Source organism: Arachis stenosperma, chromosome 5 (genome assembly GCF_014773155.1).
Source record: "Arachis stenosperma cultivar V10309 chromosome 5, arast.V10309.gnm1.PFL2, whole genome shotgun sequence".
Lineage (NCBI taxonomy): Eukaryota > Viridiplantae > Streptophyta > Magnoliopsida > Fabales > Fabaceae > Arachis > Arachis stenosperma.
In genome coordinates, this window is record NC_080381.1 from 17,047,889 (window position 1) to 17,173,240 (window position 125,352).

The 125,352-nt window shown below is 34.3% G+C and overlaps 6 protein-coding genes, 1 long non-coding RNA gene, 2 other non-coding genes and 1 pseudogene across 13 annotated transcripts; 5 read left to right on the forward strand and 5 right to left on the reverse strand.

Moving 5' to 3' along the window:
- Positions 1-374, forward strand: part of LOC130980484 (pentatricopeptide repeat-containing protein At1g73710-like) — a 10,827-nt pseudogene extending 10,453 nt beyond the window's left edge.
- Positions 375-4,034: 3,660 nt separating this feature from the next.
- On the forward strand, positions 4,035-10,477 carry LOC130983126 (uncharacterized). Its single transcript, XR_009087256.1, has 3 exons — positions 4,035-4,558; positions 8,014-8,608; positions 10,072-10,477. It is a non-coding gene; the product is annotated as an uncharacterized LOC130983126 (long non-coding RNA).
- A 23,616-nt stretch (positions 10,478-34,093) lies between these two features.
- Positions 34,094-38,431, forward strand: LOC130979971 (uncharacterized). The gene is made up of 3 exons (XM_057903549.1): positions 34,094-34,458; positions 34,766-34,919; positions 35,312-38,431. Exon 3 carries the CDS (start codon positions 35,374-35,376, stop codon positions 38,329-38,331), a length of 2,958 nt encoding a protein of 985 aa, XP_057759532.1. The 5' UTR covers positions 34,094-34,458; positions 34,766-34,919; positions 35,312-35,373; the 3' UTR covers positions 38,332-38,431.
- A 697-nt stretch (positions 38,432-39,128) lies between these two features.
- TRNAT-UGU (transfer RNA threonine (anticodon UGU)) lies at positions 39,129-39,200 on the reverse strand. The gene has a single exon. It is a non-coding gene; the product is annotated as a tRNA-Thr (tRNA).
- A 608-nt stretch (positions 39,201-39,808) lies between these two features.
- Positions 39,809-41,914, reverse strand: LOC130982167 (probable E3 ubiquitin-protein ligase RHB1A). 5 transcript variants are annotated; one of them, XM_057906050.1, is made up of 6 exons: positions 41,802-41,912; positions 41,317-41,435; positions 40,767-40,836; positions 40,470-40,679; positions 40,265-40,374; positions 39,809-40,192 (listed from the first exon to the last, which is right to left on the reverse strand). In XM_057906050.1, exons 2-6 carry the CDS (start codon positions 41,377-41,379, stop codon positions 40,163-40,165), a joined length of 483 nt encoding a protein of 160 aa, XP_057762033.1. In that variant the 5' UTR covers positions 41,380-41,435; positions 41,802-41,912; the 3' UTR covers positions 39,809-40,162. The 5 variants fall into 5 exon arrangements, with proteins under 5 accessions (XP_057762033.1, XP_057762029.1, XP_057762032.1 ...); XM_057906046.1 differs by having other exon boundaries at positions 40,470-40,836; positions 41,802-41,914; XM_057906049.1 differs by having other exon boundaries at positions 40,277-40,374; positions 40,525-40,836.
- A 6,139-nt stretch (positions 41,915-48,053) lies between these two features.
- On the reverse strand, positions 48,054-49,862 carry LOC130982166 (uncharacterized). The gene is made up of 4 exons (XM_057906045.1): positions 49,401-49,862; positions 49,001-49,138; positions 48,504-48,638; positions 48,054-48,383 (listed from the first exon to the last, which is right to left on the reverse strand). The coding sequence occupies exons 1-4, from the start codon at positions 49,788-49,790 to the stop codon at positions 48,354-48,356; spliced, it is 693 nt and encodes a 230-aa protein (XP_057762028.1). The 5' UTR covers positions 49,791-49,862; the 3' UTR covers positions 48,054-48,353.
- An 18,565-nt stretch (positions 49,863-68,427) lies between these two features.
- On the forward strand, positions 68,428-71,613 carry LOC130982736 (uncharacterized). Its single transcript, XM_057906810.1, has 8 exons — positions 68,428-68,836; positions 68,927-68,948; positions 69,886-69,942; positions 70,029-70,110; positions 70,711-70,806; positions 70,900-71,024; positions 71,129-71,147; positions 71,233-71,613. Exons 1-8 carry the CDS (start codon positions 68,737-68,739, stop codon positions 71,473-71,475), a joined length of 744 nt encoding a protein of 247 aa, XP_057762793.1. The 5' UTR covers positions 68,428-68,736; the 3' UTR covers positions 71,476-71,613.
- Positions 71,614-72,422: 809 nt separating this feature from the next.
- On the reverse strand, positions 72,423-73,886 carry LOC130982867 (brassinosteroid-responsive RING protein 1-like). The gene has a single exon (XM_057906989.1). It carries the CDS (start codon positions 73,761-73,763, stop codon positions 73,299-73,301), a length of 465 nt encoding a protein of 154 aa, XP_057762972.1. The 5' UTR covers positions 73,764-73,886; the 3' UTR covers positions 72,423-73,298.
- A 33,622-nt stretch (positions 73,887-107,508) lies between these two features.
- Positions 107,509-108,925, reverse strand: LOC130979866 (phosphoglycerate mutase-like protein AT74H). The gene is made up of 3 exons (XM_057903413.1): positions 108,026-108,925; positions 107,856-107,936; positions 107,509-107,782 (listed from the first exon to the last, which is right to left on the reverse strand). The coding sequence occupies exons 1-3, from the start codon at positions 108,805-108,807 to the stop codon at positions 107,668-107,670; spliced, it is 978 nt and encodes a 325-aa protein (XP_057759396.1). The 5' UTR covers positions 108,808-108,925; the 3' UTR covers positions 107,509-107,667.
- TRNAA-AGC (transfer RNA alanine (anticodon AGC)) lies at positions 107,579-107,651 on the forward strand. The gene has a single exon. It is a non-coding gene; the product is annotated as a tRNA-Ala (tRNA).
- Positions 108,926-125,352: the final 16,427 nt, after the last annotated feature.

The window sequence follows — 125,352 nt, forward strand, 5'->3', positions numbered from 1 at the left end:
TTGACTCCTATGCATATAATGTGGCAATCTATGCATACGGTTTGGCTGGAGAAATCAACAAGGCCTTGAACACATACATGAAAATGCAGGATAAGCATTTGGAGCCGGACATTGTGACTCAGATTAATATGGTAGGTTCTTATGGAAAAGCTGGCATGGTTGAAGGTGTGAAACGGATATTTACCCAACAAAGAGGCGGAGAGATCAAGCCATGCAAGTCTTTGTTCAAGGCTATTATAGATGGTTACCAAGTTTGCAATAGAAAGGACCTAGCTGAGTTAGTTAGCCAAGAGATGAAAATCACATTCAACTTGGAAGAAAATAATGAAGTTGAGAGCAAAATTGAAAGTGAAAATGGAAGTGATTGTGATTGATTTTGATGAAAGCTTCTTTGAGGTCTGTTAAATCCACAGGTGGTTGTATATTAGGGTTAGGGGAGACAAATTTATGTATGTACAATGTAAGTGATCATATATAAATTTCTTTTTGCTTATTTTGTATAGCGAAATATATTGATTGACAGCAATTATTATTCAGTATCTTTTTTATTTATGTTTTTGCAGGATGTTGGCAAAATTTGTGAACAAGTTCTCAGCTTATCTAACAACTTAATGTCACCATATAAATCGGAACTTCCACCACTACTGGAAAGCATCTGTATTCTAGTTTTAAATAATACTGGTGTAGATTGGGAGCAGGTTCCTTTCTATATCTTTCCCCAACTTATATCTGCTGCTTAAATTCCAATCATGTTAGTTAGGAGCCACTAAATGTTTCCTGTTTAACTGGGCAGGTTGAATTGCTTAGACAATCATTGACAGCTATTAAGAGCTACATCTTATCGGAAACAATATAAGCAGAGTACTGGTATATTCTTGTTAAATATCTTAATGGCTGTACACTTAGATATCCTCTCATGAGTACCCATTTCTGAACTATGGAGAGCAGTTGAATAAACATTAGAAATTGAACTATTTCGATCACACTGCAAGATTTCTCTAAATCATAGTCTCATAATGGAAGCCCATTAAAGGAGGGAATAGCATTGTTTATACATTCTTCTTTCTTTAGCATTTTGTTTGCCTTTATTGCTCATCTCCTCAAAGGTTTGTCGTTTTACATGTAGTGGGGTGTAAGTTTATTATTATTATTATCATTATTGTTATTGTTATTGTTATTATTATTAAGGCAAGCTAATAATCATGTTTCCCATCTGGTGAACAGTTAATTATGACAATCTCAACAGAAATATTACGATAGCAATTATAGTTATATTTGAGAATGTGGATGATGTATTGAATGTAGATTCTATTATCAAGCTTACTCCCTTGGATCTGTTATGCAATTTATTTATTTTATAGTTGATACATAATTGATGTTGAAGTGTATTAATTTTAATTTTTTTTATGGAAATAATAAGGGTAATTTGGTTTTTACTTTAATGTTTAATCTTATATTGCTCTTTTTTTTTTGTCATTTGTATGAAGTACACAAAATTTTTAAGCTTTCTATTTTTTTTCAGCCTATGTCATCCTCCATTGTTCAAGGATTTAGTTCTTTGCGTCTATTGAATTTGGATGATAATTGTATAGCTGAATGGGATGAAGTCATGAAGCTTTCTCAGCTTAAGATGGTTGGTTATGGCTTTAAATACGTTCTCAACTCCAGATTGGACTGATACCATTTAACGACATTTGACTTTAGTAACCATTTATTTATTTATTTATCTAACCACTTAACATTTAATTAACTACTTATTTTAAGTGCTTAGCACCAGAGTGAAATCGTGTGATTAAAGTGAAATATGGTTAAACTTTAAAGTCATAGGTGGTATCTATATTACTGAAAGTACAGATAGATTGTTCCCTTACTTGGTGGTAAGATTTATACTGTGAAATTTTATATACCTTGCATAGTGTACTTCTTAGTTATGCATGACATGGCATGGCTGCTGTGCTGTATCTATGACAATGAGTCCGAGTCCATTGATTGTTATATCAAATAATTTGTTAGAAATGATGAATTGGGAATGCAATATTTCAAATTATTTTGTAGTTATAATTATTCTGAGTATTTTCTGAGCATGTTTTTCATGTCTGATTGAGTTATTGTATCTCGCTTCTTGTAAACACATTTTTTTTGGTGTATATTTCTCTGGAACTGCATTCTTTACCTTACATGGATAGAGTCAGATTATGAATTCATAATTTACCATAACATCAAGACTCACCCGAGGCTGAAATTTATTTGTAAACAAAAAATAGAAACTAGGAAAGACAGCAACATAAATTAAAGCTTGCTCTTCTCGAAGCTTATCTAATATTCCAAAAAACACCTATAATGTGCTCCTGTTATCATTGAAAAAATTTTAACCATTTAGTCTTTTATTAGTAATCTTTTTATCTATTCTGCGATTCATCTACGAATATTTCAAGAACTAAATCCATGATTAAACCTTTCAAAATCTCATATACTCTTACCAAACACAATATTATTATGCGTCATCTATGCACACCAAAAAATTGAAAATAACAAAATCACCCATCCTTTCTTTGTAGAAACTACTGAATGGAAGAACCCTTGGTAAAACGATGAAGTTCTATTATAATATATGACTTCTTATGATGATAAAATAAAAATAAAAGGCATAGAATAATATCGTGTATATTTAAGTTAATTTTAATTTTTTTTAATAACCAGATTTGTCATAACGTAACCAATAAACAATGACAGTTAATACAGATTGAATATGTTTTGAGTATAATATAGTAATAATTACTACATATTTTTCGTTTAAATTTTTAATAAAAAACCTTATATAATTTTATGTATTATATTGTGTCTTACACAAAAACATATACTAGTTAATTAATTAATTGATAGTAAATAACTTCAAAAAAAATGGAAAAAAAAGAAGAAGAAAAAGACCTTCCTATGTTATGGGCTCTTTTTGTGTTTTTTATTTATGAGAGCAAAAGTGATATTGGACCTATTGTTATAATGTTTAATCTATAAGACATTTACGGACTTTGTTGTGTTTGGTTGAACACAGAGAAATAAGCCATTACATGTCATAAAAGGAAAAAAAAAAGAAAAAGAAAAAGGAGAGGCATAATAATAAAAAAGGCAAGGCATACTTATATCATATCATAGGAGTTGTTCACTTCTGAACGAGTGTTTATGAAAAGTAAAGGTAAAAATAATTTTATATTTAGATATTTTATGTAAAAATATATTTTTTATTTAAGAATTATATTTAAATATAATAATATAAAAATATTTTTTATTTATTTATTATGTTAAAAATATTTTTTTAAGCAAAAAGATATTTTTTAGTATTTTTATTTTTACTACTAAAATTTTATCAAACACATTAAAAAATAAAAAAAGTTTTTAATTTGAAAAAAAATATTTTCCTAACAATTTAATAACACCCAAACCGATTCATAATAAATGAAGTATTCAATGTTAAAATGCATAGCATTATATATTCTTGTTTTAAAAAAATTCAAATTACAAATACAAATTTCAAATAGATTTTTTCACATTTACAATATCTTATATCTATATAACAAATATTTTCTAACCACATTATAACTTTAAATATACCTTATACTAATTACATAATGGCCAAAGTTTCACATAAAAAAAAACGTTCTCAATTCTTTGAATACAAATCTGAATAATTTATTAGACCCTTTTTATACTTATGGTTACATATAATCGAGAAATCGTTACAAAAGAATACAAATTCTGTCTGAACTAAAAATTCTACCACCTCCTCTGTATGTGCCTTCTTTTTTTTTTTTTTGTTTTTTCTGCGTTGTGGTGCTCCATAAGAATGAAAATAATTTCCACCCTAAAAAAACCACTTGAGGGTAAGCCTAATAACATGCTTCTCAGTGAAAGCTTCAACAACCAAAATTACATTCAAGGCCTTAACAAATTAAAATATTCAAGTTGCAGATCTATAAACCAACCAAAGCCCATAAAAGCCCCAAACCACAATAAGGATGCAACGGTCCATCCTCAGTGATAATCACACACCATCTTAATGACATAATTATCTACACTTAATCAGAACATCATCATGTGATAACTGATCAACACTGCGACAAGCACTGAAACACAGTACACTAACCCTAGCTAAGACACCGCCACTGACAACCTATATAAGAATGCAAAACTCTTCTCAACTTCACCCCTCAATTGCATTTCTTATGTTGGTTGTGATTTCTCAATAAGCGGTTCTTTGCCAATTGCTAGGTTCTTTCTTTCTCTACTATAACTCAAACCCATCCAAGTTAAGGCCTTTTCTGCTGCTGCTGCTTCTTCTTCTTCTTCTCAAATCAGAAGATGCGGAAAGGCGAAGGCCTCCGATGCTCAACTAAAAGAGAACTGGCTGTCTTCACTATCTTACCCTCTTTTGAGTGAAGATACACAGCAACACCAAAGTGATGCCTCCAACTTCAAATGGGTTCTTGGAATCGACCCTGACGTCTCTGGCGCTGTGGCGCTCTTGAAAACTCAACATTCTCATTCTGATTCTGCGCCTCAGGTATCCTTCTTCTTTTTCGTTCACGTTACGTGGCTTTCTAGGTTTTACCTTATAAGTCAGACGGAGGTGTTCCTGTAAAAGGAACAAGTGAATTCGGTTCTCAGAAGTCTGCTAGATTCCTTATATAATTTGGAAATTACCTCTGACGATGGTGGGATTCATTTTAGGGCTTTGGGTTTGAGAATTTGGTGTTTTATGCAAGAATGTATGAATCAACAATGGCCAGTGAAAAAACTTTATTATCTGCACGTTTCGGCAATGGGGATGATTCTCCCCTTTTTTTTGTTGCTTCTCTTTATAAAGATGTCTCCCCCCCTTCTCTTTCCCCTCCCCCGAAAATCTTTTGTATTTTGGTGTTTAACGTCGGAATCCATTATAAAGATGCCTTTTTTTGGGCAAGAAAAGAAAAAGGGTTTGCTTTTTTATTATGTAGTTACTTCTTGATTATCTTGGGAATGAATTGGTTTTGGACAAGTTGATTTTTCTGTGATTAAATTACGGACAATTGAGTTTTGCCATTTGATAGTTCTTGGATGCACTGTTATCTCCCTTCCAGACTTTGAATTTATTTCAATTCTACCTTGCGTAATATATGTTTGAGCCTTTTGGAAAAAGAATTTGTCGCAGAATGGTATATGATTGACTTTTACAGTATGACAAACTTAGTTGCAGAATTTTTTCAATTCTTTTGTGATGATCTTTTTTACTATGTGGATCATATAACATGTTGTCCCTTGAAAAGTTGTGTAATGATTTGTTGATGATAAAATTGTGCGATAATGTCCATGATGTTTATGACCCTAGAAAACTGAAATGTGTGGAAGGGACTTTTTCTGTTCAATTATATTGAAACGTAACCATACATGTGGCCTTATGAATTGTGATGAAGGATTTTAGTCCTTATGACCCGATAAAATCATTTTGATGAAGGATTTTAGTCCTTATGACGTGAAAGAATTGGATAAGATGATATGTGTGGCCCTACGAAATTGAATTGTGGCAAAGTATCTTAGTCCCTATGACTCAAGAAAATCGGATACAATAATATGTGGTCTTATGAAATTGAATTGTGATGAAGGATCATATTCCATATGACCTGAAAAACACAGATTTAATGATGCGTGGCACTATGACATTGGATTGTGGCAAAGGATCTTAGTCACTATGACCTGACCCGAAAATATCGGATACAATGATGTGTGGCCCTATGAAATTGAATTGGCGGTGAAGGATCCTAGTCCCTATAACCCGAGTATATTGGATATGATTGACCCTTATGTTGCAAAATGATGTTATTTGTCTTTTTTTTTACCCATGAATATTGAAGTTTGATAGTAAAATTGACCCTATGACCTTAAAATTAGGAGAAGGGTTTCTGGCTCCAAATGTGGTGAAGGATCTCTTGTCTCCAAAATACTGTTTTTTTCTCTGATGTTTCTTGTTCATGCTTTGAAATTTATCAGAACAGTAAACTGTAAAATCTGATTTTTCTGACCGCAAGTAGCTTTGCATAAGCTGCTCATTGTCAATTTGTGTTTTACAAAATTGTGTGTGCAAATAATTGCTCTTATGGAATATATTCATGTCCAAAAAAGAAAAAGGTTTGCTTTTGATTATTGGTGTTATTTTTTTATTATCTTGGGGATAAGTTAGTTTTGGAAAAGTTGGTTTTTCTTTATTTCCCCAACTATTTTTCTGTTATTAAGGACAGTTGAGTTTTGCCATTTGATAGTTTTATGGATGGACTGTTTTCTTTGTTATTTTTATGATTTGGATGCGACTCTGGACTTTGAATTTATTTTAATTCTACCTTGCACAATGTATGTTTGAGCATTTGGGAAATGAATTTGTTGCAGAGTGATATAGGATTGACTTTTACATCATGACAAATTTAGTTGCAGAGTTGTTTCAATTCTTTTGCCATGATTTTTATTACTATGTGGATCAAATAAGATGTCCGTCGAAAAAGTTGTGTAATGATTTGTTGATGGTAAAATTGTGTGATAATGTTGATGATGCTTATGATCCTAGAAAACTGAAATGTGTGGAAGGGTAATTTAATTTAGTTGGCTTTTTCTGTCCAATCATATTGAAAAGTAATGACATATGTGACCCTATGATGAAGGATCTTAGTTCCTGACCCGATAAAATTGGAATGATGATATATGTGGCCCTGCGAGATTGGATTGTGATGAAGGATCTTAGTTCGTACATGATGATATATGTGGCCTTGCGAAGTTGAATTGTGATGAAGGATCTTCAGTCCCTATGACCCGATAAAATCGGATACAATGATGTGTGGCCTTACAAAATGAAATTGTGATGAAGGGTCCCTATGACCCAAAAAAATCAGATATGATGAAGTTTGATGGTATATGTTATTTGGCTTGTTTGACCCATGAACATTGAAGTTTGATGGTTTAATTGACCTTATGACGGTGAAATATGGTGAAGGATCTTTTGGCCCCAATGTGGTTGAAATGCGGTGAAGGGATCTCTTGGCTCCAAAATAGAGTTTTCTTTATCTGATGGTGTTCTTGTTCATGTTTTGAAATTTATTAGAATATTGAACCGTGAAATCTGGCTTTTCTCATTACAAGTAACTTTGCATATATAAGCTGCTCAACCATTGAAAGATGTTATATATAAACAGAAAAGAATTGAGTGATTGAATTTATTATCAATTTGTGATGGACTTTTACAGCATGGAAACTTAGTTGCAGAGTCATTTCAATTCTTTTGTGATGTTTTTTCTGTTCACTTACTAGTACATCAAATTTAAATTTTGTCCATTGAAAATAATTGTACAATGATTTGTTTTGATGGTAAAATTGTGGGATCATGTTCATTATTCTTGTGAGCCTAGAAAAATGAAATGTTTGGAAGAGTAATATGTTTGTCCTATATGACTGCAAAATCAAATTGCGGGGATGTATGATATATCTGGCTTTTTCTATCCAACAATATTGAGATGTAATAGTATATGTGGCCTTGTGAAATTGAATTGTGATGAAGGATATTAGTCCCTATGAGTTTATAAAATTGGATATGATGGTATGCTTGACACTTACGTTGTGAAACGATGTCATCTATTATTTTTTACTCTAGAATATTGAAGTTTGATGGTATAGTTGATGATATGAAGTTGAAATGGTGAAGGATCTCCTAGTTCCACAATAGAGTTTTCTTTCTCTATTAGCACAATATAAAATTTATGAAATCTGGTTTTTCTCATGCTTGAAATTTATTCGCACTGGAATCTGGTTTTTCTCATGCAACATGTATAGGCTGTTACTTGCTTCGAGAATTGAAAGATGTCATAGATATGAGTGATTGAATTCATTGTCAATTTGTGTTGCACAAAAAAAAAGTATAGAACACATACTCTTTGAATTTGTCATTCTAATTCTCTATACTAATCTGTTGTAACATGTATGCTAATCTATGTTAATCAGTCTCATTTTGAGATTCTTTATCAATCTCAACTCAAGGGAGATGCGAGTTGGTGGAATACATGTTCACTGCAAGGAATTGTGAGACTTCCCCTGGGATGATCATATCCAAACTTTTCCTCAACTTCACTCAACTCTTAGAATGAAAGCTTGGTTCAAATATGAAATGGGAATCACATAACACTTTTGATTACGTTCGACATACACTGCAAGATAACCCTTTGGGACTTGTACGGATTTTGAAATTGCTTGCTTAGCTGAGAATGATGCCTTTCCCCATTTTTCTTGCGTATGTAGGGAATGGAAAGAGCAAGGGAAAGCTCTAGTGCTTAAGAAGAAAGTGTTCAAGTATTGATCTTCAGATTGCCAAGGAGTTGTGTTGTGTTGTTTCTGAAGCAAGAGAAATGATTGTTGAAGGGGGTTAAAAGATGGGGTCATGCATATGAAATCATGTGATGCTGTTTTAGAGTCTCAAACAATGGCCAATAATAGATCATAGCCTCCTACGTGATGCTATCAACTTATCAAGTATCAATCAAAACACTGAACTTTTCATCCAGAAGCTTTAATTCTTTTTATTCGCATTATTACTCTACAGGTACGCCATCTTATAATTATGAGACGCTTTTCTGTGGAGATTTTTTTTATGTTCTGTTTTTGAAGTTTCTTTGACCCTGTCACCAAATTGAAAATTTTGTTATGTGAAAGTTATCTGTTGTTGAAATTCAATCATTCATCTTATTATTTTCTTTCTTATACAATATGTGAAACACTTGGATTTCAATTTTATATATTGCTTGAAGAGGCTACTGAAACTTTTTCAGTTTCATCATTGTAATGCGGGTTTAATCTATTTCCTCTCATATTGTATGCATGTTTGTTTATTCTGTTTGGTTAATTGTTTCTGGAACCCTAGAATTGCACACTCTTAATTTATCAGTGTTCTAGCAATACAGTGGAATTCGTTGAACTCTTATAGATATAGAATGAAATTGAACTTCTAGATTATGAATTCTCTCACTCACTTATTGCAGCAGATAAATTTTTCTATGCAGAAACTATAGTATTTGGATTATTTATTGCAGTATTATTCTCTCTTCTGTGATTTGGAAGTTGTAGAAGTAGTTATGTGATATGTTAAGATAGAATATTACATTTTCAGACTTTGTTGCATTACTTAGTTGTGGAAAAGGAAAGTTATGGGTGTATTTGTTGCTGATTCTCAAAAAATTGCTTTGACAACTTGATTTCAGAAACTGGAAATAATTTTAATTAGAAGCTACTCTATTTAGTTTTTCCAGAAAAGGTTAATTGATTTTTTTTCTTTAATCTATACAATTATGTCAAAAATGATTTTTTTAGTGTGTATATATTACTGAATTTTTGTCAGAAAAAGCTAAAACAAACGCATCCTATATACATTTTTCATAATCCAGCTAACTTTCTTTATTAGTCAAATGAAGATCCTTATCTAGCCTGTGCAGCACCTGAGGTTTGTCATGGTGGTGCCCTTTCTCACGATTCCATCTACTATTGTTTGTACTGCCTCATATTGTAATTGTTGCACTTAAAATTACTGTTAAGTTTCTATGAATTTTAGCTACGGAGACCTTGAACATGTATAAAACTCTTTGATTTGTATTGTTTCATTGGGAAATGTGTTGACTAGGAATTTTAACTTACTTGATCATATATGCTTTAGCTGTTGTTAAAAGCAATATTTTTGGAATATCGTCTCTTGTGAACTCTTATATGGGGTGTAAGTTTCAACTGAGTTGATGCTAATTTTAAGTTCATATTTATTTTAGAATGGTTATTTTAGGTATTTGGGAACTGAATCAGTCCTTTTTTCCCTTTGTTTCCAGTTAAGCTAACTTGGGATAACTTGTTTATCAATCAGTCATTTTTTCCCTTTGTTTCCATTTTCTTATGAACACCCAAATATTTAACATGATATGATTTCACTCGTTATAGACCATAGACCACTGTGACTCCTTTTTAAATATTTATAACTCTTCCTAATTATTGTGTCCTGTCATATGGATTTGGATGTTTTATTAGCATTCATACGCTAGAATTTGGATTTTATCCATGGGCGCTCAAACACCACAAAGTGCAATGTGACAGAAAGAGACAGTACGCTGGGCGAGTCTCTCATCACCTCCATATGGCCTAAGACTACAAATTCTCTCAAAGCCTCACTTCAGTTCCACTCCTTTCTTCTCTTTCCCCTTTCCTTCATCCAATCCTTGCTAATTCCTCCTTTAGACAATCTCAAACTGATCCCTTTTCCTCACACTTCAAAAGAGAGATAGAAGAAATGCCTAGACTCACCGCACTTTCGTCACCCTTGTCTAAAAGTTAACTCCAAGGCAAGCCTTATAGTTATCCTAATTATTCCTAGGTCTCGTGGTTTCATAAATATTTTATTTGAGTTTTGGAGATTATCATGTTTTCATTTTTTCCTTTTGCCAGGAACCTTTCAATGTGGAGCTACCAAGCTCTGCATTGACATGCTCGTACGTTACTCCAAATTTCTTTTACAAGAGGAACCATGGCCCAATTCCCATCGTTGAAGATATTGAAAGGTTCCTTTTTTTTTTCTCCGTCTGTTTTATGACCTTTTCTCAGCTTAACCATAAACGGAAAAAATAAAATTAACTTTGTCTACGACTTGGTTTATGACTTACTTGGCTGAGGAGCAGGTACTCCGTTTTGGTGGAAAAGCTCAAACAGCTTTTCATGAAAGATATCAGGTTAGTGCACGGATTGATTCTATGGATTTGTCAAATAGGAATTGGTTACTGACCTGGTTATTTTCATGTGCGTTTTTTATTGCGTTTTTCACTCGTTTCGCACGTGTGTGTTTTTCGCTCGTTTCGCACGTGTGTGTTTTTTGCTTGTTTCGCATGTATGTGTTTTTTGTTCATTTCGCACGTGTGTGTTTTTTGTGTTTTTCGCCCGATTCGCATGTGTGTGTGCGTGTTTTTCGTTCGTTTCGTACGTATTTGTGTTTTTCGCTCGTTTTGCACGTGTGTATTTTTCTTGTATTTTTCTTTCGTTTCGCATGCATGTGTTTTTCTGTATTTTTCTACCTTTTCGTACGTCTGATTGTTTTTGCTCCTTTCGCACGTGTGTGTTTTTGTGTTTTTCGCTCGTTTCGCACGAGAGTGCGTATTTTTGTGTTCTTCACTCGTTTCGCACACGCGTGTTTTCACTCTTTTCGCACGTGTGCGTGTTTTTCGCTCGTTTCACACGTGTTTTTTTTATTGTTTTTCGCTCCTTTCGCACGTGCGTGTTTTTTTTGCTTGTTTCGAATGTTTGTGTTTTTTTTTGTGTTTTTCGCTCTTTGGCACATGTGCGTGTTTTTCGCTTATTTCGCATCTGTGTTTTTCGCTTCGTTTCGCACACGTGTTTATCGTTTTGCAAGTGTTTTTTTAATTTTTTTCGCAAGTTTTGCACATGTGCGTGTTTTTCGCTCGTTTCGCACTTGTGGATTTTTCGCTCGTTTCGCGCGCACGTGTTTTTTTGTGTATTTCTCTTTTCGTACATGTGCGTGTTTTTCGTTCGTTTCGCACGTGTGTTTTTCTTGTGGTTTTCACTCATTTCGTCCGTGTGCGTTTTTCGCTCGCTTCGCATTTGTGTTTGTTTTTTTATTTATTGTGTTTTTCGCTTGTTTCACACGTGGGTGTAATTTTTTTTGTGTTTTTTGTTCGTTTCGCACGTGTGTTTTTCGCTCCTTCCTCACGCATGTGTTTTTTTCATTTTTGTCCTTTTTTGCTCGTTTCACACGTGTGCGCGTTTTTCGCTTGTTTCGTACGTGTTTTTTTCGTTCGTTTCGCACGTGTGTGTTTTTTTTGGGTTTTTAGCTCGTTTCACACGCTTGCATGTTTTTCGCTCGTTTTGCATGTGTTTCTTTTTTGCTCGTTTCGCAAGTGTCTGTTTTTCGCTCGTTTCGCACGTGTGTGCTTGTTTTTTTGGGTTTTTAGCTCGTTTGGCACGTATGTGTTTTTTTCGCTCGTTTCGCACGCGTGTGGTTTGTTTTGTGTATTTTTCGCCCGTTTTGCATGTGTATGTGTGTCTTTTGTTGTTTTTTTGCTAGTTTCACAGTGTGCTTTTTGCTTGTTTCGCATGTGTTTGTGCTATGTTTTTCGCCCGTTTTGCGTGTGTGTTTTTCGCTCGTTTCGAACGTGTGCGTATTTTTTGCTCGTTTCATACGTATTTGTATTTTTCACTCGTTTCGCACGTGCGTGTTTTTTGCTCTTTTCGCACCTGTGCCTTTTTTTAGCTCGTTTTGCACGTGTTTTTTTGGGTTTTTTGCTCGTTTCACGCGTTAGTGTTTTTCGCTTGTTTCGCAAGTGTGTTTTTTTGTTATGTTTTTCGCTCCTTTCACACGTGAGTGTTTTTTTGTATTTTTTGTACGTGAGTGTTTTTCGCTCGTTTCGCATGTTTGTGTGTGTTTTAATTTTTTTTTTCTGTTTTTCGCTCGTATCGCACGTATGTGTGTTTTTTATTTTTTTGTTTTTCGCTCATTTCACACGTGTGTTTTTTTTATGTTTTTCGCTCCTTTTGCACGTGTGTTTTTTTTTTGTGCTTTTCGCTTATTTCGCTCGTGTGTGTGTTTTTCACTCATTTCGGACGTGTTTTTTGGTCATTTTGCATGTGTGTTTTTTGCTCTTATCGCACGTTCGTGTTTTTCGCTCGTTTCGCACGTGCGTGGGTTTTTGGCTCGATTCGCGCGTGCATGTATTTTCATTTTTGTGTTTTTAGCACGTTTCGCACGGGGTATGTGGTTTTTTTTGTCTTTTTTGCTAGTTTTACAGGTGATTGTATTTTTTGTTCGTTTCACTCCTGTGTTTTTTTTGGGTATTTCGTTCGTTTCGCACGTGTGTTTTTCGCTCGTTTTGCATGTGTGTGTTTTCGCTCGTTTCGCACGTGTGGTTTTTTTTTGTTTTTCGGTCATTTCGCATGCGTATGTGTGTCTGTGTGTTTCTTTTGTTGTTTTTCGCTAGTTTTACTGTGTTTTTCGCTTGATTCGCATGTGTTTTTTCACATTTTTCGCTCGTTTCGCATGTGTGTGCGTTTTTCGATCGTTTCGTACATATTTGTGATTTTCGCTCGTTTAGCACGCGTGTGTTTGTTTTTCTTCGTGTTTTTCGCTCTTTTCGCATGTCTGCGTATTTTTCGCTCGTTTCACACGTGTGTGAACTTGTGCGTGTTTTTCGCTCGTTTTGTACGTATTTGTATTTTTCGCTCGTTTCGCATGTGCGTGTTTTTTTTTGTTTTTGCCTCTTTTCGCACGTCTGCGTGTTTTTTGCTCGTTTCACACGTGTACGTGTGTTTCTGTGTGGCTCTTTTGTTGTTTTTCGCTAGTTTCAAAATGTGTGTTTTCTGCTTGTTTCGAATGTGTTTGTATGTTTTTTTTTCTGTTTTTCGCCCGTTTCTCATTTGTGTGCGTGTTTTTCGTTCGTTTCATACGTATTTGTGTTTTTCCTCGTTTCGCACGTGTGTATTTTTCTTGTATTTTTTGCTCCTTTTGCATGCGGGTGTGTTTTTCGCTCTTTTCGCACGTCTATGTGTTTTCGCTCATTTCGCACGTGTATTTGTTTTTGTCTTTTTTTCTCGTTTCGAACGGGTGCGTGTTTATCGCTCGTTTTGCACGCACGTGTGTTTTTTTATTTTTTGTTGCGTTTTTCGCTCCTTTTGCACGTGTGTTTTTTTTTTGTATTTTTTGCTCGCTTCGCACGTGTGCGTATTTTTCGCTCGTTTCGCATGTTTGTGTTTTTTATTTTTTTGTGTGTTTTACGCTCGTTTGGCACGTATGCCTGTATTTCGCACCTGTGTATTTTTTGCTCGTTTCGCACACGTGTGTTTATCGTTTCGCACGTATGTTTTCTTTTTATTTTTTTGTTTTTCGCAAGTTTCGCACAAGTGCGTGTTTTTTGCTCGTTCCGCGCGCACGTGTGTTTTTTTTGTGATTTTTTCTCTTTTCGCACGTGTGCGTGTTTTTCGTTCGTTTTGCACCTGTGTGTTTTTCGCTTGATTCGTACGTGTGTTTTTTTTTTGTCATTTTCACTCATTTCGTCCGTGCGCGTTTTTCGTTCGCTTCACACTTGTGCGTTTGTTTTTTTATTTATTTTTTTATGTTTTTCGCTCGTTTCACATGTGTGTGTAATTTTGTGTTTTTCGCTGATTTCGAACGTGTTTCTTAATTTTTGTGTTTTTCGTTCGTTTCGCACGTGTGTTTGTGTTTTTCGCTGGTTTCGCACGTGTGCGTGTTTTTTCACTCGTTTCGTACGCGTGTGTTTTTCACTTGTTTAGCACGTATGTGTGTTTTTTTTTTGGGTTTTTAGCGTGTTTCACATGTTTGTGTGTGTTTTGCTCGTTTCGCACGTGTGTTTGTTTTTTGCTCGTTTCGCAAGTGTGTCTGTTTTTTGCTCGTTTCGCACGTGTGTGTGCTTGTTTTTTTGGGTTTTTAGCTCGTTTCGCAGTATGCGTGTTTTTCGCTCGTTTGGCACGTATGTGTTTTTTCGCTCGTTTCGCACGCGTGGTTTGTTGTGTGTTTTTCGCTCGTTTCGCACGTATATGTGTGTGTCTGTGTTTCTTTTGCTTTTTTTGCTAGTTTCACAATGTCTTTTTCGCTTGTTTCGCATGTGTTTTGTGTGTTTTTTTTTATGTTTTTCGCTCGTTTTGCATGTGTGCGTATTTTTCGTTCGTTTCGTACATATTTGTGTTTTTCGCTCGTTTCGCACGCGTGTGTTTTTCTCTGTGTTTTTCGCTTGTTTCGCACGTCTGCGTGTTTTTCGCCCGTTTCGCACATGTGGGCAAGTGTTTTTTTTGTGTTTTTTACTCGTTTCGTACGTATTTGTATTTTTCGTTCGTTTCGCACGAGTGTGTGTATTGTTTTGTGTTTTTCACTCGTTTTGCACATGCGTGTGTGTTTTTCGCTCTTTTCGTACGTGTGTGTGCTTGTTTTTTTGGGTTTTTAACTCGTTTCGCACGTATGCGTGTTTTTCACCCGTTTCGCACGTGTGTGCGAGTGTTTTTTTTGTGTTTTTTGCTCGTTTCGAACGTATATGTATTTTTCAATCGTTTCGTACGAGTGCGTGTATTTTTTTGTGTTTTTCCTCGTTTTGCACGTGCGTGTGTATTTTTCTTTGTGTTTTTCGCTCTTTTCGCACGTGTGCGTATTTTTCGCTCTTTTCGCATGTGTTTTTTTGGGGTTTTTGCTTGTTTCGAGCATTAGTGTTTTTCGCTCGTTTCGCAAGTGTGTTTTTTATATTTTTTTGTTATGTTTTTTTGTTCCTTTCACACGTGAGTGTTTTTTTGTTTTTTCGCTCGTTTCTTACGTGTATGTGTTTTTCGCTCGTTTCGAATGTTTGTGTGTTTTTAATTTTCTTTTTTTCTGTTTTTTGCTCGTTTCGCACGTATGCGTGTTTTTCGCTCGTTTCGAATGTTTGTGTGTTTTTAATTTTCGAATGTTTCGCACGTATGCGTGTTTTTCACGCCTGTGTGTGCTTTTTTTATTTTTTTTCGGTCGTTTCGCACGTGAGTTTTTCGCTCGCTTCGCGCATGTGTGATTTTTTATTTTTGTGTTATGTTTTTCACTCCTTTCGCACATGTGTATGTTTTTTTTTTTGTATTTTTCGCTTGTTTCGCACGCGTATGTATTTTTCGCTCGTTTCACATGTGTGTGTGTATTTTTTTTTGTGCTTTTCGTTCATTTCGCTCGTGTGTTTTTCACTCATTTCGCACATGTGTGTGTTTTTCGCTCGTTTTGCACCTGTCCGTGTTTTTCGCTGCTTTTGCACGCATGTGGGTTTTTAGCTCGATTCGCGCGCGCATGTTTTTTCATTTTTGTATTTTTCGCACGGAGTATGTGGTTTTTTTTGTTTTTCGCTCGTTTTACATATGTTTGTATTTTTTGTTCCTTTCGCACCTGTCTGTTTTTGTTTAGTTTTTCGCTCGTTTCGCACGTGCGTGTTTTTTGCTCGTTTGCATATGTGCGTGTTTTCCTTCGTTTCGCATTTGTGTGTATTTTTTGCTCGTTTCGCACGTGTGGGTTTTTTTGTTTTTCGGTCATTTCGCATGCGTATGTGTGTGTCTGTGTGTTTCTTTTGTTTTTTTCACTAGTTTCACCGTGTGTTTTTCGCTTGTTTTGCATGTGTTTTTGCGTGTTTTTTCATGTTTTTCGCTCGTTTCGCATGTGTGTGCATTTTTCGTTCGTTTCGTACATATTTGTGTTTTTTGCTCGTTTCGCACGCGTGTGTGTGTTTTCCTTCGTGTTTTTCGCTCTTTTCGCACCTCTGCGTATTTTCCGCTCGTTTCACACGTGTGTGTTTTTTTGTGTGTTTTTCACTCGTTTCAAACGTGTGTGTTTTTTGCTTGTTTCGCATGTGTTTGTGTGTTTTTTTCTGTTTTTCGCCCGTTTTGCATTTGTGTGCGTGTTTTTCGTTTGTTTTGTACGTATTTGTGTTTTTCGCTCATTTCGCACGTGTGTATTTTTCTTGTATTTTTCGCTCGTTTCGCATGCGCGTTTGTTTTTCTTTGTGTTTTTCGCTTTTTTCGCACGTCTACGTGTTTTCGCTCGTTTCGCACGTGTATGTGTGTTTTTTGTGTGTTTTTTGCTCGTTTCGAAAAGGTGCATGTTTTTCGCTCGTTTCGCACGAGAGTGCGTATTTTTGTGATCCTCACTCGTTTCGCACGCCCGTGTTTTTCTGTGTTTTTCGCTCTTTTCGCATGTGTGCGTGTTTTTTGCTCGTTTCACACGTGTGTTTTTTTTATTTTTTTACGTTTTTCGCTCCTTTCGCACGTGTGTTTTATTGTATTTTTTGCTCGCTTTGCACGTGTGCGTATTTTTCGCTCATTTCGCATGTTTGTGTTTTTTTTATTTTTTTATGTTTTACGCTCGTTTGGCACGTATGCCTGTTTTTCGCTCGTTTCGCACGTGTGTGTTTATCGTTTCGCACGTATGTTTTCTTTTTATTTTTTTCTTTTTCACAAGTTTCGCACATGTGCGTGTTTTTTGCTCATTTCGCACTTGTGGATATATCGCTCGTTTCGCGCGCACATGTGTTTTTTTGTGATTTTTTCTCTTTTCGCACGTGTGCGTGTTTTTTGTTCGTTTTGCGCGTGCGCGTGTTTTTCGTTCGTTTCGCACGCGCGTGTTTTTGGCTCTTTTCGCACCTGTGCGTATTTTTCGCTCGTTTCACACGTGGTTTTTTTATATTTTGTTATGTTTTTCGCTCCTTTCGCACGTGTGTTTGTTTTTGTATTTTTCGCTCGTTTCGCACGTGTATGTATTTTTCGCTCGTTTCGCATGTTTGTGTTTTTTTATTTTTTATGTGTTTTACGCTCGTTTAGCACGTATGCGTGTTTTTCGCTCGTTTTGCACACGTGTGTGTTTATCGTTTCGCTCGAGTGATTTTTTTATTTTTTGTTTTTCGCAAGTTTCGCACATGTGCGTGTTTTTTGCTCGTTTCGCACTTGTCGATTTTTCGCTCGCTTCGCGCGCGCGTGTCTTTTTTTGTGATTTTTTCTCTTTTCACACGTGTGCGTGTTTTTCGTTCGTTTTGCACGTGTGCATGTTTTTCGTTCGTTTCGCACGCTCGTGTTTTTCGCTCTTTTCGCACGTGTGCGTATTTTTCACTCGTTTCACACGTGTGTTTTTTTAATTTTTTTTATGTTTTTCGCTCCTTTCGCACGTGTGTTCATTTTTGTATTTTTTGCTCGTTTCGCATGTTTGTGTTTTTTTTATTTTTTTTGCGTTTTATGCTCGTTTAGCACGTATGCGTGTTTTTCGCTTATTTAGCACTTGTGTGTTTTTCGCTCGTTTCATACACGTGTGTGTTTATCGTTTCGCTCGTGTGTTTTTTTTTATTCTTTTGTTTTTCGCATGTTTCGCACATGTGCGTGTTTTTTGCTCGTTTCGAACTTGTGGATATTTCGCTCGTTTCGCGCGCACGTGTGCGTTTTTCGCTTGTTCGTACGTGTGCTTTTTTTGTCCTTTTTGCTCATTTCATCCGTGTGCGTTTTTCGCTTGTTTCACACGTGTGTGTAATTTTTTTGTTTTTCTTTCGTTTCGCACGTGTGTATTTTTCGCTGGTTTCGCATGTGTGTTTCTTAATTTTTTTTTGTGTTTTTCGTTCGTTTCGCACGTGTGTTTTTGTGATTTTCGTTGGCTTCGCACGTGTGCGTGTTTTTCACTCGTTTTGCACGTGTGTGTTTTTTCGTTCCTTCCGCACGTGTGTGTGTTTTTTTCATTTTTGTGCTTTTTTGCTCGTTTCGCACATGTGCGTGTTTTTCGCTCGTTTTGTACGTGTCTGTGTGTTTTTCGCTTGTTTCGCACGTGTGTGTGTTTTTTTTTGGTTTTTAGCTCGTTTCATGTGTTTGCGTATTTTTCGCTCGTTTCGCACATGAGTTTGTTTTTCGCTCGTTTCGCAAGTGTGTCTGTTTTTCGCTCGTTTCGCACGTGTGTGCTTTTTTTTGGGTTTTTAGCTCGTTTCGAACGTATGCGTGTTTTTTGCTCGTTTGACACGTATGTGTTTTTTCGCTCGTTTCGCACGCGTGTGGTTTGTTTTGTGTGTTTTTCGCTCGTTTCGCACGTGTATGTGTGTGTCTGTGTTTCTTTTGTTGTTTTTTGCTAGTTTCACAGTGTGTTTTTTGCTTGTTTTGCATGCGTTTTTGGGTATTTTTTATGTTTTTCGCTTGTTTTGCATGTGTGTGCGTGTTTTTCGTTCGTTTCGTACATATTTGTGTTTTTCGCTCGTTTCGCACGTGCATGTGTTTTTCTTTGTGTTTTTTGCTCTTTCCGCATGTCTGCGTGTTTTTCGCTCGTTTCACACATGTGTGTTTTTTTTTGTGTTTGCCGCTCGTTTCGTATGTATTTGTATTTTTCGCTCGTTTCGCAGGAGTGTGTGTATTTTTTTGTGTTTTTTTGTATGTTTTGCTCGTTTCGCGCGTGTTAGTCTTTTTCACTTGTTTCGAAAGTGTGTGTTTTTCGCTCGTTTCGCACGTATGTTTTTTTGTGTTTTTTGCTCGTTTCGCACGTGTTAGTGTTTTTCGCTTGTTTCGCACGTTTGTTTTTTTATTTTTTTTGTTATGTTTTTCTCTCCTTTCGCACGTGTGTATGTTTTTTTTTATATTTTTTGCTCGTTTTGCACGTGTTTGTTTTTCGCTCGTTTCACATGTGTGTGCGTTTTTTTAATTCTTTAAGTTTTTTGTTTTTCGCTCGTTTCGCACGTATGCGTGTTTTTCGCTCATTTCGCTCTTGTGTGTGTTTTTGCTCGTTTCGCACGCGTGTGTTTTTAATCGTTTTGCACCTGTGTTTTTTTTCACTCGTTTCGAACGTGTGTTCTTGGCTCGCTTCACACGTGCATTTTTTTATTTTTTGTTATGTTTTTCACTCCTTTCGCACGTGTGTATGTTTTTTTTGTGTTTTTCGCTCGTTTCGCACGCGTATGTTTTTTGCTCGTTTCGCATGTGTGTATGTCTTTTTTATTTTTTTCTTCTTTTCGCTCATGTCGCTCGTGTGTGTATTTTCCGCTCATTTCGCATGTGTGTGTCATTTTTATCGTTTCGCACCTATGTTTTTTTTATTTTTTTTGTTTTTCGCTAGTTTCGCACATGTGCGTGTTTTTCGCTTGATTCGCACGCGTGTGGGTTTTTCACTTGATTCGCGCGCGCGTGTTTTTCATTTTTGTGTTTTTCGCTCGTTTTTCTTGGGGGTATGTGGTTTCTTATTTGTGTTTTTCGCTCGTTTTACGTGTCTGTTTTTTTTTTGTTTTTCGCTCGTTTCGCACATGTGCGTGTTTTTCGCTCGTTTTACATATGTCTGTGTTTTCACTCGATTCGCACTTGTGTGTGTTTTTCGCTCGTTTTGCATGTGTGTATTTTTTTAATGTGTTTTTCGCTCGTTTCTCACGTGCGAAACGAGCGAAAAACACAAAAAAATAAAATAATCACAAAAAGCACTCAAACGTACGAAACGAACGAAAAGACACACACGTGCGAAACGAGCATAAAACACGCACATTCGAAACGAGTGAAATACACGCACACGTGTGAAATGGGCGAAAAACACAAAAGAAATAAAAACACACACACACTCGTGCGAAACGAGCGAAAAATTCACACAAGTGCGAAACGAACGGAAAACACACACACGTGCGAAAGAAGCGGAAAAAACACACAGACGTGCGAAACGAGCAACAAACACAAAAAAAAATAAAATAAAATAAAATAATAACAAAAAAACAGACACGTGCAAAACGAGCAAAAAACACGCACATGTGCGAAAAGACCGGAAAAGACAAAAAAAGCACATAGACGTGCGAAATGAGCGAAACACACGCACACGTGCGAAACAAGAGAAAATCACACACACGTACGAAACGGGCGGAAAAAACACACACCAGTGCGAAATGAACGAAAAAGAAAACACACACACACGTGCGAAACATGTGAAAAAAAACACACACGTACACAAGTGCGAAATGAACGGAAAAAAAAACACACACACACACGTGCATAATGAGCGAAAAACACACACACACATGCAAAACGAGCGAAAAACACCCAAAAAATTAAAAAATAAAAAAATACAAAAAAACATACACGTGCGAAACGAGTGAAATATACGCACAGGTGCGAAACGAGCAAAAAACAGAAAAATAACAAATAAAATGAAATAAAATAATCACAAAAAACACACAAACGTACGAAATGAACGAAAAACACGCACACGTGCAAAACGAGCGAAAAATATACACAAGTTCGAAACGAGCGAAAAACACAAAAAAATAAAAAAAACTCACACACCCCCGAGTGAAACGAGCGAAAAACACGCATAAGTGCAAAACGAGCGAAAAACACAAAAAAAAATAAAAACACACGCACACACTCATGCGAAACGAGCGAAAAATACACACAAGTGCGAAACGAATGGAAAACACACGCGTGCGAAAGTAGCAGAAAAAAACACACACACTTACGTGCGAAACGAGCGAAAAAGACGCAGACGTGCAGAACGAGCAACAAACACAATAAAATAAAATAAAATAAAATAATAACAAAAAAACGCACACGTGCCAAACGAGCGAAAAACACGCACATGTGTGAAACGAGCGAAAAAGACAAAAAAACACATACACGTGCGAAATGAGCGAAAAATATGCACACGTTCGAAACGAGAGAAAATCACACACACGTACGAAACGTGCGGAAAAAAACACACATACAACTGCGAAATGAACGAAAAAGAAAATACACACACGTGCGAAATGTGTGAAAAAATCACACTCACACAAGTGCGAAATGAACGAAAAAGAAAACACACACACGTGCGAAACGAGCGAAAAACACAAAAAAAAACACCCACACACACCCACACACGTGTGAAACGAGCGAAAATTACACACACATGCAAAATGAATGAAAAACACAAAAAAAAACCATAGACACACACGTGCGAAACTAGCGAAAAACATACACACGTTCGAAACGAGTGAAAAACATACCGACGTTTGAAATGAGTGAAAAATACAAAAAAATAAAAAAAACACATACACACACCCGTGCGAAACGAGCGAAAACACGCATAAGTGCGAAACGAGCGAAAAATACAGAAAAATAAAAATAAAATAAAATAATATAATCACAAAAAACATACAAACGTACGAAACGAACGAAAAGACACGCACATGTGCGAAACGAGCGAAATACAAAAAAAGCACATGCACTCACCCACCCACAAACGTGTAAAATGAGAAAAAATCACACACACGTGCGAAACGAGCGAAAACACAAAAAACACGGACACGCGTGCGAAACGAGCGAAAAATACAAAAAAATAGAAGACACACATGTGCGGAACGAGCAAAAACAAAACACAGACACACATCCGAAACGAGCAAAAAATACAAAAAAAACACAGACACACACGTGCAAAACAAGAGAAAAACACACACATGTTTGAAACGAGCGAAAGACACGCACACGTGCGAAACGAGTAAAAAACACAAAAAAAACACACACACACACACACTCGTGCAAAACGAGCGAAAAATACACATAAGTGCAAAATGAGCGGAAAACACACACATACGTGCGAAACGAGCGAAAAATACGCAGTCGTGCGGAACGAGTGACAAACACAAGAAAAAATAAAATAGAATAAAATAATAACAAAAAACACCCACGTGCCAAACGAGCGAAAAACACACACATGTGCGAAACGAGTGAAAAAAAACAAAAAAAAAAGCACACACGCGTGCGAAACGAGCAAAAACACAAAAAATTAAAGTTAGAAAACTTAAAAGATCACAAACACACACACACGTGTGAATCGAGTGAAAAATACGTACACGTTCGAAATGAGCGAAAAACTCAAACTAAAAACACACACGCGCGCAAGGCGAGCAAAAAACACACACGTGCGAAAGGAGCGAAAAAATGCACACGTGCGAGACGAGACAAAAACAAACGTAGACACACAAACACACACCCACCCACTCACGTGTGAAACAAGCGAAAATCACACACACGTGCGAAACGAGCGAAAAACACAAAAAAACACAGACACACACTTGCGAAACGATCGAAAAAACAAAAAAATAACAAGACACACACACGTGCGGAACGAGAAAAACGAGCGAAAAACAACACAAAACACAAACACACATACGAAACGGGCAAAAAATACAAAAAAAAAACACAGACACACACGTGCAAAACAAAAGAAAAACACACATGTTCGAAACGAGCGAAAGACACGCACACGTGCGAAATGAGCAAAAAACACAAAAAAAATAAAAGCACACACACTCGTGCGAAACGAGTGAAAAATATGCACACATGCAAAACGAGCGGAAAACACAAAATAAAAACACACACGTGCAAGACGAGCGAAAAACACACACACGTGCAAAAGGAGCGAAAAAATGCACACATGGGAAGCGAGCCAAAAACAAAAGTAGACACACATACACCCACCCACTCACGTGTGAAACAAGCGAAAATTACACACACGTGCAAAATGAGCGAAAGACACAAAAAACACAGACATACATGTGCGAAACGACCGAAAAATACAAAATAAATAAAAAGACACACGTGCGGAACGAGCGAAACCAGAAAAAAAAACAAAACAAAACACAGACACAAATACAAAACGAGCAAAAAATACAAAAAACAGACACACGTGTGAAACAAGAGAAAAACACACACGTTCAAAACGAGCAAAAAACACAAAAAAATAAAAACAGACACACACTCGTACGAAACGAGTGAAAAATACACACAAGTGCGAAATGAACGGAAAACACACACACGTGTGAAAGTAGCGGATAAAAAACACACACACATACGTGCGAAACGAGCGAAAAATAAAGATGGAATCGAGCGAAAAATACGCAGACATGCGGAACGAGCGACAAACACAAAAAAAAAATAAAATAAAATAATAACAAAAACACACACACCTGCCAAACGAGCGAAAAAAACACACACGTGCGAAACGAGAGAAAATCACACATGTACGAAACGTCCGAAAAAAATCACACACACAAGTGCGAAATGAACGAAAAAGAAAACACACACACGTGCGAAACGTGTGAAAAAACACACACACACAAGTGCAAAATGAACAAAAAAGAAAACACACGTCCGAAACGAGCGAAAAACACATAAAAAATTAAAAAATAAAAAATTACAAAAAAAACACACACATGTGCGAAACGAGGGAAATACACGCACAGGTGCGAAACAAGCAAAAAACACAAAAATAAAAAATAAAATAAAATAAAATAATCACAAAAAAAACACACAAACGTACGAAACGAACGCAAAACACGCACACGTGCGAAACGAGCGAAAAATACAAAAAACACACACACACACATGACAAATGAATGAAAAACACAAAAAAAACCATAGACACACACTTGCGAAACGAGCGAAAAACATACAAACGTTCGAAACGAGCGAAAAACACAAAAAAATAAAAGCACACACACACCCACACCCGTACGAAACGAGCGAAAAACACGCATAAGTGCGAAACGAGCGAAAAACACGAAAAAATAAAAATAAAATAATCACAAAAAACAAATAAATGTACGAAACGAACGAAAAAAACACGCACACGTGTGAAACGAGCGAAAATCACACACACGTGCGAAACGAGTGAAATACATGCACACGTGCGAAACGAGCGAAAAACACGCACACGTGCGAAACGAACGAAAAATACGCATACGTGCGAAACGAGAGAAAATCACACACACGTACGAAACGTGCGAAAAAAATCACACACACGATTGCGAAATGAATGAAAAAGAAAACACACACACATGCGAAACGTGTGAAAAAAACACACACACACAAGTGTGAAATGAACGAAAACGAAAACATACACACGTGCGAAACGAGTGAAAAATACACAAAAAATTAAAAAATAAAAAAATTACAAAAAAAACACACATGTGCGAAACGAACGAAATACACGCACAGGTGCGAAACGAGCGAAAAACACAAAAATAAAAAATAAAATAGAATAAAATAATCACAAAAAATACACAAACGTACGAAATGAACGAAAAACACGCACACGTGCGAAACGAGCAAAAAACACAAAAAAAATACACACACACCCACCTACACACATGTGAAATGAATGAAAAACACACATGCAAAATGAATGAAAAACACAAAAAAAAATCCATAGACACACGTGCGAAACGAGCGAAAAACATAAAAAAATAGACACACGTGCAAAACGAGTGAAAAACACAAAAAAATAAAAAATAAAGTTAAAAAATTAAAAAAACACACACACGTGTGAAACGAGTGAAAAATACGTACACGTGCGAAATGAGCAAAAAACACACACGTGTGAGACGAGCGAGAAACACGCACACGTGCAAAGCAAGCGAATAGCAAAAATAAAAACACACACATACACACGCACACACAGATGTGCGAAACGAGCGAAAAATACACGCACGTGCGAAACGAGCGAAAAAAACACACACGTGCGAAACGAGCGAAAAACACGCACACATGCGAAATGAGCGAAAAACAGAAAAAAAAACACACACTTGCAATACGAGCGAAAAAGACACATAGGTGCGAAAGAAGCGAAAAACACGCATACTTGCGAATGAGAAAAAAACACACACACAGGTGCGAAACGAGCGAAAAACACACACACGTACGAAACGAGCGAAAAACACGCACACGTGCGAAACGAGCGGAAAAAAACATACACACACATGTGCGAAATGAACCAAAAACAAAACACACACATGTGACTTTGCCAAATTTTACAATCATGCGTACGTATGAGGCATGCGTACGCATGAAAAGCCAAGTTTTGTAGGTACATGTATGCAACGATGTTGACGTGTACGTGAGCACCCTACTCACGTACGCGGGAGATGCTCATGTACACGAGTTTGTCAGGATTACACCCGTGCAAACGCAGGGATGGCATACGTACGCATGACCACCCTGTTTTAGAAAAAAGTTGTATTTTGAAGTTTTAAACCTATTCTCTAGCCTCCCAAACCTCTTTAAAACTTGTTTATAGTCTGTTAGCAAGTTTGTAAGTTTTAGAATGAAGACGAATATGTTAATTAAGTTAAGGGTATATTGGGGTGGATATGCGAAGATATAACTGAATTAATGAAGTTTTGGTAATGTTAAATAAGAAGTGATTGATAAATATGATGATGATAATGATGAATTGCAAATTCAATGAGAGATGGATTGATGATGATTGAATTTGAATGAAGGATGATGAGGGTTGATATTAAAGTATGATATTTGAATGAATTGAATGCTATTGAGGTATATGTGACCGGGTAAGATGCAAGGGCGTTACCCACCTACTCTGGTATGAGTTAAGACTCTAGATAAGACGCAATGGCATTGTCCACTTGCTCCGGATAAGAGTTTGAGACTTCGGGATAAGAGGTAAGGGTTGAGTTCTGTCGCCGCTTGCTCCGGGTCAAGAATTGTAACACTGCTGGGTACGAGACAAGAGTAAGGTTGTCCCTTTGTTCCAGGTACGCGGGTAAGATGTAAGGGTTAAGGTTTGGTCTCACTTGCTCCGTGTTTGGTGTTCTATCCAGGGTTAGCTACCGGACATATTGGGTTTGACTTTATAACTGACAAATTAGACTCATCAACCATAGGTCAGTCATGCATCATGTGCATTTGTGTGGTTTGTTTGAGTATGTTTTGTTTTGGCTTGCCTAATTATTTAACTGTAATTAATTGCTACTTGTCTTATTTGCTATACTTGTTATCCATAATTGTATTTTCCTTGATTGTATTGTATGTGTTTGCAACTGTGAGATCTCTCATGCTGGCAGAGGTGATGCTGAGGGTAGTTTCACCGGTGATTCGGATGGTTGGAGAAGACAGAAAGTGAATTGTAGGGTTAAAGTTAGATTAGAACTTGAAAACCTTAGATAATTTTACCTAATTTCTGGTTTAGTTGGATCTTAAGTTTGAATCTGAGTGTTGGAGTTCTAGAATTACCTTTGACTTTTTCGGGATCTTTTATATTAACTATGCAGGCACCTTTACCATACTGAGAACCCCCGATTCTCATTTCATACATATATTGTTGTTTTCATATGCAGATCAGGAGGCACCGCACTGAGCACTCTGGAGACCTTTCGGAAACGAAGAGCTATATTTTAGATTTATCATTTGGTTTCTACTTGTATATATATGTACATAGTTGTTCTCTGCACTTTGTGTATATATATACTCCGACCAGCCTTAACTTTGCAGGTTGAGCCTGGAGTTTGTTATTTGTATCTCTGGAACTATCTTAATATATATATATATATATATATATATATATATATATATATATATATATATATATATATATATATATATATATATATATATATATATATATATATATATATATATATATATATATGTATATATGTATATATATATATATGTATATATATATGTATGTATGTATGTATATTATTCTTTCCGTTCAATTTTATCTATCTTTCTGCGTTGATCCGATCGTGAGTGATGCGCTTTTCTGTTGGTGTTTCGTTTAACTTTTTCTTTCAAGACTCTTAGTTAAACTTCTCTCTCTCTCTCTCTCTGTATATATATATATATATATAATTGATCATAATCACATTAGCTATTTCATATTATATGACTTATATATGTGATCTCATTTATTGTTATAAATGCTAATGGAATAAGTCATTATTACTTTTGATTTAAAATTAAATGAGAATAAAATCAGAGATATTATTTTATTTAGGCTTTAGGGTTTAATGGGTGTCACACTCAAATATAAATAATGACTTCAGGGTTTTGGTTTCTAATACATCAAAGCCGCTTCTGTAGTTCTTTTTCCATCAGAGGAGTTGCAATTCAGTCCTATCAGGGATACAGAAAGCTTTGGTTGAGGAAGATCAAATAACTGAATTCTTTCAATCATGTTCACAAATTCAGGTACGGTTCTGCGCTCTCAATTATCTCTTTCTTAATTATTTAACATGGATGATATTGGGGTTAAGGAATTCTAAGAATTTTCAAACAAGTTAAAATAGTATCTCTGATTTTATTCTCATTTAATTACAAATCAAAAGTAATAATGACTTATTCTTTTAGAATTTATAATAATAAATGAGATCACATATATAAGTAATATAATATGAAATGATCAATGTAATTTTGATCAATTGTATATGTATTGCCCATAAGATCAGATTAGAAAATTATAATTTTCTAACATTATTATCACTCAAGTTTAAGATGCACAATAAATAAGACTTTTGAAGTGGGAAAAAATAGATTTGTTATTTTACGACACATGGTGAAGTTCAAAATTGAAACTCAGATTTGGATAGTATATATAACAATGACTATTTATAATTTTATTGGAAGATATTTAAAATAGATAATGAAATCAACTAATGTGAATATGTAAACATTCTTGATGTAGAAGATGATAGTTTATGTTGGTGAAAATTATTATTAAACTTTAACTGTTAACACTTTTACAGAAATAAATCGTATTCGAGACTCGATTAGAAATTAAATTATTAATTATATACAATAGAAATAATGATGTTTTTATATATTAATTTTGTATAACATATTATATTATCTTTTATGTACTTTATTAGTATTTTGTCCTTTAATTTAATATTTATTACACTAATATGTTAAACTATAAGCTTATTCATATATTATTTCTATTTTTGATATAAAGTATCAATTTTTATATGTTATTTTTTATTTAATAATAAATATCAATTTTTACTATAAAATTAATTAATAAAATATATTTAAATAATTAAAATAAAATGATAAAATAATATAAAAATATTATTTAAATTAATATCTTTTATAACAATTTTTTATGTAAAAATAATTTAGAGCATTGCAAATAATATTTATTTTATTATTTTATTTTGATATAAAAATTATCAAACATAAATTACATTAACTCAAATTTATTTTTTATTAAAATTAAATTTAAAAAATTAATTTAATACAAATTTTCGTTTATAAACTTTAATTCAACACACATTTTATCATTGATAAATTTATTAGCATTCTAAATATTTATAAATAAAAATAATAATTTACTCTCTTAAAATTTATACTCCACTTTATTAAAATACACTTTTTTAAAAAAAAATTATAGACCCGTCCCCTGCTCCCATTAAAATTCACAAATTTTGTGGTGTGAATTGGAGGCTAAAATTTTTAGATATAGATAATTTTAGTGTAAAATACGATAATATTTAATTATTTTAATATTTTACATTATTATGATAGTAGTGCAAAATAGGGGTGTACATGAATCGAGTCACACCGAGTTTGGCCTAACCCAAATTCGACCTTAAACCCGACGAAACCTATGCATCTTTAGGTCGGGTAAAAATCGGGTGAAAATTGGGTCTTTAGCATGTAAAAATCACCTAATCTTCAACTATGATTTCACAATTCACATAGTAAAATTCACTTAGAAAAATATAACAAGAACCAACCATTCTCTAAAATTAAAGTATAACCACAATCAATACTAATATTGTCTAATAACACCAAATATTTAAATCAATATAAATAACACAATATTATGCATTAGTCTAAAGTCTTGTACATTTTAAACATAAAACATTAACTTATAGCCTTATAATGACTAATAACACAAAATATTAAGGTTTACAATACTTAAATTTCATATAAGAATAGTCATCATCCATCACTAATAACACAAAATATTAATTGTGTACGATGACCGGGCCACCGGGCCAAGTTCGGGTGACCCGAGCTATGGTCCGGACCCGACCCGAAATAATGACCGGGTCTATTTTTGATACCCTTACCCGTCTCTAGACCCGATAAAATCACACCAAATTAGCCCCTAAAAAATTTGAGGTCGGGCCGGGCCTTCAGGTCGGGTCAGATCTTCGGACCGGACCATGAACACCCCTAATATAAAATATTACTAACGTTTTGTAAAAAAATATTTTTTTAATTATAAAAAGACAACGTCACTAACGTTTTATAAAAATAATGTTCTTTTAATTATATAAAGAAAAAATGTCATTGACATTTTGTAAATACCCACAACAATATATAATACATAGTTTAGATATCTTTAAAGATTTTACCGCTCATAATCTAATATACAAAAATAAAAGTCGGCGAGTTGGACAGAATTTTTTAGTTTGATGAGTTTCTTAAGTTATTTACTAATTTATTATTGTTCTATGTAAGAATAACCCTTGACCTTTAACGATGTTGGGTCTATTCTTGTGCCAATTTTTTTATAAGAACCCGGTAGTCGGTTTTATAACAATGGTTCTGATTTTCTAACTTTACTAGCAGTAGTTGGGGTATTGGAGAATTTTTTATATAGGCTGTAACGCTTAAATAATTGATGAAATTATGGAGTAGTAGTTATGTGATAGATTTATAGTCTAAATGTGTTGAGCTTAATTAGTTTAAGGCCAATTATAGTGTACAGATACAGTTTGGTAAAGAGTTATAAATAAATAGTTAAATACTCCCATGACTCCATGAGTGTAATAATGGGCATGCAACACGTGCCAATGTGTGCGTTGTGGAGTGGAGGGAGCAACTTTGCAGAGTTTGGCTGAGCTTGCCAAGGCTTGTCACAACATGCTTGATGTTGATGGCTAATTGTGGAGCTGCATATGGGATGTTGGAGCGCTGTAACAGGATTATCCCTTGTGGGTTCCGTATTTTTGGGAAGTGGGTGACCCTTAATGGGCTCATTTGTGGCTGAACCTTTTTGTTTTTGAGAAATTGTGTTTGACACATTTAAAATTTTTGTTCAAAAATATAAATAAAAGTTAGAAAAAAAAATAAATAGATCATTGACTTTTTGTTCTCCGAACATTTATATTTTTAAGAATTTAAAAATATATTTAAGTCTTAACTTTCTCAAAATTTGGACATATCAACCCTGAATTTAATTTATCCCATTCTAAAAATTTTCTCACGTGTGTATCTGTATATCGACCAAACTAATACAACGAAAGTTATCTTTGATTTTTTTTGTTGAGTCTACTAGACTCAAGTGAACAGAGGAATCGATGTGTCCAAATTTTGAGAAAATCAATGACTTAATGTATTTTTAAATTATTGGAGATTTAAATGTTCGTAGACCAAAAAGTTAATGTCCTATTTGTCCTTTTCTCTAAAAGTTAGAATTGATGTAAAAAACATGTTGAAGTGAGTTCCAAATCGATCAAAATTTCTGTATCTATAAGTATTTTGTTTGGCTTTTTTTTTTGTTATCCACAGTATTTCCGTTAAAAGCAAATTCGTTGTGGATCTAAATTCTATTTAAAAATCTATTATTGATCAATAAATTATTGTATACAAAAAGTGAGATTGAAAACCACAACACTTGCTTCCACATAGATGAGCTCAGTAGTGAGCAGCTAGTGAGTAGCCCAGTTTCAGCCGACATGCCTCAAACTATGTTAGCATCAGTAGTCAACTCCAAGCTACACTTATTATTAAATATATAAATCATAATTAAAGAACCTTCAGACCCGTTAGTTGAGTTTGAGGCCAAAAACAATGTAAGGTTTCATTTTAATTAAATACTGTATCCAACTATCCACTGTAATACTCTATTGTATATGCCATGCAAATAGCTTTAAGACTAAGACTAAGACTGCATTTGTTTCTAAGAATAGAATAAGACAAGACACTGAAAATAGGATAGGATAAGACGAGTAGTGAGAAAAGGGTGACTAGAATACGAATTCTTCATCTACCGATTGATTTGAACTATTGCGGTTTTCCCTCCGTTCTAGAGCCAGCATCACAGAGACGTATCATATATCCATTATTTTTATTATTATTCAATTATATAAATAGATATATTTATTGAATTGATATATCAATACGCACTTTAGAGATCGACATGGATTACGTTGATAAACAGAGACACAAAATTTTGTATTTTTGTATTCTGTTTGGTGATAAATTAAAATAAATTATGAAAATTCAATTTATTCTCATTTTTTTTCATTCAAAAAATTTAAGATGAAAAATATAACAATAAAAAATATAATTATAAAATTAATAAGAATAATGAAAGAAAAAATAAAAAATAAGTTGTGTCCCTTGTTAGTGTCTTCGTATCTTTCCTGTCAGAATAGATACAAAATACACTAATTCAGTGTCTCAGAACATATTGTCTCTGTCCATATCTCCTCTGTCATACACAATTTTGTGTCTCTGTAAACAAACGCAACATAAGATACCTACTAACGATTTATTATTGTATGGATACGTGCTTGTGCTTAAGTAATTAAGAACAACATTTATTTATTATTATTATTGTTATTGAGCTGATGAAGTTGTCTGAGGTATAACCTTGAAATAATATTACGGTGAAGAGGTGTTTTAAGTGAAGAGTCAAGATTGTATTTTTTATAATAGAAAAAAAAAATTAAAAACATCACGTACAATACATACTTTCTTTTTATAAAAAAATATATATAACTACAATTTTTTTTATTAAACATCACTTTTCAATAAAAAAAATTCTCATAACCTTGCTGATGGCATAGTAGTATACTAGTATTTCAAGTCTCCCGAGTTATATTTGGACCATGGTTGGATTATGATATCCGGATCAATTATTATTATTTAAAAAAAAAAAAGAAAAAAAAAAGGGAAGGGAAGACAATAACATTTTCAAAGAGATAGTGGGATGTACTGAGTGTGATAGCATTAGAGAGAAGCTATAAAGAATGTGATAGATACACCGTCATAGCAATAAAGGTAAGCTAATAACGTGATGAATCAAAATTATACCTCTGTTTCTTTTCCGCATTACAATAATAACTTTATGATTGTTCATCGTGAAAAACAGTAATTACTTACCAAAAAATTATTCATGACAACTGTGATGTTCAATTAGTAGTTAGCAATATATAGTTACGTGCCTAGATAGGTGCTTATGGGTGTCATTATTGTGTTATTGATGAGTGGTGAGACACAGCCTGCAATGAAACTAAAGAGAGAGCGTGCACCCATCGAATGCCACATTTTACTAATTATTATTTTAATACACAAAAGCCAACACTTTACAACACCAACAACGAAATTGGGAATACTCCAAATCTTGAGTGTTGTTTTGCTGTTTGTAGTTATTATTGATTGATTGAAACATCTGATATTATTTATTTGATAATTGCATCACATACAAGTATATATACAACACATGGAAAAGAACAAGCTAATAAGGTAAGTGTTTTCATGTGCACACTGATGGCTGGGACCAAAATATTGCCTACTCAATAATTGAAAGAAGCTAAGCATTGAACACGTTGGGTAAGTAAAATTTTATGCATAGTTAATGAGGAATTTGGTAACTAAGGTATATAATGGTTAGTTAATGTGTGTGAATGGACGAAATAGTAGTCTCACATTCACATGGGGGCACGTGCTACCTTGCTTCAAGAATCAAGACTCAAGAGTCAACCAAACGGTCTCTTCCATTCCATGGTCTACCCTCTTGTTCATTATTCAATTCTTTTATTTTATTATAAAACAGACAAATTAACAATGCTGCCTCAAAATAACCCCAGCCGTTGGAAATTGGAATCACTCATCAGATGAGACGACACATTTTTGTGAAAAACAATACATATTCAATCTTGAATGCATAGCTAGCAATATAGTTTGTTCAAATGTTACCTTTTGGTTCCATAAAAATAATTAAATAAAAAAAAATGGTGCTTTAGTTTTGGGCTCCTCTCTTTCCTCTTTTATTTGCGAGAACTGTTTTGCCTGTCCCCTTCACTTGATACACGAACTTGACCCTTTCAAATCATTGTACATATTGAAAGGTCAAGTTCATGATTTTATCTTTTCGGCCCATCCATTATCATCACTTTATTTCGTTTACTAATTATACAATTTCAGACAAATATAACTATCACTAGTCTTTTCATTATCCATAAGTATTGCCTTTGAAATAAGGTTTAGTAATAATAAGTATTTCCAGAAATAATAAGGGGTAAAAAAAGAAAAAGCATAATGGGAAGTACAATATGAAAAACGGGTGAGAAGTGAGAAGTCCTTGGAATTTAGAACCTCTCACTCATAACGTCAGTCACTGTGTCACGCTCATATCCAAAGTACAAAACAGAATCAAAACAAAACAAAACAAAACGCCACGTTGTCAGCATTGGACTATCTATATGTATCTTACTAATAATTAATGAAAAATATCATACTATATGTAAAATCATATGATATTTATACCATTATATGTGAATAAAGCGTAAAGGGTAAGTCCTTGTAATAAAGAAAGAAATGAGAATGTGGAAACAAAATAGGAATGCTCCAAATTGAAATCACAATCAGTATCGATATGATTATGATACATAGGTCTGCAAAATTAACGGTGGTATAAATATGAATATGGTTGTGGAGCCTACAATTCCAATTCCAACCATACCCTACTCATTGGTCACTGCTCAGGGTCCCATTGCCTTCTTCTAACGGTGCTCCTTCCCTCTTCACACCAGTTTTCTCAGTTTTGCAGACCTTGAAAATACTCATCTCCTACCCATTATAATACAAATATCTATGGCCCCAGAAGACATAACACCAACACTGTCACACTCACACTCACACACATACACATAATTACATAAATAACATAACAAGAAGATTCATACAATATTCAAATCTAGGGTGTGAAAAGGGTTCTTTTTAAGATTTAACAAGGCAGATAGAGTACTACTGAGACAACATTTTAGTTATTATATATATATAAATATATAAACAAATTAAAATCATAAAATGGCGTGGTTATCAAAAAACAGCTAGTGTTTCTGAACCCTCAAGACTTGTTCTCCATCTCCCACACTCCTTCTGAGCAAAAAGGTACGAGCTTTTTGCCTTCATTTTCAACAAGTTCTATCTTTTCTTCTTTTTCTAAAAATGGGCTCTTCCCCGCAAACACTTTGACGCAATAATTTCTGCACTTCACATCACGGGTCACTCATAACACATTCATATGTCTCGCTAGTTTTTCAAGGCGTGTCTGCGTTTTTAAAGCCTTCCATTCATAGGTGGTGATCTATTTTAACCTTCAATGATCAATTATATTTAATAATATATATTTGTATTTATTTATGGGTGATTTTCCTTTTTACCTCTTATGATGATGTTTTTTTCTAAATTTTCTTAGGTGAGTTGTTGGAGTTCGTTATTGACACTGTCCACACTTCACAGTGCATATGAATTGGATAAGTCTTAATGGTTATAAGTTAATGATCCTTCCTTATTTGTTCAAAGAGCCAGAACAGTGAATCTGCGACACTGTGTTTCAGCTTGGCATCCACGTAAGTATTCAGATCTGAATCACTATGCAATTTTATGATTTTATCAACTCAATCTCTAAAATAAGTTTGGACATTATGCCATCTCCTCCTCCTCCTCCTCCTCCTTCTTTGATTTTAAAATTTGGTTAAAGAATTACTTAGCAAATTCTGTGTTATTTTTGAGTCTGCTGCATAAAACAGGCACGTTATTTTCTTTTATGTTCAAAATCTTTCTGTGAAGTTTTCCATGTTGGCAATTGCTACTTAAAATGGTTAAAATGGTTAGAGCTATGTGTGATTTGAGAAATAAAGTTTTTGTTTCTTCATATTAGTTTTTCTTTTGTGTATGTAAAATTCGAGATCTATAACTTAGAATAGAGGTTGTGGCTAACGAATATAATCCTGATTTTCAGAGGGTGTTTGTAAAATTTGTTTGCTTGCATGGTTGGATTTGATATCTTTGATAACTTGGGGAATGATGGATATTGAAGAAGAGAGCCCCATGTCTGGGTCCTTAAAAGCCATGACTCTAAGGAATATGTCATCTTCATCTTCAGCATTCTTTTCAGCAAACCAGTCACCCTTCTTCTCTCCAAGATCACCATCACTCATACCTGATGCTGCTCCAGGTCCAAGTAATAGGGTGGTTCATTTGGATGCTGCTTCCCCTAGCACCAGTTCCATCATTCAAGAACCAAAGTTTGATGTAAATGTTGGATGCACCTTCCCAGATGCATCTGGTAACTCAGGTGATTTGCAAAAACTTGATCGGATATCTTCCTCAGTTGGCAAATCTAGCAGTAGCATATCTAGTTCATGCTATCACCGGGATGATCGATATTTTGCAAAGAAAGAGAGAAGAGATAAGAAAGATAGATGTCATAGAACTTCATCCATTCCAGATTCTACATCATGTTCTTCTTATAGATTAAGGAATTGTGATGTTTTCATTGGATTACATGGCTCAAAACCTCCTTTTGTAAGATTTGTTAATTGGCTTCGTGCTGAATTAGAACTTCAAGGAATCAGTTGCTTTGTATCAGACAGGGCTCGATGTAGGAGCTCTCGCAAACTTGGCATTGTGGAGAGAGCCATGAATGCTGCTTCTTTTGGGATAGTGATTATAACAAACAAGTCTTTCAAGAATCCTTACACTATTGAGGAGCTGCATTTCTTTTCTAGCAAGAAGAATTTGGTTCCAATATACTTTGATTTGAGTCCAGCCGATTGTCTTGTCCGGGACATAATTGAAAAGAGGGGTGAGCTGTGGGAAAAACATGGAGGTGAACTTTGGCTTATGTATGAAGGATTGGAACAGGAGTGGCGAGATGCCGTGCACGGCCTCTCTCGGGTTGATGAACCGAAACTGGAAGCGCAGGATGGAAACTGGAGAGATTGCATACTCAGAGCTGTCACATTAATAGCAATGAGGTTGGGTAGGAGAAGTGTTGGTGAGAATTTGACTAAGTGGAGAGAAAAAATAGAAAAAGAGGAGTTCCCTTTCACCAGAAATGAGAGTTTTATTGGGAGAAAGAAAGAGCTTTCAGAACTGGAGTTTATGCTTTTTGGAGATGTCTCTGGAGATGCAGAGAAGGACTACATTGAACTTAAGGCTAAACCAAGAAGAAAGAATGTGACAATTGGTTGGGGCAAGAGTAATATGCTAGATGAAAGGGAAAAGCATGCAGGAAATGGCTGCAAGAAACAGAAAGAGCCAGTTGTATGGAAGGAGTCAGAGAAAGAGATTGAAATGCAGCACTACCATTCAAGGCTCAAGCGTGGAAAGTATGCTAGAAGGAAAAGGGGAAGGAATATGTTGTGTGGGAAAGGTATTGCATGTGTTTCAGGGGATGCAGGAATTGGTAAAACAGAACTCATTCTTGAATTTGCTTACAGATTTCATCAGAGATACAAGATGATTTTATGGATAGGAGGGGAAGGCAGATATATAAGGCAAAACTACCTTAACCTCAGGTCTTTTTTGGAAGTTGATGTGGGAATTGAGAACAGTTTGGATAAAAATAGGATCAAAGGCTTTGAAGAGCAGGAGATCACAGCGATTTCTAGAGTTCGAAAAGAGCTGATGAGGAACATTCCATATCTTGTGATAATTGATAACTTGGAGAGCGAAAAAGATTGGTGGGATCACAAACTTGCTGTCATGGATCTTCTCCCTCGCTTTGGTGGCGAAACACATGTGATCATATCGACACGCCTTCCTTGCATCATGAACTTGGAACCTTTGAAGCTCTCATACTTATCAGGAGTTGAAGCATTGTCTCTAATGCTAGGTATTGGCAAGGACTATCCAGTTACAGAGGTTGATGCTCTGAGGACTATTGAGGAGAAACTTGGAAGATTAACATTAGGCCTTGCCATTGTGAGTGCAATTTTGTCTGAACTACCAATAACCCCAACCAGGCTTCTAGAAACCATAAACAGAATGCCTCTGAAGGAAATGTCTTGGAGCGGAAAAGAAGACCGGTGGTGGAGGAAGAACACATTTCTTGTGCAGCTTTTCGAAGTTTGTTTCTCCATTTTTGATCATGCAGATGGCCCAAGAAGCTTGGCAACCAGAATGGTGCTGGCAAGTGGATGGTTTGCTCCTGGTGCAATTCCAGTTTCCTTATTGGCAGTAGCAGCTAACAAGATACCAGAAAAGTGCCAGGGCAGATGCTTGTTTAGAAAGTTACTCCAAGCCTTAACTTGTGGATTCACATCCTCATACATCAAAAAATCAGAATTAGAAGCATCTTCTTTGCTGTTAAGATTTAGCATTGCAAGAAGTAGCACTAAGGAAGGTTACATCCAATTCAATGAGCTCATCAAAGTATATGCCAGGAAAAGAGATGTTCCTGGAGCTGCACAAGCAATGATTCAAGCTGTCATCATTCAAGGATCAATAGCACAAACTCTTGACCATTTATGGGCTGCTTGTTTTCTGTTATTTGGATTCGGCCGCGATCCGGTAGTTGTTGAGCTCAAGGTGTCTGAGCTTTTATATCTTGTCAAAAGAATGGTTCTGCCTCTTGCCATTCACACATTCATCACTTATTCTCGCTGCACGGCGGCTCTTGAGCTTCTCCGGCTCTGCACCAATGCCTTGGAAGCCGCGGACCAAGCATTCGTTACCCCGGTGGACAAGTGCCTCCAGAAATCGCTTTGTTGGAGGTCTGTCCAGACTAATGCTCAGTTGAATCCTTCTCTTTGGGAAGAACTGGCTTTGTGTAGAGCCACTGTTCTTGAAACTAGAGCTAAGCTAATGCTAAGAGGTGCTCAGTTTGATATTGGAGAGGATCTAATCAAGAAGGCTGTTTTCATCAGAACTTCAATTTGTGGTGAGCATCATCCAGATACTATATCTGCTCGTGAAACATTAAGAAAACTCCCCAGGCTTATTTCTAATGTCCAAGTTCATGCTTCAACTACTTAGATTTTGTACCTTGTAACAAAGGAATAGGAAAAATCTACCTCTATATTTTATACACAGACCATTTCTAATAAATCAAAACTTACCATACTCTTCCATTCAACATTACTCCATACTCAGTAACCCTTTCTTAGTTTGTTATTTATTTTCCACTGCTAGACTAATGGTAACATAGGTCAAATTATTGCTTTTTTGTTTTGATGTGGATGTCTGAGTCATTGACATGCACAATCTGGCAAGTGGTTGAATGAACAATCACAATCACATTAAGGTAGCTATCATGTTTGAATTATCAATCTGATGAGGACACCGCTCAAGGCTTTAGAATCATGCAAGATTTCAATTCTATCTAGGTACATGTACAAGAAGCCCTTTTTGATTTAGATAAATTCAAAGAAATGACAAGCTATATAACATGTAGTGAACTGGCTGATTGTACTTGTGTCGATAAAATAAAAATAAAAACAAAAATAATTATGTATACCCAAACCCAAAGAGTTCCATGCGTGTTCCTTTTTGTTTTTTGTTTTTTTTCCAATGAAAAGCTAAACTAAATGGCACTATGCATGTTTCTTTACCAACTAGGAACAGTGAATATGAACAGGGGAGGCTGTTACTATTAAAATATGGAAACCTCGGAAAGTACGTTGGAGCGGTTCAATCATATAATTAATGAGCTACTGTGGACTGTACAGTAAAAATGCATCGCAAATTCGCAATTGATTTTGTCTCTGTCCTTTTCAGTATTGAAAAAATAAAATTTTAATATGTTTAGACTGACGGTGGAAAATTAAAATAATTGCCCCCACGCAGGATCGAACTACGGACCTTCAGTTTACAAGACTGACGCTCTACCACTGAGCTATAAGGGCTGATTGATAAAACTATTAACTAAAAGTTAAATAATCATTATATCATCACCCGTGTCCGTGTATGTTGCCAGCTTATAAGAATTAACTAATGTGCCTCGGGTTTTAAACATACTGTTTCATCATGTCAATCAAATGACATGTAAAATCTTATGGGTTTAATCATTTATGGATGCAGCAATCTATATCTAGAAGATGTTAACATCATGAGTTCATGAATTACACACCATTACGAGATTTTTGTCATCGCTAAAGCATGAACATGATATGCACCATCATGCAAAGAACTTCAACTTCCCTCGAGTGCTCCATCTAAGTGTTGGAGATGATCGACTGAGCTGGGTGCAGGGAGTGATAGATGTATCGTTTTCACTCTTCACTCACAAAAGTAATATGTTCTTGATGTTCTACATAATAGCGTATTATATCAATTTGCAAACGAATACATGAAAGTGTCTTATCTTAATTTTGCTTACCTGATAACATTTATATTCCCTTTAAGAAAGATTATTTAGTTTCTCTACTGCAAGAAATTCCAATTCAATATCGCTGAGAAGGATATATAGCTATATTCAAATGAGATAAAAGCAACATAACGAGAATCCTACAACAGTGATAGACATTACGAGTAAACGAAAAGTATATTCACTTCTCTGTTCTGTAATTAAGTTGTCTCCAAGAATAAGCTCTGTGAATCATATAAATTCTATTTACAACAGTTCACCGTTCCATTTGGTCTGCGGATATCACTTCAACTTTCTAACTAAATAACCACGAAGATGAATGAAATTTCCCGTTATCAACAAGCCGGATTGAGCATAGGAAATGGAAAAAGAATCCCCACGAAACCTTGAAACCTGAACAAATAAAACCATATACTTGGGTTGCCAGAACAGAAAAGTTTAGCGTTTTTAACCAGAGCTCTCTACAATCTACAGCATGCTTGAACAAAGTTGGCCATGTCTTCAGTGAATGAGAGGGTCCAAAACCATATCCTGTAAGAAAAGATAAACATGTGTATTCCACAAGGGCATATGTTGAGAAAAGTGGGAATGATCGAGACAAACCTGATCACATACAGGACAAGTTTCACTTCTTTCCATCCATTCCAGAATGCATGCAAGGTGGAAATAATGATCACATTTTGTAGTGAGTTTTGGATTCTCTGCATCATACTCTGCAAGTTTAAAACATGAAAACTGTCATCTTCAACAGCTACATAATAAAGCTTATTTCACGGTGAAAGCAAAATTAGCTGTGACAATATATCACCCTCTAAACAAATTGGGCACACATCCTCCTCTTCCTCTAAAATGATAGGTTCTACCAGTTTTCGTAGTTCTAGGTCTGTCTGAACTTTGAGCCCTGCTGATTCCTTCAGCTCTTCCAACTTAGCCGAGGCCTCATGATTTGCCCCAGCAGCTGATGCATTAGTTTTGTCAGCACAAATTTCTCTGGCTACAGGTAGAGTTGGATTGGGACCTAATGTAACATTGAAAGGTGCAGGAGCAGGAGGTGGTGTATAAGTATCAGGAATTGTAGTATCTAGATTAGTATCAACTAACAGACCTCCAGCAAAAACAGACGCAGCACCATGATTGGATGATAACGGAACATCCTCCTCTGATACTCTCGGGTACTGCATATACAATTGAAACAATGGCTTAACACATTGACTGCATATCATGAACAATTAAGATGTTGGACTAGGAGTTTATTCTCAGTATAAATTAGGAGATGTTTGGCGACGACAATAGACACCAAAATATACTTAATAGAATAAAATCATATCTGTGGATTACGAATACCATACTTACAATTTTAGTTAGAAATATTAGAAAACTATCAGAGTTTATTATTTTTTACCATCACTTAGTCATCAACTCAATTCTTTTAGTCTAGTTTTTTTAGTCGAGTAAATTTAACAACATACTTTATCACATACTTTTAAATATTAATGACTAACTAATAGCCAAAAACAATAAATTTGAGGGCCCTCTAGCATTCCTCTTTTAGTTATATACGTGTATATTACTGTTGATTTATACGGTCCTGAGCTGAATTCAAAAGAACATAAAATATAATGTAATGGAAGCAAGTAGTGCAGGGATATACTGACGTAATAGTAGGTATTTTGAGCAGAATCAGTGTCCTTGGAAGAACAGCAACAGCAACCACCCATGTCTTCTTATATCCAGCTCCCAAAAGTAGATAGTACCATCGGTTTCATCGTTTCACCTTTCATCACAACACGATTTTACAAGAAAGATACAGCATTTTAGAAGCTAAGATTACACTTAATTAATACGGTATATACTATATGTGAATGAATACGTAACTACGATCATGCATGCGTGCGATGATGATCAAGGACCTATTAACGAATCGGTGGGGGTTATTGCATGTTATATATGGATTCAGTACGCGACTTAATTGGAATTCATGAAAATTCAGAAAACCTAATCAGAAAAGGAAAACACATAATAATTCAGCTAAGTCGGAAACAATAATCGAACAAAGGCGGCGAATTTCGTATCTCTATATAGAAAATGGAAAGGAATATAAAAGAGAAAGAGAAAGAGAAAGAGAGTGAGAGGGGTTTACAGAGAGTAGAGGTGGTAAGGAGCTACGAGCGAGAGAGTGAGGAATGATGAGCTATGCTTGGAGCTTTCAGATTCAAACCCAATTTCGGCAGAGAACAACACCACCACCTTTCTAATTCATTATTTTGTGTGTTTTATTTATAGCGTCTCTATTTTGTAATTTTTAACAGATTTTATTATATATAATTTGATTATTTTAAATTTAAAAAAATTTAAGGAGCCAACTATCATCTAAGCCAACTCAAATTAATTTTTTGTATTTTAAATTTTGAAATTCAAAAAATTAAGATAGTAGAAAGTTATTTTTTTATTTTATAACCAACTTTTTATTTTTTAACTAATTGACTCTAATTGATTACCTTTTTAATTGGTTTTCTCACAGAATCGAATTAATATAGATTTAATTTTATATTTTTTATTTTAATAGTATATTTATAAATTATAAAATAATTAAATCTTGTATTTAATTAAAAAAATCAAAAATTAATTTGTTACAACTCAATGGATATAAAACCTTAAAATACGAATAAAATTAAAATGAAAAAAATTCTCAACCTACACATAGAATATAATTAAATTTTTTTTAAAAAATTAAAGATACAAATAAAATTAAAATAAAACCTAAAATCTAAATCTTACTGTATCTTACTCGTTTATCAGCCATACCTTTTAGACTCCTCTCTACTAAGTACTAACACCCACTACAAATCAAATTGGGATTGGGCTACTCAACTTTCATGGGCTTAATTAAATAAACTGCAGCTTATAATGAAGACCAAAACATTAAAATGGAAAGACCAAAAAAAAAATTGTACTCATTATCAGAAATCACCACGTAAGATGTATCCAAATAAAGTGAACAAAAAACAAAATGAAACTTTTGATGCCTATCCAAGTTTTACTGGGGAATTATTTTTGCAAATAACTGTTTAGTGCACTAATAATTTGCTATCTTTGAAGCATTTGTCATTTCCAAAATTAGTTTTGTCTTAGATAATAGCACATAATTAAACTCAATTGTGAATTTGTGATGTCTTGTCCTGACTATATAGCATAAAGCTAACTACTTCATGATCAGGATTCTCCACTAGTTTAGCATGTTAATTAACTGTTAACTTAATAAAGTTCTCACTTTCTTTCACTTTTATCCCACTCGTTACTCAAAGTTTTACTTTAACCTTTTTTAATCTTTGCCGGTGACATATATACTTTCTAGCACTACCATGAAGGTCCACTACCATATCATTCCATTAAATTACAATTGCAAATACGGATGAAGTTCTTCTAAGTAAAAAAGTTTATAAAATAAAAAAGTAAAAATGTAATCATTTTTTAATCAAAGAATTGAGATTTACAAATGAAAGCAATTATAAATTTAATAATAATTAATCTTTCTTTAAAAGATTTTTTAAAAAACATAAAAAGAAAAATACATTTTTAACGTGTCTATATTATATGGTTTTTTTATTTAAATAAATTAAGAGAAGAACCAAATTACTTGATTTCCTTAAATGGATTTTAAAAACGTGATTTGCCTAAATCATATAATATATAAATCGTCCTAGGCTTTTGTGTTTTAAATAATATATAAATCATGTTATTTTGGGACGATTTATGCATGAAATGCAATGTTCAAAAACACATAAATCGTCCAGACCTGTGTTTCACAAAATGTATATAAATCGTTCTAAACTACCATGAGTTACATTTTTTTATCCTAAAGCTCATTGCCCTAGCACGATTTATGTGTAACTAGTCACCCCTTAAGGCCCTCGCACGATTTATGTATTACTATGGTAAGGCACATTAGGCTGAAACGATTTACATTAAAAAATACAAAGCTTATAACTATGGAATAATTTATGTGCTAAAAGATGTTATAAATAAAGGAGAACCATAAATATCGATCCATAGTTAAGTTGAGAGTTTTAAGAAGATGACTGAAAATGTGTTTTTGTAGTTCATTACCAGAGAAAAATTGATAAAAAAGTAAGGGTGTAACGTTCAGTAGTAAAAAGTAGGTCAAAGTGTTCATAAATTCTTCAATGAGTTTAGAGAATTTAGGAAATAGTATATTATAGAAGTAAATAAAATTCATATTAATAAAACCAAATAAAAAAATAAAAGATTTTATATACAACATAAATATGGTACAATAAAAGATAAAAAAATTTATATAAACAAAAAAAATAAAAATATCATAAAAATAAGAATTTATACAACAATATTTGTCATATGAATAAAAAATCCAATAAAAATAAATAAAAATCATATGAATAAAATCAAATAAAAATAAAATTTATAAAAAATATACATATAAAAAATAGTTTAGTAAATGATAAAACAAACTCATATGAACTAAGAAGTAATATGTACTCTAAAATATAAGATCAGCACACTAAAAATAATATAAAAAATATTTATCTTGTACATAAAAATACAATATGATCTTATATTTTTTATATTATTTTTTTAGTATTCTGATCTTATATTTTTAGAGTACATACTATTTTTTTAATTATTTATTATACTATTTTTTATATATTTTTTTATGAAATTTTTTTTATTTTATTTGATTTTGTTCATATAATTTTTTATTTATTTTTATTGTATTTTTTATTTATATGACAAATATTGTTATATAAATTTTTATTTTTATTAATTTTTATGATATTTTTATTTTTTTTTGTGTGTATATTTTATTGTACTATATTTATGTTGTGTATAACATTTTTTTATTTAATTTTTATTCATATGAATTTTATTTACTTTTTATTGTAATTTTATTTACTTCTATAATATACTATTTCGTAAATCCTTTAAATTCGTTGAAGGATTTACGAACACCCTGATCTACTTTTTACTACTGAACGTTACACCCTTACTTTTTCATCAATTTTTTTCTGGTAATGAACTACAAAAACACATTCTCAACCATCTTCCTAAAACTCTCAACTTAACTATGGATCGATATTCATGATTCTCCTTTATTTATAACATCTTTTAGTACATAAATTATTCCATAGTCATGAGTTTTGTGTTTTTGAATGTAAATTATCCCAGACTAATGTGCCTTACATAAATCGTGCTAGGGTCTTGAGGGGTGACTAGTTACACATAAATCGTGCTAGGACAACCAGTTTTAGGATAAAAAAATGTAACTCATGGTGGCCTAGGACAATTTATATACATTTTATAAAACACAAAAGCCTGGAACTATTTATGTGTTTTTTAGCATTGCATTTCATTCACAAATCATCCCAGAGTAACATAATTTATATATTATTTAAAACACAAAAATATAGAACGATTTATATATTATATGATCTAGGAAAATCACATTTTTAAAATTCATTTAGGGAAATTAAGTAATTTGATTCTTCTATTAATTTATTTAAATAAAAAAGCCATATTATATTTAATCAAATCGCTCGAAAATATTCTTAAGGAATATGTCCAACACAAAAAGCCTTTTCTTGGACAAAACCAAACAAATTAAGTGGACATACAACTTTTCCAACCACGCACTTATCTTCTCCTTTTACGATCTCGACTCTGCAAAAATTCTTTCTCAGGGTGTCTTTGGAATAAGGCTAGCCTAGGGAACAAGAATTCATAACAATCATCTAATAATCTAATAACAAATAATAATAGTAAAATAATCAATGGGGATGCAATGATAGGGTGTTGAACTATAGTAATCATCAATACCCATTGTGTTGTGCTGGTCAAAAGTCGGTGTCTGGAATCATTTTGGGTGGTTATGATGAATTTTATAATATAAGCTTTGTTCGCTACTCTTCCCCCATTAAGTGCATTGTTTATTTTGTTCGATCACATTTCTTCTTCTTAATATTATTGTTATTTTCATATGATGTTGGGTCACATTCTTATCACAGCACGAAGCCAATTATTTGGTTAGTTGATTTCAAAATCTCTCTCTCTTTTCCTCTAAAGTTGATGATGATAATTATGAATAATTTATAGAGGACAGATGCAAAGGTTGCTAAGGGCTAATGAAAATGGATATTATCAAATAAGAAACATGAAAATACAACACCAAAAAAAAAAAAAAAAACATGAAAATACAAAAGCTTTGCGGCCAGAAGCATCTCTTTGTACTGCCATCCCTATTATTTTTGTGTGTAAATTATATTTTTTTTTAATTTATAATTTTTTAAAAAGCATTTTTAACATTTTATTTTATTCAATTTTGTCTCTAATATTTTCGATTCATTCAATTTTATCCTTAACGTTTTTGATTTATTTTAAAAATATCTCTAAACATTTTTAATTTTGTCTCCAATATTTCAGATAGAGTTAACATATAAGGATAATTTTAATACAAATCAAAAACCTTAGAAACAAAATTAAATACAATTAAACTTTAAGAATATTTTTGAAGAAAATCACAAACATTTAGAATAAAAAATATATTTTACTCTATTTTTATTTATATATAATTTATAATTAAACAAGAGAATCTATGAAAGCAGTAGTCTTGGTATCTGCTTAGGCAGTTGTGATATCTTCAACAGCTAGATTCTCTCAATTCAAAATTCATTTTTTCTTTTTGTAGTAAAAGTGTTCATTTATGTCTCTCAATAAACCCTTATCTAAACTGTAGTGTAGTGATCACTACATGAGTCCATTGCATTTTTTTATTTTTGGTTATGAATCATTATTAAATTCAATTATGCAAATGACACGATTAATTATTCAATTTATATTGATGGAGCTAGTGCCTTTGTAATTGTGAGCATTGCTGCCAATATGGTAGCTCGACACATGCATGGTAATTTAAGCATCTTTTAGTTAATTAGCAGCCAATTTGTTTCTTAATATAAATTAAAATAGCAAAAACTATATAATTTTCATCATTTTGCATTTCAAATTAATGTTATTTTTACCTTAAAAAATAAATTTCAGCTGCAAAGAAATAATTTTCACCTTTGAGAAACCAAAAGATAGCTTTTATTTGGTAAACGCATGCATGAGCTAAAACATTTTTCATCTGACTTGCACCTAACTTTAAGTTTATTTTCTTTCTAAGTGAAAAAAAAAAATTCTCAAGCTCTGCTCTACTCTATTGCATTTATCTTTAACTGCTGGTTTGCATTTAAAAATTCAAACACTTTCCACTTTAATAGGATAGATTAGATTATTAATTAAGTGCATTATACTCCGACTGTTAGTGTTGTAAGTGTGAGGAGTGTTGAAGTTAGTCCCACATCAAAGAAAGCAAGAAAGAGTGAGGAGTTTATAAGATGTGAGACTCATTAACTTAATACTTTAAGGTTTTGGATGTGGTGTTTTTTGATGCTTTAAGGTTTTGGATGTGGTGTTTTTTCATCTTATGTTATAATTTACAAATTAAGTATAGCCCACTCTAAATAATCATTATAGCAGCCACAAAGTTGACAACACAAAATATAGCTAATTAACCACCCTTTATTTATCCTTGGAATTTATTTGACCAGTGTTTGATTGGTAAATAGAAGTTCCACTTTCACAAAATTGTTATTTATGAATTAATGAACATTACTATATCTGCCACTTCAATAAGCAAAGAATGATTACTTTTATTGGTACGTTGATGCTTCTTTTTATTTCTTTTAGTGCCCCTAAAGTTTAGGCATGAAGCCTCTTTTGATTCCTAGAGCAGTGATAATACTGCATCATCATATGCGTTTGACAGTCAAATTGTGCAGCATTCATTTTCTTCGCAGTCAATTGCTTCCTTATCAAATTTTGTTAGTGCACGGTTCAAATTAATTTACTTTAAAATATTTTATAATCAAAGTTTAACTGATGAAACAAGAGGTAAATTTACACTTTAAGTGTCAGGATAGCTCAATAGAGAAGCTATATGGTATATTCCACTAGAAAAATTGACAAGTATTAAGTTGTGTTTTGTGACCTCACCAATTATATACAGAGTCGAGACATTTCTTGTTTAATTAAGAATTCTAAATGCTCTTGTATTCATGTTCTGTTTTCTTCTTCTACTGTATATTATTCAGTAAACACAACTAAACTATTCTTTATTTTAACAATAGTGAAAATTCACGTAGATTTGTCTTTATGTGAAGTTGCTAATTGAAAGTTGTTAGATGATTTAACATGTTGAACATGTTTAACCAGTTGGATTCCAGAGTTGTATTAAAAGTTAGAGTAACAGAGAAGAGTAATAAAACTAAATTACAAAAAAGGTGGTGTGTGATAAACACTAAAAAGTGATGGAAACAACTAGATACTTTATTTTCTTCTGAAAATGCATTACATGAAGATTCCTATATACAATGAAGAAAGGCAAAGAGAAAGTGAAATTGGATACAGGTACTGAGGTACATACTCTAACCCAACAGAAGTCAACCTAGAACAGTCCACCCACATAAGCATAAACATTGCAAATACGGTGACTTTTTTGATGAAACTAAAATTGTAAAGTTGAGTCTTCCAGAAATTGTGCTTCTTTCACACCTCAAAACTCAAAATCAAAGCCATACTAATGAAACTGAAACTCTGGATCTTCATACTAACAGAGGATCTACTACTCATTCAACGCTTCAATCATTTCAATCTACAATAACAATAATAATAATAAATAAATAATATATATCATCAGCACTACTACATACATTCAACTAATTAATATTAATATTAATAAATAAGTGCGCTTCAAATGTACAAGTATATTTACCCAGAATTCATCTTGGTCTTGCTGTGTATTTGAAGTTGAACATGGGGCTTTCGGAATCACGCTGGTATCGTCGTTGCGTGCGAATCTGCCACGTATGCGGACTCGATTGTCGGCTAGTGTCTTTCGGCATGCATACTGCTACCATACATACACAATTCAGACCCTCTTTCTATCAAATTATGTTGTTATCTTCAATTAGTTTTTTTTTTATTTAAGAATATAGTATTGGCCAATAAATTGTTACATCCACAAAGTGAAATTCAAACTTCAAACACTTAACAAAGAAATGAATTGATCACTCGAATAACTCAAATTGATTTTTTATTAGTTATTATATCGGAATGTATATTAAAATAAGGGTATTTATCTATAGACAAAGAACACAATCTAATCGTAATAATAAAACTAATCTATATCAAATTTACGAAATATATTTGAATACTATACGTGAAAAATGGAGTTAAGAATTAATGAGGGAAAATTACGAAGAGAATTACCTTGATAGTCTTGTTGAACTTCCTCTGGCTTCTCTTGGCCCTGTACTTTGAGATTTTCTCTTTCCTTTCTTGGGGACTGTAACGCCCCACCTTCAAGTACGGTTCATCCGTCTGAAGTGTTTGAGTTGCATGCATGTTCTGTTCACCAAATGAAACAAACTTGAATGAAACTAACAATAACATTAACAGGGAGTTGTATTGATCGCAGCATATATAGTAGTGTAATGGAATTGGATCTTCTCAATTGAAAAAATATGATTTCATCTGTAATCTTTTAATGTTTTTTTTTTAATATTTTTTCTTACTTTCATTTTTTAAATTAATAATAAAAAATTACACTATATTCTCTTAATTGTTAAAAAAATTAAGAAGATCCATTTCCACGGTGTAACGGACCTACCTGCAAGTCTCCTGCACTGAAGACCCTCCTTATTTGTCCTTTGAAGAAATCGTTTTCCCACTCAGAAGTTGGGGAATCCATCAAAGTGTCGTTGTGAGCTTCACATGGTGGAAAAACTGGTTTTCTATCAAACGATTTGCAACTGGAGCTCCTCTGCAGGTAACTGTGAGGAAGACTTAGATGGTGCTGATGATTGTTGGAACAATGATCCGCCACCATTTGGGACTCTGAGAAATTGATGCATGAAAGGGATAAAGGATCAAGAGAATCAATCATGTTTTCTTGAGCTGTGAAGAGAGGAAGAGGATCATCAGAGAAAAGAATAAGGTCTGGGATTTCTTCATTGAACATGTGTGACAAAATATCAAAACCATGCATATCAGAATACATTGAAACTGAATCCAATTAAAAATAATTATATGATTGATATTCAAGTTATTATGTTCTTTGTTTTCGAGTCACAGGAAGAACACCCTGCGTCTATATATATTTCGATATATAAACAAACAAGTCATATGTATATATTCTCATCAGCTTCCCTTCTTGTTCTATTTTTATATTATATAAATAGAACTCTCAACTTGCCTTGCTTCTTCGCCTCTTTTTCTTTTCTTTTATTCTCATCAGCTTTTCATCTTTTTAATGAAAATTTTTTTCTTTTTATTCCTAAATATTTTTTATTATTTTACGAAAAAATCCTAATTTGAATCGTTTGTAGAGAAGTACTTTATTTTTCTTGTCTTTTCTCTATTTTTGCGTTCTTTTTGTTTCTTTTTTTTTAAGGTACTCTATTTTTTTTCTCAGGTACAAAAATGAATTGTACTAAAAAAGTTTTGAATGTTGGATTGGCTTCGGTAGACTTGATGAACGACGGAGAAGACACCTGTGGCAACGTATTCCTCTAATCCCTTCTTCACTAGTAGTGGTTGGTGGAGAAGAGAGTGAAACTTGTAAAGTCACTGGTAGTGGGTTGGCGACGGCGGCAGTGGTGGATTCACAGCAACAGCAAAGAGAATAACTAGAGATTTATTTTAGATTTTAGAAGAGGAAAAAGAAGAGAGACTAAATTAGTAGAAGCAGAGTTTAGGTTTTCAAATAGAGTTCGATGAGTTGGCAGCGGTGTGGAAAACAAGCGACGTCGAGATGATATAGCAGGTATCATTTCTCCACCGTCCTTCAGCAACTAGAGAAGGGTCAAGCCATAGACAAGGAGTGAGAGACAGAGGGAGGAAGAGGAGGGTATGAGAGACATGTCTATTTTAATCATTTCACATAATATTTTAGTTTTGTTCATGTCTATCCTAACATAATATTAGACATTACATTAGTATTTTGTACATTGTATTCAAACACAATATACAAAGAATAATTTTTAGTGTTTTTGTCTCAGTGTCATATTTTGTCATGCCCATAAAAATAAACACTACCTCAGAGACGATGATGGCATGGAGACAAAACGTGCCATCCGGGACGAATTTGTTGACACCATTTGAAACTCAAAGTTGTTTGTTGTTATCTTTTCCGAAAACTATGCTTCTTCTAGGTGGTGCTTGAGAGAGCTCGTTGAGATCATAAAATACAGGAACAAGAATGAACATGTTACTATAATTTCAATGTTCTACGGAATAGAATCCACACATGTTCGCAAGCAAACTAGAACTTATAAATACAAACTTGAATCAATTCTTCACATGGAATGCAAAAGAAAGAGGTTTGCCACATGTAATAACCTTGGCATATGTAATAATCGTAGATGATCAGAGAGCTTCGATTAAAAAGAAGAAAAAGAAGCGCAAGAAGAAGAGGAACTGAATATCATTTGGCTATTGAAATTGAAGATTTAATACCTAAATCAATCCTCAAAGATTTTAAAATCAGATATTTTAATCTTCAAAAAAATTAATATATACATTAATTCCTAACGTTTTTTCTGCCAAACATACATAACAGTCTCCCGTACATTTTCCGACATGACTCACTTACGAAGAATGCTAAGTTAGCACTTAAACTCGCACACGTGACAGTTAAGTATCCACGTATGCAAAGAGGACAAATCAGTCACTAACCTTCTAATAAAAACCTTAAACACTCTATCACCTCCATCCAATTGCACTCCCCGCCGTTTTCCACCCACACATCCTTTGCATTAAACTCTCTAGCCGCAGCAGCCACAACCTCCACCAAATCCTCCACTCCATTTCCAAAACCTCAAACATGAAAGCCATTAAAAGAGATAGAGAACCCCTATCTTCCCTGTCTCCCTCGTCCTCGACCTCGGATCGACGACCAATTTCTCTGGGTTGACTACGACAAAAATTACGTCTCCTCCACCTACTGCCCCGCCCGTTGTGGCTCTGCCCAGTGCTATCTCACTGGCTCCACCTCCTGTGACACCTGCAATGCCCCTCCCCGCCCAAGATGCAATAGTCACATACTGATGACTTCTCAGGAAGATGCCAACGCCTTCTCTATGATAGATTTTATAGTAGCTGACATTTTTTCCTATCAAAAAAGTTTTTTTATCAGTGACATTCTTAAAATTATTGAACCATAAATGCAAAAGAGAAAATTTTTCAGCTTCTTTAACCTTCACTTCATTCACATCTTCTATAGTGACTAAAACTTTGAAAATTGACCCAAAAGCTATGTCCACAATATTAATAGTGTCCCCACTAAAGAATTTTTTCTTATCACCTAAGCATTGATCTTCAATAACTTTAAAATGTTCTCAAATATTTTCTGTTGGATTCTCTTTTCCTAAATGAATTCTCATTTTGAAGAGCTAGTTGCCTAACGTGTTTGCTCGAGTTAATTATCTGTTTAGTGAGGTTGATAAACTCTGGTAAAACAACTTTAACAATGCCATTCACAAGATACTTATGGGATGAGGATGTTCCAGTAGTGGATGAAGAAGAAAGACTTTCTTCCTTATCTTCTTCAAGAACCGTGTCCTTGATATCCTTTGTGCTTTTTCTCTTTGTCTGTTTTACTACACCACCACCCTTAAGATATGAAAATTTGTCTTCCATAGTCTCATTTATCATATCAACACCAAAGTACTCAAAGATGCAAATTAAAAATATTCCATATAGAAGAGAGGCATTCTTATTACTTTTAATACAGTTAAACATATAGCGCATCATTAAGTAAGCAAAAGAAATCTTTATTTTGTTGAGTATAGCATATAAGACCAGAGTATTACAGAGGGTGACTCTTTGATATGAACCATTTTGGGGCAGTAAAATGTGAGTGATAAGATGGTGAAGCTGTGCTTTGAAAGGACCTAAGGCTTTATGTTTTGGTGTGACACCATCCATAAGGGATATGTTTGATAAATTCATATTTTATGATATATATTGTGCTCAAATTAAGTGATTTATTTAACCCTTCACCTACTTATTCATATAAATTGTATGGTTTTACTTTTCCTTCCCTATTATATGATATATGTGAATTACATGTTTCCTATGCTTTAAAAGTAATTATTTTAATTACCCTTTATTACCATTCGATGCCGTGATTTGTGTGTTGAGTACTTTCAAGTTTTATAGGGCAGAAATGACTTAAAGGATGGAGAAGAAACATACAAAAATGGAAGGAAAGTACAAATTGGAGTTTTGGAGAAACTGGCAGTGACGCGTACGCATGGATGACGCGAACGCGTGGTTCGCGCAAAAGAGATTCGATGCGAGCGCATGGATGAGGCGAACGCGTGACCTGCGAAATACAACTGACGCGGGCGCACGACTGACGCGACCGCGTGGAAGAGCGACACTCCAGATGACGCGACCGCGTGACTGCGCGATCTACAGAATTTGTAGATCTCGTTTCCAGCGATTTCTGGGCCCTTTTTGGCCCAGATCCAAACCCAGAGAACACAGATTGAAGGATTATAAATGGAGGAATCCACCCATTCATAAAGGATGACAATTTTATATAGAGAATACACACTTTTTAGTGAGAGAGGTTCCCTCCTCTCTCTTAGGATTAGGATTAGGATTTTTAGAACTTAGGAATATTTTTATCTCACCTTTCTATTAGGTTCAATATCTTTTTATTTCGACTTCTCTTATTTGTTGATTATTGATGTTGCCTACTTGGCTTATGACTCTTCATGTTTGGATTGATTTTATTTTATGAATACAATTGAGGTATTTCAGATTTATGATTTTTCATTTAGCTTTTTTTTTATTCTTGGCTTTAATTGATTAATTGGTAACTCTTGAGTTGTCAAACTCATTGTTGACTGAAAATTGGAATTCTTCAAGAATTAACTCGAGTTCCAATAACTCTAACCTTTTTCAAGGAAAGACTAGGACCTGAGGAACCAAACTTATTCTATCCACTTAACTTACCTTCATAGTTAGAGGTTAACTTAGTGGGAGAAAAATCCAATTCTCATCACAATTGATAAGGATAACTGGGATAAGACTTCCAGTTTTCATACCTTGCCAAGAGTTCTATTAGTTATTAATTTATTAATTCTTGCAATCTATTTCTCTTGCTTAAAACCTTTTTCAAACCCAAACACTATTTTTTTCATAACCAATAATAAATCATACTTCCCTGCAATTCCTTGAGAAGACGACCCGAGGTTTGAATACTTCGGTTTATAAATTTATTGGGTTTTGTTACTTGTGACAACCAAAACGTTTATACGAAGGGATTTTCTGTTGGTTTAGAATCTATACTCACAACGCGACTATATTTTTACAAAATTCTTTACTAGCAGGAAATCCTAACGTCAATGTTCTCACATATGTTGATCAAAACATCTTGGTATGAAACTCCAAGATTATTATCCTATTTTTTAGAAATGTAGGCATTTTCTCCTACATCAGTGTAAGCAAGTGATTCACTGATATTTTCATGATTCAAAAAGATTTGGCAGCTTTTAACATATGAGTGAACACAAGCCTCATTATAGTGCATGTTAGCATAAAATTCTCGGACCAAATCAGAGTAAATAGGTTTTCGAATTTCAAACAGCCTTTTCCAATCTAATGCTCTAAAATTTTCAACAAAGTCAATTCCTTTATCAGTCAAAGATTTTAAATCAGCAACATAAGAGGAGCACAGGGGTTTTTTTGAGACAATGTCTCTGTGAAACTCAAAATCCATGCAAGAAGTAAACCATTGAGGATCAAAGTGAGAGTGAAGTCATTTACCAAAATAGGATTTGAAGGCAAATGAATCAGGGTAAACGGGTTCCTTAACGGAGTAAAGAAAAGGTCATTTGTTACCTTTAGATGGATGAAAAGAGTGGGTCGAACGTCCTGGAGGACGAGAAGATAAATGAGGAGGAGGAGAGGATGGTGGTTCCTCATCTGTCATTGGTCTTTTTCCTTTCACCATTTTAGCCCCAGAAGTGCCTTCCTCTTAGAAGTCAATGAAGGCCTTGTATTTGTGGTCATGGTTCTCGCCATAGGCTCAGGTGGTTGAGAAGAGTGAGAGGAAGAGGAGTGTGAATGTATATAAATGTGAGTGTAGGCTTGTGGTTTGGATGGTGGATTTTATGGGGGTCTGATAGTGTCTATTCCTCTTCGTGTTCCAACTTTCTTTCTCATGGTGAAAGAAATAAAGAGTGTGGAAAAAAAAAAGAAAATGTGGAAGTGGTGGAGTAATGGGAGAAAATGAGAAGTTATCAATCAATAATTGTTTTAAATTCTCATAAATTCTTTGAAAACATAAAAGAAAATAAATGAGAACGTGATTTAAAGATTTTTTAATTTTAAAAACAAAGCAGACACTTTTGATGTGACAAGTCAAACAAGGATTTTGAAAAGAAACTGAATGGATTTGACTTGAGAGGAGATATTAAAATTAATAAATTAAAAGCAAATATTCTTTTGATATTGGTGATCAAAACAAGCAATGAGGTCCACTTCATAGAACAGATTATCTTTTTCTTAGTCTAGTGATGATTTTAAGGAAACACAATGGACCATCATAGATTTGGTTCAGTTTCAGATCAATGCATTTTTAGATCTTCATGGAATCTAGAGGGAGTCATCATTTGTACAATTTGTCTCCTGACGACCTAAGAGACAAAAATAACTAGAACATAAATTAAGCATATTTAGTTCAAAAACTCAGCATCAACAATTCCAAGAGCAATTCTCAATTTACAAAATCTATCTTCATATAGAGATTTTGTAAAAATATCAGCCAATTGATCCTTATATTTCACAAATTGTATGTCAATAGTACCTTTTTACACATGTTCTCTTATGGAGTGAAACCTTACTTTAATGTGCTTAGTTCTTGAGTGTAAAATAGAATTTTTAAAAATATTAATTACACTCAAGTTGTCACACAACAAAGGGATATTTTTGACATGCAATTTGTAATCTACAAGTTGTGTTTTAAGCCAAATTAATTGAAAACAACAAGAGGAAGTTGCGATATATTCTGCTTCAGCCGTGGATAGAGCAACAGTACCTTGCTTCTAGCTTGACCACATATTCAAGAACTGTCCAAGGAAGTAAAAAATCCCTGAAGTGATTCTTCTATCAACATGATCTCCGGCAAAATCTGCATCACAATAATCCACTACACAAAATTCATCAGATTTGGAATACCAAAGGCCAAAATCAACCATGCCATTTATGTATCTAATGATCCTTTTTCACAGCAGAAAGATGTGATTCTTTTGGATGAAATTGAAATCTAGAACACACACTTACAATATGAACAATGTCAGGTCTAGAGGAAGTTAGATACATGAGAGATTGTATCATACCTCTATACCTTGTTTCATCAACATCTTTTCTATTTTTATCCTTTTCAAGTTTGGAATTAGGATGCATTGGTGTACTCATTGGTTTGGAGTTGTCTAAACCAAATTTTTTACTAACTCCTTGGCATATTTACCTTGGTGAACAAAAATTATGCTAGGTGTTTGATGAGATGCAGAAGCTGGTGAATTAAAAATTTATTTAAATGGTTACGTTGCAAGTATAGTTCTTAACTCACCGAAAATCTGCCTATCAATTTAGAAATATGTCACTGAAAGTTTAAATTAAAATTACTGGGAGTTTTAAGTCCCAGGTCGTCTCCCAACGAGTTACAGAAAAGTGTGATGTTTTATTAATCAGATATTCCAAAAAGAGTTGAGCTAAGTAAATTGGGATTTAAATTGAGGAATTTTAAATAATAAAAATAAAAGGCCTTGACTGGAAATTAAATTGATTGGTTAGAATCTCTATCATTGATGGTGTGATTGTAAGATTAATTTATAATTAATAGTTGTTCCGTTTGGTTATCCCTTACTAGGTAAGAGAAAGTCAAACAAGTGGAAATGCCAGATCTATTCACAAGTTGCAACCCACTTAGTTCAAAGGGATTGACGTCGGTGACAGGATAGCAATCCAACATTTAACCCAATTACAAATTTTTCCTTCAATCCTTCCAACTCAAGAGTTCCTTTTAATCAACTCCCCATCAAGTAATGAAATTACTCACGCATTGTAAATAAAGAATCCATGGCACATGAAAGGGAATTAAAAGAAGACATGATTATTGAAATGAAAATTAAATAAAAAAGAAATAATCCTTGCATTAATTAATCATAAAAGTATCTGAATGACAAAATTGAACATAACAAAGAACATGGAAGAATAAAACCAAGTTAAGAGAACAAACTAGAGTGATGAAGTCTTGATGAGGAAAATAACTCTTCTCAATGTTCCAATGCTAAGATCAATTGAAAATTAAAATTCTAAAAACTAGAGAGAAAAACCTAAGAGAGTGAAAAACTAGATCTAAACTACTCAATGAATGTGTCTCTGTTGTTTCTGCATATTCTCTGACTCTAGTCTGCTGTTCCGGGCCGAAAACTGGGCCGAAATAGGGTCCAAAGTCGCTGGTTTCAGATTCTGCAGTTTATGCAGATCGCGCATGTCACGCGATCGCGTCGTCTATGCGGACGCGTCGCTGGCGCTTTTCCTCTTCACGCGTTCGCGTCGTCCACGCTACCGCGTTGCTTGTGCTTTCCAATCCGCGCGGCCGCGTCACTGCGATTTGCGCTCCTTCGCGCGGTCGCGTGAGCCATGCGACCGCGTCACTTTTCGCTGGTTATCTCCTCAAATTCTTGTGTTCCTTCCATTTTTGCTAGCTTCCTCTTCAATCTCCATCTCATTCATGCCCTATAAAGTCTGAAACACTTGACACACAAATTACGGCATCGAATGGAATAAAGGAGAATTAAAATTAAATAATTAAAGTCTCTAGGAAGCAATTTTCAAACATGTAATAAATTCAGGAAGGAAATCTGAATGCATGCTAAATTGATGAATAAGTGGGTAAGGATCACGACAAAACCACACAATTAAACACAATATAAACTATAAAATAGTGGTTTATCAGTGTTTGTTTGATTTGGAGTCCTAGAAAAAATGTGAGTTCTCCTATCATACTCATATCAAACTCACTAGTAATTAATTTTCCAAATTCATCACACATTCATTTTTCAATCCAAACACAATGTCATCCACATAAACTTGAACAAGTATGAAATAATCATTAGATTCTTTAATAAAAAGAGTTGTATCCGTAGTTCTCCTTTGAAAGCCATTTTTCAACAAGAAAGAGCTAAGTCTTTCATACCAAGCTTTAGGAGCTTGTCTCAAACCATAAAGTGCTTTAGAGAGTTTAAAAACATAGTTTGAGAAATATTTATTTTTAAAATCGGGGGGTTGAGCTACTATACCTCTCTATCAATAAAACCTTTCAAAAAGGCATACATAACATCCATTTGAAAGAGCTTAAACCCTTTGTGGGCTGCATAAGCGAGCAATAATCTTATTGCTTCCATTCTCGCAACCGGAGCAAATGACTCATCAAAGTCAATGTCCTCCTCTTGATCATACACTTGAGCTACTAATCTAGCTTTGTTTCTAACTACACTACCATTTTCACCCAATTTATTTCTAAAGATCCATTTAGTACCAGTTATTTTTTTACCATTCGGATAAGGCACGAGAGTCCAAACCTCATTCTTCTTAAATTGGACTAATTCTTCTTCCATTGCCTTTATTCAAGATGAATAATCAAGTACTTCCTTCACATTTTGGGGTTCCACTTGTGATATAAGAGCAAGATTATTGATTTTGGCTCTTTTTCTACTTGAGGATCTTGAGGTAACTCCATGAGATGGATCTTCAATAATAAATTCATGTGGATAGTTCTTCAAGAACTTCTATTCTCTGGGCTTTGGTGAATTAATCTCAGGTTGGGCATGATTCGGTTCTGCATTATTCAAATTTTTATAAATTTCTGCTTTAATAGGAGATAAAATAGAATTATCTCCTACATTTTGTTTTGCAGAATTAGGGTCAGCATTCTCCAATGATGGTTTTTAATTTTCTTCACCTTGAATCCTTTCAGAGCTTAATTTAGACTCAATTCCTGTATCATTTTCTTCAATAACACTTGAAATAGTGTTAGAATCACAAAAGGTGACATGTATGGACTCCTCTATTATTAGGTGTTCCTTGAGGTAAACTCTATATGCTTTACTAGTGGTTAAATAACCAACAAAGACACCTACATAAGATTTTAGATCAAAATTTTCAAGATTATCTTTAGTATTTAAGACAAAGCATTTGCATCCAAAAACATGAAAGTACTTAAGATTTGGCGGTACTGCTCTCCAAAGCTCATATGGAGTTTTCTTTAAAAATTTTTTGAATGATGGTTTGGTTCAAAATATAGCTAGCTGTGTTCACAGCCACAACCCAAAAGAATTTTGTAATTTCATTTTCACAAAACATTGCCCTAACCATTTTTTGAAGGCTTCTATTTCTCCTTTCAACAATCCTATTTTATTGAGGTGTTATAGGACATGAAAATTAAAATACCAATTTCATCACAAAACGAATAAAAATCTTGATTTTCAAACTCTTTTCCATGATCACTTCTTATGATAACTATTTTCAATTCTTTTTTATTTTGAATCTTTTTGCATAAAGTTGAAAAAGTAAGAAAAATATTATTTTTATGAGCCAAGAAAAGTACACATTCAAACCTAGTATAGTCATTGTAAAACCTGGTTAATTAATGACCAATTAACTCATAAATTATAATATATTCTAGAAAATAAGAAATGAGATTTTTATGGTTTAATATGATAGAGAAAATTAAAATGAAAATTTTGACACCAATTTTAAAGAAATCGGCCCAAGATTGGGTTGAACGGGCCAAACCGGGTCAACCGGACCCATATCGGGCCCAAGGTCCAGCCAAGCCTCATTTAACTAGAGAGCTTAGCACTCTCTCTCCCCCCTCAAACAACACACACGCTGAAAAGGGAACGGGGAAACTCAAACCCTTGCCCTCATTTACTTCAATTTTCCTTTGATCATAACTTTTGATCCAGAGCTCCGATCGTTGCACCGTTTGCGGTCACACGATCACGCCGCTGAGCTCTACAAAACCCACTACTTTGTTCTTGAGGTACGCCACAATTTTCTCTCTGAATTTCCATCCCTTAATTTCGAAAATTTTGGATAAAAGCTGTTGAGATTTTGAGTTTTTGATGTTATAGGATCCAATTAGCTTGAGAGAAAGGCTTAATCTTGCCTCTTTGATCTTTGGGTAAGGTAAAATTCTCAGTCCTAAGCTAAACACTTGGAATTTTGTGATATAGTGATTGAATTATATGTGTGGGTGTATAATATGTGTATTAGGCAATGTATGTGTGCACATTGGAGCTTGATTGATGGTTTTGGAAAGCTTTAGAGTGGAGCAATAAGCTTGAAAATCTGTTGGTGAAGTGTTGGGACCTTGAAATTTGGATTTTGAAGTGTTCCGGGTTGAACGGGAATCGGTCAAGATATGGTTTCGGTTTTCTGTATCTAAAATGTAATGTGGTTGTGAAAACTTAGGCTAGAGACCCTAAGATAGGATTTGAACTATTGATGTTGTTGATTGGTTGAGATGAATTGTGTTGTTATGTATGTGATTAGTGGATTCTGGATGTGTTGATGGTATGATGTATGAGAGATATGCATGTTTTGTTATATGCTTAATGATTGTTTGATATTGAATTGTGGGAGAAACCATGTTGATCGTGAGGATGATATTAATTGTATTTATTGATGGTTGATGGAATTGGTATTGTTGGAACTTGGGATGAGGAAAGATATATGATTTGATATTTTGTTCGAAATTGAGTTATTTGATTGAGATTGGTCATAATGGTGGATTGATGGATTGTGAATTTAATGAAGATGTTAAAATATGAGTTGAAGAGGCTTGAGTTTGATTTTGGTAAGTTTTGGTTGGTTTAAATGAATTTGGAGGTGTATGTTTTGAAAATTGGAAGTTTATGAACTTTGGTAAAAATAAATTTTTTATGAAATTCAACGGATCATATCTTGAGATACTGCTTTCAAAATTTAATGCTTTTTATATCAAATGAAAGATAATTTGACAAGCTTTAAAACGGTTTAAGTTGAGTGGAAATCTGAATTCTGTGGAAATAGATAATGATCGTTGAAAGTTGGTGTCTAAAATCTGAATTCTGTAAATGCTGCAGAATTTGTGATTTCTGGTATGCGTGCGCACGCACACCCTGTGGATTTTTTGAAACTGTGCGCACGCACAGCTTTGTGCGTACGCACACACAGGGATATGGCTACTGCTGAGAGCGTTAGCACGCTCTGTGCACTCACACATGTTGGAAAGGATGTTTTGTTAAGGGCGTTCGCATGCCTTGTGCGAGTGAAAAGAATTGGAAAATTTTACTCCTGTGCGTACGCACACTGCCCTGTTTTCTTATAAAAACCTTGTTTTTGAATGTTTCACCTTCCCAACAAGCTTGTAACCTTCTGAGACACTATTTCAAGCTTCTAAACCCCCATTTTCATCCTTTAAGTCTTAATTCAATATAGAATGCCTAGTAATTAAGAAGAAGCTAGGGAAGGGGGTAACTTATGGATGAAGAAAATGGAAATATTGAGGTATCATGACCAATGATGATGTTATGAGTTGTTGAAGAGGATGGTGGAGTGTTGTGTATGATATGAGTCAAATGGCTGTGTGTGATGATGGTTTATGGCTGATTATGAATTATGATTTTAAGCCTGATGGCTGAGATGAATGTTCATTTATGGCTGAGAATGAATGCATATATGCTAAGTTATTGATATTGCGATTGTTACACTCCACCTATTTGAGATACGAGTTTTTTCTGGATGAGAGCAGTGGCTAGCCACCACGTGCTCCAGGTTGAGACTCGATACTCTACTGACCTTATGTCGTAAGTGTGGTCGGACACTGTAAAAGTTTTAGATGAGCTCGCCCCCGTGAATAAACACCAAAAAGGGTGTTGTATATGAATTATGATTATGATTATGTTGTGAATAACTCGAGTTGGGGATGCGCGACAGAGGGACAATCCAATGGTTAGCTACCAGGACTTGTCGGGTTGGCTTTATAACCGACAGATGAGACTCATCAGCCACTAGGACAGGTATACATCATATGCATTATATGTGATTTGTTTGGAATGCTTAATTGACTGCATAATTACTTGCTAATTGCCTAACTACCGTATCTACTTTCTACTTGTGCATTTCCTTGTGTGATCTAATTGTGTTTGCATATCAAATTACTGGTGGCGGTTAGGAGGTTCGAAGGATATGGAACGGAGGGTTTGAGTTACATTGAAGATCCTTAGTTAGTCGCCCATTTTCATTTCTCATGGTTTAGTTGTGTTTATATGCTTTGATTATGAATTAGGAGTTCTAGGATTGCCTTCGGTTTTTCCAAGACATTATATGTTAGATATTTGGGCATTGTTACCATGTTGAGAACCTCCGATTCTCACTCATGAGGATTTTGTGGTTTTCAGATGCAGGACGTGAGGCTTCTTGCTGAGGCATGTTGGAGACTTCTGTTTTAGCGAAGATCATTGTCTCTCGGGACTTTATTTTGATTCTATGTACTTACTTAGATACTTATTATCTTTATTGTATTATATATATATATATATATATATATGTATATGCTGTATTAACTCCTCTTAGAGGTTATTTTGGAGAAACAGGTTCTGTAGCTTGTCTTTTGGGTTTCTTTTGGGTTCTCCTACCATATATATGTATGTATACTTCTATGCTCAGACCGGTTCTCTTTGCAAACCGAGTCTTTAGCCTTGATATCTGTATTTTTTGCATTCTCTTGTATATATTCTCGCGTTAGCTTACCTTATCTGCTTCGTTACGTTATCGATCGGAGTGTTGCGCTTTTCAATTTAATGATTTTGTTTTACCCCTTTTTCTCCAAAGGCTCCTAGTTATAATCATTTTTTACACTACTATATATACTAAATTTTATTTTTAGTGATCGTAATATCTCGCCACCTCTATTTTATGACTTAAGCATAAGACTATATATGATAGGGTGTTATAGTCATCAACCATCACTAAACTGTAATATTTACCACCTAAGCTTTGAATCCTAGTATGACCCAAAAGATCAATATATATCATTTTCAATGACCTTTAGAGTTGAAATGTCATCCTTGGGTTTAAAGGAATTTTTAGTTTGTTACCCAATTGACAAGCATCACAAGTGATGTCTTTGTCAAATTTTATTTTCAGAAGACCTCTAACCAAATTCTTTTTCACGGGTTTGGAAATTTGAAACATGCTTGCATGTCCTAATTTCTTATGCCATAACCATTTTTCAGATTCAATGGAAGTGAAACAAACTACATTTTGTTCTTTTAGTTCCTCCAAGGTAAATTTGTACACATTATTACATCTTTTAGCTACAAAGAAGATTTTACCAGATTTTTTACAAACAACCAAGTATTCCATCCTTTTGAAAATAACCAAATATCCTAAATCACATAATTGGCTAATGCTTAGAAGATTATGTTTCAACCCATCAACTAAAAATAGATCATTGATGAAAGTAGAGAAACTCTTACCAATCTTACCTACGGCCACAATCTTTCCTTTTTCATTGTCACTGAAAGTTACAAAACCTCCATCGTATTGGTCAAGCTTGATGAAGTATGTGAATTTTTTGGTCATGTGTCTAGAGCATCCACTATCCAAGTACTACATGTCATTCTTTTTCTTGGATGCTAGGCAAAACTCATTATTGTGACTGTGGTCGGCCATTAGGCATGCTTGAGAATTATTGTCTGACTTTTCGTCTTCTTCATTTTTTAGATCTTCCCAAAAAGCCATAAGTTCCTTCTTCTTGCCTTTTAAAACTTATCTTCTTTCTTCAGCTTTGGACAGTCAAATTTGTAGTGTCTAGCTTCTCTGTAGTTGTGCTAAATGACCTTACGTAAGTCCTTCTTTGGTTCTTTTGAGCTGCCTCCTCTACTTCTTCCTTTGAGTTTCTTCATCTTTCTAAGTTTTCTACCAAAAAACACAAACTTGTCATCTGATAAACAGTCATTGGATTCATCATCCAATGATTCAATACAAGATTTAAGAGCCACTCCTTTCTTTTTTTGTATCAATTTTTAAGTGAGTGATTTCATTGCTAGTAACTTTCCTCTTAGCTCATCATAGGTCATTTGACTTAGGTTACTACTTTCAGAGATAACAGTAGTCTTAGTTTTCCACTCTTTAGTTAGACTTTTGAAGACTTTTCTCACCAGCACCTATTCAGAATGAGTAATTTTTATAGCATCCAAGCTATTAATGATGATAGAAAACCTTTTAAACATGTCATCAATTGATTCTCCTTACTTCATAGAAAATATTACATACTCTTTGCTCAGCATGTCAATCCTTGTCTCTTTTACTTCTGTGGTGCCCTCATGTGTAACTTGGAGTTTATCCAAAAAATTTTTTGCTGTTTTGCATTTTAAAACGTTCAGATATTTTCTCAAAACTGATTGCACAGTTCAGCATGTTGACAGCCTTGGCAATGATTTCCACCTTCTTCTTGTCATCTTCATTTCACTCTGCTTCAGTTTTGGGAGTGATAATACCATCAGTGCCAGTTTTTATAGGGATTTGAGGACCATTCATGATTATCTTCTAGAGGTTGTAATCCACTTATTGAACAAAGATCTTCATTCATTCTTTCCAGTAGTTGTAGTTTTTTTCATTGAAGAATAGAGGTCTGTTGTTGGATTGTCTTTCTGTCAGTGTGTAACCACCGTATTAGAACCAACATTGTTCGCCATCAAAATCTTTCCTCCAAGATGTGAAGCTTGATCTCTTTGAGACCAAGTTCTGATACCAATCGATGGTTATCAGTGACTAAGAGAAGGGGAGTTGAATCTTGATCTCCTTTTAATTTTGCTTTCACCCTTGAGTTCTGTTGAAATACTTTGATAAGAAAACAGGAGAGTCCATGGTTTTGTCTCTTGACGTGGTAGGAGCCAAAACAGAATTATGTGCAAGGTGTGTTAGAGAGAAGTGTAGCTAAATAATAGAATCAGGAGATACTTCTGTTTTGTCTCCTATAATGCAAAATCAGAAATAGAGAAGAGAAAGGATAATAACACACAGATGTATCTTAGTTCAGCTACTCAGTGCAATATAGCCTACATCCAGTCTCCATCACAATAGTGATGAAATTTCACTATCTTTCAACAGAATTACATTCACCAATTCTCCCTAGGATTCTAACCAATCCTATCTAGGACAAATCCAGTTTCTAACCCAGACTAGACTTGACTAGGAACTCACCCTAGCTTTCAATAGCAAAGTACTAACCCAACTTATAAGAGAATTTTCTCAGGATTATGACAACAAAACAGAAATACATACAAAGAATTTTTTAAATAACTATGACTTTTTTTTTAAGTTTAACTCTCTGTCTTTTTTCACTCATTGATTTTTTCTTACAAACCTTACCATTTTGCCTTTTACTAATGAAACACAAAAAGAATAAACTGAGAAAATAAAATATTCAATGAGAACCATGAAGGAGAAGAATGGATAGCTCAGTAAGCTACGGGAACCTAAACTTAGTGCTCACTCTCCTTACTTTAATCATTGGCCGTTCATCCCTTTAATAGAGGAATGAAGTTTCCTAGGCTAAAAACTTGCTTCAGTACTTTGTTTGACTTCTTCTCCAAAATCAAATGTAGCAGCGGCGAGGAGAGAGAGAAGATAGAAGCCGTGACCAAATCAGATATGCAACCATACCTTAAATCTTCTCTGTCAACATTGTTCTTCCTACCTTTTGAATCTGGACCGTTTCTTCTTACTTTGACCCCAAGTTTGATTTTTTAGCGTTGATTCACAGCAGAGCACCATTTTCTTTATTTTTTTGAAATTTTTCATTCGATGCTAGCATAGAGAAGATTTCTTCAACACTCTTTGATGAAGCATAAATGTAGAAACCTCTTTTTTGTGATTTGCCCTTGGATGTAATCTTGCTTTTTTGCTATAGTCCCTTTAAACTTCTCTTCTTGCTTGAAATTGAAAACTTGCTTTCTGAACTTTGCTTTGCCCTAATTTCAAAAAATTTTCCATTCTTTCTTCTTGTTTCAGAGTGATGTGATATAAAATGGAAGAGAAAAGAAAGAAGAGAGAATTTGGCTTTCAGTGATATGAAATTTGGTTCAAATGAAATTGAAATTGAGTTACCTAGTTAGCAACTAAGTTGAGGAAATAAATTTAGATATGAACCACCGTCTGGACTTGTGATGATCTTGGACCAGATTTCTTTCTTTTATTTGCTAGAGATTTGTTTTTGTATCTGATGAGAAACTTTTGTGATGGAACAAATAACTTTTGGTCCATAATTGTGTGTGTGGGCTAGATTCAATTTGGACTTATTTTTATGCTTCTTGAGACAGTTTCAATTAATTTAATTCGTGCACACTAAACAAAATCAATCACACAAACAATTGGATAATAACTCAATAATGTTTAATAATTATTTTAATTATATTTTAATTTTTTAAACTCAACAAGTTTAACCTAAAAGCATTCTGAAAATAATTGGATTAAATGGATCGATTCAATATAAATTTGTTATATATAAATTTATAAATTTATATATTAAAGTAATAAAAAATTATTTTAAAATAAAATAATATCGTATAATATAAAAATATTAATTAAAGTATAAAGTATAATATAATTTTATTAATTTCACTATAAAGTATATACTTTTATTATAAAAAATAATTTCAGATTTAATCGAGTGATCTGAAGCATAATCTAAATCTAATTAAAAAATAACATCAGCTAAAAATAATAAATTTGAATTTATCAAAATATGTCTTAAGTCCAGATCAAATTTAGGTTAAACTGAATCTCAAACATCCTTTAATTTATATTTTAAAGATAAATATTAAAATTATAAATTAAAAAGAATATATTAAAAATAAAAAATATTAAAAATAATTGACGTTTAACATTTTTCTTATTCAATATACAATGTACCACAATGTATGAGAGAAAATTGAATCATTAAAATAAAAAATTTAATTTAATCTAAATTAATTTCATATATACATCTAATTAAATAATTCTATATCAGTAAAAATAACATAAATAATTATTAAAAAATAGATATAATTATATAATTGAGTAACATTTTTTATATTATCAATATAATAAAATTAAACTCTAAAATAAATTATGTTGGTTCATCACAAAAAAAATGTAATAGGGAGGATAGGACCAACCCAGCTACTTACACGGTTTCATTAAAAGTTAAAGGAGACCAATTTTGTCACTTAATTATAAAATTGATGACGTTTTTTGATTATTTTTTCAAGTTATCTTTTATTTTTATTATTTTACTCTTTTATAATAATTTTCATTGAAAATAATTTAAAGATAACATACAATGATATTATCGGTTAGAGCATAACAAGACCTTTTCGAAGTAAAAAATTAAAATAACTTATTAAAATAATATTCAAAAATTTACCTCGCTCACAAAAATATCTCAAAAGATATTAATAAAGTAACAATAAATACATTTTTAAAAGATTTAAAAATATCATAAAAAGAATTAGATATTAAACATATATTTTAAAAAAAATTAGAAATGAAATCTTAATACAAACTTTTATAATTATTATTAAAAAATAATTTGTTATCTTTAAAATTTAATAATTTATGTCAAATAATTTTTTTTTAAAAATTATTATAAATTATTACATTTAAAAAAAATTTAAAAATTAAACTTTTTTTGCCACTTACAAAATAATTAATATAATAATTATTGATTATTTTTGTTATATTTTTAAATCAGAGATTATTTTATAAATAATATTTTTCAAAAACCTTCTTATAAATCGCAGAATCTTTTAAATAATAAATTAATAATTAACCCTTAAAAGTTAAAACATCTCTTTTCCTCGCCGGCTCGCCGGATTCATTGACATTTTCTATTAGTTTACTGGTGTTTAGTTGTAAATTTCTTTACCCATTAGACGATATTAAAGGTCAAGAAGAATGTTAGAATATTTTTATATAAAATCTATATACATATATTTCGCTCAAATAAAAGTATTAAATAAAAAAATATTAAGCAATATTTTATAATAAAAATAATAAAAATTATAAATTTAATAATAACTAATTTTTTATTTTTGTAATCTAATAATTTTTTTATTATTTATAATATTTTTTAATTTGACAAATCAAGAATAATTCTTAATATTTATTTAAATAAATTAATAAATTAATCATTAAATTAATTTAAGTTAGTTTAATTTTTTTTAATGATTATTTTTTATTATATTTTATTATTGTTTAAGATATCTTTTAGTTGGACCGACTAAAAATTATTATATACACAAAATAAAATTTAAATTTAATATTTATTTAAGTAAATAAGTGATTACTTATTATTTTTTTACTATACCTAAATATAAAATTATACATAAATCAGATCAAATTAAATGACTAAAATCTCAATTTGATTCACTAAAATTATTGGATAAATTTAATATCCACATTTTTAAGATTTGGATCCAATCTGCGATCATATTCATAATTTTTACATCAAATTCCAATAAAAGACCACAAATATACTATCTAAACCATAAAGACGTACCTAAAAACTTAAGATATAATTCAAGAATTGTGCAAAAGCATAAAATAAGGAGGCGTCATCTAGTCTCGATCTGTTCAACGTTGAAACTTCAAAGTCGTCTCTCATCTCCCCCTTCCTTCGATTGGAACCCCACTCCCTTTCTCACTGCAATTGTTCAATTGGCCGTTTTGTCCATTACTATTTAGTAATCGCTACCCATATATTCCACACCCGCATTGGACACTGCTTCCAAGATTATCCCGATCTACCGTTATTCTTCTTCTCTTCTTAGGGTTTTGAATTTTGATCCTCCGATTTGAGCTGAGTTGAACAAGAAAGCAGAAGCATTGGAAGAATGGGTTCTCAACAGAAACTTGAGAAGATGCAGCTCCGCCAGAATTACCGCAATTTCTGGCACACCGATCTCATGTCCACCATTCAGGCCGATGCCCCTTGTAACTTCTCTAACTCACTCTCTCTCTCTCTCTCACTTAGCATTTGCATCATCACTCACCAATTCATTCATTTTTTCCAATAATTTCCAGATTGCTGCTTCGCTCTCTGGTGGTAAGTCCTTCAATCACCCCTTGACTTCTATTGACTATATTACTTTATTACCTGTTCTTTTCTGTCTCTGCTTATTATATTTTCACCACTATTAATGGAATTAGGGTTCAATTCCAAGTACTTTAAACAAAATTAATCGATGCCTCAACTTCTTAGTATATTAGAGAATGGCAACCAACGTATCTTTTCCTAGGCTATACCTTATTTTTAATATTATAGCATAAGTATCCTATCCCCGTATGTTATCCTTGTATCACCAACGGGAATCTGTCCCCCAAAGTAGAAAAGTAGGTCTTAAGGACCGGATTTAATATTGGAAAAGTTATCTGTAATGCCATGGAAAGTTGGATACTGTGATCTCCTGCTCTTTTCATGGTGCTTTGTCTCTGTCCGGTAGAAAGTGGTTGATAACGATGTATTCACATATAACAAGAAGAAAAGACTACCATGAAGAAGATAGGTGTCTCCTTCATCATAAGGAAGGGAATATATGACTTTTCTTAAATCAAGTTTCCTCTTCTTTTTGAATTATTTGTCCTGTATTTGATTGGAACTTGAAACATAATTCACAACCTTAAATGGGGACCAGAACAATTGAGCATAGAACCAATGTATGTGATGCAATGGTTAAGACTAGAACAAAAATTGGGCACCATATTGGCTAGTGTCGATATGATTGTTGTATAGGCATCCTCAGGATTCATATGAGAGTAGTTTATCATGTAGGTGTTCAACCTAACTCCTGCTTTGAGTGCATCACCCATCTCAGTGATTGCTGCTTAATATTTACTCTCATTTAGCAGTGACCTTTCAATTTCACCCTTTTTTGCCTTAAAACTTATCTCAGTTGTTTCAGCTGGATTGTAATTTTAACACCTACATTTGGAGGCATAAATGTAATTATTTAATGAGCGAATTTTCTGCTGTCTCATTATAGTGCTCCATGCGTATCATATCTGCTCCGCAAAAGAGCTCTTTACAATGATATGTCAAGGTAATTCATAGTGTAAGTTCTTGTGAGTCTTAAAGTGTAGTCCTGTAGTCTGTTGCTGTAACGTGGTTTTATCTTGTTTGTTCCAGATACACATGTTGTGCTGGTTACATGCCCTGCAGTGGTCGGTGTGGAGAAAGCCGATGCCCTGAATTCTGCCTTTGTACAGAGGTAAAACTTTCTTTTACATGTTTTGCTTCCTTTTTTCCAAAATTATTTCCAAATATGCCTCCCCTTGAGTGGGCTTGGGGTTTCGCTGTGATGCCTTTACTAGGCCGATTTAGGATGGTATTAGGAATTCTGATGTTTCCACTTTCCATGCTTCTTTAGACCTATCTCCGAATTGTTGGCTTTCCCATCATCTGATTTGGAAAATGTTTTCATCATAGTTAAAATGTTTCGGAATCATGCCCCCTTCTATAGTTTGATAATCCCTTAAGTTATTTGATTTTTTTTTTTTGGACAAGAACTGTAGCTCAATTTAGGTGCTGAATTCACCTGTTTCCCACCTAAAGTAGGTAAAGATAAAATGACAGCCTAGGTAATTGGTACTATAGATTTTTATGATCTTTACATTGATTAGTGAATCAGTTTTGCCTTGCCGTATTTGCATTTCTTTTTTAAAACTTTACAAATTAAGGGAAGTCCCCTCCATACCAGCTCTAATAGATCATTAAGGGAAGTCATTTTAGTGGATGTCTGCGAATGTTTGTTTTTGTTTATTTTATATATTATTTTTCCCTTGCTCTTACTACTCGTCTGCTTTCTCAGGTTTTCCTCTGCTTTGGCAACTCGGTGGCCTCTACTCGATTTTTGTTGCAAGATGAATTTAATATTCAAACTACACAATGTGATAATTGCATTATTGTATGCCCTCTCCCTGTCTCAAACACGGGTGCTCAAAATTTTATTTATTTTCTATGATATTCTTATATAAGATCATTTATTTCTTCTGTTCAGGGCTTCATGTTTTGCCTTCAGCAAATTGCATGCATATTTTCTATTGTTGCCTTAATCGTGGGAAGTGATGAAATTAATGAGGCTTCTCAGTTGCTATCTTGTTTAGCTGAATATGTGTACTGCACGTAAGGCTTCTTCATTTCTGTCATAATTTAACTGTGCACTTCAGCTGAATATGAAATTAATAAGGCATTGTACTAAATTTGTTTAATTTCATTTTATTTTGTAGGGTGTGTGCTTGCATGCAGGTAAGTTTGTAAATTCAGATAGTCTATCATTATGTTGCACAAGTGTTTACAGTTCATCACAGATAATAATGAATTTTAATTGCAGACTCAACACAAGATTGAAATGGATAAGCGCGATGGCAAGTTTGGACCCCAACCCGCGATGGCTGTTCCCCCGGCTCAGCAGATGTCACGCATTGAGCAGCAAGTCCCTCCTTCTGTTGGTTATGCACCACAACAACCCTATGGTTATCCACAACCTGGCTACCCTGCAACAACCTATCCTCCACCTCCACAAGCATATCCTCCTGCTCCACAAGCATATCCTCCTCCTGGTTATCCTAGGTGATACGCGTACACAGTTATGGACATTATATAGAAGCTACTGTTATTATTATGTTGATTCTACCCTACAAATTTTTCATTAAACTTCTGATTTGAGACAATGGTACTGTGAATTTTCGATAATTTGGCGTCATTTTTTTTATTCTGGATTTCCCGTCAATTTGTGTATACTTTGTTTTGTTTTTTATTATTATAAACTCTGAGCTCGTGTACAATGTTCTGTGCTCTCAATCTTTTCTTTTTTTTGTTCAAGGAAATTTCATTAAATAAAAATGCATGTCCAGTCAGATTGTCAGATACAAGTTTTGACTTACAATACAGTATAAAAGTTTTTATCCTGGGTCTACGGTATTAATTCTAAATCTACACCTCTAATCTAATTATTTTAATAGTAAAGTGACAAATAAATTTTTGAAGATTTATACTTCAGACAAATCAATTTTTTTTTTTAAAAAAATATCAATATTTTCTATGATAATAAATGTCGACAAATTAGTTTAAATTAAAATTTTTTATCCTAATTATAAGTTAATTTAAAGGTAATGTATTTATATTTATTATTATAAAAAAATTTATTGATAATTTTTTTTTAAAGATTAATCTGTCTCACTGTCTGAAGTGTAAATCTTCATAGATTTATTACTTTTACTCTTAATTTAGAAACTATATAGTTAAGGTCAGAGCATTACCCACAGGCTGAAATTGAGTTCCCAGTTGGCCCTAGTCCAGTCTTATTGGCAGGGCGGGGGAATCTAGTAAAATTGTAATATGCTAAATACCAACACCCCCAGGCTTTTGTCGTTCACAATTTAACGTCTCGAGTGTCAAATGCATAATAAGAGAGAAACTCCGCATGTCCTTAGGAGGAATGCCTCAGTCTAATAAGTAATAACCCTCAAGAGGATGGTTTTACACTCAATTCTCCTAAACATAACTTATTGTAAAAATAATAATTTATCCTGTCATTTGACGCTATGAATTAAGTATAATCTGTTGTAATAAGTATTAAGAAAAAGGAATAAGGAGGCAATAATAGGTAGCTTCTTGTTCCCTGGCAAGATGGTGGAGAAGTTTTTTCGGTTGCAGTTGCAGTCAGCTCTAGGCTCTATGCTTTTGTTATTCCCACCAAGTGAAGCACCAATATGAATACCATAAGCATTCCAAATATTCTACGCCATCTTTACGACTACTATTCCACTCCATACAAATGATATACAGAGGTTGCCATTGCTTTCTTCAATTTTCCCGTGACTCCAAATTTGTCGAATGTGCCATCAATAAATCATCCATTTGGAATCACCAATCAATCCAAATCATAGTAAGTCCCATATTGCAAACACAGTTACCTCATTCAAACGCACCAATCTACAAATCTGACATTCCCACAATCCCCCGTTCATAAATAGTTGCATTATGTACGTTCTTAAAACTTATTGAAAGTAACAAATAAAAGCTACAAACCTGATATCCGAACTCAAAAACTCGAAGACTAATAAGTAATAACCAAATCCCGGTTGTTAAGAGATAATAATAAAAAGACGAAAAAACATAGATATATAAGCACAGTCTGATGCTTTTTTTTTCTCTTTTTCATTTTTGTTTGAAATGCTGTATATATACAAGCATACACAACAAGCATGTAAACAAAAACATCTTCCTAGCTATCCTTTCCCTGAATCTAGATCCTTAGCTTTTTGATTGACGCACAAAAACAAAAACAAAAAAAAAAAAAGAAAAAAAAAAGAAGGAAAAGGTGTTTGCAGTGCTCAGTGTAATTAGTGTTAGGAAGAATAAGAAGAAGAAGAAGAAGAAGAAGAAATTAAAGAGCTAGGAGAATTCAGGGATGGCAGAAGCATCCCAGAGGCTCTGATTGAAGCAAGCTTGCATATCGTACGGTATGAGCGGTGTCCGGCACAACGGGCACGTCCTCTGTTCGTACCCCATCCAACGGTCAAGGCATCTCCGGTGGAATATGTGCCGGCAGTTTCTGAGGCGTCGGATCTCGTCGTCCCCTTGGAACTCGTACAAGCAGACCGCGCAGCTCTCCTCCGCCGGGTCCGCCACCTCCTGAAACGTGACCACCGGGAGGATTTCCCTGATGAGGAGTGCGGAGACGGACTGGAATTGGGGGTGGAGAGGGTGGTGGTTGATGGTGTCGGGTTCCAAGAAGTGTTGGAGGCCGAGGTAGTGGAAGAGAGCGGAGATGAGTTTTCTGAGGAAAGAGAGGAGAGAGAGTATTTGGAGGAAGAGCTTGGGTAAGAGAAGCTCTGTGTATCCCACCGGAAATCCCATGCTTGCTATACCACCGGATCTACTGAATGAGCCCTTCACACAATAATGCTGAGAGATAGCAAGTGATTAAGCGGTTATGCTTATGCTTATGGTTATGGGAGGGAGGTCAGTTTAAATATAGATCAAGCTTCGGACAACTTTTATTCTTCAACCCAAAATATTTCGAGGTTTAATAGAAATTGAACCCTACATAGTAAAATAATTATATTTATATATAAAATAACAAATTATTATGTACACACAAAAATCAATCAATCATCTATAATTGTGTATAAATATATAAATATGTTATTTAATTTACTTTTAAATATATATTTCATATTTTGTACAAGTGATTAATTTGGTAGTTAATTTTTTATGTATATGTAGTATGATTGATATCATATATATAATATTTTCAATAAGATTATTTTTTTTATTCTTAATCGATCTATTACAAAAAGAAAGACTAATTTAGAGTCTGTTTAGTTATCATTAAATGGTTAAAAAAAATCATATCTTTTTTTGTAGTGTTTAGTAAATTTTTAATAATAAAAATAAAAGCTTTAAAAAATTTTAAAAATATTTTTTGATAAACTACAATTTATATTTTTTACTTTAAAAAATATTTTAACATACCTAAATATAATTAATAAATAAAAAATATTTTTATACAAAAATCTAAATATTAAATTTTTTACTTTTCTAAAAATCTCTTAAAAAATACTCGATTTTTTTTTTGAAAAATTCACTCAAACAAGTGTTTAATTAATTTATCAATTTTTTTCCTATAGACTAAATACATTTAGTTCAGTTATCCAGTTCCAATTAATTTTTTTCCGATAGACTAAATATATTTAATTTACAGTTATCCAATTCCACCAGCCAATGTGGTCTAACAATAATGATATATAGATATATTCAAAGGCAGTGTGATTTCATGTGGAATTCCCAATAATGGGTTTTCCTTTGATTTTATGGAGGCAATTAATAATTCAAAATCCTCATGGAATATATCGGACACGTTTTCTTTTCTTTCTTAAATTTGCTTTTTTTAGAGCACCACATAATATCACTTATTAGTTCCAAAATTATCTAATATAGATAAATAGATAACTATTAATGATTCCTTTATGCTATACTACACTATATATTTGCTAGCATTGACTTTGAAAAGCATTGAGAATGTGATTTATGTCGCCTATAACTGCCGTCTTATTCATGGGTTTTGGCTTGCAATAATAAATACATATTTTAATTGCCAAATCCGCCGTCTGGTATTGAGACCTATGTCTTACCGCTTCAATAGTACCTGTCTATGTTTGGTAAATGAGGTTAATTGGTTTTTTAAGCTCACAGATTGTGCCTTACTTTTGGTAGATTATCAGTATTATAAACAACAATAATAAAATTAAAGTTGTTCATAAAAAGATCTTGCTTAATCTTTTTTTTTTTAATTTTTATTTTTAACTACTAATCTATTTTTTATTTGGTTTAGTTTTCTCTTTGGATGTTTAGTTATTCTTATTTTCTACGTACTCAAATTATCAAAGAGGAGATTCTATATTTTTTTTTGGAATAGTTATTATTTCAACTTTTTTTTTCATATCATTATTTTTTTTGTATAAAAAGTCTGTCAAAAGTATAACTTGTCACTTTAGAGAGAAGACGTCATTTTGTCTTTTCTGCAAATAAAATATATATCGGACTCTAAAGAACATCAGATGAAATATAATAGATATTTATAAAAGATATTCCGATATTCATGTTAGCAATAATCCAAAAAAGTAAGTGACATAAATAAGTATTCAACATATTTTAAATGTCTTTTACTTTTTATCTTATTTATGGTATATAGACTATCATTCGATGGTATGATCATTATGTAGTATAGTTCAGTTTTCAAATTATATGTAGCAACTTTAATGACAACAGTTAAATATATAAGTTGATTTTCTAAACTGATATTTGACTGATTTTTTGAAATATTAATGAGCACGTGTGTGAGGATCATGTATTATTGTGCTAGGAGTCCTAATATCTATTTGACTGCTTCTCCAAACTATAGGTTATAACCGTCAAATTATATGTATAATGGCTGAGTTATGTGCAACAATATTAGTAATAACTGTTTTATGAATCATGAAAATTTTAATATTCTTTTGACCTAATCTTTAAATTATAGATTGTAACCGCCAAATTATAATAATAAGATCACTTTTCATATTCGAAGATTATTTATTAAAGGGATAAGTATTGTTTTGGTCCTTAAAGTTGAGGGTCAGAATCGAAACCGTCCTCAACGTAATTTTTTATTTAGAATCATCCTTAACGTTTTTTTCATATTAAAATTGTCCTTTTAACTTTTTTCGGACAAAAGTACCCTTCACTACCACCACCACCAGCACTTCCACTACCAAGAATAACAACATCAATGAAATCAGCCCAAATTCAATAAATCAACACAAATTCAACAACCAAATCAATACACAATAACAATAAAATCAAAAAATAATAAATTAAAATCATAATTAAAAGTAGAAGCAAAAGCAGTCACAGAAACAGAAGAAGCAGAAGCTCAGAAGCAGAAAATAGAGACCAAAACAAGGAGCAGAAGCCGAAACAAGAAGAAGAAGCAGATGCAGAAGGCGAAGAAGAAAAAGAAGCAGAAGAAGAAGCAAATTAAGAAAAAGAAGCAGATGCAGAAGCCGAAGCAGAACCATCGGCGCTTCCCCAACGGCAGCTCGTGGGCGAATCGGCAGCGACGACTCAGCGGCGTGGTCTCCCAAAGACGACGCGACGACAGCGGAGAGCCCTAGCAGTGCCGACGCATCTCCTTTCCCTCGTCTCTTCTCCCCCGTCGTAGCCCCTCTCTCCTTTCTTCTTTGTTTCGGCGACGGCGACGGTAGCTCCAAGTTTCGCCGGCGCCGTCCCCGCTCCCCCCTTCCCCTTTCCCTTCCCCCCTTCCCCCTCTTCCTTTCCCCTTTCCCCTTTTCCTCCCCTCCCCCTTCGTTTACCCTTTTCCTCCCCCTCCCAAACGCGTTTTTTTTTTATAATTTTTTTATTAAAGTAGGGGTAGTTTATGAATAAAATAAAAAATTTTATTAAAAAAAAACGATTTTAATACGAAAAAAACGTTAAGAATGATTTTAAATAAAAAATTATGTTAAAAATGGTTTCAATTCTAACCCTCACCGTTAGGGATCAATAATACTTATCCCTTCATTAAATTATCTCATTTTAGCCACACTAATATTTATATTTATCCTTTAGCGTATAACGTTTAATTTCATTTAACATATACAACTTATTTAATGATAGTATAATAAAATTTATTCAGAGTCTTAAATGGCTCTTTTGGTGGTGTCAATATCACAAATAAAAAATAAAATAAATTAATAAAATATTACATACATATAAAAGATTAATTGTATATAAATATATATTATTTAATTTATTTTTAGTATATATTTTATATTTTAATATATATTATATTTAAATGACTAATTTAATAATTATTTTTTATGCATAATATAGTTGACAAATTAACATTATAAAAAATAATATCAATATTTTATAAAGTATACATAAGTATAAAAAGAAAAAGAATACTGTTAATAGTAAGAGTTTCAGGTATACCGACAATATCGATATTCCAGTTGTTTTAATAATTGATCTAAATCATAAAATATATATATATATTAATTAAAGAGGTAATGCTCAAAATGGTCCCCGAAATTCCCAACTCGCTTTAGATTGGTCCTTCACTTTTTAAAATGACCAAATAAGTCCCTCACTCTCAGAATCGTGAATCTCTGTTAGTACAAAAGTTACTAGACGTTTTAACGGCGCTGAAGTGTACAGTTAAGTGCCAAGTCTGCACGCTGATGTGGACAGACAATGAATTTAACTCAAATTGGTGTTTCAAATTTGATTAAAATGCCCAAATTGATCCAATTTTCACTTATAAAATCCTAACCCCCAAATGTTCATCTTTGTTCTTCGTCTTCACTCCTCTTATTCCGATTGATGTTGTTGATCTTGGCACTAATCTAAAGGATATTCAATCTCCAGTAACCTTTCATTTTTTGTTATCGTTGCTTTCTCATCCAACCAAACAAAAACAACGCCTTTAGTTTCTTTTGGTCTCCACCATATTCTTTTCTTTGTTCCCACAAATTCGATGATGCGACAATCCTAAAAATAACGTGCTTCAATTCCGTTTCGGGTGTTTGTGCCGTTTGTTCCGAAATTAACCGAACCATCACGAGGTAGTTATTTTTCACTTCTTCTTCTAACGATATAATTGCTTCTTCTTTGTCTTCGTTTTTTTTTTTGTCATTGGAAGCTTTGTGTTGTTGTTGTTTCTTTTTATTCTTATTGGAAGCTTCTTTTTCTTCAATTGATGTGGTTATGGATGTGTTATTGTCATTACTAATTTGGATGATTTGTTGTGTTGCGGTGTCGTCGAGTCTGGTGGTGGTGGTGATGGGGACAATCTTATTGTTCATTGTTGTTAAAGAGGAAAAGGTTGGTCATTGTTGTTGAAGATGGTGGTTAGGATCAACCAAAGGGTGATGCTACTTTTGGATCCATTATTACGTTAATTGGAATAAGGGTGCATTTGATTTTATTAATTATTAGTTTATATTCAAGGTTCAATTTTTCTTTTTTTGAGGTTGTTTCTTACTTACAAAGATGGTGTATGTGTGGAAAGTGTAACACCCTACCATACTTAGCCTTATGCTTAAGTCATAATTCAGAGATGGTAAGGTATTACGACCTCTAAAATAAAAATTTAGTACGTATAGTAGTATGAATGATTGATTATAACTAGGAGCCTTTGTGGAAAAAGTGGTAAACAAAAACCGCAACTCGAAAGCGCAACACTCCGATCGATAACGTAACGCACAAGGATAAACCAACGCGAGATTATATATATACAAGAGAGTGTCAAAAACAGGAATATCAAGACTCAAGATCCGGCTGCGAAGATAACCGGTCCGAGCATAACAATATATACATATGATAAAATAAGGAAAACCCCAAGGAAACCCAAAGGGACACAAATACATAAAACCTATTCTCCAAAATTCTCCCATAAAAGGAGTCATCACAGTTTGTATTATTTAATGGAGATAAAAGTATCTAAACAAAACATATAAACCAAAAATAGCCCCGAGAACAAAGGATCTTCGCAAGTATAGAAGTCTCCAGCATGCCTCAGCGGGAAACCTCACGTCCTGCATCTGAAAACCACAAAATCCGCATGGGTGAGAACCAGAGGTCCCCAGCATGGTAACAGCTTCCACATATATAATATATAATAATAGAGGAAAGCCAAAGGCAATCCTATAACTCCCTCCAGATAATATCAAAGCTTATAAACAAGCTAAACCATGTAAGGGCATCTGACTAAAGATTCTTCAGTCTAACTAATACTTCCCTTTCCAATTCCTTCAAACCTCCCAACCACCAGCAGGAGTATAATATAGCAAACACAGATATATCAAACAAAGAATATACAAGTAGTAGCAGTTAAGACATTTAGACAATTAGCAAGTAATATGCAGTCAAATAGGCAATCTCAAACAATTCACATAGTATGCATATGATGAATGCCTGTCCCTAGTGGCCGATGATATCATCTTGTCGGTTATAGAGCCAACCCGACAAGTCCTGGTCGCTAACCATTGGACTGTCCCTCTGTCGTGCATCCCCAAACTCGAGTTATACTCGTTATAAACGTGATCATAAACATGATCCATATCCTTCACCCTCACTGGTGAATATTTATGGGGGTTCGAGCTCATCCGGGCCTTTCACAGTGCCCGGCCACACTTACAACATAGGGTTAACAGAGCTTCGAGTCTCAACCTGGAGCACGTGGTGGCTAGCCACTGCTACTACCCAAGGAAACTCGTACTCAGATAGTGGAAGTGCAATTTCACAATTATCAATAATTCAGCATCAACATGCATGAATTCTCATCCATGGATCAACATCCATACCAGCCATTCCGGCTCACGGTTCAATCCAGAACCAGCCAATATTCATAGCATACACAGCTATTCCGGCTCATGGTTAAATCCATAACCAGCCATTTCATTAACAATTATAGCCTTTCGGCCCATGGCATAACAAACACTTCCACCACCATCCTCCGCATCTCACATAATCATCTTGATCCTCATTGATCATACATTTTTCCCTTGCTTCACTTGCAAGTTATCACATTCACTAGCCCCTTACTAATAGCTAGGCATAGTAGGATGATTTAAGACATGAATGGTGAGATCGGAGGCTTAGAAGTATGAGATTTGGCTTTTTAAAACTCAAAAATCAACTTTGGGATGAAAACAGGGCCACGCGTACGCGCACTCCACGCGCACGCGTGGGTGGCCTCAAAACTTCATCGACACGCAAGCGTCATGCACGCTAACGCGTGGGTTAAAAACTTGCCAATCGACGCGCACGCGTCAACCACGTGTACGCGCGGGTGTTCTCGTGCCCCAGGCACAACACAGGCACGGTTCTGGCATAACTCTCGGGAAAATGACCGGGCATTGGGTGCAGCACAATCGGCGCGCCCGCGCACATCACGCATACGCGTGGATGGCACTTCTCGGAAGATCGGCGCGCACGCGCCAGGTGCGCCCACGCGCAAGGGTTCATTCTGCTAAAAATTTTCTAAGTTAAAAGCTGCAGAATTTACAGATTTGAACCCCAATCTTCCAACGGACATAACTTCCTCATTTTAAATCGTTTTTCACCCGTTCTTCGAACGGTATGGACATCCCGGATCCAATTTCATTTCTAAACAGGTTTGATACAAAACGAGGATCCGTAGTCCAAGTTATGTCCCGTCAAAGTATGCCCAAAAAAACCATATTTTCATACAAAACCACAATATGCCATTTTCAAAACAAACAATTTTCAACTCCTTCCAAAGTCAATCAAAACATGCCAATTTCATCCCCTTTCTTTGAAATCAATCAATTCAAAATGTATCAAATTCAACATCAAGCCTCCTCAACTCACACATTGATACATTACCACAAAATACACAATCACTATCTCATCATTTTAGCCCACTTCACCCAAGTGGCTCAAACCCAAACATATTGACATATCATATACTATTCCTCATGCCAAGTTTCAACAACACCAATTCCAATAAACCATTAATGTACACAATCAACATCATACTCACCATCAACATGGTTCACCCATAATTCAACCATAACCAATCATTAAGCATATATCTCAACATGCATATTTCTCATACATCATACTATCAAGGCATCAATACTCATCATCACATATATGACCACATCATATATCTCAATCATTCAACAACATCAACCATTCAATGCCTATCTTAGGGCCTCTAGCCTAAGTATTTCCTACCACATTACATATTAGATACGGGAAACCGAAACCATACCTTAGCCGATTTTCCCAAGCTCCACCGGAGCACTTCTAAACCACTTATCCTCAAGCTCACAAGGCCTCAACACCTCCAAGAGCAGATTTTTCACCACCAAGCCCTTTCCAAGCTTGTTCAAAATCACCAATCAAGCTCCAATATCCACACACACACAACCTAAGCCACAACCATCACACCCATACACAACATCTCAAAACCCAAACATCATAAAACAACAAAATACACTAGGGTTGAGAATCTTACCACCTCCAAGGTCCAAGGAGACAAGATTAACCTTCTCCTTCAAGAGAGTTGGGTCCTATAACATCAAAGAACCCAAAATCTCAACATTTAACCCATGAAACTCGAAAATAGGGGCTGAGATTTCGAACAGCAAGGTGTGGCTTACCTCAAGATTGATTATATGGGTTTTGTAGAGCTCTCCGCGGTGAACGCGTGGCCGCAAACGGGGCGGCAATCGGAGCTCTAGATCAAAAGTTATGGTGATTTGAAGATCAAGTGAGAGAGAGGAGTTGAGAGAATGTTCTTCCCTTCCTCTCCACCATTTCAGCTTGTGTGTGTAACAAATGAGGAGAGAGTGCTGAAAACTAGGGTTTTGGTTAAGTTATGTTGGGCCAAGGGCCCACTTTGGGTCCGGTTGGCCCGGTTTGGCCCGTTCGGTCCAATCTTGGTCCGAATTCTACAAAATTGGTACCAAAATTCTCGTCTCAATCTCCTCTATCACATATAGCCATAAAAATCACATTTTAGGCTTTCTAGAATAAATTCTCATTTATGGGTTAATTAGCCGTTAGTTAACCGGGTTTTACATTCTACCCACCCAATTTGGGAATTTTGCCCACAAAATTCAAATGCAATTACCTGAGAATAAATGCGGATAATCCGATCGCATCTCTGACTCAAGTTCCCAAGTTTGTTCCTCAACACCGCCTCGACTCCATGCCACTTTGACTAGTGAAACATCTTTTCCACGCAACCGTTTGATACTAGTATCATCAATTCTGACTGGAGCCACTGGAAGCGTCAAATCTTCCCTTAACTGAACCGATTCAGGTTCCAACACATGACTAGCATCAGGAGTGTACTTCCGAAGCTGCGACACGTGAAACACGTCGTGCAGGTTCGAAAGATGAGGTGGTAGAGCCATCCGATACGCTACCGGTCCAATCCTCTCCAGGATTTGAAATGGACCAATGTATCGAGGATTCAACTTCTTTGCTTTAATCGCCCTACCTACTCCCGTGGTCGGAGTAACCTTAAGGAAAACATGGTCTCCTTCCTCAAATTCTAAGGGCTTTCGCCTTTGATCGGCGTAACTCTTTTGACGACTCTGCGCCGTAAGCATCCTATCACGGATCTTCTTGACTTGTTCAGTAGTCTCAGCTATCATTTCTGGCCCCAATAAGCTTTTCTCTCCAGCTTCATACCAACATAGCGGAGATTGACATTTCCTCCCATACAAGGCCTCATACGGAGCCATTCCAATGCTCGCATGATAACTATTATTGTATGCAAACTCCACTAATGGCATATACCGATCCCAACTCGCCGGTTGGTCCAAAACACAAGCTCTCAACATATCCTCTAGTGTTTGGATCGTCCTCTCAGATTGACCATCTGTTTGAGGATGGTAAGCCGTGCTCAAGCTTAATCGGGTTCCAAAAGCTTTCTGAAATGCACCCCAAAACCTTGAAGTGAAACGAGGATCTCTATCAGAGATTATAGTAGCAGGTACACCATGAAGTCTCACAATCTCCTTTATGTATAACCGTGCTAGCTCTTCAAGGGTGTAAGTCATCCGAATGGGTAAAAAGTGAGCTGACTTCGTCAATCGGTCCACAATCACCCAAATAGCATCAAAACCAGTCCTAGTCCTTGGCAATCCTGACACAAAGTCCATTGCAATACTTTCCCACTTCCATTGTGGAATCTCTAAAGGTTGCAACATACCGGCGGGCTTTTGATGTTCAATCTTTACCTTTTGACAAGTTAAGCACTTTGAAACATATTCCGCCACATCATTCTTCATACCCGGCCACCAAAACATCGCCTTTAAATCATGGTACATCTTAGTACTTCCCGGGTGAATGGAGAATCCGCTTTTGTGTGCCTCCTTTAAAATATCTTGCCTCAAAGTGCCAACATCCGGCACAATGATTCTACCCTTGAATCTCCATAACCCATCTTTTTCTTCCGACACTCTCCACTGTTTCCCTTGCTCAATGGCCGGTAACACTTTCCATAATGCTTCATCATTTTGATGAGCCTTTAGGAGTTCGGACTTAAAATCACTTGAGATTTCTAATCGGCTCAAACACAAGGTTCCGGATACTTCTCGAGCACCAATATTCAGACTCTCGAATCCCTTGAGCAACTTCTCCTCTTGAAGCATCATCCAAGCCGCATATAACGACTTCCGACTTAACGCATCCGCCACTACGTTCGCTTTTCCCGGATGGTAATTCAACTCAAAGTCGTAGTCCTTCAACAATTCCATCCACCTCCTCTGCCTCATATTGAGCTCTTTCTGATCAAAGAGATACTTCAAGCTCTTATGATCAGAGAAAACTTGGAACTTAACCCCATAGAGATAATGCCTCCACACCTTCAAAGCAAACACGACCGCAGCGAGTTCCAAATCGTGCGTAGGGTAACTAACCTCATGAGGTCTCAACTGTCGTGAGGCATACGCCACCACATTACGATGCTGCATCAGCACGCATCCTAAACCCTTCAATGAGGCATCACAATACACCTCAAAAGGCTCGTTCGGCTCGGGTAACACTAACACAGGTGCAGTAGTCAACTTCTTCTTCAATGTCTGAAAGCTCTCCTCGCATTCAGGAGTCCAAACAAACGGAGTGTCTTTTCGGGTTAACTTCGTCATTGGCAAAGCTATCTGTGAAAAGCCCTTGATGAATCTTCGGTAATAGCCAGCTAAACCCAGAAAACTCCTTATCTCTGTTATGGTGGTTGGTTGTTTCCAATCCATCACCGCCTCCACCTTAGTTGGATCTACTGCTATTCCCTTCTTACTCACCACATGGCCCAAAAACTTCACCTCACTCTTCCAAAACTCACACTTAGACAGTTTTGCATAGAGTTTCTTCTCCTTTAGAATCTGCAACACGGTCCTCAAGTGTTCCGCATGCTCTTCTTCAGTTTTGGAATAAATCAGTATGTCATCAATGAAGACAACAACGAATTTATCCAGAAACGGACGGAAGACTCTATTCATGTAATCCATGAATACTGCAGGAGCATTCGTCAACCCAAAAGACATTACAGTGTACTCGTAATGACCATAACGAGTCCTGAAAGCGGTCTTAGGGATATCCTCGCCCCTCACCCTTATCTGGTGATAACCGGATCGCAAATCAATCTTGGAGAAAACTCCAGCTCCTTGTAACTGATCCATGAGATCATCAATTCTCGGCAATGGGTACTTATTCTTTATTGTCACTTTGTTCAACTGCCTGTAGTCCACACAGAGCCGCATACTCCCATCCTTCTTCTTCACCAGTAACACTGGAGCACCCCACGGAGAAACACTTGGTCGTATAAAATTCTTTCCCAACAAATCCTCTAACTGAGACTTTAGCTCGTTCATCTCCAACGGTGACATCCTATAAGGAGCACTTGAGATTGGTCCCGCCCCGGGCACCAACTCAATAGCAAACTCAACCTCTCGGTTAGGTGGGAACTCATCAATATCATCGGGAAACACTTCCGGAAACTCACACACAACCGGAATCTGTTCCAACCTTTGATCATCTCCCGAAACACCCGCTGTTAACAACATGATACCCTGACATTCAGTTCCGGAACAATTCACCATCATCGAATTCAAGTAATAATTATTCACCACTACCGGTCCTTCAGTATCTTCCGGCATAAAATACACCGACTTTGTAGAACAATCTAGTAAAACATGGTTCTTAGATAACCAATCCAATCCCAAAATAAGATCAAGACCAATCATCGGCAAGCAGATTAAATCATGAACAAAATCACGCTGCTTGAATCTAAGGGAAACTTCCGGACATCCTAGCCTAGTTACCATGGCTTCATGGGTAGCATTATATACCTTTAGGTCATAACCTAAGGTTACAACCTTCAATCCTAACTCATGAGCTTTCTCAAATGCAATGAATGAATGTGATGCTCCCGAATCAAATAAAGCATTTAAAGTTTGACCAGCTATTTCACAGTTACCTCGAATAAGTGTCTCGGATCCCTCAGCTCCTACAGCTGAAGTGGTGAACACCCGACCAGTCTGTTGTGCCTTTCCAGCACCTTGTTTCTGCTTCTCAGGACAATTCACAGCTTTATGCCCTGCCTTTCCACAAGCATAGCACAAACCCCATCCGGCCTTGCATGGAGCTCCCGGATGGTGACTCCCGCACCTAGTGCAAGCTTGATCATTCTGAGGCTGTTTCCCAAACTTCTTTCCTTGGGAGTTGTTGTTGTTGGGCCTCCTGAAAGAGCTTCCTCTCTTGAAAGACGAACCCCTAGGTGCAAAGCTCTTCCCTCGATTCTGTGGGAATGATCCCCTTTGACCCCCTCTCTCAGCGGTTGCCCTTTTTACACACTCTTCAGCAACCCTACACTTGTTCACCAACTCGGAGAAAGTCCTAATCTCCATTGGTCCCACTGAACTGAAGATATCACTCCGGAGTCCTCCTTCATACTTAACACACTTCCATTCCTCATATTCCACCGGAGTTCCTTGGCACATTCGAGAGAACCTGAACAGCTCCTCAAACTTGTCAGTATACTCTGATATGGACATAGCACCCTGCTTCAGCTGTAACAACTCAAGTTCCTTAGCCGTCCTAGCAGAAGTCGGAAAGTACTTCTTATAGAACTCTTCTTGAAAGACATTCCAGGTGACATAGTCATCACCCTGCTGCAGAAGACGTCGGATGCCTTGCCACCAATGCGACGCTTCACCGGTGAGCATATAAGTGGCAAACTCGACACGCTGTCCTTCAGGTACCACTTGTGCCTGTAAAGCTCGCTCTATAGCCTGAAACCATGTATCAGCCTCAGTCGGACTAGTAGTTCCCTTGAACTTAGGTGGATTAACCTTCAAAAAGTTTGCCAGTGTCATCGGGCCCTGAACTCCACCTCCATCATTACCATGGTTGTTCATCTGTTGACCAAGAGCCTCAGCAGTGGCTTGCATAGCAGCAGCCATGTTTTCCAACGCAGTCATGAAGTTCACCGGGTCATGAGGGTTATTCTCCGGTGCACGAGCATTCGTACAACCTCTCGCACTACCTCTACCGCGTCCACGAGGCGCCATCTGGTTCCTATACATACCAAACAATCGATATTAAGTTGATCAGTCTCAATATCGGAAGTCTAGTACTTCAAAGTCCCAAATGCATGCTCATGAACGTTTATGCCAATTATATCAAGTAGATATACTAATAGCACATAACACACACACAGAGAATGCACAGAAGCATAGTCAGTCCATCCCTCAGGCTCTACAGGAACGAACTGCTCTGATACCATAATGTAACACCCTACCATACTTAGCCTTATGCTTAAGTCATAATTCAGAGATGGTAAGGTATTACGACCTCTAAAATAAAAATTTAGTACGTATAGTAGTATGAATGATTGATTATAACTAGGAGCCTTTGTTGAAAAAGTGGTAAACAAAAACCGCAACTCGAAAGCGCAACACTCCGATCGATAACGTAACGCACAAGGATAAACCAACGCGAGATTATATATACAAGAGAGTGTCAAAAACAGGAATATCAAGACTCAAGATCCGGCTGCGAAGATAACCGGTCCGAGCATAACAATATATACATATGATAAAATAAGGAAAACCCCAAGGAAACCCAAAGGGACACAAATACATAAAACCTATTCTCCAAAATTCTCCCATAAAAGGAGTCATCACAGTTTGTATTATTTAATGGAGATAAAAGTATCTAAACAAAACATATAAACCAAAAATAGCCCCGAGAACAAAGGATCTTCGCAAGTATAGAAGTCTCCAGCATGCCTCAGCGGGAAACCTCACGTCCTGCATCTGAAAACCACAAAATCCGCATGGGTGAGAACCAGAGGTCTCCAGCATGGTAACAGCTTCCACATATATATATAATAATAGAGGAAAGCCAAAGGCAATCCTATAACTCCCTCCAGATAATATCAAAGCTTATAAACAAGCTAAACCATGTAAGGGCATCTGACTAAAGATTCTTCAGTCTAACTAATACTTCCCTTTCCAATTCCTTCAAACCTCCCAACCACCAGCAGGAGTATAATATAGCAAACACAGATATATCAAACAAAGAATATACAAGTAGTAGCAGTTAAGACATTTAGACAATTAGCAAGTAATATGCAGTCAAATAGGCAATCTCAAACAATTCACATAGTATGCATATGATGAATGCCTGTCCCTAGTGGCCGATGATATCATCTTGTCGGTTATAGAGCCAACCCGACAAGTCCTGGTCGCTAACCATTGGACTGTCCCTCTGTCGTGCATCCCCAAACTCGAGTTATACTCGTTATAAACGTGATCATAAACATGATCCATATCCTTCACCCTCACTGGTGAATATTTATGGGGGTTCGAGCTCATCCGGGCCTTTCACAGTGCCCGGCCACACTTACAACATAGGGTTAACAGAGCTTCGAGTCTCAACCTGGAGCACGTGGTGGCTAGCCACTACTACTACCCAAGGAAACTCGTACTCAGATAGTGGAAGTGCAATTTCACAATTATCAATAATTCAGCATCAACATGCATGAATTCTCATCCATGGATCAACATCCATACCAGCCATTCCGGCTCACGGTTCAATCCAGAACCAGCCAATATTCATAGCATACACAGCTATTCCGGCTCATGGTTAAATCCATAACCAGCCATTTCATTAACAATTATAGCCTTTCGGCCCATGGCATAACAAACACTTCCACCACCATCCTCCGCATCTCACATAATCATCTTGATCCTCATTGATCATACATTTTTCCCTTGCTTCACTTGCAAGTTATCACATTCACTAGCCCCTTACTAATAGCTAGGCATAGTAGGATGATTTAAGACATGAATGGTGAGATCGGAGGCTTAGAAGTATGAGATTTGGCTTTTTAAAACTCAAAAATCAACTTTGGGATGAAAACAGGGCCACGCGTACGCACACTCCACGCGCACGCGTGGGTGGCCTCAAAACTTCATCGACGCGCAAGCGTCATGCACGCTAACGCGTGGGTTAAAAACTTGCCAATCGACGCGCACGCGTCAACCACGTGTACGCGCGGGTGTTCTCGTGCCCCAGGCACAACACAGGCACGGTTCTGGCATAACTCTCGGGAAAATGACCGGGCATTGGGTGCAGCACAATCGGCGCGCCCGCGCACATCACGCATACGCGTGGATGGCACTTCTCGGAAGATCGGCGCGCACGCGCCAGGTGCGCCCACGCGCAAGGGTTCATTCTGCTAAAAATTTTCTAAGTTAAAAGCTGCAGAATTTACAGATTTGAACCCCAATCTTCCAACGGACATAACTTTCTCATTTTAAATCGTTTTTCACCCGTTCTTCGAACGGTATGGACATCCCGGATCCAATTTCATTTCTAAACAGGTTTGATACAAAACGAGGATCCGTAGTCCAAGTTATGTCCCGTCAAAGTATGCCCAAAAAAACCATATTTTCATACAAAACCACAATATGCCATTTTCAAAACAAACAATTTTCAACTCCTTCCAAAGTCAATCAAAACATGCCAATTTCATCCCCTTTCTTTGAAATCAATCAATTCAAAATGTATCAAATTCAACATCAAGCCTCCTCAACTCACACATTGATACATTACCACAAAATACACAATCACTATCTCATCATTTTAGCCCACTTCACCCAAGTGGCTCAAACCCAAACATATTGACATATCATATACTATTCCTCATGCCAAGTTTCAACAACACCAATTCCAATAAACCATTAATGTACACAATCAACATCATACTCACCATCAACATGGTTCACCCATAATTCAACCATAACCAATCATTAAGCATATATCTCAACATGCATATTTCTCATACATCATACTATCAAGGCATCAATACTCATCATCACATATATGACCACATCATATATCTCAATCATTCAACAACATCAACCATTCAATGCCTATCTTAGGGCCTCTAGCCTAAGTATTTCCTACCACATTACATATTAGATACGGGAAACCGAAACCATACCTTAGCCGATTTTCCCAAGCTCCACCGGAGCACTTATAAACCACTTATCCTCAAGCTCACAAGGCCTCAACACCTCCAAGAGCAGATTTTTCACCACCAAGCCCTTTCCAAGCTTGTTCAAAATCACCAATCAAGCTCCAATATCCACACACACACAACCTAAGCCACAACCATCACACCCATACACAACATCTCAAAACCCAAACATCATAAAACAACAAAATACACTAGGGTTGAGAATCTTACCACCTCCAAGGTCCAAGGAGACAAGATTAACCTTCTCCTTCAAGAGAGTTGGGTCCTATAACATCAAAGAACCCAAAATCTCAACATTTAACCCATGAAACTCGAAAATAGGGGCTGAGATTTCGAACAGTAAGGTGTGGCTTACCTCAAGATTGATTATATGGGTTTTGTAGAGCTCTCCGCGGTGAACGCGTGGCCGCAAACGGGGCGGCAATCGGAGCTCTAGATCAAAAGTTATGGTGATTTGAAAATCAAGTGAGAGAGAGGAGTTGAGAGAATGTTCTTCCCTTCCTCTCCACCATTTCAGCTTGTGTGTGTAACAAATGAGGAGAGAGAGTGCTGAAAACTAGGGTTTTGGTTAAGTTATGTTGGGCCAAGGGCCCACTTTGGGTCCGGTTGGCCCGGTTTGGCCCGTTCGGTCCAATCTTGGTCCGAATTCTACAAAATTGGTACCAAAATTCTCGTCTCAATCTCCTCTATCACATATAGCCATAAAAATCACATTTTAGGCTTTCTAGAATAAATTCTCATTTATGGGTTAATTAGCCGTTAGTTAACCGGGTTTTACAGAAAGAAACTTGAAAGTTCATAATAGTTTGAATTTCACAAAAATAGAAATTAAAAAATTGTTTTAATATTTTTTTTTGTTTAATTTGCTTTCTTCTTTCTTTTTATGTTTTGTTGTTTATGATTTTGATGTGTAAAGTTTGTTATGGCTAGAACAACAACAATGAAGAGGAGATGAGTGAAGGTGAAGAACAAAGATAAACATTTGGGGTTAGGATTTTATAAGTGAAAATTGGATCAATTTGAAACACTAATTTGAGTTAAATTCATTATCTGTTCACATCAGCGTGCAGTTAAGTGTCAACTTGGCACTTAACTGTACACCTCAGCACCGTTAAAACGTCTAGTAACTTTTGGACTAACGGAGATTTACGATTCTAAGAGTGAGGGACTTATTTGGTTATTTTAAAAAATGTGTGACTAATCTAAAACGAGTTGAAAATTTCAGAGACTATTTTAAACATTACCTCACTAATTAAAATCAACGGCTAAAACAATTAGAATTCCGGTATTCGGGGAACACATGATAACTTTCCAATACTAATATATAATGAAATGATGGTAAAGTGAGAGTAGTGAGTAGTAGACCTCAAAAGAAGTGGTGGTACGGTGGACAGAAGCAGTCCGAGTATTGCAGCTTTCAATGAGGCCAAGAAAAAGGGCCTAAAACCTAGACCTTTGTTCATGATGACATGAGCAAAGATTTAATTCATTGGAAAACAAACATTGGAAACAAACCTTGGATTCACTCTGTCTTTACCACACCGGCCACTACCGTACGCATGCATATGAAAAGTGCAAAACACATCAACCAACGCCTAAGGCTAATTAAGCGTAGACATACAAATTAACGAAACGTGCATTCATTAATCATTATAAAGAAGCTTAGTATTAGATAATAGAGTAGACTACTCCAGAGTCATGAGTCATGACATACATACATACATACATATGATGATGAGTGAGTGTTTGCTGTTCCGTCTCTATTGGGGCATCATCCATTAACGTATCAGATGCTCTGATCTTCTGCCTTCACTTTTATGCTTTTCTCTTTCTCTATTTTCTATATTTCCTTCTGACAATCATCATATGCATCTCATGGGAGGTGCAGTCCTTTCAATGAATTAGCATTTAGGATTGCCGTACCATTTTTTATTCAACATTATTATTAATAAAAAATTTTAAATTTTTTATTTTAATAAATACATAACAAATACTGATTTAGGATTTGTGCTTTTTTTGGAAAAGAACAGATCAATGTGGAAGATTTAGGGAGATCAGCACGTGCAAATGGTGATTGATAATACCTATTAGCAGCTAAATAAAACTGTGTATATAGTAGTAATGAAGACTAATAACAACAATAAATGCTAAGGTTGCATGGGGTCCATGACTCATGTCTTCCATATGCGTTAAAGCATGTTTCAAAATTGTTGAGGCACAAAAACATTGCCGATATTGATTGTGGGATTGAGTGTCACAACCAATAAAACCCGTGACCGCATTAATATCTTCGCCTAAAATACAATACCCCTTGAGAATCTTATAAAGAGTAAAACCCATAGATGTCACACCGAACCAGTACTCGAACCATGCTGATTTATTGGTTTATTAGTTGAATCGGTAAAATCAGTCCTAATAAATAAAAAATATAAAATAGTCTAAAATTAAAAATTAAAAATTAAAATATATATATTTTTATTAATATTTTAAAAATAATTAAATTTCAACAAATTATAATCAACAAGTTATAATCTAGTTATTAATAAATAAATATATAAAATTTTAATATCTTTTCATAATAAAAATTTTTTAATTTTATTTTTATATTAAAGTAAATATTTTTTATTTTAATAACTAATTAATTAGTTTATATTTATTATATTATTATATACTATATGTATTTATTGAAAAATAATATTAATAAATATCATATAATCATAAAAAAATAACTATATTGTAATTAATAAAAATATTTGATATTTTTAATTTATACATATTTAATTATATTTATATTAATAATTATGAATAATAAAAAATATAATTAATTTAAATATAAGTGAGTATAAAATTAAAATAATATCTAAAAAAATTATTGTACGTTTTTACTATATAATTAATAAATAGCATTTAAAATAATAAGGAACAACATAGCCTAGTGGCAAGGAGAGCATGTGTAACTAGAGGTGTACATGGGTCGAGTCACACCGGATATGACTTAACCTAGACCCGACCCGAAATATAGACTGGGCCTAATTTTTAGACCCTAATCCGATCATAGACCCGATGAAACCTACGCACTTTCGGGCCGGGTGAAAACCGGGTCTTTAGCATGTAAAAATCACATAATCTCCAACCATTATTTTACAATTCACATAGTAAAATTCACTTAAAAAAATATAAAAAGAACCAACCATTCTCTAAAATTAATGCATAACTATAATAAATACTAATATTGTCTAATAACACTAAATATTTAAATCAATACAAATAACACAATATTATGCATTAGTCTAAAGTCTTATGCATTTTAAACATAAAACATTAACTTATAATCTTATAATGACTAATAACACAAAATATTAAGGTTTACAATATTTAAATTTCACATAAAAATAGCCATCATCCATCACTAATAACACAAAATATTAATTGTATATGATGACTGGGCCACTGGGCCGAGTTCGAGTGACCCGAGCTATGGCCCAGACCCGATCCAAAATAATGACCGGATCTATTTTTGAGACCCTTACCCGGCCCTAAACCCAATGAAATCACGCTAAATTAGCTCCTAAAGTGTTCGGGGTCGTGCCGGGTCTTCGGGCCGGGCCGGGCCATGTACACCCCTATGTGTAACGACCCAACTTTCAGTACGTCATGATCGTACCAAAAGTAAGGCGTTATCAACATGTTTTCCTTAATAACTATTTAATATTGAGCTTTTAGTTCGATATCGCGTTTCAGTTTTTAAGAAAATACCAAAAAAATTATGTAATGTTCTTTCTAGTGGAAATACCCCGACTTAAGTAAGGTATTTTGTTGGACAAGACATTACAGCATGCAGGCATAAACATAGCTTATTATTGTAGCTTACTATACAACTTTGAGGACACATAATCCTTGTTGAGTCATTAATACAGATGTGTTTTATCCATTCCTAAATTAATATTAGTTTTGCCTACTTCAATAATCATCGTCTTTTGCTTTCTCTTTCAATCAAGATCTCTGATTTCGATCCACACAAGCTTCTTTTTTCCTCAAAATCTCTATTTTTATCGTTTTCATTTATCCTAATCTGAACACTACTCATTCTAGGATTTTTTCTAGATCCAAGCACAAAAACAACATAATTTTGTAGAACTCCAAATTCTACAATAAATTCTGCAATAATCAAAGGTTCTACTATCATTCCAGATGCATTTGCCCCTCCTCCTCCTCCTCCATCACCGCCAACCCCTTTTTACCACCGCCGGCTTAAGGTCTGGGAGGTGAGCCCTAGGTTCATATCTCTGTCAGTTTCTTCAACGGCACCGAGGCAGTAACACCACCACCAACCGGAAGTTGATTTCTCAAATTCCTTTTATGAGAATCACAGGCATGTTGAGAATTCAGAAGTAGAAATTCTTTTACAATGGAGATATGCCAATGTCAAAGCAGTGTCTGCTACGGAGATATGTCAATGCCAAACCAAAATGCAAGTTTTTAATTGATCGAAACATGTATTGGAAAAGTTTTTTATAAGACCACAATAGAGGATACACCTCCAATTTGGATGATTTTAAAAACAGAGCAAAGAGAAATTACTTACTTTAGTCAAGATGATGTCACCCCACCGTCAATTGTTCGCCATCACTGCATCATCAAGTCGTCGTTGGTCCTCTGCCAAGTGCTCTTTCATGGTGATTTTTGTTAGTGCCTAGTGTGTCCTAAGGATTTTGTGTAATTGTTGCTGTGAACGAAGGAGATGATTGAAAAATCCTCTTCATATGAGACTGGAGAAGTGAAACACGCTATTTTGGGAGTGGGCAAAATACAATCATTTTGATTACTCAACAGGGGACTATATGTCCTAACAAAATTGTATATCGACACGTATATAACTAACAATACAGTTAGAATTTTGTCATTACCATTTGACAGAAAATTTAACAAATAAGTTATAACATCTAACGAAATGAGTGAATGGAATAGAAATGGTATTTTGATTTCTTTTAAAGTGCGAATCGTCATTTATAAAAATTGTTAGGGATCAGAGTGAGATTTCACTCTCTTATAAATTAATGATTTCATCCATCAATGAGAAGCTTTTAAACAACAAATTACAATTAATTTAACCATAATTTTTTTCTACGATAGAAATGGAGACTATCTTATCATTTGTACCAAAATAGATTAGAATAGTATCTATTCTTTTCTGTGTAATCATGTTCGTTCAGCGTAAGTTACTTAGTTTTTTTTTCTGGTGGATGAAACATACTTCGAAGGATGAGGTACCTAAACGACTAAGAACACATAATGTTAATACGTGCAAAGGATATTCTTATGCTCAAGTTAATATGAGTAATTTATATTTCAGAATTCAAAATATATGTCTCATGTAAAATTTGAGGAGTTCTTTTATAAAGGATTTGTAGACAGGCGCGGACACAAAAGGAGCGAGTAGAGGCCTCGGCTCTCAATTTTTTTTTAAATTAATAGTAATAAATTATTAAGTATGATTTAATTTTTAAAAAAAATTATTTAATATTTAGTTCAGTATAAATAAAATTTTATTTCAACCTAAATATTAATGATTTATAATATTTAAAAGTATTAAAAATTTTTGAAAAAGATATTATTACTAATATTTTTTAATTAAATATTTTTTTAAAATTCCATAAAATAGATTTTTTTTTATCTTATGACTATCTTTCTTGATTCATTTGATATTAATTCTCTCTGTTTCAACTACTACAACTAAAAGATCTTTTTCAGCTATGAATAATAGGAATAATGACTCATAAGCAAAATAAAAGATAGATTTTTTGTTAATTATCTTTTAATTATATTAAAAAGAAAATTACTATAAAATTTGACACAGATTCTATTATCAAAGAATTTTATGATATGAAGAATCGACACACATATTTTTTGCATTTTAAAATATATTCTCTATCAGTATATTTTTGTAAATTACATATTACATTATATAATTTTTTCATAATTTTTAATATTATATGTGTTATTGGGTCCCATAATAATATTTTTGAATCTGTCCCTGTTTGTAGAATGAATAACAATGTTCTAAATAGCAAAATTATGTTTCATTATAATCGAATTATACCGATTAAATCAATAACCAATTTGGATTGTCGAAGATTCGAATTATATCTCATATATGTAACTATTTGAAAGGATTGAGAGAAGACTCATAGAAACAAAAGGATATGAAATTGAAAAGTGCATTAAGCTCTGTTACAAGAGTATTGCAGTATGCCATTTATAGCAATAACAACACAGTTGCAGTAACAAGATAACAGCATAACCAATTCTTGTTATTCATTCCACAATTTAACTAACTCACTATTATACACTAATATCTCTATACTTTATTAGCCCCCCTCAAACTTAAAGTCACCATCGAGGAGTTACTTTAAGTTTGTTCTTAAATTTGTCAAAGAATTCTAGAGGTAATGGCTTAGTAAAGATATCAGCCACTTGACCAGTGGCACTGATATGAACAACACTAAGCTGCTTGCGGTTCACTCTTTCTCGCACGAAGTGAAGATCTAACTCAAAATGCTTAGTCCTACTGTGGAGAATCGGATTTTCAGCTAACAAAACTGCACTAATATTGTCACAATATAGTATTGGAGTGGCTGAGATTTTGACTCGAAGTTCCTCAAGCAAGTGAAGCACCCAAATGAGCTCAGAATCACATGCTGCAAGACCCCGATATTCTGCCTCTGTACTACTTCTACTTACGGAAGCTTGCTTTCTACTGGACCAGGAGATCACATTTGAGCCAAGATAAATGCAAAAATCGCAAGTGGATCGTCGATCATCCAAGTCTGACCCCCAATCAGAATCTGAGAAAGCAAATAACCTTAAATCAGTACTAGGATGAAATAGAATCCCCTGATTTGCTGTTCCAGCAAGGTAGCGTAGGATCCTCTTTACACACTTCCAATGTGACATAAGAGGAGCTTGCATATATTGGCTAACCTTGTTCACTGAATAAGCAACATCAGGGCGTGTAATAGTAGCGTATTGCAGGGAACCAACAATAGATCGATATAAAGTTGGGTTATGAAAATAATCAGTGCCTTGTTTTGTTAATTTCATTGTAGTTACCATAGGCGTTGGCACTCCTTTAGAGTCTACCATACCAGCCTTCGATAACACATCCTGAATGTATTTTGTTTGTGATAAATGATAAGAACCAGTATGTGATTTATGAGCTTCAATGCCTAAAAAATAACTAAACTCACCAAGGTCCTTTAAAGAAAAAATCTGATTTAAATCTGTGATAGTACTCTGAATAGCCTGAGAGTCATTTCCAGTTATCAATATATCATCAACATAGACTAATATGTAAAGTTTAAGATTACCTGAGTGTTTCATAAACAGACAATGATCAGACCGTGTCTTAGTGAACCCAAATTTAGCCAAAGTGGCAGCAAGCTTGAGAAACCAAGATCTGGGCGCTTGCTTCAAACCATAGAGTGATTTATGTAATTGACAAACCTGTAGATTATTACCTTGGTGAAACCCAGGGGGTTGCTTCATGTAAACAAGCTCAGTTAAGTCACCATTAAGAAATGCATTGTTAAAATCGAGTTGTTTAATTTGCCATTTATAAGATAGAGCAAGGGTTAAAATAATTCGAACTGTAGGAGGCTTGATCACTGGTGCAAAAACCTGATCAAAATCGATACCTTTAATTTGATGATTACCTTTCGCCACAAGACGAGCCTTATATTTCAGAATCTCGCCATTAGGATGCCTTTTGATGGTGAATATCCATCTACAATCAATGACCTTAACATGAGATGGAGCTGGTACAACAGACCATGTTTTAGTGTTATATAGAACTTGTAATTCATCCAGCATTGCTTGTTTCCAATGGGTAGAATTCAAGGCTTGAGAAACTGTAGTAGGGGTTGATTAATCAAGTCAGTGGAAGAAGAGGTTGTAGTGATAACAGAAAAAGAGGTAGGCTTTGATACACCAGATTTTGATCTGGTGATCATAGGATGAGAATTAGTGGTAGGAGTAACATTAGAATTAGCACCAAGTTGTATCTCAATCCCAGAAATAGGAATATTGTCTGTATTGACAGCTGAAAAATCGCTTTGGGAGGAAACATTATGAGCAGGCTGCAGAGATGTAGTGGTGTCTGAAACAAATGCCGGTGAAGAATTTGAGGGTAAAGCATTATTAGATGAAGGAACAATTTGAATTTGTATACAACCACCATTAGAAGAAGAAGATAATGATGGAGCATGAGAAATAGAATCTGAGGTATAAGAGGGGGAGGATGTTAAAATTGAAAAAGGAAGGACAGTATGAGGAAATTGATTTTTAACAAGAGGAGGATTGGTGTTAGAAAAGAGATCAGTATAGGGAAATTTATGTTCATCAAAGAGAACATGACGAGTAATTATCACCTTACCACTCTTGGTAAGACACTTGTATCCCTTATGGTTTGGAGCATAACCTAAGAATACTGATAAATCAGATTTAAAATTAAATTTATGAGAGGTATAAGGCTTCAAACAAGGATAACAGGCACATCCAAACACTTTTAAAAAAGAATAATCAGGGCTATGATTGTGTAAAAGTTCATAAGGAGACAAGTTCTTAGTATTAGAGGAGGGTAATCTATTGATTATGTAAGTGGCTGAGAGGAATGCATCATCCCAATGTAACAAGGGAAGTGATGCAGCAGCCAACATGGCTAAACCAATTTCAGTAATATGCCTATGTTTTCTCTCAGCTCTTCCATTCTGTTGGTGTGTATAAGGGCATGAAAAACGATGTGTAATGCCTTGAGAAGCTAGATATTGAGTGAAAGATGTAGAAAGGTATTCTCGGCCATGATCAGTTTGTAGTGCTTTGATTTTGAGACCAGTATGTCTTTCTATATTTGCTTGAAATTGTAAAAAGGCTTGAAAAGCTTGAGACTTTGAATTTAGAAGAAAAACAGATGTGTATCTGGTATATGCATCAATGAAAGAAATATAATAATGGAAACCATTAAAGAAAGTAATAGGAGAGGGTCCCCAAATATCAGAATAAATCATATCTAATGGAGCATGAAAATTATAAGAATCAGTAGAGAAAGGTAATAGATGCATCGTAGCTTTGCAACAAGAGGCACACAAACCAGAATTCATTGAATTGATATTAATAGGAACATGACATTTATTCATTACAGCTATAGTAGTTTTAGAAGCACAATGACCAAGCCTTTGATGCCATAGATTATAAGAATCTTATTGAGCAAGAAAAGTACTTGGAGCACTCGTAATAGACGAAGAAGAAGAAGTATCATTAGGCCTAGATTGAACTACTGCAACATTCTCAAATTCATAAATTCCATGATTAGATCTCCCTTTGAGAAGAACGTTCTTGGAGGCCTGAGATTTAACAAAGCATACATTAGGATGAAATTCAAAATAACAAGCATTGTCACAAGCAAATTTGTGAACACTGATGAGATTTCTTGCAATGTCAGGAGAATGAATTAAGTGATCAAGAATAAAACATTGTTTAGTCTCAAGATTAATTAAATAAGAGTGGCCAATAGAGGAAATTGCACTACCTGAGCCATTACCTACGAGAATCTGGTCAGAACCTTGATAAGCTGAGGGCTGAAGAAGATTATTCGGATCAGGGGAGATGTGATGGCTCGCACCAGTGTCTGGGAGCCATGTAGAGTCGGATAGAACTGAAGGTGTGGCTAGGTAAGCTTGAGGTTGATGATAAGTCGATGGAGATGGCAGAGGAGATTGTGGAGCTGAGGATGATTGAGAAGGTGAGGAGGAAGCTTGGTATGCTTGATTGAACCGATGAAAACAATTCAGGGCAGTGTGTCCCATGCGACCACACACCTGGCATTGGAGTCGAAAATTGGAATTGAAGGTGCGACCTCCACGTACTCCACGAAAACCTCTTCCTCTTCGGCCTCCATTGTTAAAAGTAGCAGGAGATCTTCTTGGTGGATAAGAGGCTTGAGTGTAGTGAGCTTGAAATTGAGAGAGATCAGACTTTCTGAATCTTGTGAGCATGTCTTCATGACCCAGTAAAAGAGCTTCAGCTTTCATGAGTGTTAAAGAGTCCGATTTGGTCATGACACTAGAGAGATACAAGGCATAATTCTCGGTCAAACCATCAGTAATTGCTGAAATATGATCTTCAACAGAGAGAATAAATCCATTTGCAGCTAAAGCATCAACGATTGTGCGAATTTTCTTCAAATACTCGGTAGCCGAAAGACCGTGCTTTTGAACCAGTTTGAGTTGTGCTTTCAACTGTTGAATCTTGATCTTGGAGATCTTGGCAAAATATTCTTGAATATTATTCCAGACTTGATAAGCGTAGGTACAGTCCAACATGCGATTCTTGAAGGAAGAATCAATGGAGGTGAGTAACCATGTAAACAAATAGTGATCTTTGGTGATCCAATCCTTGAATGCTTCAGATTCAGTACCGGCAAGGCGCGCAGCATCATTCGCATATTGAGGAGGAATCTGATCTTGGCTGAGATGAGAGCCCAACCTGTTAGCATGAATAACGTGTAAGGCTAATTGATTCCACGTTTTGAATGTATTTTCAGTAAGTTCTTTAAGAACAGGTGCAGAAAAAATGTTGGTGGGAGGATTTGATTGGGTGGGAATGATAGAAGCCATGGATTCACAACCTGGCTCTATGATACCATGAAAGGATTGAGAGAAGACTCATAGAAACAAAAGGATATGAAATTGAAAAGTGCATTAAGCTCTGTTACAAGAGTATTGCAGTATGCCATTTATATCAATAACAACACAGTTGCAGTAACAAGATAACAACATAACCAATTCTTGTTATTCATTCCATAATTTAACTAACTCACTATTATACACTAATATCTCTATACTCTATTACTATTCATTAATCAAATACTAATTCTTAAATAAATTTTTTATTTATCTACCTAATACTGTGTAGTCAAAATATTATAGATAATAAATAAAGAAATTTTGTTATGGAGTATTTGTACAATGTGTACAATGAGCTATTTATTTAGTCCAATATAAGTTAAAAAATGAATATCTAATGTAAAATACTACTAATTTCTCAAACACAATACACTCATACTATCCAAAATAACCATCCGAGTACCAGGGATAATAAACATCTGATATCCTATTGATCGAACATCTTTATACTCTTATTGTACACATTGTACAGATATTCCATTGGCTCTCTATACTTCCTCTAAATAAAGATATATGATTAATAACATTTATACTTGTAAGAGAGTATGAATGATTCTCCTAACTTAATTGATACAATTAATTTTTTATAACATCTTTTTTCATTTAATTATACCAAAAGCCAGTTCTAAATTTAATGTGAATCAAATCCAAAAAACTCTCTTTTATTATTATATTTATAATTCTATAATTTATAATTTTTTTTTCAAATAAAAATTTTAAATTTTTATATTTTTTAATTCTAACAAAAAAGTTTCAAATCACCTCAAAATATTTTATGAAAAATAAAGACATTTTAAATTTGATCGATCTCTATTTATTGAAAATTAAAAACATCTAAAATTATTGGTTCATGACTTGTAAAATAAAATAATAAATAATAATAAATTAGCCCCAACATATTAATTATAGATATTATGCGTTTAAAATTATAGATATTATACGTATAAAAGTATGAATGTTAAATTAAAAATTTTTAGTAATACTAATTATAAAAATTTATTAATTATAGACATTATATTTATGAAATTATAAGTATTATGAGCACAAAATTATTATAGATGTTATTAATATAAAATTATGGATATTATAAATAAATTTGTCAATTAAATAAATTAATTTAAATATTTGATATTTTTTTAAATTCAATTATAGTAAAGTTGAAAACATGTTTGATTAAAAAAATCAGAATAAATCATTCCACCTTAAAAAATATAAAACAAATTTTTAAATTATCGAAGACGATGATTTAAAATATTATACAAAAATTTAGATATATTATGTCTTTAAAAACGAAAGATTAAAACAATTTAAAATAATGATTTATTAATTCAAATGTGAAATAATTTAAAATATGTAATAAAATACAATTTAAAATTAAATAATATTAATTATAAAAATTATGTGTAAAAATATATGGATATTACATAATAACTAAAGAATATATTTGTGTTATTATAATATAAATTAAATACCATGAATATAAATTATGTTTATTTATTTAATAATAATATAAATTACTTATAATATGCTATTTAATATAGGTAATCAATGTTTTTATATACAATAAATATTACAGAGAAAATAAGACCCGTGAAAAAATGATAATTAAATATTATTCATCTCATTAAATAAAATTAGAAATAGAACATTTTGACTAATTTTAGTTCTCTGTAAGTTTGGTTCCAAATTTTTTCCAACTAAAAAAGATACCGTAAGAAAAATTATAATGACCGGATCATTTAATAAATAGTATGATTAGAAAAACGATTTGGCTATAGAATTTTTTTTCCCTAAACTATCAATCTCTTAAAACATAAATAAAAGAAATATTTAAAAAATGAGAAAATATACTATAAAAATGATTTACGCATACAAAATACTTAATCATTATACTATACCTGATTTTACATGATATAAAAAATAATGTGTTTAGATAATAGGAGTCCCACTAAGAGTGAGTAGTATGAAATTTGACACATGGTGCATCCATAGAGAAACACAAAGGGTGGGGGGTGGCAAATGGCAGTGGATGCATGTCACCACCCACCACCGCTGCCAATCTGCTCTGACAATGGTGTCTGATGCCGCCAAGACACTAATGGTCCACATCCCATTCAAATTATTCATATCCTTCCATCACTAATTCCCCGATATTATTTATATGTAGCCCCCCCACCCATTCGCCACCATCTTTCCTTTTGTCTCATTCTTTCTTAATTGCTACATCACCTTCCACTTCCTAAACCCAAGGACTTGCTTTCCTAATTATAAGAATAAATATATGCTAGCTTGTGAAATAAGTGAATTTAATTCCTTGGGATTATGAGTGGATCCCATGATTTAATTTCTCTACATTTTCTTTTTTAATCTTTTTAATTTTCCCCTTAAGTGTCTAAAGATATTCTAAATTAAACGGGCTTATAAAATAAAACAAAATTGTTATACCTTTGGGGTCATGGGTCTCACTCTGTCGCCCTCGCCCACATCCCATAATAATAAAGTTAAAAGACCATTATTAGGGAGGAAAACTACCAGCATTGCTGAAATTAAGGCACGTCACCTTAATTTGTTAAAGAGAGGGATTTCGCTAGGAAGATAATGGACTATTGATCGAACTCTTGATCTTTTAAATTTAGCGCTTTAATACCATGTCATGATACCACTCATCCCAAAAGCTTCAGCTGATGAAAAAAAGTAACACTAATGATTATATCTCTAATACTCCATAAACCTCCATTATACACGTTATACAAATATTCTATTGGCTCTTCATACTTTCTCTAAAAGGAGATATACTAGTACTATAGTCTAAAAAAATGAACATGGGGCTTTTTTCTTCCATTTTATCATTAGAAAATAGAAAAGAATACGGGGCTTTAGTTTGATTTGATAGCTGATAAATTGGGGGCGGCACAATCGGGTGGACCTCAATGATATACACATTACTCAACCTTTTAGTTGTATTGGTCGAGAAAAGCAAGTACTTGTTTCATACATGTTCAACGAGTTGTATGTAAGGCCATATATGATGTCTATATATATATGTATGGCATGAGAAGAAAAACCATTATGCGTCTTATATTAATTGTATGTGTGAAGTCTTTTGATTTGATTCTAACAATTCGATGAAATATTTGTCAAATTAAGTATGATAATTTTCAATCAAATTAATAAGTAGCATATTGGGACGTTGTTAATATATAGTTAACACTAATAACAGGTCACTAGGCCAGCTAAGTCCAACTACATGATGACTTTGCTTAAATAAGGACCAAAGCATCATATTATAGTCATTTTAATTATTCTCAACTTGCTTGTGTTAAATGCCAAGTCAATTAGGTCGTTATTTTTAAGGTAAAAAGCAGGATTTGTTGGGTATTAGTGACAAAACCTTGAGTCTAAGGTTCAGAAGCTGTCTGCCATTAGGTTGAAGAGTTAGGGAAATCACAAGCTGTATTATGTGTTATTGTCTTAGCGATAATTAAGCTGGAGATGGTAAAATTCCGTGTATATATAAAATATTATCTGTACATCAAAAACAATAACTAATTAAATCAGCACAAATATATATAATTTCACTTATTTTTATGTATATTTTATTCTAATAACTCATTTTTGTAATTGATTTTAGTATATAACTAATATGATTAATATATATATAATACAACCAAGGTTGTCAGATTTTTTGCGCCTCATGACATTCACAATAGACAATGCAAGGCGAAGTAAAATGGCTATATATGACATATCAATTAGGCACATACAACGCAACTTGCACTTATTTTACACTGCATATGCCAATTGGTTCTTTGCCTTACATCATTATTATTCGCTTTCCATTAAGGCAACTATTCAAATGAAGATGCTAAAAACATCTTTTTATGAAGATTCTTGTGTTAAAAGTGTATTTTGTTTGTTTAGCCACACTTTAAAAAAAATAACACTTTTGTAACACATCAAAATCAAACCATACATTTCATCATCTAATGATAAAAAAGAAGCATCTTCATATAAAGACAATAGTAAAATTTTCATGGTAGTATCCACCTTCCATTAATCCTCTTAGAATTTACATGTGAGAGCACGTTTTCTGACTGCTAGTGAACCACATTGAATATGCATGCGTTTCTAATTTGGACCCCCCTTCAACTACTACTATATATGCATAAAGTGGCATATAATTACATTTTGCGTCAAAAATTGAAAATAAATATACATGATCGAATTTTAAAATCCAAACTTAGCTAGTATATATATTAAGATAATTAACTCACATAAAGATAATTTTGTATAAAAATAATAGTTAAAAATTATTGCACTATTATTTGACTAAATCTAAATTATTATTTTTAGATAGATGAATAGCTGGGCTATATTAATAAACAGTAATCATTGTGTGTAAGAGAGCGGTTGTTTATTATGGAGCAACCGCACTAATTAAGAATATGACATGAGGGTTTAAGAAACTATTGAGTAAAACGTTTTCAGGAAAAGGAGGGACAGGTGCACGAAATGTCATGAAGTGAAAAATAGCTAGCAAGTACCAACCCAAAGAGTAGTACTAATACTACTTTCCTATATATAAGTAACACAAAATATATAGTACTGGAAGCATTTCAAGTGCACCGGGAGTACCGGTGCACCAATTATTTTAATCGTTGATCTAAATTATAAAAAATATATATAATATATATTAATTAAAATCAATGGTTAAAACAATTGGTGCACGGGTGCTCCCTGGTGCACTTGAAATGTTTCCTATAGTACTAGCTAGCTAGAAGCTAGTAGTTCCTATAAGGCTATGACCATTTCTATCCCTTTCACTCTTTCAGTAACACATTACTTAGGCATATATAGGGCATAGGCACTCTCACTAGCACAGAACACTATGTCAAATAAATCGACCAAGACGTGCACTCCTGACATTTGATATGGCTATGGCTAAATAAATACAAGTGGGTAATAATGCCTATTCTTTATTTTTGATATCTTGCATTCAATACCTACCTAACCTAACTCGTCCTTTAACATATCTCTCCTGTTAAAATTAGTTTCCTTTTATTTAGTTATGAAAGTAAGTCTATGTATTTTTGAAAAATTTTACTAGTATTTTGGTAATTTTAATTATTGAAATTTTCCTATATTTTTTTTGGGTGAAAACTCAAGTGCAGTCGACTTCAAGTGAAATTAATAACTGAGAGAGTCGTTAGATAATTTGACTGATTTGACTAAATTTTCATCTAGCGGCTCTCAGTTATTAACTTCACGTGAAATCGACTATATCTGAATTTTCACCTTTTTTATGTTTTCTTCACAAATAATAAATGGTTTTATGTACGGGAATAGCATATAAAGTGTGTACAAACTACAAAGTAGAGTGAGTGTGAAAAGAAAAGGAGGGTTGGTTATAGCTACAAAGCTGAATATGCAGAACAGTTTTTGTGTCCGCACGTTTAATTTATGCAATAAAGCCCGTGAAAGTTAAGTGGAATCTTTATTTGTATAAAGAGCTAGAGAATAGAGCAGCCTCTTGTATGTAACGAATATGGTACCATAAAATATATTCGCTTGCCCCTTAGCCCTTTGCTTGTTTAATTTATTAATCTTCTTCATTTATTTATTTATGCGCTCTAATCATACACATATCAATTCATGGAGTATTTTTATAACAGCGCAAGTAGTGGTAATGTAAAGAGCAGTATGTATTATGGTTGGTGTCTTGGTGAAGCGGAGTAGATAGCATATATGGTTTAAGAAACTAAGAATTGGATTTGTAGGGCTAAGCAGAAGAGAGAGATGCAGATAAGGATACTATTAACGAACAGAGACACATGTCAGAATAGTGGGTCATGCTGCCATGTGCCATGTCTGCTCTTTCCTTGCACCACTCTGATCAATACACATCCACCTATTCGTTCTATTCCTTGCATACAATAATACACTTAAATTTAATTACACAGGAACATATACAGGAATAAATCCTTAAAGAATTTTGAAGAAGATGTTTTTGTCTTTAAAAAATTTTATTATATTAAAATTTTAAATTTTATAAAAAATATATAGATTATTTACTTATTTTCTCATATTTTTGAAAATCTATTTATTTAAATAAAAATAAAAAATTTAATTAGGATAAAAACTTATATATTTTTACAAAATTTAAAGATCTCAATGTAATAACATTTTTTGAAGATAATTTAAAAAAAAAACCTATTTGTCTATGTAATCATTATATAGTTATGCTTTTGTCCTTTATATCATTTACTTTTGTATTCCTTAGGATTTCAAATCTTTTAGTCACATCTCACATGCTCCAAGACAAATAGTACTGAATAATTTTACATTTTTATTCTCTTGCATGTTTGAGTGAAAATGCATCCATAATATCCAATTTCGTATTATATTGTTTTCCTTATACATTTCTGTAATAGATTAACATTTAAGCGTTCAGATACCCATTCGGCAGTGCATACAATATAATCGTGGAATCAGTGCAAGTAAATCACCATGTTCTTTCTACTACATAGGTTCATGAATTTGTCCTCATACATTCGTCTAAACGTCACTTTAACTTTGATCTCTCTATTACTAATAGTACGAAAGTAGTAGTGAAGTTTTTTTTTTTTTTTTTTGGTATTAAGTAGTATATAATTTTTCATTATTATGTTGCTGTACTTGGGCCGGGGGTAACAAACTGAATCACTGGGCCTGAAAAGGCATAATATCACCAGCTCTAAACTAAGATATATGTTTACACGATTAACATTACCCAAATAGAGAACATTCCAAAATAGAAAATGGTAGTACTATGTATAGGTCCGTTTATTGGGCTTAATCTAAGTGTTTATTTTATCAAGAAAGAAAGGAAGAGTAGGTATATTAAACAGGCTTTGTGCTTAGCCCAATGGATATGCAAAATAGAAAACAGAGGGAATGAACACTTTAGACCTATGGCGGAAAAGAGGGGAGAAAGGAGAGACACCGAACACCACATCCGGAAAAAAAACAGAGGGAGATGCTGAACACCTATCTTATACAAGATTGAGGAAGTTGCCATCAGCATACATGTTTGAAATTTGAAAATGCGTGATGTAATGAAGTTTCTTTCGGTAATGTTGCAGCTTTTTTTATTTTATTTTTGAGAAGAAAGAGATACTAAATCTATGAAATTATGCCATGCATAGTGTATATCATATCATAAGCTAAATAAGTGATTAAGTGAGATTCAACTAATATTAGTGCGTGCGAACCTGAAATACTATTATAATAAAGTAAGTTTACAAGAATAACATGATTTAATGGACCTTGTGTAAGTTGTATTTACTATGCCTCATATTGTACAATTAAATGAACATTCAAAAGGGGATGTAGCTCAGATGGTAGAGCGCTCGCTTAGCATGCGAGAGGTACGGGGATCGATACCCCGCATCTCCAACTTATCAATAACTTTTTATCTACTTAGTTGCTCACCAGTGTTGCATGTTTCTTCTTCGTTGAGATGGGGAAAGAAGGAATTCACCATTGGACAATCGTAATTGAGATCAGCAGGCCTTGCATATTTATGCCTTCATTACACACATGAATATAATTAACATACACAAATAGCAAATTAAGGACAACAAAATGATGGTTAATTACCACTCCTGATCAATGAGCATCTCATCAGTCAATCCAAATCGTCTTAGCTCTTTTTCATCGTGATGCATCAGTAAGCTATACCTGCATGTGTATTTAATTTGTATACATATTTTATGACAATATACATGAGAATTATAAGGGTTTGAATATGAAAGGATTAGTTTATTTACCTTCCACCGTAACCTCTTTCCATGACAAGCATATTACCGTTGTGCAAATTATGGAGGCCTTCGAACTGGGCAACGGTCCACTTGAACCACCTCATAAGAAATACTCGAATGGTTAGACCGTGGGAAACGATGACCAAGCTCATGTCCACGTGGCGTTCCGCAGGTGGCTGAAAGCGCCCTATGTTAATATCTGCTCTGAGGGTTTCTCTGAATCCCGTGATTCTATCATACACATCTGCGGCAGATTCTCCATTAGGGAAGCGGTAAAAGAAACGACCATAGAGCTGGCGCATTGCTTTCTCCACTCTCATCTTCTCTCTGTTCTGGAAATTGCCGAAATCTTGCTCTCGGAGGCGTGGCTCTTCTCTGAAGCCTGCGATTCTGTGGCGTGGGAAGGGGCGAGCGAGGCTCTGGAGGGTTTCAAGGGTCCTCCGATAAGGTGAGACGTAGAAGTAGAGTTGCCAGTTGTGGTCACCGTCTTTCTGGATGATGTCGTTGATGCGGCGGCCGCATTCCTCCGATTGAGCCTTGCCTTTGCTCGTGAGTCCAATCTTGGGATCAGGCACCCTCGCGTACACGCTCTCGTCCACGTTCCCTTGGCTCTCACCGTGCCGAACTAATATTATTCTCTTTGGCCGCGGAGGAATACACTCCACGCTCCTCACATGATTCTTCTCTGGGAATCTTTGGGAGTCATTATTATTGCCGTTTGTTCCTTTTATATGGTGATGGCCATGGCAGCACTCTATTCTTGTTGCAAGTTGCAAAGGCAACGCACCCATCACCTTAACTATCAAAATAGCTCTCTCTGCTTTGTTCGTCGGAAGCAATAGCAGCCTCAAGTGCTAGATTTCACTTGGAGACACAGAGACGGACTCAGTGGGGTGGGGCCCGCACTCTACCATCTGTCCATCTTCAATCGTCCAATGACGAAAGTAGCTTTCAGTCATTTTTTCTTAACTTTTTTTTGGGCCTTCATTGAGCCCATACTCCCCGAATAAGAGAAATGGAGTGAGTTTGTTCGAATGCTTGTAATTGGTTTGGGATTCTGGATTGCTGTAACGCGTGGGTTGGTTTCTCATACGGGTTGGATTCTCCGTCCGGGTCAGGCCGCCTCTCTGGGCCACATCCGTGTTCCAAGAAAAAAAACAGATTTCATATTACCCTCTTCATCTCTTGGCTCGCAGCCGAGGCCTTGGATCAATGGCAGCATCATCTGCCTCGCTGGGAGCTGCACCCGGGTTCGAATTCTCTGTGAGAAATATAGAACCCATGTTAGTAATACTCATGTAGTGTGTGTGAGTGTGTTGTGTGAGTGTATAATACATGGGTATAATGCCTAGGATTGGAAGTTGTCCAATCCACTTGACCAAAAAAAAAAAAAATCTCTTGGCTCTTCATATTTGATCATTATAACTCGTGAGATGATTTAGGTACGGGTGTTTCTAGTACGGTTTAGTTCGATTTTTTTAAAAAAGTTATTCGATTTAATTGTTTAATTAAATTGTGATTTGATTTGGTTCAATTGTTTATTGAGATTATTCGAATCAAATCAAACTAATTAAAATCGATTTGGTTTGGTTTAGTTTGTTCGATTTTTTCAATTAATTTAAATAAAATTTTGCCATACTATTTTACAAAATTATAACAATAAAATTATAGAACACAATTACACAACAACTAACAAAAGTTCTGATCCAATAAAATTTAACGACAAAAGAAATTAAAATACAATAATTAAAGAAGTTAAAAAATTCAATAGTCAACACTCAACACAAGAAAAAAGAAAATAATTTTTCAGCAACAAATAGTCACATTTTAGTGTTTTCTCCAACAAAACAACAAAACTTCTTTAAACAAACAATCTAAAATCAAAAGGCAGATAAATAATAATAATAATAATAATAATAATAATAATAATAATAATATAGCACAAGTAAAAAAATATTCTAATCTAGTTATACATTCTAATATTAAAGAGACCAATTCATATCATGACAAGATATACTTAATCAGACTTAACACCAGAATTTTCTTTATTAGAATTAAGAGTGGGTGTAACTTTTACAAAACATATAAAACAAGGAATAATCATAAAAAATAATATTTATAAATAAAAACTAGATTAAAAATTATTCAAAAGTAATAAAAAAAATTATCAATTGACGTTTGACCATACCTAATTTGAACTAACTTCTCCAAATTCTCAATGAGCTCCTCAAGAACAAGTTTTGGAGAGTTTCAGAGCCAATTTTATGTACAAATTAATGCCTCAGTTGTCATTGGAATTAGAGACCTCCTATAATTATTGAACACCCTTCCTCCAATACTAAATATCAATTCTGAAGCTACTTTAAAAACCGACATGGTTAAGACATCTCTTGCAATCTGCCCAAGAATTGGATATTTAGTAGAATTTACTTTCCACCGGTTTAAGATGTCAAATTACACGACACTCTTCTTTAAAGCCTCCATAAGATATAAATCCACCTCATTCTTGTTACCACTCTTATTGAATTGTATTTTCTTCTCAAATTTCATAGCAAAAGAAGTTTCATTTACATTAAACTTGTATACCGATTTCAAGAGCATCTTGACGAGTAAATCTTTGATAGTTATTAGTTCCACCAAAAAATCTATAACTATCAAACATCTTGAAAATGGTCTCCTTCATCTTTGAAGTTAAGAAATCTATATTTTCTTTTTCATACAACTTCTCAAAACTCTACTAGTTCAACTGAAACTTATACCTAAGATCAAGAACCACTGCAATAAAAATCATTATACTTGTATTTTTCATATATCTCCAATACTTATTATATTTGGTATTCATTTTCTCAGCCATGCCTAAAAGCATCAAATCTAAGATTCCCATCCAATGCTTAAGTGTAGACAATATTTTACAAAATTATTATAATGTTGAGAAGATGTAACAAATTTTGAACCAGAAATTTTGTTGGTTACATCATAAAATATTTTTAAAAACTTGATAAAATGTCTTATATTCTCCCAATCCTTAGACTTAGGGATCCCACCAGCCATCATAATGTATTCTGAATCACTTTCTCTCCCAATCGTTTAAATATCTTTTGAAACTTCAAAGCACTTTTAAGCATTAAAAAGATAGAATCCCATTTGGTAGAAACATCTAAATGTACAGTGCCTTTTTCTTGAATTCTAACTTCCTTAGTCATAGCCTTAAACCTCTCTGTACGACCTGGTGATGTACGCACATGCCTAATTACATTCCTAATTTTTAAAATTAAATCATGCATTTCTCTCAACCCATCATTTACAATCCTCCATTCTACTTTTTAAGTAAGAAATAGCAATATCATTTGAACTAGCATTATCAACAGTTATAGAAAAATTTTGATATTTTTCATCCTAACAAATATCTCTCAATCTTTCTACCAATTATTTTTTTCTTGTGATTGTTGACAGCAAACAATTTGGGATTCTTTTTTGCAGTTTTCAATTAGCATCAATGAAATGAACATTAAGATAAAGATAGTTCAAGTTTTACACAGATGACCAGCAATCAGTTGTCAAACATATATTTTGATTTGATTGATTATAAACAGACTTAAACTTAGTTTTTTCATTCAAATAAAGCTTCTAACAATCCCTAACAATTGTGATCTTTTTAAGAATTGGAAACTTGGGTTGCAAACAACCCATACAATAACAAAATCCTCCTCCTCAACGTGCGAAAAAGGTAATTCATCCACAATAATTATTCTAAGAATGGTTTATCTACAAAGATCAATATCAAAAGACATAGTAAAAAGTGATTTACCTATCCCTTTCCCATCATTCCTGAAAACAAAGAATCTTTTGAGTAGGATCTAATGCTTCCTTAAAAAATTTTTTGCAATGCGACAAGTGATTTTTCATGTTACTGGTGCCATTTTTATGTGTATGCGTAACTAGTCCCACACCAATTGTATTTAGCTCTAGGATACTGTAGATTACTAGTTTCATCTTTAGTAAAGTGATCTCATGTCCAAGATATAGGTCTACAAGACTTTCTCTTACCTTCGTCGGTCTTTGTTTCGGTGGTGTCATCAACAGGAGCTTCTTTAATAGCCTGCCTCTTCCATCAGCCTCTATTAGCAAGCTTCTTTGTGTTTCTATGAAGAGCTAGCATAGCAGGCACTGTAGTCGGAGATCTGATGCTTGCAGATTCATTCAAAAGAGCAACAACAGCTCCTATTGCTCCTCTAATGTCGCCTATATTGTCACTTGAACTGATATCAAATTGCATAAATAAATACATTGAACCACAAAATAAAATTATTAGCAATTTGAAAAAATCAATAACAAATATATTAAACAAATATACTGGATAAATAATTAAAAAATTCAAAAGCAGAAACACAATAAAATAAAATTACTTGCAATTTTAAAATCAACAACAAATACATTGAACAAATAATTAGAAAAATAAAAGCAAAAACACAACAAAATAAAATTACTAGCAATTTCAAAAAATCAACAACAAATACATTGAACAATGAACAACAATCAACAACAAATATATTAAATAAATATACTGAACAACTACATTGAACGAAAATTGAATACCTGGCTCGGAGGCTCCATATCTGATTCGGTGCCTACTATGCCTGAAGACGATGGCTATGGGTGCTATCCGCAACGATGAAGACGATGGCTGTGGGTGCTGTCCACCAAGGTGAGTCAGCAACGGTGCTGTAGACTGTGGAGGACAACGATGCTATGAGGAAAGGGTTCGGAGCTGGGCTTGAGGAGGAGGGTTGAGACTGCACTAGGTTTAGCCATTTAGGTTGTAAGAATCTCGATTTTTGAAAATTAAATAGTAATTTAATTATAATTTATAATATTTGTTGATAATTTTATTTAAAAAATTATTTTTTCTAAAAATAATTAAATTAAATTTTATGATATTTTGAGTTTAAAATCTATTAGGATTTATAAAATTTTTTAAATAATTGAGTAATTTTATATTAGGAATTTAAAGTTTCAGTAATTGCAAATAATGAAAGTTTTATACAATTTAAATTGAATAATTGAAAGTTTTGATTAATTTTATGAACTAAAAAAAATTTATTTAGTTATCTCTAATTTTAAATTAAAGTACCTAAATAAAAATAATTTGTAAGTTTTAAAAACATGGTATTCTTAAACTTAATTATAATGGATTAAATTTGGTTTTTAATTAATAATTTACCCAAATCCTAATTTTCAAATCAAAACCCTAATTTTATCCTAATCTAACACTAACACCACACGTACTTTTGCCCTAAACCCTAGCCGCACCCCACCCCTTACACACGCACACACACGAGAAAACAGAGAAAATGAGGGAAAGATAGTTACGATCGGAGAGGAGAGGGGAAGAGAGGAGGGGATGGTGCCGATGGGACCTCACCACCGTTGTTATCGTCGTCTAGAGCATCAGAGGAGGGAGCTGCTTCCACCACCGCTATCCACCGAACCCGTCACCTGCGTCGCCACCGAGAATTACAAACAGATCAGAGGAAAGGGAGAGAGACTAGTTCGCAAGGGAGAAGAGGAAGCAGCACTATCACTTCGTTTCCGTTCCTTGCCACTGCTGAGCTGCCGTTCGTGCTTCCATTTCACACCGCTGTGACTCTCGTCGCCGCCAGATCTATCGTCGTCGCCATGCATGCCGTTACCGGGAGAGAAACAAAATGCGCGTGGAGAGGAAAGGGATCGCGAGGTGGTTCCGCCACCATTGGAGCTCCGCTGCTACTGCTGTCATGGTCACCGCGCCTCTGTCGCCAGAGAATGATGTTGTGGTCGCTGGAGAACGCTGCCAAAGTCGGTCATTGGAGCTGCGGTTGCTCTATTCTTGGTTCTCTCTTGGTACAGTAAGTCGTTTTGCTCTGAGAACTAGTTTAGTCGCTTTTCTGTTATATGTTACTGAGGATTTTGCGGCATTATTACTATAGGATTGAGTTTTCGAGGTTTTATGTAGCGATTGGACTTGTTGCGGTGGTTACGAAAATGATATGAAGCTGTGGTCGTGGCTGCCACTATTGCAGGCCACAAGAAAAATGACTTTTGAACGCGTCTGGCATTATTATTTTGACTATTCGAGGTGGAGATTTTTCTTAAAATTTATGTTATAATACATCATTGTTATAAATAGATATTCCGAATAACATATTTCTGTGATTATATGAGTCTTATGGATGTGGTTGTTTACTGGATTGAATTATTGATTGCTTGAATGGTGTGTAGTTAATGATAAAAATGATTATTGAATATTGATTTGGTTGAATATTTTGAAAAGTGATTTTCTTGATTTTGGAGTTAATTTGATAAACAAAATGCATCGGCATTGGAAATGATATGAAATATTGGAATTTGGTTTTTGTTTATTTATTGAAAATGACTTTGAGAATTAGAAATAATTTGAGATATGAAAATGATTTGATTTTGGAAACTGGTTTGATTTTAAGTTGGTTTGATTTTGAAAAAAAAATGTAATATTAGGATTGATTCGATTTTGTAAATGATTTGCTATTGGAGCTGGTTAGTATTGGAAAAAGGTTTAATATTAAAATTGATTTGAAAATTGTTTGATGTTGAAAATGGTTTGAGATATTGGAATTGGTCTGCTTTTGGAAATAATTTGGAAAGTGTTTGAGAAATGGTTTGGTTAGGACCCTTAAAGGGTAGAAAATTTTGAATTTTAGGAGAGATACTGCCGAAATTTTATAAAAAGTGAAAGTTTTATTTGAAGTGGTTATTTAGAAAAATTTTGATTTTAAGGATTTTATAATTTGATTTTGAGTTACTAAAGAAAGGATTATGTTTTGAGTTTGAACTATTGATGAATGGAATGGAAGGATGATGATAATTGATTTCAAAGTATGATTTTGAATGAATTGAATGATGTTGATAATGAATTTTTGGTTGAGATGCATGGGCAGTAGCAAGAATTGTGGTTCGTTCCATTTGCTCTGATCAGTGATTGAGATACTTGGACAGTAGTAGCAAGGATTGTGGTTCATCCTGCTTGCTCTAGGTTAGTGATTGTGACGCTTGGGTAGTAGCAACAGTAGTAGATTATTCCACTTGCTCTAGGTTGAATTTTTAAACACCCGTCTGGTGGGTAGTAGCAGTGATGCGGTATTTTACAACCCACACTACTAACCGGCAAGTGCACCGGGTCGTACCAAGTAATACCTTACGTGAGTAAGGGTCGATCCCACGAGGATTGATGGAGCAAGCAACAATAGCGTTTGATAGGATTAGTTAGCAAGCAGAAAAGAGTGTTTTGGTATTCAAAGAGCATTAAACATAGACAAATAAATAAGTTGGGAATAATATAATCAGAAGATAGTTAAGGTTTCAGAGTTATCAATTTTTTCGGATTAACTTTTATTACTAATTAATTTAATCATGCAAGATTTAATTTCATGGCAAACTATATGTGACTAGGCCCTAATTCCTTAGACCTTCCTAGTCTCCTCTGAAATTCATTAACTGCCAATTCCTTGGTCAATTAATTCCAATTAGAGGGTGATGATCAATTTCTAGTTTATATGCCAAAAGAATCCTAATTATCCACAAATAAAGGGATTATATGTCACATATCCCGTTAAATACAAACAATTAAAAATCCAGTATAATATGTTTTCAAGCTGTTGTTCAAGTAAAGAGCTTTTCCAAGTTTTACAAGAACTCAATTAGAACATGGGTCATACTTCCGTTCCACCCACATTCATAAAATAAAGAACGAAAATAATTATTGAAATATAAATCAAGACATGAATTAAATTAAAAAGATCAAACGAATCAATCCATGAAAATAGACAGAGCTCCTAACCTTAACAATGGAGGATTAGTTGCTCATGGTTCAGAGAGAAAATAAGGATTCAGGTAACATGTGTCCTTGTCTAAATGTACAGAGTTCCTATTTATTACTAATCCTAATAAATTTAAAATCTAATTATCTAAAACTAAAAATAATATCTTTTCCTCTGAGATAAGATTTGAATTTAAATTTGAATTAATTAACAAGTCTTCAGCTGATGGGTGGGGACCACTTGCTTTGTCCGTTCTGCAGCTTCTACTCTGTGTTTTCTGGGCTGAAAATTGGGTCAAAAACAGCCCAGAAATCGTAACCAACGATTTTTGTATTATTGCAGATCGCGCATGTGACGCGTCCGCGTCGTCCACGCGCTTGTGTCATTTGTGCATATTCTGGTCCACGCGTTCGCGTCAGGAACGCGATCGCGTCATTGCAATTTCTCCATTCCGCGCGGTCGCGTGAGTCATGCGTCTGCGTCGGTCTTCGCTGGTCATCTCTTTGGTTTCTTCTTTTTCTCTGCAGAAACTTCATCAAATCCCTCCGAATGCTACCTAAAATAAATAAAATTGCACAAAACTCAAAATAGCATCCATAGTGGCTAAAATATAATTAATTCTCAATTAAACTCAACAAATTAGATGCAAATTCACTAGGAAAAGATAGATAAGATGCTCACGCATCACAACACCAAACTTAAACTGTTGCTTGTCCTCAAGCAACCAAAACTAATGTAGGCTTGGGATGTGAATTTGCATGAGAATGAGAGTTCGATTAAGCTCATGTCTCTTTTTATAGTGGGGTTTATAACTGTAATCCTGAATAGGTTTGGCATCTCACTCTCCTTTGATTCAAGAATGTTATTGTCATTCAGAATTAGAATCCGGATAATATTATAAATTCTCTGATCTTTATATTTCAGTTTAATCATTGAACACATCAAAACTTACTTTAATTTATTTTTCTTTGGTGCTTTGCACCTTGAGCCTAACCGTGACTTTAAATATTTTGTCTCAAGCTTTACTTGACACAGAAACACCACAAGCACTTAACTGGGAGACTCTCTTTGAGTCCTGATTTTTCTTTCAGTTACTCCCAGACATTGGAGCTCAAAGCCTTTGGCATACTCTGTTAAACGCACTTGGTCTCGACTCTAAGTGTTCTGTCTCAAGGATTATTTGACACAATCACACCACAAGCATGTGACTAGGGAAACAACTCTTTGAGCTTTTAATCATGTCTAACCTCCCTAGTCATTGATGCTCAGAGCCTTGGACCTTGCTTTTATTATTATTTATTATCTAATTTGTTGCTGTTTCTTTTGCTTCAAGGATTAAATTTTTGTTTATTTCAAAGAAGTTATAATAATTCTCTAAATTCCTGTTCCTTATACATCAACATCCCTTGATTCAAATTCAAATATGCACTATTCATATCATGCATTTAGAATTACCATTAATACCACCACATTTAAGTAAATGAGACTATTCTTAAAATTAGACTCAATTTCTCATGCAATACATCACTTCTTTTTCTTTTCTTTTTGGATTCAAGTTCAGTGAGTGGTACATGAAACATCTTTTCAGCATTAAAGCAATTAAAAGAAAACTAAACTAGTCCTAAGATTCTAACTAATAACGGATCATGCAACAATCAAAGTAAAATAGCAGAAAGTCGGAACATAACATAGAAAAAGAGGGGAGGAATAAAAATGAAAGGAACTCAACCACCTTAGTTATCCTAGCGGTCGCTCTATTCTTTAGGTTATGCTCCTCAGGGAAGTTGATTCGCCTCTCTTTTGGTGCCATAGGAATAAACGCAAAATTTCTAAGCGAAGCGTCAACACCAAACTTAAAGTTTTGCTTTTCCTCAAGCAAAGAAGAACTGAAAATTGAAGAGATGGAGATTATGAGGAGAGAAAAATAAAAGGATAAAAGAATAAGAGAGAATTTAGGATTGAGAGAGAGAGAGAGAAAGAAAACTGGGCGGCGCAAGCGACGCCTACGCGTACGGCACACGTATGCGTGGGTCGCGCATTCTTCATAATGACGCGTTAGCGTCAGGCACGCGTCCGCGTGCTCTAACTTGTGCTTTTAGCACACTTCCTGCCCCAAGCCAGCACAACTCTCTGCCCGAAAACTCTTGTACGTCGAATTGGTAGGTCACGCGTTCGCATAGGTGACGCGCCCGCGTGAATGGCAAAAATCACAAACGACACGAACGCGTGAGGTACCCGTTCGCGTGGGATTATTTGTGTGAAAGGCATGAGTTCAGCGCCAGTCCCACGCAACTCTCTGTTCAAATTTAGTTTTCACGCACACCCATCTGACGCGTCCGCGTCGGGTGCTCTTCTCTCTCTTCTTTTTTTTTTTAAATATAGAGCTTGAGGTGTTCGGTTCCTGTGATAAAATAGCTGCATGATCAGAAAATTAGTAAGAACTCAGTAGAAATCAAACAAGTAAGAAAACTACTACTACGAAAAATAACTAAGGATACGGAATTATCGGGTTACCTCCATACATGTGCTTCTTTATCGTCACTAGCTTGACTGTCAGCTCTGCTAATTCAGCAGATGAGTAGACCTCTGGCGATCAATCTCGCCCCCAAGATAGTGCTTCAACCTCTGGCCATTCACTGTGAATTTCCTATCAGAATTTTCTTCCTGTATTTCCACATGACCATATGGTGAAGCTCTGGTAACCACATATGGTCCTGACCATCGGGATTTCAGCTTCCCGGAAAAAAGTTTGAGCCTTGAATTATACAGAAGCACTCTCTGTCCTGGTTCAAAGACTCTGATGGCTATCTTCTTGTCATGTAATAGCTTATTTTTCTCCTTATAGAGCTTGGTATTTTCATAGGCTGAGTATCTGAATTCATCAAGCTCATTCAACTGAAGCATTCGCTTAATTCCTGCAGCTTCTGAATCAAGGTTCAGATACCTGATTACCCAATAAGCTTTATGCTCCAACTCAACTGGCAAGTGGCAGGCTTTTCCATAGACTAACTGATAAGGGGACATGCCAATGGGAGTCTTGTACACTGTCTGATATGCCCAGAGAGCATCATCAAGCTTCTTAGACCAGTCCTTTCTTGAAACACTAACGGTCTTCTCTAAAATCCTCTTAAGTTCCCTGTTGGAAACTTCAACCTGTCCACTTGTCTGAGGGTGATAGGGGGTTGCCACTTTATGACGGATCCCGTATCTCTGTAGAAGAGAGTCCAGCTGTCTGTTGCAGAAATGGCTTCCTCCATCACTAATGAGTGTCCTTGGGACACCAAACTGGCTAAAGATATATCTCTGAAGAAAGCTCATTACCACTTTGGCATCATTAGTAGGCAAAGCCACAGCTTCCACCCACTTGGACACATAGTCGACTGCCACTAGAATATAGTTGTTCGAATGTGAGGGTGGGAAAGGTCCCATGAAATCAATACCCCACACATCAAACAACTCAACCTCAAGAATCCCCTGCTGTGGCATTTCATGGTTTGCAGGGAGATTTACAGCTTTTTCACATCTGCCACAGTGCTTCACAAATGCTCTTGAGTCCCTGAAGAGAGTCGGCCAGTAAAATTCGCTCTGAAGGGCCTTTGTAGCCGTCCTTTCACCACCAAAGTGGCCTCCATACTCAGAACCATGATAGTGCCAAAGTGGCCTTTGTAGCCGTCGTTTTACATGTGATTCAATTGCACTAATCTTGGTATAATACAACCCAGATGAAAGTGAGGGTAACTTTTCTAATATAACATTTTTATTTAAATCATGAGTTGTGATACAAAAATACTCATGATTTCCCTCATTCATAGTCTCAATATGATATCCATTTCGAGACTTGGTAGACAACAGTGCATTATTTATTATGAATTTTTTTCCTCCAAAAAATAAAATTATAGCTCTTCCGGAGCCTTCAATCACATTGCCTGAGCCAATAATAGTATTAACATATTCTTCTTTTGGCACAAGATGGGCAAAATATATATCACTTTTGAGAATAGTGTGCGAACTTGCACTATCCGCAAGGCATACATCTTCATTACATATCCTTGCCATTCTCTTCAAAGACAAATAATAAAATGAGTAGTATACACAGTTAAATTGAATACTTGATCGGAATTATTTTTCTAAGAAATACTGTACATAAAAATAATGTTATATACTAAAATTTTATTTTAAAACATGACATATTTAATGATTTCAAAAGAATTCATAAACATTAATATTTCATTATTCATATACATCATATTTGAAACTTAAATACATAGAAAATAAAACTTAACAATACATTGTTTTTTTATATGAATACTTAACAATCTCACACATTAAACTATTCCATCATTGATCAAATGACCAATATTTCCTTCAGAATCCTCAAAGAAATCAGATACAACATAATGAGTGGTGGAATTTTCAGCATCATTTGAAACGAAATTCGACTCTTTTTCCTTGTCGTCCTTTTTCAAAGATGCCTGGTAAAGATCGACTAGGTGCCTTGGGGTACGAACAGGTACGTGACCAATGGCCCTTTCCACTACAATGAAAATACTTATCCTCTGTTGATTTATTCTGCCCGATATTTCTTTCTTTATCCCACTTCTGGTGAAATTCTCTCTTTTGAATATAATTCCTTTTTCTTCCATAATTTTTCTTATTATTAAAACCTTGTCATTTACCTCTTCTGGGGTAATTTGCCGCATTTACTTCAGGAAATGGGATGGCGCCAGCTGGACGCGCTTCATGATTTTTTAAAAGTAATTCATTGTTGCGTTCAGCAACAAGAAGGCAAGAAATTAACTCAAAATATTTTTTAAACAGTTTTTCTCGATACTGCTGCTGCAGGAGCACATTCGAGGCATGGAAGGTTGAGAAAGTTTTCTCCAACATATAATGGTCAGTTATCTTTTCCCCACATAATTTCATTCGTGAGGTGATTCGAAACATTGCAGAATTATATTCATTTATAGATTTAAAATATTGTAAACGCAAGTGCGTCCATTCATATCGGGCTTGAGGAAGTATCACCGTTTTCTGATAATTATACCTTTCTTCAAGGTCTTTCCAAAGATCTGCAGGATCTTTTAATGTGAGATATTCATTTTTCAATCCTTCGTCAAGATGACGACAAAGAAAAATCATGGCTTTGGCTTTATCCTTCTGCGATGCATTATTTTCAGCCTTAATGGTATCTCCAAGATCCATTGAATCAAGATGGATTTCAACATCTAATATCCATGATAAATAATTATTTTCAGATATATCAAGAGTATTGAATTCAAGATGAGAGAGTTTCGACATAATGAAAAATTGTTACCTGAGTCTTCTTAAAAATTTGATCAGAGTCTTGTGCTGATAACACGTTGTAAAATAACTAAATAAATAAGGAAGAAGTAACAAATATAAAATATGAAAATATAATTAAGTAACTCAAGTAATAATATTCACTAGAATTACTATATCAATATAGTAGATATAATTAATATATTTAATAATATTAAAGTATATAAGAAAGAGAATAGTATAAGAGAGAAACTATTGTTTTCATTGCTTGTAATTGTGTGTACGTACTATCACAAATCCATGCCCTATTTATACTTGTTCAAGATTTTTTTTTCAAACTTTATTAATATAAAATCTATCATAAAAAGTAAAACACCGCTTATAATTAATATTGCACAACCTAACGTTAACTTGATTGAAGAGATGAACATTCATACTTATCATAACACCTAATACATTATGAAATAAATTTATGCAATCCTAGCAAAACACATGCTTGTAGCATTTTCGACAAACAGGAACATTCTTTACGCACGATATGATTAGTAAGTTTAGATTTGAATTAATTTTTTTTAACAAATATTTAGTATTAGTAAATCAATAAATTAATTTACTAATAATACATAAATAATAGAATTAAGTACTATTTTAATTTTTAAAATATAGATTAAAAATTTTTTTGTTTTCAACCTTTTTTGCATACAAAATCGTTCTTAAAATTTAAAACTAAGTTTTAAAATTATTCTTTTTATTTAAATTTTAAAATTTTGAACTAAATTACCTATAACAAAAAAATTATAAAATAAAAAAAAATTAGAAAAAGAGAATGTTTCTATCCTCTAAAGGAGGAAGAGAAAAAGAAGAGAGAAAAAAAAAAGAAAAAGCTGTCCACGATCTATTTCTGTCCCTGCGTTATGTCCCTGTGCTATCTCGGTATGATTTTGGTCTCTAAAGTAAAGACGATTTTAATACCAAGTTAAGTTTTAAGGACAATTTTATATACTAAAAAAATTAAAGACAAAAAGAATTTTTGACATATACTTTAAGAATAAAAATCGTACTTAATCCTAAATAATATTTGATATTATAAAATATTAAATTATTAAATATTATATTTAAGTGAAAATAAAATTATTTTTGCAAGTCAGATTAAAATTTAGATTAAAAAAATTTAAATTCACCAATAAAATTAAGTGAAAGTTTAAATTTTATCCTATTCTTTTCTATTGCCGTCGTTATCATTTTGCTTGCTAAAAAAAATTTAAATTGAAGTTCATTATTACGTCATATATTAATTATTATATGGAGATTCCACTTGCTTGAAAATCATCTTCTCGGGCTATAAAAGATCAGAATATATAGAAACGAAACTAGTAAAGTAGAGGAAGAAAAGACCAAGTCAAAGCTGGTGTTGACCATTGACTGTTGACTGCTGAGCAAAAGAAAGAGTGATATACTACCCAGAATATACTTTTCCTAATTCATTTTTATCTTCTACCAACTACTGGCAACTGCTGCAGGCTGCAACCTTATCAACTGCAGTTTAAATTTCTTTAATATATAATTAGCGTACATAATTTTAAGTTTTTATTGAAACAAAAATAATTGATTGGAGAATGTTTAAGAACTTAATTTTTATAATTAAAAAAATTGATTAGTGTGAGCAAATACAAGAAAAAATATTAATTCCGGAACATTTGTGATTTGCACACACTATCTCTCAAGTAGTCTCAATTATTTTAATTTAATATTATATATATCTAACATGATAATACTATAAAAAGCAGACGTTTTCTCAAGCAGCCGTCACTTAGTAGAAAATTATGCTTTCTTGTTGGAATTTAAAAAAAGGAAAAAAAAGAAAAGAAAAGAAAAGAGGAAGAAATTTATGAGGTATATATAAAATAAACGGTTGCTTTCGTATAGACTTGTCTCCTACGGAAAACCTTTCACACAATCATCCATTGACGAGGCCCAACAATAGGGATTCAACTAACTTGGATAAACTTGTTTATTACAAGGGGAAGGCAACCCAGGATTAATTTTTACCATCTAAATATTATTTATATGCTAAGGTCATGGAAGTTTATTAATTTTACGTCGTAGTGGATATGTGCAATCTCAAGTAGTGTATATAGTATGAATTTTATGTAGTCAACTAAGAAAATAGAAGGGGTACTTTAGGGAAAAAACTTAACCCAACCACTTAACTATATATTACATCCAAATTTACTCTCACAAAATTTAAGAATAAAAAACCCAAAACTAAAACCATCAAAACCAACATCTACAACTAGACACTTTGGGGGTATTACTTGATGTATTATATGTCAAGGATAATGTTCGATACAAAAATTATTCGGGATCAATTTAAGATATTACCCTAGTTTTTATTAAAGAATTGTGAGGTCATTTAATCTAATTATATATTTTAGTGAAACATTAATATATGCTCTTCATAACTTATTTTTATTAACTTCCAACCATATATATAACCATACATATATAGTAATCCTTAGACTTTGACAGCATATATATACCTCAATTTCATATGGACCTTGGCCATTTATATACATTTGGTGATAAAAATCAAAATGGCCTCGCCATTCAGACAATTAGACGCAATTAATTATACGAGAAATTGGCCATGTCACCAACAGACAATAACTATGAAAATGGAAATTCAATTCAATAATATTAATTGTAACTCCATTACTACTTTAATTTCTTTCACTTTCGCATTCATCAGTTTTTGTCATTTCGAGGAGGGATACATGGCTTAGCTTATTTTATTTATTTTGCGCCTTAAGTTTCTTCATCAAGCTTTCTTATACATTGGTTGATACGTGGTGAAAACGGATTCGAAAACCTGTTATTCTGATGGAGCATACAGGATAGATAGGAATCATAGGATTTAATTTGTTTAGTTTATTAAAATAGCATGCATATATATTGCATATATAACCACGGTCTATTCATCAACAAAAACGGGGTGTTGATCTGATCAAACCATTGCTATCATCCTGCATCCTTTCACTTGGAGAATTAAGTATGAAGAAACTATATATATTTAATTAAACTTAAATAATAGAATTAAATTATTCTTATATAGATAGGTATATATCAAAGTTGTAACGGTACCACGCAGAACAAGAAGTAGTGCTGAAAATAATGGATGTATGTTGTGCTTCATATGGTAAGATCAGATGAGAGAAGGCAACGAATTAATAATGACAATTATTAAGAGATCAGAGTAATTGTACATATACAATAACAATAACAACAACTAACAATAATGTGTATAAGGAAGGGGAGAGATAGAGATGCAGTGTATTGTTTGGGTGCAACTGAGTTGACAGCCATTACATCTTTGGAAAAACTAAATAACCACGAATAGTGTTGGAAACGGGACACCTAGTCGCTATGATAGCATTAAGTCCATTAATATTGAATTATATAACCGTTGATAGTAACAAGGGTCAAGGGATGATATTATATTGAAGCGCTCTTTAATTTGTTCCATGGCGACATGGCGTCAACCAATTAAACACATCCTATTCTAACAATACTATGTTTAATTTTCGTTCACATGCTGATGAAAGAAATTAGTAGTGCCTACTCAGTCCAAAACAAAGATATGCATTTTACATGTTCGTTCATGATACAATATATAAAATATTCAGAATATTTATTTTTCTTTTTTTTCCCCCCTTAGCCTCAATTATATTCCTCCCCTTCGCCCCTTTTTTAGTTTGTATTTTTTAGACTAAAAGATGGATTGATATGCAAATAATGGTGAGTAGGCAGGGGCAGCACACGCGGTTCATGAGGGCAAAACTGTGTTATATTTGAATATATGATAGAGACAGAGAATATTATAATTGTTTATGTGAATGATGAAAGGAGGTTGCATAGTAGTTAGTCGGTGGATTTGCAAAAGTATACTCCGATTTCTCCACTTTATTTGTGTGTCGATCTCAAACTGAGACAACAAGTTTGATCCCTCCAATCGTTAAAGGTGCTTGATTTGCTCTTTGGCGCTGTGCCCCACTTAGCTTATTATTATTATATTACATAACATAACATAACACAGTAACCCTATCATTATTAGGATGGTCCTCACTCCTAACCACACTAATAATATACATAATCACACATTCATATATTAATACAAAAAGGAGCATTTTTGTGATTATATATATATAAGAAAAAGAAAAAAGAAAT

Excerpts from the sequence above, each read along its gene's own strand:
- LOC130979971 (XM_057903549.1), top strand. The coding sequence starts at position 35,374 with ATGATGGATATTGAAGAAGAGAGCCCCATGTCTGGGTCCTTAAAAGCC.
- LOC130982167 (XM_057906046.1), bottom strand. The coding sequence starts at position 41,379 with ATGGGTGGTTGCTGTTGCTGTTCTTCCAAGGACACTGATTCTGCTCAA. Across the intron at positions 40,837-41,316 it reads CTCAAAATACCTACTATTAC|TACCCGAGAGTATCAGAGGA; the intron begins GTCAGTATATCC and ends TTGTATATGCAG. Across the intron at positions 40,375-40,469 it reads GTGCCCAATTTGTTTAGAGG|AGTATGATGCAGAGAATCCA; the intron begins GTGATATATTGT and ends TTAAACTTGCAG.
- LOC130982166 (XM_057906045.1), bottom strand. The coding sequence starts at position 49,790 with ATGTATTCTGATATGCATGGTTTTGATATTTTGTCACACATGTTCAAT. Across the intron at positions 48,639-49,000 it reads AGTTCAACAAGACTATCAAG|TATGCATGCCGAAAGACACT; the intron begins GTAATTCTCTTC and ends GTATGGTAGCAG. Across the intron at positions 48,384-48,503 it reads AAGACCAAGATGAATTCTGG|ATTGAAATGATTGAAGCGTT; the intron begins GTAAATATACTT and ends TTGTTATTGTAG.
- LOC130982736 (XM_057906810.1), top strand. The coding sequence starts at position 68,737 with ATGGGTTCTCAACAGAAACTTGAGAAGATGCAGCTCCGCCAGAATTAC. Across the intron at positions 68,837-68,926 it reads CATTCAGGCCGATGCCCCTT|ATTGCTGCTTCGCTCTCTGG; the intron begins GTAACTTCTCTA and ends AATAATTTCCAG. Across the intron at positions 68,949-69,885 it reads TGCTGCTTCGCTCTCTGGTG|TGCTCCATGCGTATCATATC; the intron begins GTAAGTCCTTCA and ends GTCTCATTATAG.
- LOC130982867 (XM_057906989.1), bottom strand. The coding sequence starts at position 73,763 with ATGGGATTTCCGGTGGGATACACAGAGCTTCTCTTACCCAAGCTCTTC.
- LOC130979866 (XM_057903413.1), bottom strand. The coding sequence starts at position 108,807 with ATGGGTGCGTTGCCTTTGCAACTTGCAACAAGAATAGAGTGCTGCCAT. Across the intron at positions 107,937-108,025 it reads GAAAGAGGTTACGGTGGAAG|GTATAGCTTACTGATGCATC; the intron begins GTAAATAAACTA and ends ATACACATGCAG. Across the intron at positions 107,783-107,855 it reads ATGCTCATTGATCAGGAGTG|GCATAAATATGCAAGGCCTG; the intron begins GTAATTAACCAT and ends TGTGTAATGAAG.